The sequence below is a fragment of the Schistocerca piceifrons genome, chromosome X, assembly GCF_021461385.2.
Source record: "Schistocerca piceifrons isolate TAMUIC-IGC-003096 chromosome X, iqSchPice1.1, whole genome shotgun sequence".
In the NCBI taxonomy this organism is placed as follows: Eukaryota; Metazoa; Arthropoda; class Insecta; order Orthoptera; family Acrididae; genus Schistocerca; species Schistocerca piceifrons.
The window spans coordinates 514,495,683-514,639,861 of NC_060149.1; positions in this window are offsets into that span (position 1 = coordinate 514,495,683).

The window sequence follows — 144,179 nt, forward strand, 5'->3', positions numbered from 1 at the left end:
TACATGGAAAATTACACATATTTGTGATGTGATCATTTCCATGTATTAGTTTATATATGTGCAGTGGAAACAGAAAAAAAATTTATTGGAACTTGGGGTACAGCCGGCCGGTGTGGCCTAGCGGTTCCAGGCTCTTCAGTCTGGAATCGCGCGACCACTACGGTCGCAGGTTCGAATCCTGTTTTGGGCATGGATGTGTGTGATGTCCTTAGGTTAGTTAGGTTTAAGTAGTTCTAAGTTATAGGGGACCTATGACCTCAGATTTTAAGTCTCATAGTGCTCAGAGCCATTTGAACCTTTTTTTTTAAACAGATAGTTCCATGGATGTGTGTGATGTCCTTAGGTTAGTTAGGTTTAAGTAGTTCTAAGTTATAGGGGACCTATGACCTCAGATTTTAAGTCTCATAGTGCTCAGAGCCATTTGAACCTTTTTTTTTAAGCAGATAGTTCCACCTTAGTTGTGGCTGTCAGCAAGAAGTCTTTCCTACAACTCAAGCAATAATTATTCAGCAATCTCTAATACACTTGCGCCATGATATAAATCATTCTTGTAATGTGTATCAATTATTTTACAGAGTAACTATTTTCAGTGTTTTGTCTTCAGCTGTAAAAAATATACTTTGTTCAACACTTACTAGGAACATTTCATTTCATAATTCTTTTAGTCGCTGTTGCCAAAACTGAAATGTGAATTTATACTAAAATTTATGGTTTTTAAAAATTTCACATACATTAGATACTAAGTTAAAAATAATACAGTACTACTTCAAACATAATGCAATCTGAGGAAGGAATTGTTTGAGTAAATTCCATTGATAAAAACATTATCCTGAATGTGAGGGTAATCAGTAAAATCTCATAAGACAGGTAGACTCAAGTGAGATATGATTATTTGTGGCAACTGCATCTCAGGAATGAGTCCAGTTCTTCACAGCAGTTGCTGGTTACCCTTACTTCTACAAAATGAGTATAGATTTAAGGAATAGATGTAAATAATTTTATTATATATAAAAACAAAGATGAGGTGACTTACCGAACAAAAGCGCTGGCAGGTCGATAGACACACAAACATACACACAAAATTCAAGCTTTCGCAACAAACTGTTGCCTCATCAGGAAAGAGGGAAGGAGAGGGGAAGACGAAAGGAAGTGGGTTTTAAGGGAGAGGGTAAGGAGTCATTCCAATCCTGGGAGCGGAAAGACTTACCTTAGGGGGAAAAAAGGACAGGTATACACTCGCACACACGCACATATCCATCCACACATACAGACACAAGCAGACATATTTATTATACATAAAAACAAAGATGAGGTGACTTACCGAACAAAAGCGCTGGCAGGTCGATAGACACACAAACAAACACAAACATACACACAAAATTCAAGCTTTCGCAACAAACTGTGTCTGTATGTGTGGATGGATATGTGCGTGTGTGCGAGTGTATACCTGTCCTTTTTTCCCCCTAAGGTAAGTCTTTCCGCTCCCAGGATTGGAATGACTCCTTACCCTCTCCCTTAAAACCCACTTCCTTTCGTCTTCCCCTCTCCTTCCCTCTTTCCTGATGAGGCAACAGTTTGTTGCGAAAGCTTGAATTTTGTGTGTATGTTTGTGTTTGTTTGTGTGTCTATCGACCTGCCAGCGCTTTTGTTCGGTAAGTCACCTCATCTTTGTTTTTATATATAATTTTTCCCACGTGGAATGTTTCCTTCCATTACATAAATAATTTTATTCATACATTAAACTTTCTATCAAAATCAGTTTACCTTGTTACACACGATATAAGCATTTGATATAGCCAAGTTCTTAAAAAATGAGTGCTACTCTTGAATATACACTAAAATTTTGTGACTTAAGTATTAATTCTCTAATTTGACTTACAATTACACATGGTAATGTAATACAGAGGTCAATTTATTGCAGAAACAACTGTGAAGCAAGTATCTAATGAAGATAAGAAGTGCTTTTGTAGCAGTAAAGCAGAAGAGCTATTCGTTAAACAAGAGGTAATGAAAGTGGGAGATCTGCATTTTGTAGATTACAGGTAAATTGATAATTATCAACTACATAACACATACTTGTTTACGTTTCTTTAGTGACCGATGATTTTTGTTTTCATAGGGTACAAGAAGATTTTGAAAATGGCTACAACTATCTAATACATGACTGGAACTTAACCGTATTCACAGAAATTCCAGATGAGGTAAGCCTCTCGGTGTATATAACTATAATTGAATAATCTGCCATTGAAACTTTCATATTAATCTCATGGAGCCATGGTCATGACTCTGGAAATATTATTAGTTTTATTAATAACAAGTAAGGCTAATACTGACACTGAAAGTAGTAGGATGCAGGAAGTATGTGATAAATATACCACAGCTTCTCATTATTTAAATCTTCACCTGAAGAATAAATAATACTAGAACTGCTGGATTTTTAGAACCCCTTAGAACCACAGTTAGGACAAAAATGTCCAATCCATAGTTCATATGTTTACAGCTTGTTCCTAGCCTTTTCTGTTTTGTTGGATCAGTTTTTCTATAACAGATAGTTGATTCAATGACCATTATTATGTTTTAACTCTAAGCATTTAATATTTTCATTTTATTGACCAAATCAACTTAAAAATGCAATTAGTGGAGACATGTTCATAATATCATAAAGAAATATTGTGTTCTTATAGACATGCAAACCAGTTTGCAAACAAAATTATATTTTTTACAAGTAAACAAGAACATTTAATACAGAGTCAGTATGTTAACACAATCTAACAGAAGTGTGCACTTTGATACACATTATCTTAAGTTAAACATTAGTTTGTCTGTGTAATATGTTCCTGTTAGATACTAACAGATCATCATTGTCTGTAGACTAGACTCTGTAATGTATAAAGACATAGGGAAATGTCATAAAACATTTCTTGTAGACTGGCCTTGGTTTCTGCTACACCATGAGCTTGAGAAGAAATCTTGTGATGTTGTTTTGAGCTTTGTTACATCTCTATAGATGACCCAGCCATTGATGCCTGCTAAATAGAGAATATTGTAAAAATATCAATGGGCCACATTCTTCCAGCATATTTCACTTAGTAGTTGTGAGCAATCTGGTCAACATTTACTCTGTATATGGTTTCATTGTAATATGTCACTGTTAGGCTTTGGGTTCATGTCAGTTCAGATTTGTAAATCTGGATGCAAGGAACAGAATTATCACAAACATTCCTGGCTTTCCCTGGCATACTACAAGGTTCATATCACCTTTTTTTAAAAGTTGCAGTTTTGAATAGTTTCTTGTGAGCTTTCTTCATGCATTCTGGCATGCCCATTCTAATTCTGTTTATTGTACCAAGGAAGGTTGTCTGGTTGGTTTTCAGATATCACACAAGAGAAAGTGGCACAAAGAAGTTCTCACACAGAAAATTTCTTCCTTTATTTAGGTATAGGGTAGAAGTTTCTTCAGTGCAATTGCTACGATGTTCACCATCAGGACAAGTTTAATCTTTGCCATGCCATGGGAAAGCATTTATCACATATTTGTAATCTTTATTGACATCTATCCAGTATCTCTGCCCATATGAGTTAGATTTTGAAGACATGAAATGAGAACCCAATATCTACACTTAGGCAGAAACTACTGCTCATCAGCACAAATTACAGACAGGAAACATATATGTTTTGACAGTATGTTAGGAATAACTTCCATACATTTTACATGACAGAATACTTATCGTTAGGTAGCCTCTCCAAATGTGTCAACACAAACCAAACCCAAGACACCTCATGATTTTCTTTAAGTGATTACAAGTCATCATAAACTTGCAAAGTTGTATTTTCCATTTTGTGACAAGAGAAGTTCCTCTTCTGTTCCTTTGGATTCAGCAGCATCTCTATCATACAGAACGACTATCAAGCTGTTCCAGCTGTAATGACAGTTCAACATCTCCCATTGCTTTATGTGCCTCTGTTCCAGTGCATTTCTGAATATATTTCAGGACACATTCATCAGTAAACAGAAATGTACAGTCTCAGAAAACATTTTGTTCCTTACCTTTTACACTACTATGTACACATGGAGATTCATCAGAATTTTTTCACTGACGTATCCAAGCTCCGTCCTGTACATTGTTTTACATCACAATGAAAATCAGGCAAAATAATGTCTGTATCCTCTCCTTTGGATTCAACTTCTTTGATATTATTTATAAAAGCCAACATCTGGTGATCCATGAAAACTTGTAGCTGCCTTGACAACATAAATTTGTTGTAGTTGGATGGATCCTAAATTGTTGTACTGGATTGGGGATTATTGTACCTTGAGAATAGTGTACCTGGAACAAATGATGCTTCTTGGTCAGTGTTTCAATGTTATGACCTATTTTAGAATCTCACAAAGGAATACATATGAGAGACCACCATTTGTACTATTTTGTTTTTGGCGTGTGACTTGAGTTAGTGATGGTGGAACATTCATAAATATTTGTAGTTATGCGCACTTAAGTGCTGTACTGTTATTAAAGCTTATTTGTAAAATATTGTTACTTTTTCCGGTAAAGAATTTTATGATGAGTAAAATGCAAGTTAATCTGAGAATTAGTTATATAATATGTGGGCAGTTAAGCCGTACTTTGTGAGTCATGCACCATCTTGTACCTTGAAACAAACAGAGGTCTTCTAACCTGGGACCTTAAAAATTTTCCCTCCCTTTCAGTTGGAAATTTGTGTTAGTTTTCAATAACAGTTATTTAAAAATGTTTTTACTTCTAATTTGATTTTTGATTACACTTCTACTTAATTTTATTTCATTGCTGACTGTTGTTATGTTATACAGTAATAGATATAAAATTAAATACAGTACTGACAAGATTTTCTCATTTGCAACACTTTTTGCCTATTCAAAAAGCACATATGTTGTTGTGTCATGTACTTGTGAAATTATACTTGAAGTGTTTTACATTTTATGACTAGGCATTTCATTTTGCAGCATTATGAAAACCCCAGTGTAATTCACTGTATAAGCAAGAATACATGTATGGTAAGTAAGGAAACATTCTGCATATTCTGTTACATAAATTTCTTTGTCTGCTTACATACTTCACTCCTGGATGGCTGGACCCCATCCATTAATGTAGCAGTCACTTTGCAGTGTCTGACTATTTCATGATTCTTTTGTGCATGTTGATAATAATATGCTTTAATGCAGATAGGTATTTATTTTATTATGACTAGAATGTGTTGTCAACAGTGATTTGTAACAGGAATTATAACATGTCATTGTACTGATCAAACGAGGATATAGTTACATATTATAAACTTACTTTCTATCCAGGAATGCAAATGAGCTCTGTGGTAAACCTCAGTTTTAAGTGAATGAACATTTAAGTAGATCATAAGTCTTACTAACAGTTATGGTCCACAGGATAACTGCTTAGCTTGAAAATTCTTTATCACATCACTATATGTGCTGACCAACTTATTGGTGAATTTTATGAATTTTACTTCAGGGAGAGGTTTGTTTCTTTTGTAACTGCGCATAAACCTTCACATTGTTCCTAGACTATGTTAGACAAGTTGTTTGTGGCAGTATATTGCTGATCATTGTTGTAAGTCTATACACAGAAATTTACCATAAAATGCATTAAACTTGACCAAAGATTATTGAATTTTTGGCTCATTAATTCTATTGTTTCATTCAAAATTATATGTTTATTCACTCTGTTATGGATGAATATTTCCATTTTCGTTTCCTCTATGGTGTATATGCTTTCCTTTTTTTCAGTTGGCTGCAGAGTTTCCAGGTTGTTAACAGTTTTCAAAGAGTGGCCTTAGTCTTTAATATGTGCTGGAATAGGTGTCCTGTTGTGCTTCTCTAATGCGTACCAGCTTAAGTGTGCTGTAATCCCAAATTTCAGTATTTCCAACTGTCTTTCCTGTGCATCCTGAAGATGCCAGAATTACCTAGAATTGCATTTTTGTATTTTACATTGAATACAGATCTTTACTAGTAGACTTCCTCAAAATATCATAATGCAGTTGCTAGGTCTCTTTAGAGATCTACATTTCAAAGAGGACTATGGTGTTATTCACTTCATGCCCATGGGTGATTGTTATGCAGATGGCAGCACTTATGAAAATTATTGTCATTTCATCACCTGTTCAGCTGAACATAATGGGAATGTCATCTACATACAATTGGATATTATTTGTGATACCTTTATTCAGTTTCTTTAATTTTTCTAAATGGTTGACAAACATTTCTGCTATGTAGCCATTAATTGGGTTTCCCACAGAAAGTCAGAAGTCCTGCATGTAAATGTCATCGTTGAAAGAGAAATCGCTATGTAAGGTTACAAAACTAAGCATGTCTATAAGTACAATAACTTCTATACAGTTCATTATTTCATTTTTCATAAAATTACTTCTGAGGTGGCACAGTCATTAGCAGACTGGACTCATAATTTGGGGAATGGTGATTAAAATCCTCGTCCAGTCATCCAGATTTAGGTTTTTCATGATTTCCCTAAGTTGCTTTAGGCAGGTACCGTTATGGCTCCTTTCAAAAGAGCATGCTCAATTTCCTCTGCATCCTTTCCCAATCCAAGCTTCTACCATTTCTCTAATGGCCTTATTGTTGATAGAAAGTTAGACTCTTGTCTTCCCTTCCTTCTGCCTAACTTCCACAGATACTAGTATACAGGGTTACTAGACTGAGATGACATATGTCATGGGACAATATTCAAGATTCAAGATTCAAGATTCTTTATTAGCCATTGATCATGCAAGATGAAATAGGCTTCGTCAGTACATAAAATAATATTAATATTCCAGACACTATATATAAGGCATAGATATAATTAGCATATGAGTAACTTACAAATAACATAAACCTTAATCAGGTGACTACAATGCTTAATACATATTCTTGTTTCAGATACATACAAAGGTACCAAAAATGAGTTACATTGTAGTAGCAAACACAGTAGTTACGTAACACATCATAACACTGGCAAATAAAGTAGTTACCTAACACAGTTGAAATACAAAGGTATTAGATATGAAATATTTTGTAACAGTATATATAGTAGTTAATTAAGTTAATTATGCAATTACAGGTTTATCTCTGTGCTACTCAGATCATAATATTCTTGCATAGAATAAAATGGATTGTCAGATAACCAATTGTACAAATCTTGTTTAAGAATTTTTGTGGGCATGTCCCGAGCAGATTGCGGTAGTTTGTTGAATATTTTTAAGGTATTCACTTTGTGTGAGTTACTACTTTTTGTTAGTCTGTGTCTTGGTATATCATAATCTGCCTTCCTTCTAGTGTTGTAGTTATGAATTTCTTCCCTGACAACACCTTCCATACCATTGTTTTTAATGTGTAACACACAGATATAAATATACAAGTTTACAATGGTCAACAGTCTTAGCCTTATAAAGAGAGGACGACAGTGCTCCGTGGGACCGACTTTACACATTATGCGCAGCATTCTTTTCTGCATCAACAAAATTTTGTTACTGTGAGAGCTGTGCCCCCATATGAGAAGGCCATATGTAATATGTGACTGGAAGAGTCCACAGTACATTGTTCTCAGAAAGTTCATGCTAATCATGTCCCTAAGTTTCCAAAGGAGATAGGAGACTCTTGAAAGCTTTTTGCAAACCTGATTTACGTGTTCTTCCCAATTAAGTTTGGAATCAATATGCATTCCTAATAGTTTTACAGTTTTGTTTTCTATGGTTTTGGGTAACCCTAAGAGAAGCTGTTGTGTTTTCTCTGAGTTACACAGTAATTTATTGGATGTGAACCAGTGGATGGCTGATTTGAGTGATTCCTGTGTGTTATTGTCCAAAGCTGAGATGTTCTGATGTGAGGTGAGGAGGGTTGTGTCATCTGCATAGCATATGGTAGTACTATTTATGTGATGAGGTAGGTCATTGATGGCTATGATGAAGAAGAAGGGTCCCAGAACCAAGCCCTGTGGTACACCAGTACTAACTGCTGCTACAGGGGAGTAATTATTTTTAACTGAGACAAACTGTCTTCTATTATGAAGATATGACTCTATTACTGCTAATGCTGGGTTACATACACCATAAAATTCTAGTTTTGCAACCAGGGTGCCAAAGGGAATGCAGTCAAAAGCTTTGCTCAGATCACACAAGACAAGTGACACCATATTCCGGTCTTCAAAGGCTGTTAATGTCTGGTCAACAATTTCCAGGATGGCCGCAGTGGTATTTCTGCCCTGTCGGAATCCGAACTGACTATTGCTCAAAAGGTTGTGTCTCTCAAAATAGCTACTTAATTGAGTGTACATAAGTGACTCAAATACTTTAGAAAATATTGGCACAATTGAGATTGGGCGATAACTTTTAGGAAGATGTTTGTCACCCTTTTTAAACACTGGAATAACTTTGGAAATTTTGAGGGAGTCGGGAAACACTCCTGACTGTAAACATTTATTAAATATGAATGCCAATGGTTTAGCGATCGAGTCTACAGTTTTTTTTACTATGTAATTGGAGAGCCAGTAGCAGTCCATACTTTTAGAATTTGAAAATTTTGTGACTGTTCTTTTAATCTGAGCAGGTGTGATACTATACCAGTTAAAGACATGATCTACTGGTGGAAGGGCATTAAGTAAATCGCTTGCAGATGTATCTTTTTTTTCTATCTTACTTTCAATTTCTTTAATTGAGCTAATGAAGTAGTCATTTAGTTCCCTTGGAGTGAGCTGAGTTTCATGTGTGTGACGTGTGGGATTTTCTTGTGCTACAATCTGCCATGCTGCCTTGCACTTGTTTGTTGCACCTTCTATGTACCCTTCATAAGCAGCCTTTTTTGTGTGTATCAGCTTAAGTTTGTAGAATTTTTTACATTTTTGGTATGCTGCATAAAAGGTGCCCTCCTGCTCTGATCTTTGTTTACATGCATTTTTATATGCTGTGTATAGTACGAGCATGTTTTTTCTTATCTGGACCAGTTCGTCTGTGTACCATTCCAGCTTTTTATTTTTATATGTTCCAGAAGAGTTGGTTTTAATTAGTGGTGAGCATGAATACCATAATTCTGTATAATTTTTAAGGAAGTTTTCAAAGGTAGTTTCAACATCAGACTTCTCAGATGAACACTTATAGACAAAGTCCCAACTTGCATCCTCTAGTATACGAATAAATGACATAATGTATTCTTCTTTTTGTCTTCTTACCCATGTCATATTGTGCACACTAGTGGAATTTGGTTGCTTACTAAAGAGATTGAGAAGCAATGGGTCGTGGTCTGCAAAGCACCCATTTGCAAGGCTAACAGTGTAGCTGCCACGGGGAAAATTCACAATAATATTGTCTATGCATGAATTTTTACGTGTTGGACACTGGATGGTACAGTACAGATTATGGGACCTTAATAAATTGAGAAAAGTTCTTGAGGGCTCATTGCTTGTGTTTACCATTTCTATATTAAGATCACCACATATGGCAATCTTTGTTTTATGCATTAGTATTTTTCTAACCAGTAGTTCAAATCTTTCAAAAAATGTATCAATGTTGCCATTGGGAGATCTGTATAGGCTTACAATTATTAGATTTTCATCAGTCATTTTTATACAACTAAATTCTGCATCTAACTCTGTACAGTAAGATGATACATCTATTTTTGTAAAGTTGAAATTATCTCTGATAAAGATCCCAGCCCCACCATTTCGCCTCTGCTTTCTGCACATTATGTCTGCAGTGACGTATCCTTGAGGTACAAACATATCTACCTCATTTGCAACTAACCAATGCTCACATACACATATTACATCAACATTCTTAATCTTACAGAAATGTTCCAATTCTAACCTCTTATTTCTAATACAACAAATATTAACTTGAAGTAATGTCAGCATATTATCTCCCTTTTTGTTTATCTGGATACAGTTTGACTTTGAATCACAGTTTATATTTTTTACATTACCTACGAGTGGTGTGCTTGTCAGATTGTTGATCCCCATGTCTGTTATGGTGTGCTGTTGCTGATCTGGGGCCAACAAAAATCCTGACTTCTCGCAGGTGGTTGCCTCTTGTGAATTGGTCGGCTGCTGCTGGCTTCATTGTATACAAAATCCTGGTCCTTTAGCTGTTTCTTTCTTCTCTCTCCTCTCCCATATCTTGGCTGCAGGATCTCTGAAGGTGGTGCTTCTTCTTCAGCTGGTGGTGTCACAACTTCTTCTTCTGGAGGTGACAACACTGGTTCTTCTGCTGGTAATAACACTGATTTTTCCTTTATAGGGCAAAGTGGTGACTCTTCCTTTTCTTCCTTCACTGGCAGTGTTATGGGTGGATGTATCTGTTCTTGTGGTTTGTCAATTTTTTCTAATATTTCTTTGCACAGAATTGTTTTACCAAAATTGTTTCTGTGCAACCCATGCTTTGTAAAATGATCTCTCTGAGAGCTTGTTGCATCAATAAATGTTACATTGGCGAAACTGCTACAGATCTTTCTAAATTTTCTATTTGTTCGAATAATTTCTTTATTTACGCATGAAGCTTCCATCAAGTCGTGTCTTTGTGGAATGCTTACAACATATACATCTGAATGTGTAATTTTCCCTAAGCGATATGCACATATGCTGGTGGCAGTAGTATCACATAAATAAGGTATAAAATGCAGCGCATTATAAGAGCAGTTATTTGTACTCAGGTAATTCATGTAAAAAGGTTTCCAATGTAATTATGGCCACATGATGGCAATTAACAGGTTCTGAATATAGAATAGTAGTTGGAGCTAGACGCGTGCAACATTCCATTTCAGAAATCATTAGAAAATTCAGTATTTTTAGATTGACAGAGTTTATGAGACAATCAAATTTCAGGTGTTACCTCTCTTCACAGACAAAACAGTGGCCAAAGGTCTTCACTTAGTGACCAAGTGCAGCAATGTTTGCCTAGAGTTTCAATGCTAACAGACAAACAACACTGCATGAAATAACTGCATAAGTCAATGTGAGATGTAAGACAAATGTGTCCAGTAGGTAAGTGTTATTTGGCATTAATGTGCTATGGAAGCAAATGATCAACGGAAGTACTTTCTTAATAGTATGACATTACCTGCAGCACCTCTCCTGGTTTGTTACCATTCCTGTTGGAGCATAGATGACTGGAAAACCATGGGCTGGTCAGATTTGTCCTGCTTTCAGCTGGTAAAAGCTGATGGCAGGGTTTGAGTGTGGTGCTGGCTACATAGTGGTGTTGGCTGTGTTTACACATTGTGGACAGGGTCCTCTGGTCCAACTGAACTGATCATTTATTGTAAATAGCTATGTTCAACAAGTTGGACACCATTTACAGCCACTCATGGATTTCATGTTCCCAAGCAACAATGCTGGGCCACAATTGTTCGCAATTGGTTTGAATAACAGTCTGGATTAATTGGTTTGAATAACAGTCTGGACTATTTGAGCAAACGATTTGGTCACCCTGAATGCCTGACATCAACCCATTGAACATTTTATAGGACACAATCAAGAGGTCATTTCATGCACAGAATCCTGCACTGGCTACAGTTTTCCAATTATGGGTGGCTATAGAGGCAGAATGGCTCAATATTTGTGCAAGAGACTTCAAGTGGCTTGTAGATGCCACGCTATGTCGAGTAGCTGCACTGCACCAGGCCAATGTATGTGCAACATGACCTTGGGAGGTATCCCATGAATTTTTTCACCTCAGTGTGTATCAAGTGACAGAAATCTGACTTGAGTTAGAACATTTTATGACAGGACTAGTAAGCCTGACTATGTTATTTGTACTGTTGGTATGTTCATAGCACTTGTCTGTGGAATACGATTTTTCGTATGTATATTTATCTACTAATGTACCATTAACTAGTTAGCTGTCTGTAAATTTTTCTGGCAATAATTAGATGTATTGTTCTTATAAATATTTTGCTGCACTGTGAGTGTAGGAGCAGCAGGATAGAAGAGTACTTGTGCACATTTTAAGGTGGATTAGGATCTAGGTTAAGCAGCATTTCACATTGACTTTCTTTGTTTCACAAATTATTATAGACTGCTTACATTGTCTTGGTCTCTCACATCACCTTGTGTCCTAGAAACAATGATGCAAAAATTATGAAAGAAACTGGGGTCAGTGTTTCTGCCCGAACCCTGTCAAAATCAGTGGCTTTATTCACTACTAGCTCTTTTATTTGCCCATAACACTGTTGCAACACACAATCATTCTTTGACTCCATTCCCTTCCTCTAACCTCATTTTCAGATTATGTATGACTCACAGTATATCAACTGTCCTTACTCTTCCAGCAATAATATCAATAGCTTTATCACATTCCACATATATTCTGAAAGTACCTAGGATTCCTAACACCAAACTTGTATCCTAATTCTGTTTTCAATTTGCTCAATGTCATACTGAATTTGTAGGTCTACTGGGAGCTTCCTGTTACATTCTGGAGTTTTATTTTATATTTTCTTGTTATGTAGGTCACATAGTAACAGAATCAATTACATAGGGTTCTATATATGGGAAGAGTTACTATTTACATTGCAATATTGTAGAATATATGGCATACTCGTGATAATGCTTGTCGCATTCCCTTCAGTCATCACAGTTTCCTTCCTAGAAATTATCTAGGTCTCTTAAATTTTCATTGTTTACTAAAATCAGATACACAGTAAAAGTTGCACTGGATGATCAGCAACTTCCAGGTGAATTAAATTCATTATCTTGTTGACTGCAGTCTCTGTGAAATCATTCAAAAGACACATCAAAGCAGCAGTTTTCATGTTCCAGACACTCGTTTCCCCTTATATACAGATAACATATCTGTAACTGCCGATGTAGTTTCACAACTGTTTAGCCTTGATTTCTAGGTTCTAAGTTGAACGTCTTACAGACTGATGACGCATGTGTACTGTAAAACTAAAACATTTTAGCCATAAGTGACTGGTGCCCAATTAAATGTATAACATAATTCAACATATATTGTTTAGCCAAAAGTTATACACATTTGTTATATGTTATCAGATAATGATTCCACTTACTCTACACATTTTTATTTGCCTGTATTTAAATGCAATTTTATATCACACATTTTTTATGTAAATGTTGTAGCTTTAATCTGATTCCAAACCATTTGAAACATTTCTTCCAAGCACATGAACATCTTGCAGCAATTAGGGCACAACTGAATGCATCCTTGATATCTTCAAGCATCTTGGCATTACATAATACTCAAAGCAGCCTTGACAACTTCAAGCAGCTTTCCATCAAATACTGCAATTTGTATATCTGTGGCTGGTCTATGTGCTTGTACAACAGATACAGTGGCAGGAGATATCCTAAAGCACCATAACCATTCCCCCACACAACCAACAACTATAGACTCAAGTGACAAATATCACTGGACAGATCCTAGTATCATGTGAGACATTATTTTGTCCAGTGTAGTGCAGTAAGTAGGTGTAGCTTGGACTCAACAAGTTTTTGGAAGCCTCCTGCAGCCTCTACAGTCATCCATAACCACTGAAGTGTTGCTGGTGCAGGATTTTGTGCAGCAAATGACCTCTTGATTGTTGTTGTTGTTGTTGTGGTTGTTCTTGTTGTTGTAGTCTTCAGTCCAAAGACTGGTTTGATGCAGCTCTCCATGCTACTCTATCTTGTACAAACCTCTTCCCTCTAAGATTTATACCCTCCAAGCTTCACTCCAATACTAAATTGGTGATCCCTTGATGCCTCAGAACATGTCCTACCCTTCTTATAGTCAAGCTGCGCCACAAATCCTTCTCCACAGTTATATTCAGCATTTCCTCATAAGTTACATTAGCTACCATTTAATCTTCAGCATTCTTCAAAAGCTTCTATTCTCTTCTTGTCTAAACTCTTTATCATACATGTTTCACTCCCATAAATAGCTATACTCCATAAAAGACTTCCTGACACTTACGTCTATCCTCGATGTTAACAAAATTCTCTTCTTCTGAAATGCTTTCCTTTCCATCACCAGTCTACATTTTATATCCTCACTACTCTGACCATCATCAGCTATTTTTCTGCCCAAATAGCGAAACTTATCTACTACTTTTGCTTGGCTCTGAGCACTATGGGACTTAACTTATGAGGTCATCAGCCCCTTAGAACTACTTAAACCTAACTAACCTAAGGACATCACACACGTCCATGCCCGAGGCAAGATTCGAACCTGCGACCGTAGCGGTTGCGCGGTTCCAGACTGTAGTGCATAGAACCGCTCGGCCACTCCGGCCGGCTGATCTACTACTTTAAGTGTCTCATTTCCTTATCTAGCTCCCTCAGAATCACCTGATTTAATTCGACTGCATTCCAGTATCATCATTTTTCTTTTGCTGATCTTCATCTTATATCCTCTTTTCAAGACACTGTCCATTATGTTCAACTGCTCTTCCAAGTCCTTTGCTGTCTCTGACAGAATTACAGTGTCATCAGCAAACCTCGAAGTTTTTATTTCTTCTTCCTGGACTTTAATTCCTACTCCAAATTTTTCTCTTGTTTCCTTTACTGCTTGCTCAATATACAGATTGAATAATATCAAGGGTAGGCTACAACCCTGTCTCACTCTCTTATCAACCACTAATTTTCTTTCATGCCCCTCAACACTTATAACTGCCATCTGGTTTCTGTACAAATTGTAAACAGCCTTTCGCTCCCTGTATTTTACCGCTGTAGCTTCAGAATTTGAAACAGAGTATTACAGTCAACACTGTGAAAAACTTTCTCTAAGTCTGCAAATGATATAACCGTAGGTTTGCCTTTCTTTAACCTATCTTCTAAGGTAGGTCATATGGTCAGTATTGCCTCACATGTTCCTACATTTCTACAGACTCCAAAATGATGTTCCCCATTTTTGGAATTGTAACTCATTAAACTGGTATCCTGGTAATTTTCACACCTCTCAGACCAGCTTTCTTTGGAATTGGATTCATTATATTCTTCTGAGAGCATTTCACCTGTCTCATACATCTTGCTCACCAGATGGAAGAGTTTTGTCATGGCTGGATCTCTCAAGGCTGTCAGTAGCCCTAACGGAATGTTGTGTGCTCCTGGGGCCTTGTTTCAACTTAGATCTTTTATTGCTATGTCACACTCTTAATTCAGTATCATATCTCACAATTCATTTTAATCTACTTCCTCTTTTATTTCCATAATATTACCCTCAAGTACATTGCCCTTGTATAAACCCTCTATCTACTCCTTCAACCATTTTACTTTCCCTTCTTTGCTTACGACTGGTTTTCCATCTGAGCTGTTGATATTCATACTGGAGGTTCTCTTTTCTCCAAAGATCTCTTTAATTTTCATGTAGGTGCCATCAATCTTATCCCTAGTAATATATGCTGCTACATCCTTGTATCTGTTCTCTAGCCAGCCCTGCTACCCATTTTGTACTTCTTGTCGATCTCATTTATGAGACATTTGTGCTCTTTTTAACCCAATTCATTTACTGCATTTTTATATTTTCTCCTGTCATCAATTATGTCCAGTATCTCCTACATTACTGAAGGATTTTTACAAGCACTTGTCTTTTTACCTACTTGGTCCTCTGCTGCCTTCACTATTTGATCTCTCTAACCTCCCCATTCTCCTGCACCTGTATTTCTTTCCCCTGTTCTTGTCAATCGTTCCTAAGGCTCTCTCTGAAACACTCTAAAACCTCTTTCTCTTTCAGTTTATCCAGGTTCCATCACCTTAAATACCTACCTTTTTGCAGTTTTTTCAGTTTTTATCTACAGTTCATAGCCAATAAATTGCGGTCAGAGTCCACATATGTCCCTGAAAATGTCTTATAGATTAAGATCTGGTTCCTAAATCTCTGTCTTACCATTATATAATCTATCTGAAACCTTCTGGTGTCTCCAGGCCTCTTCCATGTATACAATATTCTTTCATGATTCTTAAATGAAGTGTTAGCTCTCGATTTTGGTCCATAAATGATTGTCGGGTTAATGTCTGGTTACCTGAGTGACCAAATCATTGGTTCAAATTGTCTGAGATGTGCATTGTCATCTATAAAAATTACTTCATTTTTAGGGAACATGAAGTCTATGAATGGCTTCAAATGGTCCCCAAGTAAGTGAACATAATCATTTGAAGTCAATACCATTATGGAGCCATGACCAGCTTGCACAGTGACTTGTAGACAACTTGACTCCATGGCTTAGTTGGGTCTGCACCATACTCTAACCTTACCATTAGCTCTTACCAGCTGAAATCTGGACTCATCTGACCAGGCCAACGTGTTCCAGTCATCTGGGGTTCGCCTAATGTGATCACAAGCCCAGGAGAGCTGTTGCAGGTGATGTTATGTTTTTATCAAACCCACTCACATCAATCGTCTGTTGCCATAGCCCATTAACACCAAATTTCCCTGCACTTTCCTGATTGATACATTCATTATGTATGACACATTGGGTTCTGTGCTTATTTGCCACAGTGTTGCTTGTCTCTTAACACTGACAACTCTACACAAATGCATTAATGCATGCCTGTATTTGTCATGGTATACTATCCACAAGTTCATCAAGGAACTGTTGGTCCTCAATGGTGATTCGGTGTAAATCCCTCAGAGTGGTTGCTGGGTCATGTCGTCCATAAACAGTCCTTTTCCATCTATCCCTGCCATGTTCAATAGGGTTAATTTCTGGAGAACATGCTGGTCACTCTAGTCAAGCGATGTCATTGTACTGAAGGAAGTCATTCACAAGATGTGCATGATGGGGGCGCAAATTGTCATCAATGAAGATGAATGCCTCTTACGGCACTCTCCATGACCACCAGCGGCGTACATTGGCCCCACATAATGCCACTCAAAAACAGCAGGGGACCTCCACCTTTCTGCACTCACTAGACAGTGTGTCTAAGGCATTCAGCCTGACCTGGTTGCCTCTAAACATGTCTCCGATGATTGTCTGGCTGAAGGCATAGGCGACAACCACTGGTGAAGATAATGTGATGCCAGTCCTGAGCGGTCCATTCGGCATGTTGTTGGGTCCATCTTTGCCATGCTGCATGGTGTTGTGGTTGCAAAGCTGGATTTCGCCATGGAGGTCGGGGGTGAAGTTGCATATCATGCATCCTATTGCACATAGTTTAAGTTGTAACACAACGACCTGTGGCTGCACAAAAAGTATTATTCAACATGATGGTGTTGCCGTCATGGTTCCTCCGAGCCATAATCCATAGACAGTGGTAATCCACTGCAGTAGAAACCCTTGGGCAGCCTGAATAGGGCATGTCATCGACAGTTCCTATTTCTCTGTATCTCATCCATGTCTAAACAACATCACTTTGGCTCACTCTGAGACACCTGGATTGTTGAGAGCTTTTCCTGGCACAAAGTAACAATGCAGACGTGTTCGAACTGCATTACTGACCGTCTAGATGTGGTTGAACTACAGACAACACGAGCCATGTACCTCCCTTCCTGGTGGAATGACTGGAACTGATTGGCTGTCAGTCAAAATCCTATAGACATACAAATGCTGTAAATGTAGGATTACCTTTACTTAAACTTTCTTGCATGTCCTTACTTTTCTGCAAAAGCCCAGGACTGAATTTCTCTGAGGTCAGCTTATACTGGCTGTACCATTTTTCTGTAAATAAGTTGTGTCAGTACTTTGTGACAATGATTATTTAAACTGTTGGTTTTTTAATACTCACACCTGTATAAGCCTGCCTTCTTTTTGTACTCATGCTGAAGTTCAGGATATTTCATCTACCCCATTTATCTTTAGCTGCAAGTGAAATAGTTTCTTCATGACTGGCTTTCCAAATGATATCAACCTTTCTTAGGGAATGAAATTAAAGTGAAATCAGACCTTTAGCTGCTTACAGTCATTGATAAATAGCAATGGGGACAGTTGAAAATGTGTGGCCCCGACTGGGACTTGAACCGATGATCTCCGGCTTACAAGGCAGATACTCTATCCACCTGAGCCACCAAGGATACAGAGGATAGTGCAACTGCAGATACCTATATCTGCCACATTCCCCAAAAGACACACATTCCCAGCATAATGTCCACATACAACATTTGTAGTGTCCCTGCCCACTATACGCATTACTAAGGGCAGTCAATCTTCTGATTCCCGTAAGAGTTTGGGCAATGTGAGTGCATCCACACTGAAGAAGATCATTGGCCATTAAGCCTTATCTACATGAAGATGGTATCTGTTCTTTCAGACATGTCCAAAAGAAAGTTCATAACCAATAAATTGTGGTCAGTGTCCACATCTGCCCCTACGAATGTCTTGCAATGTAAAACCTGGTTCCTAAATCTCTGTCTTAACATTATACTATATAATCTATCTGAAACCTTCTGGTGTCTCCAGGCCTCTTCCACATATACAATCTTCTTTCATGAGACTTAAACACAGTGTTAGCTATGATTAAGTTATGCTCTGTGCAAAATTCTACCAGGTGGCTTCCTCTTTCATTCCTTATGCCCAGTCCATATTCACCCACTACTTTTCCTTCTCTTCCTTTTCCTACTATTGAATTCCAGTCCCACATGACTATTAATTTTCATCTCCCTTAATTGTCTGAATAATGTCTTTTATCTCATCATACATTCCTTCAATCTCTTCACCATCTGCAGAGCTAGTTGGCATTTTAACTTTTACTACTGTTGTAGGTGTGGGCTTCATGTCTATCTTGGTTACAATATGCAATCACTATGATGTTGATAGTGGCTTATCCACATTTCTATTTTTTTTATTCATTATTAAACCTACTCCTGGATTGCCCATATTTGATTTTATATTTATAACCCTGTTTTCACGTGACCAGAAGTCTTGTTCCTCCTGCCACCAAACTTCACTAATTCCCACTATATCTAACTTTAACCTATCCATTTACATTTTTAAATTTTCTGGCCTACCTGCCTGATTAAAGGATCTGATTTTCCATGCTGTGATTCACAGAACATCACTGTTGATTGTCCTGATAACAATCTCGTCCTGAGTAGTCCCGGCACGGAGATTTGAATGGGGGACAATTTTACCTCTGGAACATTTTACTCAAGAGGACGTCATCATCATTTAACCACACAGTAAAGTTACATGCCCTCAGGTAAAATTATGGCTGTAATTTCCCCTTGCTTTCAGCCATTTGCAGTAACAGCACAGCAATGCTGTTTAGGTTGATGTTGCAAGGCCAGTTCAGTCACTCATCCAGACTGTCGCCTTTGCAACTACTTCACCAAGCCTTCCCCTTCATTGAAGGTAGTAGGAACTTTGCTGTTGGATGCTCACCACTAACTCTTTCATGATTTGTCTGTAAGGTTGTATCTTCGGGAGTTGTGAGATATACTTGTAAATTCTGTTTGTTGAATGCTAGAGAAAGCTGTTTTGTAGCAGCTTCACAACTGCAAGTGCACTTGCATGTGAGGGGTGTTTGTGGCAACTTCAGCTGGTATTATCTGCATTGATGACTCCTGTATCTGAAGAACGTTTTCACCACTGCACTGCAAAAGTAACTATGCTCTTTGAAGTCATTACTGCCCAGGTTTCAGGACAAAAAGTAAATTCAGGCGATCAAATTCACAAGGAGAATTGCCTATTAGTGGGTAGTTATATATATGATGGTTTGTAACTGATCTGATCTGGTAATGCACCTTTGATGGTCTCATAATCTATGGTCTTGAATCAGTCATCTGCTATTAATGGGTTGGAATGACATATATTAAAAGAGATATACTGCACTGTAGCTCATAGTAATCAATTCCTTCAAATTTATTAAAATGCAATTTTCTGTTCTGATAATTATCTTTTTAGCAATCTATAATCTAAATATTTTATTCAGACTGGTAATGTACATTAATTAATCAACAGTCTCACATGTCATTTGCGACAAATTAGGTCAAAGATGCACAAATATTTTACTTATATACAGTTTCCTAATCACTGATGTTAATTTTTGATACCTCCAGACTATACATATTGTTGTGAACCTGCAACTGATTATGATATGATGTGTACTTTTTGGTAACTAAACCAGGACTTGCTGATACTAACTTCTGAAATACAGATCTTGACAATTTAGTTAGTAGACACTGACTGAAAGAAGGATTGTCCTGCACAACTGTTAACAGATTTGTGTCCATGAATAATAGTCACAATTTGTTGTTGTATTCTACTATTTAACAGTAAAGGTAGCAAAATATGAGGTTATATCTAAAAACACAGATGATGTGACTTACCAAACGAAAGTGCTGGTAGGTCGATAGACACACAAACAAACACAAACATACACACGAAATTCGATCAGTTTCAAAAGTGAAATATTCTGTTTCAATGCAAATATTGTGAACTTCACCTCCTGTCTTTTCTATTCATCCCGGAAACTTTGTGGTTATTGCTGCAGAGAGCATAGTTGCCTTTGTGGTTGACACAGAACATATAATGCGGGTTTTGTCCACTTTTTTGCAAGTTGTCCATCATTTGACTGCTGTAGTTATGTGTCTGTAGTACTGTTTTGCTCTCAGAAGTACACCCATCCCTTTTGGAATTTTTTTTTAAATTTCATTAGACATAGTGTTCCCAAGAGAATTTCAAGCTCCTCCCACATAGAGTCCTGCCTGGCTCAGTAAACTGTTTGTAACTTAGGTTCAGTAGGTCCTCCAGAACTTGTTACCTGATGATTATTTCACAACAACAGCCATCCACCGTTCACCACATAGCACACCTTAAGACTGAGCTTTTCTTGAAATAGAAGTTTGTACTACCCCTATGTTCCAGGCAGTTTAAGCCAAGATTCCCACTGCCTCTTAACAGACTTCGTTCTACTGCCAAATTGTGTGGTGCTTGCCAAAATATGTTCAAATGGTTACACAAAGCTGGTAACACTCACCAGACTCCACCTCAGGAAGAACATGTTTGTCAAAGTCATACTCCACCAACAAAGACTTGAGATGGAGTCACCTAAGTGACTCAAGATGACATGGCACATCAAATGTGTGTTATAGTATCCAAGTAATAAATGAAGAATATGGTTACTAGTATGAATTTCAACAACAGTAGTTACGTGAGCATTTTTGGACATGGTACCAGAAGTGTCATGGATATGTTTCCCTGATGATGCTGTTGTTCTTAGACTTTCACTGAAATACTATTTGTAACTTTAGTTGCACTCTCTAATTCTTTACAGAAGACACAGTAATCTGTAGGAGTTGTTAATGATGAAAATGGAACAAAATGTATCAAGTCTGATTCGATATCTATCTGCTGCAATGGCATTATGAGATCTATCTGGTGCAATGACTTGTAAATAACTCCTGGTCTAGAGGAATGTAAAAATGCTGCAAATAATGACAATAGGACTAATGTTACACAAGTAGAGTCAATCACATGATACAGATGCCTTGTGGTAACAGTGTGTAAAGTAGAATGAACTGAATCAGTCAGTTGTTGATCAAGCAAAGTTATTTAGTTAGTTAGTTACTTTCATGTTCCATGGATCATGTTGCACAATAAATCATCATGATATGGAACAAGTCATTTTACATTCATATTGCAAATTAATTTGTACATCTATTTGTACTCTAAATATCACCATATTATTATTATTATTATTATTATTCCCCAAAATGAAAACAAGATATACAGATTGATTTAGCAACTCCTACCCATCACCTTTTACACAATAGAAACACATAAATTCTTCTACAGAATAGAAGAAGTTGTCAAGGAGAAATTTTTTCAATTTATTTTCAAAATTTACCTTGCCGTCTGTTAGACATTTTATATCACTTGGCAAGTGGTCAAAAATTTTTGTTGCAGTGTTGTGCACCCCTTTGTGTGCTAAGGACAATCGTAATGTTGAGTAATGAATGTCATATTTTCTTCTAATATTGTAATTATGTACCTCATTGTTCCTTTTGAACTATAGTGGATTATTTACAACAGACTTCACAAGGAAATAAATGTACTGTGAAACATTAGTCAGAACACTCAACTCCTTAAACAGATGTCTACAAGATGGTCATGGGTGAGCATGACATATTATGTGAACAGCACGTTTTTGGGCAATGAAGACCTTCTTTCTCAAAGATGAGCTACCCCAGAACATTTTTCCATGTGACATTACTGAATGAAAATAAGCAAAATATGTCAGATTACTGATTTCTCTCCCCTCAAAATTTGCTATGATCTAAGTGCAAATGTGGCTTAACTAAGTTGAGTTATGAGTTCTAAAATGTGTTTTTCCAATTTAAATTCTCATCAGTATGTACACCTATACATTGGTGGTAAATTAATATGACGTATTTTTGTGGAAGTTACTTCTTCAGTAAATTGCTGTGGTCTTTCTGTTGAACTGTTGGTTTCTATGCTTTCTGCTATGTTTAAGAAATCATTATTAAATACATATGCTAACTGTGACTTGTCATTTATAGCACTCCCATTCAGTTCAGTAGTACTGTTATCCTCTTCTGTGGTTGGTTGTCTTGTCTCTTGCTTCACTATATTCCATATTGCCTTAACTCTGTTGTCTGACGTACTGATATCTTACATTATGTGCACTTTTTTTTATTTTTTAATAGCCTTTCTTAGTAATTTTGAGTAGTTTTTGTAGTGTGCAACTACTGCATGGTCTCTATTTGTTCTTGCCAAAAGATACATTTCCCTTTTTCTTTCACAAGATAATTTAATCCCTTTAGTGATCCATGGATTTTTTTTACATGGCTGTTTAATGTCCCTTCTGATTAGCTTATGCAGAAAGCTATTTTTAAATACTGATATGAATTTATCTTGGAATAGATTAAATTCCTTATTGGCATTTGTTCTTTATAAATTTCATCCAAGGTTGTTTCTTGTAAACTACTCTTAAAAACATTTGCCCTGTAGTAATTAATCATTCTAACTGACTTCCACGAAGGTGTATCCACACTGTAAGGGACTATGTCATTTGCCCTGACTAACTGTGCATCATGATCAGAGAGAGCATTTGTTACTGGTTAAACAGTTATTTTGTTGCTTTATGCCTCATCAAAGAAAATCTTATCAATTGGGACCTACTGTCTTTGTCCACACGTGCTGGAAAGTTAATTACTGAGAACAAATCGTAGGATCCAAATAAGGTTTCCAGATCACTTTTCCTATTAGAATCCTTTAGGAAATCTACATTGAAGTCACCACAGACCACTAACTGCTTGGTGATGTCTGACAGATAGCACAGTACAAAGTCCAGGTTCCTAATAAATAATTCAAAATTTCCCAGTGGGGATCTATATACTGTTACAATGAAAAGTGAACTGTTTTTCAGCATTCACAAGCACACACTTCTATGTGCTGATCAGTGCCAAATCTGCTTGTGTCAATGCTTTTGAACTTGTGTTCTGTCTCAATGTATGTAACAACTACTCCTTCACCTATATTAGTTCTGCATGAGTAAGCTACTAGACTACAATCTTTTATATGTAATTTATCTAACCCTGTGGTTATGTGGTGCTCAGACAGGCACAGAATGTCTATCTTTTCCTCTAAATTTTGCAAACAGGCAAGAAGCTCTTCTACCTCATTACTCAATCCTCTAACTTTTGGTGGAATAAGCTAACCTTACTTTCCCGTGTATTATTGTGCGGCTCTTCGGTTATAGTGACTTCTTTCAGAACGGGGTGCCTGAGACTTGATTCTAACCTAAGAAAGCTGCCCCTCTGACACCAGTAACCACTGGGATCTTGCATTATATCCCTGTAATTATGTGGAGGCTGTTCAAACCATGTTGCTTGATGCTGACAAAGAAGGTTGCTTCAAAACACCAATTAATTTCGTAGGGGAATTTTGCTAGGGTGTGTGAAGTCATGTTCACTTGTGGTGGACACTGAGTGTACATCAAGAAGGAAAGTGTAAGCAGTCAAATTCCTGTCTGTGTCATGGAAGAGTTTACCAGTAATGGAAATGTTGAGAAATGTCAGCTGGAAGACACTGAAAGACGTGAATCAGTAAACAGCTTAGTATAGAATGTGCTCTATACATACACACATCAAAAAAAGTTTTGCATCACACCATTTCCCAGAACTCCTAAAGATAGACATTGACTGTGGACATTGTATCACAGACACAGTCCCTTTGACTGTTCAGAGATGTCACTAAACCCACCCAAAGATGCAAACAACCATGCATGAGCAGCACCTATTAGACGGAGGGGGCCTGACAGCCAATCAGTTCCATTCATTCAACCAGGATGGAGGTACACACCATGTGTTGTCTGTAGTTCAACCATGCCTAGATGGTCAATACCTCAATTTGGACGTGTCTACAGTGTTACTTTGTTACAGCAAGGGCTCTCAACAAAGGAAGTGTCCAGGCATCTTGGAGTGAACCATACCGATGTTGTTCAGACATGGAGGAGATACAGAGAGACAGGAACTGCCTATGACATGCCTTGCTCAGGCCACCCAAGGGCTACTACTGCAGTGGATGACCCCTACCTATGGATTATGGCTTGGAGGAATCATGACAGCAACACCACCATGTTGAATAATGCTTTATGTGCAGCCACAGGACTTTATGTTATGACTCAAACCGTGCGCATTAGGTTGCATGATGTACAACTTCACACCCAACATCCATGGTGAGGTCCATCTTTGCAACCGTGACACCATGCAGCACAGATACAGTACAGATGGACCCAACAACATGCTGAATGGACTGCTCAGGATTGGCATCATGAAGAGTGTCACATATGCCTTCAACCAGACAATTGTCAGAGACGTGTTTGGAGGCAACCCGGTTAGGCTGAATGCCTTAGACACACTGTCCAGTGAGTGCAGCCAAGTGGAGGTTCCCTGCTGTTTTGGGGTGGCATTATGTAGGGGTAATGTACGCTGCTAGTGGTCATGGAAGGTGACGTAACAGCTGTACAATTCGTGAATGCCATCCTCTGACCGATAGGGAAACCATATCGGCAGCATATTGGTGAGGCATTCGTCTTCATGGACAACAATTCGCGCCCGTATCATGCACATCTTGTGAATGACTTCCTCCAGGATAATGACATTGCTGACTAGAGATGCCAGCACGTTCTCCGGACATGAACCCTATCAAATATGCCTGGGATGGATTGAAAAGTGCTGTTTATGGACAATGATCCCTCCATCCACTCTGAGCGATCTACGCCAAATTACTATTGAGGAGTGGGACAATCTGGACCAACACTGACTTGTTGAACTAGTGGATAGTATACCATGATGAATACAGGCATGGTGCAATGCAAGATGATGTGCTACTAGGTACTAGAAGTGCCGGTGTGTACAGCAATCTGGACCACCACCTCTGAAGGTCTTGCTGTATGGTGGTACAACATGCAATGTGTGGTTTTCATGAACAATAAAAAGTGTAGAAATGATGTTTATGTTGATCTCTGTTCCCATTTACTGTACAGGTTCTGGAACTCTCAGAACTGAAGTGATGCAAAACTTTTTTTTATGTGTGTGTTATAGTGATTTACTGAGTATATATGTAGACATAGAAGTATTGTCAATATTGGAGTCCACTTATTCAAACAGTATATATCTGAGTGGTGTCTGATCTGTCAGACATCTCCGACAGAACAGACATCACTTGTGATGATGCGGCTGGTACATACATGTAACCATGAAATGTAGGGAGGGTAAGGAAAGGGAATGAATGGGTAGAGATTGTGAGGGCTTGCCAGACAGGGCACCATAGTTATGTAGTAAGAAAAGTTGAAAATTTGTACCAGACCAGGACTCGACCCAAATTTACCACTTCTCATGAGCAGTTGTATTACCTGCTATAGCCATCAGGATGCAGTATCTGACTGACTAAATTTCTAACTTTTCACATGCTGCAATGTAGTGTCCCTCATCCATTCAGTTCTCTACTCACTGATCACAATTCATGTAGTAGTTCCAGTGATATTTGTGCATTCACACTGAAACAAATGGCAAGGAACATTTATCCTCTTTTTCAGAAAAAAAAAAAATATATATATATATATATATATATATATATATATATATATATATATATATATATATATATGAGTGTTGATGTGGCTAATTTATGCATGTGAACATCAGATGTTTGGGAGGGGGGGAGGGAGGTGGGATATAAGGAAAGGGAAAGAATGGGTGGGAAGTCATGAGAGTTAGCAGTACAGGCATTGTGGTAATGCAATGATGAAAGCTGAAAATTTGTGTAGCTTCAGGACTAGTGTAGCATTTGTCATGAGCAATTGTCTTAACCACTCACGACATGTCCAACAGAACAGACACAATTTGTGTATATACATTCATGAAAAAGAGGGTAATGGGTCCTCAATGTTTGTTCCAGTGTGTATGCACAAAATCATCAGAACTCCTGCACAAATCAGGATTTGCAAGTAGAGAGTTAAAGGGACAAGGGATACTGCATTGTAGTGTGGGATAAGTTGGAAATTTGAGTCAGTCATGGACCATGACTGGATGATCTGAGCAGTTAAGACAACTGCCCATGACAAGTGGTAAATCTAGTTTTGAGTCCTGAGTGGACGTGTGACAGAACAGACATGACAGATATATACATTTCTGAAAAAGAAGGTAATGGCTTCTTGATGTTTGTTTCTGTGTGAATGTGCAAATATCATTGGAACTCCTGCGGGAATCAGGATTTTTGAGTAGAGAATTCAATGGACAAGGGATATAGCAGTACAGTGTGTGATAAGTCGGAAATTTGAGTCCAGATGCCCAAAGCAGTTAACCATCCACTCATAAGAAGCAGTAAATTTCAGTTTGAGTCCTGGTCTGCAACAAATCTTTGACTTTTGTCTTTACATTATCACCCATCCTTTCCCTTACCTTACCCTCCCTACATTGCCTGCTTACATGTAATCAAACAATGCTGTGTAGGTACTCTGGCACCACATTTCACCTTTGTCATAGCCATCAGCAAGATGTGGACTATCCTTGCATTGTTGTTTCTGTTATTTCCATTCAGTGTGACATTATTTGTGAATAGGAGTATTATGAACAATGTTATTGTTGTTTTTCCTTACCATCATAAACACTAGCACACAGTAATGTATCAGAAAATATGTGCAGTGAACTATGTATGTCATACTGGTAGGAATACAAACAACTTATTTTTCTTCTATGGATAAATTCATGTACACAGGTATGGAAAACATAACAAAGGCAGAGGAAGCTTGTGATATCTTGGAAAACCTGTTTACTGGTAAGAATAAAATTAAGTGGGTTAATCTCTGGGATGCTCTGTTGGACACCATATTACAAAATTTGGAGACAGTATTCAAAATTACATAATTCATACTCTGGATGTGGCCAAAAAACTGTGGAGAAAGGGCCGGCCGCTGGTGGCCGAGCAGTTCTACGCGCTTCAGTCTGGAACCGCGCTACTGCTATGGTCACCGGTTCGAATCCTGCGTTGAGCGTGGATGTGTGTGATGTCCTTAGGTTAGTTAGGTTTAAGTAGTTCTAAGTTCTAGGGGACTGATGACCTGAGATGTTAAGTCCCATAGTGCTCAGAGCCATTTGAACCATTTTTTGTAGAGAAAGGACAAATAATGTGATTATTGATTAATTGTACACATTAGGCTGAGAGGTTTATAAACATTTATTTTTCATATTGAATGGGTACAAAGTCCAGTGCAATGGATGAAAATTTCAAACTGGAAAACAGCAAAGAAAAGTTGTGAAATTGAAATATTGAAGAATACCTCAAGTTGGACAAAGGTGGCAGTGATGGTGCTTTATTCCCAAAACATTGTAAGAAATTAAAGCAGGGTTTGCCCAAAGACAAATAGGAAAAGAAGATGAAGAAGTATTCCCGTTGTTTGAGGTATGGTCACCTCAAGTCCAACCATCCCAAGATGCAAGAGTAATCAACCAAAGGAGGGTTCTAAAGGAGGAGACAAGACATTGTTTTGTATACTTGCTGTGTCAGATTTCAAGCAGTTCATTCTAAAATGTACCATTATTTTACTTGGCTAGTTATAGGTAACAGAAATTTGTAGGATCACCAATCACAGTATAAAATATTCGTAATTTTCTGTATGCGCCATCATCAAGCAGCTCCAACTGCTCACTACACAAAGACCTGGCATCTGTTCAAGGACTGAAAATTGTGAATTTCGAAAAACTTTGCTTAGTAACTGTGCTTTAGTGGCACTGTCAACAGTGAGATGCCCATTGTCACACAGTGAAGATATTGATTGTGTATTGCCATGGCGTACTTTACAAATTTACAAATAGCCAGAACCTACTTGGATTTTCATCCAGATTTCAAGACAGACTTTTGTGTAGGAAATTATTAAAAGCATCTTGCATTAAAGTACATACTAAGCTTTGAGCTTCAATAAAACATCGCTGATTTTGGAGATTTTATGGTCTTTTAAATTTGACAGGCTTTTATTGTTGATCCACAACAGTGTTTTGACTTGTGTCCTACAGTTGCCTTGTGGCGGACTTCCTTCCTCCCACACATACTGTATTTACATGAGTATAAGATGACCTAAAACATTAATGTTACACATACACACATGCATACTCAACTTTGCCATTTATTGTTGCCTATATTTTGATAATACAAGGAGAAATGAACAAAAAGAAACTGTTTACATTTATTTTTATCTTCACTGACTTTTTTCTTAAGTTAGCCTCTAGTCTGTGGCATCACTATTTCAAATCATCATCATCATCCTAACAGTAGAGCTGTTCTTCATTGTCACAAATATTTGGCTGTTTCTTCCAAATATATTGCAATTTCTAAGGCTGTAGTTACAATGGGACATGAGAACGCAGCTGGTTTTTTTTTCTGACTAAATAGTGGACTTCACTTTTATACTGATGTGAGAGTATTACAATTTCTGTTGCTTCCAAACATATCTGCTCAACTGTCTTTCACTGGCTTTGTAGAACTAGCAGCTGACACACCCATATTGTTCCTATCACACCCCATGATGAAGCGTCGACAATACTGCAGCACAAAATGCTAAGTGTGCCACTAGCTCCAGTCTAGACTTTTACCATCTCCTGAAGAAATGTATGCTATTGTTGAGTATTTGTCCCATTTTAAAGTCAGTTTGATTCTGCGTACAAATGGATTCAGGCAAACTGCAGCTTAAACATGGTAGATGTTCATAAAAAAGCCAAAGTACACAGTGAATATTCCCATGGTTGGCAGCACAGAAATTTGCTGCCTGTGCTATGCCCTCCCTTGTTACACTTGTCGTAGTTCAACTTCTCAGCCAAGCTGGTGACACTGATCGCTTTCCAACCATTTTGTAGAGCTGCATCAGCAGCAGTGAAACCTGGATGGCAATATCTTCTAGGGTGCATGTCATATGTAACAACAGCAATTGGTGTGTACATAAAAGATTTCCATCTCAATTCAGTACACTTCTCAAACTTTCATTTATCCCACAGTCTATTGACATCTCTCTGTACTATCTCCACAATACGTCTTTCCAACATAGTTTATCCTTGAAATAAAAATTGCTTTTGGTTTAATGTGATTTTTGTTGATTATGCATTTAATTCTGGATTAATTTTCTTTCTTATTTCATTTGAATGACACCATCTTTTTCTAAACCTATTAATGTTTCTCCTTGGTATTCTAAGATATGAAGAGTGACCGACTTTCTCATTTGCAGCCCACCTGGTAAATGATTATAGTTTCTCATAACCAAACAAAATATTGCCTGAGGTTCATAATAAAGTAATGGATTTTGAGGGACAACATTTTCATCTTTGAACGTTACCTTGACTTGAAAAGCAGCATAAACATATGTATACAATACCCATAGATCTATGAAAACTTTTATTGCACACTTGTTCACATACAACAAAAGTTTGTAAGTTGATAGAATTTAATGCTATTTCCTTCTGTGTTTCACAAAATTGTCCATTTTAAAGCAGAGCATTAGACAGTTTTAGTGGCTACTCCATAGTTTCCCAACTACTCCTTGCACTAGTGCCCTGAGTCAAATGCCATGTGATTGTTCAAGAAAGGTCAGTACTGTTTTGAGCACTTTGGTGTATCAAGGAGTTTTAAGCCTATTTGAAAACAACTGTTGTTTGCTAAGACCTACCCTTCAGAATTCTTCAAAATAAAGTTGTGCAAAATCTCAATGACTAAAGCTTCATCGGTATATGTAAGATGACCCCTATAATCATCCATTAAACAATGTTAAAATGTTGACATCAGCAGCAGTAGTTTTATTTATGAATATAAGATGACCCCATATTTTTCAAATGATGAATTTGGGAAAAATCCTCATCTTGTAATTGGGTAAACACACTTTGCATTCACCTTTGAAGATGCATCTCTCAACTGTTTTGCCTCTGCACAGAGGGCTGCCAACTTCTTCTTGGTTGCTGTTTACCTGTTGCCTCTATAGTTTATTGTGGCACTCACCATCCAACATCTCAGTCTAATATCCGCTGCCAGTGCTTTCCACATGCTCCCACCCCATTTTTGGTATTTCACTGATAGCCACAGAGTTCCCAGAGCCTCTATGGTATCATGCACAAGCACTATATCAAACATTACTGTGGATGGAATTAATTTCTTGCACCAGATGTTACCTAGACCTGTTGCACTTGAGCACGTAGGTAAACTTACCTTCTGCAAAGTCAGTGTACATAGCACTAAGGTCACACTCTCTTCTACTCCCTGAAGCTGGTTAATGTTTATAAGTAAAAAGCTTCATTAAATCTTTGCATAATATTGAGAAAGCAAAAGTGGAGAATTGAGAAATGAGTTGGGCTATCAAAGCGATAAATCTGGCATACCACATTAATGTAGAAATTTAAAGTTACAGATACTTCAAAAGTTCTAAGAAAATGCCATTTAAAGTTAAAATTCATCAAATCAGATGTCAAAGAAGTATAAATGCGATTCCATTTAGAGTTCAAATTCACAACTCTTACACAAAATCCATGAAAAAGTCACCCAAAGATTTCGGTCCCTTTCAGCCATGACTGACATGTTGGTCATCAAACTATATGGCCATCCTCAGGCAACTCTCAAAGCCGATATGGCCACTGCCCTTAAACGGACATGGTCTGTCTTAGCAAAATTCTGGAATTTACATATAACTTCTTGCCACTATCCATATTACACACAATTTAAGACTAGAATTACACTAGTTTTCCTGCAGTGCCATTAGCTGTCTGCTGGGATCTTTGGTTTTCGTGTTATTTACATTTTAATCAGTGAGATCTTCAACTTACTCCTATTTGCTATTATTTATTATTGAACATAATGAAATGTACATCACTGCTGACAGTAGTATGTTGTCTCATAAAGCCACCACATTAATGATGTGATATTTATTTTGCATTGGAAATACATTTTTTTAAATCTCACAGTGAACATACTGGCTCATAATTCAAGATCTATTGCATTACTAAAAACTCTGTATTTTTATTTTGACACTGCTATTCAAGTGCTACCTACGGATGCTTGGTTATAGAAAATTGCTTGGGAGATTTAGAAGGACAATTTTTCTGTCAAATTACTTAAAACATTTTGTAGTTCCTTATGTCAATAAGTAGTTTCACACCTTACATATTCAGTAACTTAAGTACTATTCTGTCTTCTGACTGGACATTTAGATGCATTTTATCATATTATTTTTATCTCTCATTTGATGTAATTGCTTGTTTTCTTATTATATTTGTTTGTATGGTATGTATTATGTGGTCTTGAAATGGTTGTTTTGAGCTCTGGGTCTTCACCATGGGGAACCTCACCACATAGGTATTCAGCAATGGCCTCAATGTTTGTCACTGCAGTAATTCTCCAGACTACCTGCTTCCCTTCTATTAGCTGGCTTATTTTGTGGATTCTTTTTCACCAGTTTGGGAGGGTGAAGTGTAATCTTTTAGCTGGCAAACTAGTTCTACAGTATCAGTTTGCGATCGATGCTCACCTGTGTCAGGCCTCACTCATACTGCATCTCTTGTCAAATGGATGCATGTTTAGCCACACCTGTCTGCAATATCTTATAACTGTTTCGTGAGTGAAGATTTACTTTGTAAGACACAAGAATACTAATATTAGAGGCCTGATGTTTTTATAATATTCTTGTAAAATTGAAAGAGAAGTCAAGAGGTATACCGGAGAAAGAGCTGAGAGCTAACTCTACAAGAAAATGATGATTAAAAACAATATTTGAAAACCTGACATATTTCATGCCTTCCACTCAGTTTCATCACTTATGTACTTCCATTCATTGTTTCCTTTATATACATCTTTTTACATTATATAATTTCACCAGTTTCCAAATTGCATTATTCATTAGAAGTTCAGATCAGATCTCCCTTTTATACTCTTTTGTTACACCCTTGTCATACAGCATTTGATAAAATTTTCTTTGACCCACAAATTATTATCCTCTTTTGTATTGTATATAATGGTTTCAAAAATCTGTCTTCACTTATATTTGCTGTGGCTGCTAGTTGCATAATAGAACATTTGAGTGTAGCAATTTAGAGAAGTTTACGATGTACATCTGTGAAACCTGCATATGTTCTCAGTAACTTTATGTTATATGGCACTCTCTTGTTCTCACTGACTGATAAGTTACACTAAAATATTATATACTACCTGTGGCAGTTAATGGACATAAATTGTGTCAACTGACAAATTTGATTCATTCTTTGTTAACCACTTTTATCTTAGACAATCATCAATATCGTTTTGATTTATAATAAATTTTTACATCCAAATATATCACAAAATATCTAGCAGTTTGACATTTCCTTCTTTTGCTCGTTCCTTTATTCTTTCATTGTTTCAGTGAAGTCTCTTATATCATTTATCTGAATTAATTTACATGTCTTATTGTATGAAAAGGTAAGTGTCCTGTGTGGTCTCAAACTGCAGTTAACCTTTCACTGAGGATCCTTGTATTTACCACAGCGTGGTGCAGCAAGTAACTGTTACGCAATGGTAACTGTTTTCTTTATGTGCCACTTATTAAGTTAGTATTTATAATGGTGGCTTAGCTGCAGTGCATAGGATATGGTAAAAATTTGAAAAATATGTCACACGTGACACATTTCAGCTCATACTGTTTCGCTTTTAGTGATCATTATGTTATTGGTTACACTACACAGCAACAGATTGCAGTCTGCATGGGATCACAAATTATGACTTTTTATAGATTTTTCTGTGCATACAATTTATCTGACTGTTTGTTAACTTCATTTTCACAACTTTAAGGAACTGCCATATATTAAATGGTATTCTGAAATTGAAGAGCGGAAATTACTGTTCCATAATTTTTGGTATTGCAGAGGTTGAAAATACCGCTTTCGTTGTAAGCTTTTATTATTATTATTATTTTCCAATACTTATCTCATGACCAGTTTTGGGCTAATACATGTCCATCATCAGGTGTGATAATTTTGTGATGTGATCCAGAGTGCCATGTTGTAGAGTATAGGAGGCAGTGTACCACCAGTGAGCACAGAGGACACCTGATGATGGGCATGTAATAGCCCAAAACCAGTCATACTTTTAAGAATTGGGAGAAAAAAGAACTTACAACTGAAGCAGTATTCTCAGTCTCGACTGTAATGCACAATTGGGAATATTTCTCCAGCAGGTTTGTTTGTATTTCTGGCATTGTTATTTTGCAGGTTGTGTGCCATGTGAGGAAGTCTAAACTATTAAAGGACACAAAATCATATATCATAATTCTAGCTACACTTACAGTTCTTCTCTGTTTTATTTTTGCGTACATTCTCAGAACACATAATTGATAACAATGAAGACAACATCAGAACTGTCAGAGAAAGTATACCAACAGGTGAAAATACAACTGAAATGCATAAGAAAATCCTTCAGAGAGCTTTGTTATCAGATGATGTGTTTACTGATGCATACAGAGCCTACCAAAAATACTTGAAGCAGCATTATGGATTTCCAGGAATGAAACCAGATGACAACACAGCTGAAGAGACTACAGAGGAGATGTAAAATTGAATAACTCAGAACAAGAAATAAGGTCTGGGATAAAGGGTGTGACAGAGAGGGAACTGTAAGAAATATCACCATAAAAGTCTAGGATTAGGTAGTATTTGTAATTTGACTAATATTATATTTTCAAATTTGTAATAAAATTTTGATGTAACTAATAAATAAAAAAAATCCTATTTTTTATTTTATTTTATTTTTTCCCTGTATCTGTCACAGTTGCAATAATGGTCATTTCTCTGTGGCAATTAGCATTTTCAATTCATAGTCCAAAACAAGTCACCACAAAGAAATGACTATTATTGCTGCTATGATGGAATTAGGGAAAAATACAAATATTTCATACCAATGTTGATGGTCCTATGCTCTATTACAAATTAAAAACTTACACCTTCAGTAAAAAGTATTTTACATTCTGAGATCAATGTCTAAACACAGCAAACCTGAAAATCCTAGCATACTCAAATCTAATTCAGAAAATCTGAACATGTTAACTGTGCAGCAAATTATGAAGGATTTTAAGTGATTTGACACTTCAGAGAGAGCAACATAAATAAACAGTAATGAAGCTAGGGTCATCAAATAGAAGACAATAGTAGCATTTATGGGGATGTGGAGTACAGAAACAAGGATACATGAAGAGATGTTACTTAAGAAACAAAAATGAGGCAGAAGGACATAAAAGTAACCAAAATTAGAAAACATGGAATGAAAAAGAAGAAATTAAAATGGAATAAAACAAAGAGAGGATCCTATATTAAAGGAGATTTTGAATTGTGAAACTGTAGTCAAGAATTGTAACTGTACAATGGCATTACTACCTATGGAGGCAGAGCAGTTTAAGAGACTGGCTTCTGCTTTACTCACATATTCAGTTCGGACAATTCTAGCAGGCAAGGATTCATAAGTTTTTGTGCTTATTGTTGTACTGGTTAGTTTGTATGAACATTTTTATTTTCACATATTCAACCATGTTTGAAGTGTTAAAAAGATTCATCACATTGCCAAACTGGAAAAGTAATGGAATATCCATCTTTTATTTGTATTTCCTATGTCACTGGTAACATACATATAACTCATGAATTGTTATGTAGCAGCTTGTGGCAGTAATGTTCAGAACCAGTTATTGTGATACACATGCATCAGATCCTTGGAGGTACATTTTATGCATGAACAGGACAGAATACAATCTTCTTTGTTGAGTGACATGACAAATATTGGCGACATGTCAATGAATACAGTTGTATGGGCACATAGGTATATATGAAAAGAACACATACACTTCTTCCACACTATGATAACATTTGTGTTTTAAATACTTTTCACTGTTTGCCTGTATAGCTCTTAGTTGGTAGTACTGGTACTTAGACCATATTTTATTGCTAAGTTTTATTGCCATAAAAATTTACTATTTTCAAGCAATCTATTTCTGTAGCAAGGCAGCATGTACCAGCAGTCTGAAAAAGACGTTGTATCACAAACAAATGCAAAAAAAATTTTGTTTGAAATTTTTTCCACAAAGAAGAGTGTTTTGTATACAAACCGACAAGGAACCACCATCAAGTAAAGGCTTTCATTCGAATAATGGTTTGCATAACTGCCTGTTTCTTGTTCCTGTCACAACTCTGACTTTTTTATCCTTTTTCATAGCTTTAACACTCTGACAAGGTCTGCTTTTTAAATCCTACAAAAAATTATGGCATGTCAAGCAACTGATATAAAATGTGGGCAATAAACAATTATCTTAAAATTGTGAGCTGACCATTAACATAATATGTAGGAGAGCAATGTCAGGTACAATTTATTTCTATTGACATTCTAATCACTATTTGACAACCATGATCGGTCACGGATTTCATATTATTTGATAACACTGATTTTATGTCGCCTTGTAAGCACTGTAAATATTTTTATACCAATTACAATTTTCTTTTTGCATAAACAAAACATTTTAATGCCTTCACTAAAAACTGCAAACATCATTTTACATCAGTGGAGAAGAAGCTCACATCCAGGTGATTAATCATAGTTATTGTTTCCATTGGGGCCATTATTGGTTTGTGTAATGGTTTTTGTGATGAGCTCCGAATAAACATCATCTGATGTGAAACACTGGAAAATCAAGGATGGAACATGACGCTACTATGAAAAGGATAGTTGTAACTCACCATATAGCAGAGATGTTGAGTCGCATGTTGTCAGGAAGCGAGCTTTCAGCTAACATGGCCTTGGTTGAAAATAGACAAAACACACACACACACACAAATGCAACTCACACATACATGACAGTCTCTGGCTCCAGCTACCAGAGACTGTGGTTATGTGTGTGTGAGTTGCATTTGCTTGAGTGTGTTTGTGTGTGTGTGTGTGTGTGTGTGTGTGTGTGTGTGTGTGTGTGTGTAACAGTCTTTTTGTTGTGCCTACCTGCGATGCAGCATTTCTGCTATATGGTGAGTAGTAACTGTCCTTTTCATAATACTGTTGTCTTCTGATATGAGTTAGTACCATATACCTCCAGAAATTCAATAATGGACCATGTGTAGCATGTCTGTTCATTTGAAACTAATGAAGTCTGATCTGGAGCATAATAAGGGCATCAAAAAGATAATGGACTATAGTTAGATTCTTCAAAACTTAATGAACATTTAGTATAGCATATAATTTTTCATAACATTATAAAATTCATTAATAGTGCTATTTTATTTGCCTGCCTTTTAAAATATGTAAAGGAAACTAGTCAAGAGCTGCTGATAAGTTCAGAGGACAATATGTAACTGTTTCCAGTTCCTTTCACCTTGGGCCCATGGAACATTATTAACTCTGGTATTGTATGGAATTACTTTCTCGCATCAAATTTTATGATGTAATATCTGTATTACAATACAGACACACAAATGTAGAGTTAAACAAATGGTTATTACACTGGAGTATGTGAAGAAAGGAGGGCTTTGTTGCCCAAGGACATTATTACACATCATTTCATAATATTCTTGTGTTTTATAAATATTATTAATATGAGGATAATGTTCACGCTGCAGTAAGCCATGTGAGATACAAGTATGTGACTGAAAATACGTCAATAGTGTAGCTCTTGTTCGTAACTACATCTCTTATATTCCAGATGGCATAGCAGCTCTGTCAGATGTTTTAGCACAGAAGGTTGACATAGTCTTCCCCATTAAGCCCATGGTCAATAAGGTTCACTAATAATATTACTGATTTTATTTATATTCCATGAGACTGACCTAATGGAAACTGTCAACATTTTTTATGGGTTAAAAAGAAAGTCTCCCCACTGCAAAACAGTTCCATGCACAGCCAAGTGATGTCTTCATTGTTTTATGAGGAGAATTCATGTTTTGTTGTGAAGTTGATGGCATTATATTGTAAAGATCCTCCCTTTATTAATTATATTGGAATTATTAAAAGTTGATGACAGTGCAAGTGCACTTTGGTAGCAATGTTTGTTAACATAGTTCAAGATAGGAATCCTCACACATATTGTTAATTATTTACTTAACTTGCAAATGGCATCAGTGTACAGGGCCTTCATAACCACATGGTATAAATATAATTCAGTAGGCCCTGGGACTCATAAATCACAAGCTTGAAGCATAACTATCAGTTTGCATAATCTCACATTTTATTACCATGTAACATTACTCAATCCACAGTAACAAACACTGTCCAAAATCACAAAGAAAATATGCTCAGTATGGACATAAAAGATAAGAAGAGATCTATTGTCTTTCTAACTGCAGAAATCAATGCCTTCACATCATGTTCACACTCTCAGATTCAAAATGAGTCTGAAGCAACTGGCCCCATACAAGCACAGTATATACCTTTCAGATTGTTCTGGGAGCTTCCAGAAAGCATTTGTCTCTAACAATATCAAAATGACTTTGCAAAATAAGAATAAGTGACAATGTTCTGTTTTATAGTCTTTTACTGTAATTTATTGGAAAACGGATTTTTGCAGTATAATATCATGGCATAAGTAACTATCAATATACAAAAGGAAAAATAAAAACCAGGAAAAGTTTCACCCAAGTACTAGAAAACTTTATCAATCTCCAAAATCATGAATGAACTGCTTTAAAACTAAAAGTAAGTATAAATACAGCCAAAAACCAGGTAGCATCATAACATCTACATCTACATCTACATCTACATTGATACTCCGCAAGCCACCCAACGGTGTGTGGCGGAGGGCACTTTACGTGCCACTGTCATTACCTCCCTTTCCTGTTCCAGTCGCGTATGGTTCGCGGGAAGAACGACTGTCTGAAAGCCTCCGTGCGCGCTCTAATCTCTCTAATTTTACATTCGTGATCTCCTCGGGAAGTATAAGTAGGGGGAAGCAATATATTCGATACCTCATCCAGAAACGCACCCTCTCGAAACCTGGCGAGCAAGCTACACCGCGATGCAGAGCGCCTCTCTTGCAGAGTCTGCCACTTGAGTTTATTAAACATCTCCGTAACGCTATCACGGTTACCAAATAACCCAGTGACGAAACGCGCCGCTCTTCTTTGGATCTTCTCTATCTCCTCCGTCAACCCGACCTGGTACGGATCCCACACTGATGAGCAATACTCAAGTATAGGTCGAACGAGTGTTTTGTAAGTCACCTCCTTTGTTGATGGACTACATTTTCTAAGCACTCTCCCAATGAATCTCAACCTGGTACCCGCCTTACCAACAATTAGTTTTATATGATCATTCCACTTCAAATCGTTCCGTATGCATACTCCCAGATATTTTACAGAAGTAACTGCTACCAGTGTTTGTTCCGCTATCATATAATCATACAATAAAGGATCCTTCTTTCTATGTATTCGCAATACATTACATTTGTCTATGTTAAGGGTCAGTTGCCACTCCCTGCACCAAGTGCCTATCCGCTGCAGATCTTCCTGTATTTCGCTACAATTTTCTAATGCAGCAACTTCTCTGTATACTACAGCATCATCCGCGAAAAGCCGCATGGAACTTCCGACACTATCTACTAAGTCATTTATATATATTGTGAAAAGCAATGGTCCCATAACACTCCCCTGTGGCACGCCAGAGGTTACTTTAACGTCTGTAGACGTCTCTCCATTGATAACAACATGCTGTGTTCTGTTTGCCAAAAACTCCTCAATCCAGCCACACAGCTGGTCTGATATTCCGTAGGCTCTTACTTTGCTTATCAGGCGACGGTGCGGAACTGTATCGAACGCCTTCCGGAAGTCAAGAAAAATAGCATCTACCTGGGAGCCTGTATCTAATATTTTCTGGGTCTCATGAACAAATAAGGCGAGTTGGGTCTCACACGATCGCTGTTTCCGGAATCCATGTTGATTCCTACATAGTAGATTCTGGGTTTCCAGAAATGACATGATACGCGAGCAAAAAACATGTTCTAAAATTCTACAAGAGATCGACGTAAGAGATAAAGGGGAGGGGCTGGGGTGGTTGGGGGAGAAATTCCTCCAGGGCTTGATGTTTTACAGTGCTGCTATCTTCAACATCACAGATGAGTGCTGAGTAACAGAGTAAGTCACAGACACACTGAAATGGAAGATTATAAGAACAGTTAATTGCATTAAATTCAGTACCGTACTAATTTGTACTAGAAAATGAGTATTCATGAACGAGACACATTTTCTTTTGATCCTATAACTAAAAGGATAGAATTACTACTACTACAAAATTTTATGATTCATAACTGTTTATTTCACTGATATTCAGTTTACTCTACATAGAGCATGTTCCACCATACCAGTCAGGCTTTATCCGTCATCACCTGAGACCATCAATATCTGCATAGCACGTTTATGGAACTGCAGAATACTGTGTGCCACACTGGTTTCTGTGTCATGGGTCCCCAGTAAATATCCGTGTTGATGTATGAGCACAGTTGTCAACTTTGGAGAATATTATAAACCAGCAACAGAACTCCTTGGATGATCAGCATGCCTACATAATTTAACACACTATGCTTTTCTTTACTTGGAGAAATGCCAAAAGTTTTAAGCATGATACTCCTGTGGTCACCATAGTTTAGGTGACTGCAGAAATAACTGATGTAATCATGACATGAATCAGAATGCTGCTATGCTCAGCAGAGCAGAATGGCCATTTCTGCTAAGGTGCCTTGCATGTAGCAAAGTAATGAGATTCAGATAAAATCATGTTGCAGTTTACCTAAACATTTCTTGAATAATTTGTGCACATTTCTTGTTATTCCCCCTTGAAATCTTATTGGCCTCTTATGCACTTAACTCATGAACAACTGATAATAAACACTATGTTCATCATCATAAAATAATGCTTTGTGTGGCAGTTAAAAGACTGTCATTTGATCCTGAAAACTGTGATACATTTGCAGAAGGGAGCTGTGAAGATGCATAACAACTGCTTCATTGTGTGATTTGGTTTACGTTAATTTATTAACGTTCTCTTTTCTCGTACCCTATCTATACTGTCTTTGTGTTCCTTTTCCCATCTGAGATACAAAAGTTACACAAGTGTTTCATGTTCACCTATTTATTATGTTTGCATCTAATTCCTAGCTCAAGACCTTTTTTTGTATAAAACCATCTGGAGGCTACTGATCACAAATGCTCATGGGTTTTGTAGTTAATATTGCCAGCATGGCAGAAGAAAAGTTAGAGATTAATCTCCATTTACTGCAGCCTTGGTGATGTGTCCTGTGCTGTGATTTACTGACAAGGTCACATGTCTCGTACTGACTGGCTGACGGAAGCAAACCAAGGAACTGCCATGTTGACTTAGTGTTTGCAAGGCTAAAATGTCATATTTGGTGATTTTCTTGCTTACATTTGTGTATTATGAAAATATGCAATTTCATCGAAACATTACATTAAAGATCTCTCAAAACACGTAATTTTAGTACAATTTTTTGTGATAAAGTGTTAACAAATGTAACATCAACATATGAAACTGTTACTATCTTAAGCTCTACCTTCCGCAAGTGTTACTGTAAGTAGTGCAAATGCCGTGGGATCTTGTTTAGCAGTCACTAGTTAAAACTGAATCAAGCAACAGTACCACTTATAGCACTTCTCAAGTGGCACTTTTCAAATGCATTAGAGTGTACCACTGGTAGACAAGAAAATAAATTTAAAAATACACACACAAAATATTTATTGCTTACATTCATAACAAAAGCACATAATGAAACCATTGAGCTCAAGAACATTTATTTTTAAACATCTGTTTGTGTTGAAAATGTTACATGACATGGCATCCACTGCTTGTCAAAAATTTAATTCTAGAATTTGTTCTGACAGTATGACTTTCACCCTGGCAGTTCATTAAATTTAGTGCCTCATCTAGGTATTAATCCGATATACAAGTTAGACACTTTGATAATTGTAGCACCAACAGCTCTGGCCATGGCCCCGGAACAAGATCTAGACTGAATTTATATTTTGTTTTATCAAAGAAAGAATGGACAAAAAGATCAGTACAGTAATAAGGTATTACAATAAATTATCAACAGAAATGAAGGAAATTACTAAAGTTGACTTTTAGGCTGTTACAAGGAACCTGTTAAGCAACACATTCAGTAAAGTGAAGAATTACTTAGATGATACATTGCTGTTGTCTATTAAAAAATTAACCTAAGTTTGTGCATTTTAGACAGACACATTCACACTTTATACAAATCTGTTGAATCAGTATCAATACCACCTTATCCTCTCTCTGAGCTCAACGCCTCACACATTATGGAGGGATTTTGATCAGTTTTTCAGGCAGGCAAATGGGAAATTTCAGAAATAAAATGGTAGCTAAATACTGTCGACATTGTCATGATGCCAGTTGACAGTGTGCATACAGAGTGTGCTAAATGAATAAACAGAGCAGCACTAGACTTTTCATTACGAAATAATTTATTTTCAATAAGGTACAAATGATGTATGGATGACAGGTGGAGGCTTTAATCAATGTCTGATCATCCTGATTTAATTTTTCTACAATTCCTTCAGTTGCTTCAAAGAAATGTTTGGATAGCTCCTACTAGAAGGCCTGTCCATTTAGGGTCACACTAACCCTGAAAGTAGCGGAATATCCACGAAAAAGAATTATGTTTTTTTGTGATCTTAAATTGTAACAAGATAACATGTCCAATAGTCTAATATATTACAGTAATGTAACTACGTCAAGTTACAGCAGATTTATATGGACTGTGTTCAGACAGACTCTTATGAGATGTATGTTTGTTCTACATTTCCTTGGGTAATAGTTGAGGAAAACGTATCTTTGATTCCTTGATGTACACTTTATCCTTCTGTAAATATAACTGCAATAGCTGAAACCCATAGAGAATAAACATACCATTGTAGAGCTGATGGCACAAACATGCTTTTGTTCCAAATATTTAACAGCTGTAGACAATCACTTATAAACTGTGATGTAAATGTTCCTTCCAAAATGAGCTGGTTGTAGTATAGTTTGGTGCACAAAAGTTAATGACAAATGTAACATCAGCATATTAAACTGGTTCCACTTTTTGACTGAAGGATGATTAGAAGTACTGCTACTACAATTACTACTACTACTACTACAACTATTACTACATGTATGTTATACTACAGAGGGGTGTGACTAGGCTAGGCATCAAGGGTGCCTAATGACATGAGGCTTCTGTCACCAAAAAACGAGTGGTAAATTAAAAAACGAAAGGAAAACTAGAAAATCAGAAAACAGACACATATCTAGGTATGTTAGTAAGTATCTATGCAGGCTAAATGAATTTTGGTTTATTAAGACTGTGCCAATAGCTCATAGCCAATTGACTTCCACAGTATTAGGGGGGGGGGGGGAGGGGGAGAGAGAAGTAGAGAACTGTGTGCATGAATGGAAAAAAATGACACAGATAAAGTCTTTGAGAAAGTGTTGCTAGGTATTTATTTGACATGAAACAGAAGTAATTTAATTCATTGGTTACGAGCTCTTTCCGATATACTTGCTGCATTTTCAACATATTCTGTCCCTATGGACTGTTCCTGCTGCACTTGTAGCAGTGCCAACACTAGTTTACATACACAGTGCAAATCCTGCCACTCACATTGTTACATCCACAGGTAATGGTTAATCTTAAAATTGTACTGCTGCAGATTGCACTGTGTTAACACTAAACAACAATGAAGCTGGCCCGGTTAGCCATGCGGTCTAAAACACTGCTTTCATGGTGGGAAGGCATGCCGGTCCCTGGCACAAACCCACCTGGTGGATTAGTCTCAAGGCTCGGTGTGTCAACCAGTCTGTGGATGGGTTTTTAAGATGATTTTCCATCTGCCTCAGCGAATGCAGACCGGTTCCCCTTATTCCGCCTCAGTTACACTATGTCGGCAATTGCTGCACAAACACTGTCTCCATATACGCGTACACCATAATTACTTTACCTTGCAAACTTTTGGGGTTACACTTGTCTGGTGTGAGATGTTCCCAGGAGGTTCACTAGGGGCAAACTGCACAATAATCGTGGATTCGGTGTGGGGTGACAGTGGGGTGAGTGGACTGCTGTAGCCTGTTGTGGGGTTGTGAACAACTGAGAGCTATGGCAGGGACGAAGCCTCTCCATCGTTTCTAGGTTCCCAGTTCTATACAATATAAATGAAAATAACAATGTACTTTTGCTGAATTTAAGAGAAACAATTTCAATTAAATTCCACATGCTAATGGGAAGTATATATTAAAGTAAGTCTTGTGAGAAATTTCAGGCCTTTTATGTTAAAACCATGGACCTACTATGATTTCAGATCCTCTATAGTTCATATACTACACATTTCGGAGAGTGTGTGTGATGCAGTAAGTTTTCTGGGCATGGTAAACCCAATGTCATTGACTAGATTCATGCACTATGTATTTCAGCTCCAATTCCTACCCTACAATCCTGACATGTCAAAATTACGACAACAATAATGGGAAAAAGTAGTGAAACGTAAATAAATTTAGCTAGTGTGTTTGTGAACATTATATAATTTGTTATGATCATTTATCACACAAAATTTGACTATAATGATCAGGACCAGCAGTATTCCTACGTGCTTGTTTTAAGTTGGTATTAGATTAGATTAATACTAGTTCCATGGATCATGAATACGATATTTCGTAATGATGTGGAACGAGTCGAATTTTCCAATACATGACATAATTAGGTTAATTTAACAACATACTTAAGTTAATATAACAACTTTATTTTTTTGTGTTTTTTTGTTTTTCTTTATTTTTTATTTATTTTTTATTTTATTTTTTTATTTTTTTAAACATTTTTTGTTTTTTTTTCCTTAATTTATATCTAAAAATTCCTCTATGGAGTAGAAGGAGTTGTCATTCAGAAATTCTTTTAATTTCTTCTTAAATACTTGTTGGTTATCTGTCAGACTTTTGATACTATTTGGTAAGTGACCAAAGACTTTAGTGCCAGTATAATTCACCCCTTTCTGTGCCAAAGTTAGATTTAATCTTGAATAGTGAAGATCGTCCTTTCTCCTAGTATTGTAGTTATGCACACTGCTATTACTTTTGAATTGGGTTTGGTTGTTAATAACAAATTTCATAAGAGAGTATATATACTGAGAAGCTACTGTGAATATCCCTAGATCCTTAAATAAATGTCTGCAGGATGATCTTGGGTGGACTCCAGCTATTATTCTGATTACACGCTTTTGTGCAATAAATACTTTATTCTTCAGTGATGAATTACCCCAAAATATGATGCCATATGAAAGCAATGAGTGAAAATAGGCGTAGTAAGCTAATTTACTAAGATGTTTATCACCAAAATTTGCAATGACCCTTATTGCATAAGTAGCTGAACTCAAACGTTTCAGCAGATCATCAATGTGTTTCTTCCAATTTAATCTCTCATCAATGGACATACCTAAAAATTTGGAATATTCTACCTTAGCTATATGCTTCTGATTAAGGTCTATATTTATTAATGGCGTCATACCATTCACTGTATGGAACTGTATGTACTGTGTCTTATCAAAATTCAGTCAGAGTCCGTTTGCAAGGAACCACTTAGTAATTTTCTGAAAGACAGTATTGACAATTTCATCAGTTAATTCTTGTTTCTCAGGTGTGATTACTATACTTGTATCATCCGCGAAGAGAACTAACTTTGCCTCTTCATGAATATAGAATGGCAAGTCATTAATATATAATAAGAACAACAAAGGACCCAAGACTGACCCTTGTGGAACCCCATTCTTGATAGTTCCCCAGTTTGAGGAATGTGCTGATCTTTGCATGTTACGAGAACTACTTATTTCAACTTTCTGCACTCTTCCAGTTAGGTACGAATTAAACCATTTGTGCACTGTCCCACTGATGCCGAAATACTTGGGCTTGTCTAGCAGAATTTCATGATTTACACAATCAAAAGCCTTTGAGAGATCACAAAAAATCCCAATGGGTGGTGTTCGGTTATTCAGATCATTCAAAATTTGACTGGTGAAAGCATATATGGCATTTTCTGTTGAAAAACCTTTCTGGAAACCAAACTGACATTTTGTTAGTACTTCATTTTTACAGATATGTGAAGCTACTCTTGAATACATTACTTTCTCAAAAATTTTGGATAAAGCTGTTAGAAGGGAGATTGGACGGTAATTGTTGACATCAGATCTATCCCCCTTTTTATGCAAAGGTATAACAATAGCATATTTCAGTCTATCAGGGAAAATGCCCTGTTCCAGAGAGCTATTACACAGGTGGCTGAGAATCTTACTTATCTGTTGAGAACAAGCTTTTAGTATTTTGCTGGAAATGCCATCAATTCCATGTGAGTTTTTGCTTTTAAGCAAGTTTATTATTTTCCTAATTTCAGAGGGAGAAGTGGGTGAGATTTCAATTGTATCAAATTGCATAGGTAATGGCCTCTTCCATTAACAGCCTAGCATCTTCTAATGAACACCTGGATCCTACTATATCCACAACATTTAGAAAATGATTATTAAAAATATTTTCAACTTCTGACTTTTTGTTCGTAAAGTTTTCATTCAATTTGATGGTAATACTGTCTTCCTCTGCGCTTGGTTGACCTGTTTCTCTTTTAATAATATTCCAAATTGTTTTAATTTTATTATCAGAGTTGCTGATTTCAGACATGATACACATACTCCTGGATTTTTTAATAACTTTTCTTAATATAACACAGTAGTTTTTATAATTTTTGATGGTTTCTGGGTCACTACTCTTTCTTGCTGTCAGATACATTTCCCTTTTCCGGTTACAAGATATTTTTATACCCTTAGTAAGCCATGGTTTGTTACAAGGTTTCTTACGAGTATATTTAACTATTTTCTTGGGGAAGCAGTTTTCAAATGCATTTACAAAAATGTCATGAAATAAATTATATTTTAAATTGGCATCAGGTTCACGGTATACCTCATCCCAGTCTAACTGCTGTAGGCTTTCCCTGAAATTCGCAATTGTTAAATTGTTGACTGAACGTACTACTTTGGAGGACTGTTTAGTATTGCTGAATGGAGCTATGTCATATATTGTAACTAGCTGTGCACCATGATCAGAAAGACCATTCTCAACAGGCTGAGCATTTATCTGGTTAAACTTATCTTGGTCTATAAAGAAGTTATCTATCAGTGAGCTGCTATCCTTTACCACCCGAGTAGGAAAATCAATAACGGGTGTCAAATTGAAAGAACCGAGTAATACTTCAAGGTCATTTTTCCTATTACCCTCTTTCAGAGAATCTACATTGAAGTCCCCACAAATAACTGACTCTCCTGGTGGTTTGTCTGATCTGATCATTGGTGTGAGTGATTGAGATGAAATGGTGAACCAGTGAATCCTACTGATATTTTGAGGCTTCTGTTGATTTTATGCCCTCTAAACTGTATGATCAAAGTTCAAATGTTAAATTAGTAATTAATTAAACAAACATGGGAAGAGATTCTGCCTTCTTTTTTCAATTACAGTTATTTCCTCAATTCCTTCACCAAAAATGTTCCAGCACATCTGTGCAGTTTGACATATATTTAAATATATATTATCAGAGTGACTTTAGAAACCTAACTAAACACTTCTATTGTTACAAATGTAATTTTTAAAGTTATTTACTACAGTATACAGTTTGCAGCACATCCATTCATTTTTGCTGGGCAGTCTTTCAACTGCAAAAACATAACTGTTTAAGAAGTTTGGCGGAAATGGCTGATAATCATGTACAATAAAAATACTTAAAATTTGTCAAGCAATTAAGAAGTGGTCCCATGGATTGTCTTGAAAAGCTCAAAGCTTTGTCTCATGTGTGGAGGACATCTTAAGGATTATGATTCAGGTTTACATCTGATTTATACCACTAATCGGCAATGTATAAGGTTAATATTTGCTGCCACACAACTCGGTGCAGAGACCTGAAGTTATCGGTAGCCAGTGCTTGAAGTCCTATAATGTGTAGGTAGAACAGTAAGTTTATGATCACTTGTGCTGGTAGTAACGTAGAGTTAGGCGCATTGAAATAGATGGTTCTGGAAGTAAATAACAGCCTAGTTCATGAAGTGAATGGATAAAAAGAACAAGTTCAGGGCGCAGTAAAGTCGTCTATACAACAATCCAGGGAGCAATTCAAACCACAAACATAAATGAGACAAGGTCCAGACTCTACTGAATATTCAATGGCGCGTGAATAAAGGCTTCAGTGATGAGCAATAGACTCGCAGCACTTCATAGCACACTCTCATCAGGGGGTGGTGCGATCTGATGTATTTACAGCAGCTGTAATGCCTCATGTGTGCACAAACTGTAACCATCATATATAGCCTGAGTGTCTCTGACGTATTGCCCCTATTGATTATTTGGGCTAGGCTGGGAATCTGAATCACTGTCAGATACCAAGAAATTGGATTTCTTGATTGGCTGATGCTGATGAAAGTGGTCTCCCACTCCAACCAATCTGCATCGCTGTTACTTTTTGAAACACATCTATCTGAATCAAGTCATTATTTCCTGATATCTTGTCTGTTACATGTGTATGCCTACAGTGTGGAATTCCGACCAGATCACGGATCATGGACTTGAATTCTGGGTACGCCAGAAAACTTACTGGATTTCCTATTTCTTCTATTTTAATTTATACATACCCAGCGTTCCTAAAGACAACCACTACTACTAACCCTGTTACTAGTTGTCAGATGACAATAATGATGACTACCACTATTACTACTACTACTGCCAATAGCAGTACAACTATATAATAGTGACACACACACTTTTATTTACAAACGAACTGGGTAATGGAGGGTTTCTTACTTGTAAAGCAAGGCTAACTCGATGATCATTCTTCTTTCCCATTTGTTCAGTGACATCATCATACTACATGTCTTGGCTTTCAACTACACTATGTGACCCAAAGTATCCAGACACCCGGCTGAAAATGACTTACAAGTTCGTAGCAACCTCCATCGGCAATGCTGGAATTCGATATGGTGTTGGCCCACCCTTAGCCTTGATGACAGCTTCCATTCTCACAGGCCTATGTTCAGTCAGGTGCTGGAAGGTTTCTTGGGGAATGGCAGCCCATTCTTCATGGAGTGCTGCACTGAGGAGAGGTATCGATGTCGGCATGGCACGTAGTCGGCGTTCCAAAACATCCCAAAGGTATTCAATATGAGTCAGGTCAGGACTCTGTGCAGGCCAGTCCATTACAGGGATGTTATTGTCATATAACAACCCCCCACATGCCATGCATTGTGAACAGGTTCTCGATCGTGTTGAAAGATGCAGTCGCCTGCCCAAATTGCTCTTACACAGTGTGATGCAAGAAGGTACTTAAAACATCAATGTAGGCCTGTGCTGTGATAGTGCCACGCAAAACAACAAGGGGTGCAAGCCACCTCCATGTAAAACATGACCACGCCATAACACTATCATCTTCGAATTTTACTGTTGGCACTACGCACGCTGGCAGATGATGCTCACTGGGCATTCGCCATAAACACACCCTGCCATTGGATCGCCACATTATGTACTGATTCGTCACTCCACACAACGTTTTTACACTGTTCAATCATCCAACATTTACTCTCCTTACACCAAGCGAGGTGTCATTTGGCATTTACCGGCATGATGTGTGGCTTACAAGCAGCCATTCAACCATGAAATCCAAGTGTTCTCAGCTGCCGCCTAATTGTCATAGTACTTGCAGTGGATCCTGAAGCAGTTTGGAATTCCTGTGTGATGGTCTGGATAGATGTCTGCCTATTACACATTACGACCCTCTTCAACAGTTGGTGCTCTCTGTCAGTCAACAGACGAGATCAGCATGTAAGCTTTTGTGCGGTATGTGACCCTTCACGTTTCCACTTCACTATCACATTGGAAACAGTGGAGCTAGAGATGTTTAGGAGTGCGGAAATCTCACTTACCGGCGTATAACACAAGTGACACTTAATCACCTGACCACGTTCGAAATCCATGAGTTCCACAGAGCACCACATATGCTCTCGCTTAGTGTCTAATGACTACTGAGGTTGCTGATATGGAGTACCTGGCAGTAGTTGGCTGTACAATGCACCTGATATGAAAAACGTATGTTTTGTGGGGTGTCCGGATACTTTTGATCACATAGCGTATTTTCAGTACAGGTTTTTCAACTGAGGAACAAGGAAGAGCTGATACGCGATCCTGGGCTATACTGTTCCTCAGATACGTTTTTGCGTATTTAAGAAAAGAAGAAGTCCTTACAGTTGAATAACTTGTGGAAGGAATGGTATGTAGTTCTATTCAACTAGCTGACGAATTTTGCAGGTGTTCATATAATTGAGATCGCTAACACAATCTGTGATACTGAGTGTGGGTACAAACTGCTGCAGCTATGAGACCCAAAGAAACCACTTCTTTGGGAATCCCTAGTGGAGTCTCGAGCTGGGCTTGCTGATTGGCTAAGGCTCATTATGTCATCTCCCACATGAGCCAAACCAGATCACGGCTAGTTTATGAAACACAGCTATTCTTTGAACAAAGCCATTCTTTCCTGATACCTCATGGGTTGTGGGTGTATAATAACGGATTTTAATAAGTGTTTTGTGTGTGATAAAGCGTTTTAGCTAAGCAATCTTTAAATGCACACATTAGAAAAAAGCAGGGTAAAGAGCCAAATACAGAAGGTATGGTTAAGTGCCCCCATGATGACTGCAGTTTCCTATTCAATGTGCTGCGTAGTATGAGAGCACATATGCGCAAAAAGCACATGGCTGTAATGGAGAAAGGAAAGTTTGTGTTCCAGTCAGTGGATGGTAAGTAACTTCGTATAATAATTAGTTTCTGATTTGCAAGAAAAGTAAAGTTTCTTGTAAAACTATACAGTTTTGTTCTTTGTGCCTACAGTATTCAGATAGAATGTTACACTGCAAAATTTCTTTGAGTGCACTGTTTGTGTTAATGGTCAATTCTCACAACAATCGGCTTCAACACTGAAATTGCAAATCATCATAATCCAAGACGGTTAATGCAAACTTTTTGTTCGGTAGAACTTGTGTAGTAACTGTATTCTAATTTTAGTACAACTCAAATATTTGCTTTCAGGAAAATGTTCAGTATCAAATTAGTACCAAGGCCAGGATTGGAACTTGGGTCTCGTGCTCACTGGTCAGATGCCCTAATCAGTACGCCACTCTGTCACAACGGCTTTGCACAACTTCTTGGACTACTCAAGCATGGCTCCCTCCCCAATCCCAAATCAAATGGGACTATATGGTTCCAGAGACATTTCTTAAGTCTCAAACATCTGAGATATGTGTGTTTCTTTTTGTTTTTTTTATTTTTTATTTTTTGTATAAGAGGTGGAGCCCCTCCACGCCCACGCCGGCATGATGGCCAACACAAAAGGTCTACTGCCATCTCTGCATAAGGGTTAGTATTCACTAAAGTGAGGTGTCGCAGGATGTGGGTACTGCGATGTTTGCGTACGTCTGGTTAGGATTAACCATTAATACGCGCTCATCTGGAGATAGACTGGTCGAAATCTGACGAAGGGTAGCGGTTTGGAGGGCAGAGGAAAAAAAGTACCAAGCCAAGGGCCAAGGGTAAAAAAACCTCTGCGAAAGTTAGGTCGGGCGGCAAGAGCAGTAGCGGTTGTGTTGCTGCCTGCGATAGGTTGTGTAAGGACAGGCTTTGTTAGTAGTGGGTATCATGCATGTCGATACCTTGACGTTGTGCGTTTGTGCTGCTCGGCAGCTGGCGCTGGGTGCTGGTACAGAGTCCTCGTTCAGCGTCAGCAACCTGCAACAGTTAGGTTTGTTATCGATCTTGTGTCCGATAGGTCATATACCGGAGGCACAGTGTGAGGGAATGTTGGCAGATTGTTTGTGCGTCTGTGGGCGAGCTCGTCGGTGTCCCTGCTGTGGCCTGTTGGTCGGCACTAATAGCAGCTGGTAGTTGCCAGTCAGTGTTGCTGATATGCAGGGGCTTGCGACGTTTGCCGCTGTTTGCTTATGTTAGTTAACTATAGGTGGCTATGCCCTAGCTAGCAGTGTCTTTGGCCGCTTGTGTTTCCACCTGTGGTTGTGATCGTAGTTTCCCAGAGTGAGGATGAAAGGATTGTTCGAGTGTCTCGAGTTCCTGTATAGTCGTGTGGCGTGTTTTTTGAATACTTCCTTGATGTGTGTGTCGGTGTGTGTGTATTTAAATGATGAATGAAAATTAGTACCAAGGCTGGGATTCAAACTTGACATCTACACCTTCGTTTCAGACAGGCTGCCCTGTTTTGTTCGATGCTGAGGTACTATTGCAATACAACAGGGGAGCCTCTGCATCCCTATTCGAGTTTATGGGTAATACCAAGTGGGGTTAGACATGAATGGGAATTTGGATTAAGGGGAGGCATACTACAATAGTCTGTGCAGTCGTGTAAAGCCATTGTTCAGCGGGACATAGTGGTTAGCGCATCTGCCTAGTGAGCAGGAGAGACAGTTTAGAATCCTGCCCTTGGTACAAAGTCTCATTTGACGCTCCAGTTCGCATGTATATATACATATTACATTTAGTTGAGTTGCCATCTGGAATCAGCTGTAGGTTCAGACAGTGGTTTGTATTACTCCTAGAAAGGATATTCTATAAACTTATGTGTGTGTGTAGCGTAATGTTTGTCTAGTTCAATCAGAAATCGTGCATCACTTTTGCAGCAAATTAGCTGGTGGAATAATAGTCAAGTGATATTTATAATACTGATTGGCATTGCTGGTTATGGGGAATGTAGATAATGAATCTTAGAGAGTAAGTTAACCACTTTGTATTAATGATACCATGTTTTGGGGGTGTGAGTAGTTCTAATTTATTACCAATAGGACAAATCAGGGAGGAAACTTCGAAATGACTTTACCTTACTTCTATCTGGTAGGGCTGTTGGACAGATTAGAGTAATGTTTTTCACGAAAACGGGTTACATAGTAATAAAGCTTCAGCAATATATGTGCCTTCGTCATCTGAGTAACCTCCCCATCAATCAACAGGTGCCTAAAAATCTTAGTCACGTTTTTAAGCTCTTCACCTTACAAAAAAGTTTGTGCAAATATGATGCTGTGCAAAATGCTTTTAGGGCATTTCATTGCATCATAATTTTGTGCAAATTTGTCCTCCATGTTCTAAAATTACGTAACATATAGGCCTAACACTGATACATCCTTCTGTTCATAGAGTGCACACCATGGATAACTATATTGGTAATTCTGTAACATCACATTCCAACCCCAATGCAACATAAACACAAGCACAGTCAGTTGTAACTTTTTCTTTTTAAGTTATTCACCTTTCATCAGGACTTGCAATTGCCAAATTAATGAACAAATCCCTAGTCTGTTGAAATGAAATCACTGTATTTCGCCCTTTTTTTTAACAGTTATGCAGACACACTGTTTGACAATGCAACAAGCAATGCATTGTGTTGTTATTTTGTGTTGAAATTGTTTTTGACATGCAATGTTGGATACAACCAAGTATATGCTAACTTTCTTGCTGTAATCATGTGTTAACATTGTTTTATTGGTCTTTGATTTGTGATGGTAATAAATTTGTCCACATTTCAATCAGTTCATGTCCATTTTCTATATTAGCCTTCCATTGGCTGTGATTTTTAACTGAATAAGAAGTTGTTCCTTGACCTTAGTAGCATTGTACCTCCAACTCCTGTTGTCCAGAGATATTTTCATGGTGACTGACAAGTCTCTGGTACCTCCTGGGTTGAAAAATTCGGCCCACTGCACCTGTTCCTACTTTTACTTAGAGTGTCCTCCATACAGAGGTTTCTGTCAACATAGTACACTCAGAAACTATTGTAATCAATATTACACAAGTACACAAACACTCTGTTGAAGATAGTACTCCAGGTATTTCAGTCAGACGCATTCTCTGCTTCTGCATCAGATTTCCCCATTGTCATCGGTTCATTTTGATGTGAAGTAGTCATCGGTCATCTGCTTTTTCCTTCAGCTTCCCACACCAGTATCAAATTTGGTATTCTTGTTAGCTCTGCTCTTCTTAAATGTATTCACTGCTGTTATTTTTTTCTATCCTTCACAGCCCATATTCCTTCTTCCACTTCAGTTATCTTTATAATGCCCAAGTTCGTTAATGGTTTATCCCAGAAACTTTTGCCAATGTTTTTCAGAAATCCATCCACCTTCTTTACATGTCTCTGATTACTTATCCAGGTCTCTGCTCCATGTTGGACTGTGCACACTGGTGCACAGTTTCTCAATTTGTTTGTTATTTGGCGAAGCCCACATATGTGAAAGGAAGAAAGCAGATTGTGGTGACACCAATCTGTAGCTTAGCCCAGGGTCTAGGTTAGGTTGGCAAGTGACAGTTTGGTTGTCAGTGAAACCAAATAATGTGAAAGCAATAAGGACCTGGCTATGGTGACAAAGTAATTTGTAGCTTAGCTCATTTGAGAAAACACCAGTGATTCCATGTTATAGTCACTGAGTTGTTTGAAACTTGTCACATGGTTCCTGCATGAGTGGTCATTGCCGACAACAAGCAGCGATTATTACTCTCTATAACCAATATTGACTTAATGAGTCTTTTCGTTCTTTGATTTCCTGCTATGTAACGTGGAATTAAGTATCCCAATGGCCTTGGTCCCATTACGTCTAGGCACTTCAGTCCGGAATCACGCGGCTGCTATGGTCGCAGGTTCGAGTCCTGCCTCGGGCATGTATGTGTGTGATGTCCTTGGGTTGGTTAGGTTTAAGTAGTTCTAAGTTCTAAGGGACTGATGACCTCAGCTGTTAAGTCCCATAGTGCTTACTTGTTAGAGCCATTTGAACCATTTTGAACTCTTTAATTAATTCGGAAGTTTGAGTTACGTTCTTTTTCTAATCTGGACCTCAGGTAGCAAAAATTGTTAACTTTTATGGTGTTTTTCCTCGATGTTCAGTTCATCCAGATAATTAGTAGTAGATTGTTGTTTTGTAATTAATCCCCAAATCCCAGTTCTTATATTCTGTTGCTAGCTGATTAGATATATAGACCCAGTTTTCATCCTCCCACTCTTGCATCAGCAAATAGTAAATAACGCATGTATGTTCCTACTGCAATCTGTAACCTCTTTGTCTTGCAACTAACAGACCATTTACTGGGACAAATATCTCTATATCTGGACTAGTGCTGCTGACATGGGTCAGCCTCTTAAGAGGTATTTGGTTGTTCTAAGGTTCTGTGAAAGTATATCACTAGTTTTTGTTTGGTATAAATTACCTTTGCGTGTCTCTTGCATTTTAATTGAGACACCCTCTTTGCCTGCCATATGCAATGCTTTCCAGAGCTGGTTCCTTGGAATGGTATCATATGCTTTATGCAAAGTCCATTTTGGTTGTTTTCTACATTTTTCTAAAATATTACGGTCTGAAAATATGGTAAGTACATGCTCTAACAGTGGTCAAACTACGTCATTCTCGAGTTGTAAAATTAGTTTGCTCCCTGTTTCTTATTATTTTCCTTGAAATCGTTATTAATGTGTATGTAACACAATTTTTTCTACAATTCAAACAAATTTATGGGTCTCCTTTCTTAATTGCGGTAGTAATATAATTGAGGTTCGTTTCCGCAGGTATTAAGTTTTCATGTGCTGAATAACTGTGTTACTAGCTTCACTACCTAATCATATTTCGCAGTCTCCAGATTGATACTACCAGGCTCAGAGCATATCATACCTCATTTTTCATTCATTGTTACCCTATTTTTTCCACTTCGTGTTTCTTTGTAGATTGACATTTCGTCAGATTTATCTTCCAGCCACTGAAAGAACGCATTATGTTTTCTTTCATTGCTATCTCTCCTTCTGACCACCATTCTGCTGACTGCTTGTGGTTTACTTGTATGCCTAGTATCTCTTTTGAACACTGGCGTTTATGTTTTCATACATTTCTTCTGTACTTCCTTTAAACAATACGTTCAGTATCTTCCCCATTCTATAGCAAATAATGTTCTTATACCTTCATCTGGTAAGCCGTTGATATTGTTTTGCATCGTTCTCAGTATAGTACATTTTTGTAGCTCTAATATTATCTTCTTATTGTTGCCTGTGGACAAAGACATTTTATTTTTAGTAAATAATGGTCTGATCCACCATGCACTCTTCCTTAAGACCTTTCATCAGCCATCTAGAGACTACAATTGGTCATCTGCTCCCAAGTATATTTGGAAATGTCTTTCTGTTCATGAACTTACACGTAATTTTTGGATCAAATCTTTCAAAAATTTCAACCAGCTGTTCTCCATTACCATTAGAGAGGTGTCCAGAGATTATCTTTCTTCTGGACTTTTGTATCATTCATGGTTACATATACTCAAATAATTAGAACTTTCCTGGCAAATCAAGTCATTTCAAGTAGAAAAATATGTTCGTTGATGAATCTCCAACTTCAGGCTCTATTGTGCCACAATTTGTTTACCTTTCTATGGTTCAAATGGCTCTGAGCACTGTGCGACTTAACTTCTGAGGTCATCAGTCGCCTAGAACTTGGAACTAATTAAACCTAACTAACCTAAGGACATCACACACATCCATGCCCGAGGCAGGATTCGAACCGGCGACCGTAGCCGTCGCTCAGTTCCAGACTGTAGCGCCTAGAACCGCATGGCCACTCCGGCCAGCTTACCTTTCTATATCTATTTACCTCAATTCATCAACACTTTTATATGCGTCACATTCTAGCCTAATTCTCTAATAGTTCAGTATTTCAGATATTTTTCCTTTGAAGTGCCCAAAGTGAAAGAGTTACCTGCACTTCGGGAATTTCTGTCTTAAACTGTAGTACAATCCCTTATCATATTCAAGTAGTGAAGTGGTGGAAATAGTTACATCTCTTAGTTACTCTGCTGTTTTCATAGTGTTATTGATTGTCAGTAAAACAAAATATGCAGTGAATAACATTCAGAATAACAAATGACCTTATTCAAAGAGTAGTTGGTTTTATGACTACAGCTGATGTTCAGTTGTTAGTTTCATATAAAAGTGCTTAAATTTGATCCAAACAAATGTACAAAATAATCTGATTATTTTCATACACCGTGCCATGACTTGTCACGCAAGCATGTTCCTTACAACTGCATAATAAAATGTCAGTAAGGTACTATCGCCTGACGTGTGAGGAAATACAGGGCGGTCAAAATAGAAGTAGACTGGAAAATCCTGGCTCAGGCGAAGGGTCCAATTCCATCCATCTGCTCTGACCACGACTTGAGCAGTGAAATGTGATGTCATTGAGGCACCATGTGTTTGAAATGGATTGTGTTTGCAGATGGCATATTGGTGTAAGTAGTGGCGCACTTTAGTGCGAGATGTTTTTGTTTAAAATGGTTGTTAGGTGATGTTAGTGTGGTATTGGACTTAATGATGTGTGTTACTCGAAGTTTTTGGGGCTTGTTTTGTTGTCTTGACAGTTACTTATGGTAGTCTCGATGGTTGTTCTCTAGAGATTTATTTCCCATTGCGAAACTTTTAGTTCTTTGTGTTTTTAATGGTCTCGAAACGTTTTGTTTTCCTTTTTGTTTTTGTTTCGGTGTTTCGTTTGGTACTATGCACGGATCTTGTAACGACATGTACTAGTCATTCTTTGGTTGCTGCCATGGGCGACTGTAAGGGGAATACAAAAAAAATTCTTCAGTTATATCACCTATTTGCACAACGTGTGAACATGCGATAAGTAACTGGTTCTCAAACCAGGGACCAATGTGTATGGCGGTGTTTCCAGTGGGCTTCAATAATCGTTATTTTGGCTTTATGGTATGTGTGTGTGACTAGATTTGTCATCTAAATTCGGGTGCCATGAGCATTTTTGTGTATGTTTGGTCTTTATTGTAATCCATTTCTTTATGTGTAATTTTGTGTAACCTTCTTTTAAAGTTTCGAAAGGGAAAGGTACCCTTTTGAGCTGCTCAAGCTAGAACACAACGGGTCGTGTATGATAAGCGGCTGGGCACAGTACTGTAGCAGAACATTTATTGGTTTTCTTAGTTTACACAGGTATACAGAAAATTCGTACTCGATTTTCCTTAAGCCTTAAAACAAATAATCCTTAAAACATGAAAATCATGCAAGCTTTTCTGAATATTGATTTAAGTTCTAAACTTCGCAATTTCCCTTTTTTAACATCAGAACCAATAACTTTTTAAAAAAACTTCAGAACATTCAAAACGTTTAAAGGTACATATTGAAAATTCTAAATTACCAAAAATTTCTTTTTCCTTAAACATTAGAACGAACAACCATAAGAAATATTAATGTCATCCACAGTATTTAGAATAATCACTGAAGCTCTAGATTGCCATAGTTTCCTTTCCATTAAACACTAAAACCAATAACTTTTTTAAAAATTAAAATCATCCACGGTATTCTTGAGTTTAAGTTCACAATCACTTTCACATTAGTGCATCGTAACCGGCCATAGGGACACTGACATGTGAAAAACTTAACGCCAGTTGAACCAATCCGGGAGTCAGAAAACCAGCGTTAGGGTAAATACCAGAAAAACCTATAAAAAATTTAATTACAGTTTGCAGAAGCATAGCATGTGCCAATGCAGCCGCACACAAATCAACCTTTCGTCACTATCAGATATATCGGTACATGGCTCACTTTACTACAGTCCCAAGCTAAGAACAAACACTGCAAACGGCAAGTTATCACTATCAGTCTTAACCAACTTTACGTTCACCCGGCCACTCGAACATGAAACGATTTGGAACAATACAGTTAAATATAGCTTTGTAATAACAGAAATTAATTAACCCCCCTTACATGCAAATTTCGGCCAGTGGAACATGATAACTTGTATCCACAATCAAGAAGTGCCCTGAAGCTCACATCACTTCTGTACAATACCATACACATCGTTCAACATGATTTATACAGCCCGGAAAGTCTACAACAGAAAGGCATCCGAATATTCACATGTAACATGGAAATTCGCAGAACACTGCCAGGGTACAATTTAATGACACTATACTCAAAAATAAGCCCAACCTACTCTTCGGTGCTACATCCAATGCGATGTGTCTCAGAAGAAACAGGAAAAATGCTCCTGAGACTTGCTAATCGAAAATAGTTTAATTTACAGGATGAGCCTGCACGTGACCAGAATCGATCACAGACGGAGGAATTACTGTTCCAATCAATTCGAATGACTCAGTTCAAATTCCAAACTGAATACTGACGCTCATCAAATTCAGGAGGAGCGCGAAGCACTAATTCAGATGTGATGCGCCTCCTACCATCCGCTGACTAAACAGCAACCTCCGGACCGCTGACCCATCACTCAGACAACGCAGTAGCACTTGCCACGCAACCAATACACAATTAGCATGCTCCCGCCTCTCGCTACGCGGCTTACTCCGCCCTCTTGTCGTCCAGACCACCAGTTCTCCAAGGCTTCCCCGGTGCGCGCATAAAACCGCTATCCACCCTGTCATCTCTGTCACAGCACAATTTTTATTTTCATAAAGGCGCATTGATGCTAGACATCGATACTGTCGCATGTATGTATCACATAAGTACAAACTGAAAATCATACCACGGTATCAATATAATTGAGATGAGGGTATCGAAATTTATGTTGTTTTTTTATGATTTTGCGATTTCTGTTAGTTTAGTTTCGATATTTCGTGAAGATTTTCGGTTTTGTTTGTTTTGAAATAGTATTGTTATTGTTGTGCATTTACTTCGCCCCTCTAAAACCGCCTACTTCCCATCATTGTTCTATTAGTTTCATTTTATTGCTAGAATGAAATATTTCACATCGTTCTTCGTGAATGTATTTAAAGACGCTATGGCGGTCATTCTGTTATGCTAGAAATAGAGGTGTCCACCATCTTGATGGCTTCACAGGTCGAAGCATATGGGTGAAATCGGAATTTTCGATATTGCCAAAATGTTTGACGATGACACAGAATTTATTGCCTTTATTGGTGAATGGAAGTACAATTAAAAGTATTTGCTGGAAATTTCTTCTGCTATTTGTAATTGAACTTGTGACTAAATGCCGGTCTCAGGACATTTGTAGTTCGGTCACGCTATAGTTATTAAGTGTTGCTGCCATCTCAGTTTTGGCCCATCTATTGTACTTCTCTTCCATATTGTTTTTCTACCATAGCAAAGTAAATATACAAATACGTTTGTTGAAATAAAAATCAGAATTTGTGGTAATGTGGTTTGTTTTGTTTTTCTGAAATTAGTAGTCGAGGCAGAAACACTGACAACAATGGATGACGTTAAATATTCCTCTCCACTCTTATATGTTCTTGGTATGTGGTCTTAATACATCGTGTGTTTTTGCCAGAGTACGTCCTCAAATTTCACATGGCACACAATGTGCATCCAGACACATTTAAATACAAATACAGTTTAGTTAAATGAAAGATACAATTTCTGAATACTTGAATCGAAATGACTATTTCAGTATCCTTTGATGGACGATATTAAGCTTTATAGCCTGCAGCAATAATGCATTGTAATAACTGTTGGGGCCATTTGCTGTCCCCCAGGATGTGTCCTGACAGGACTATGTAAACAGTGAAACATATATGTATGTTTAATGATATGTTTCTGCTTTTATTAATAATAGAAATGTTAGAGATAAGATAACAGAGGGTTTGACATTTCAAACGATTTTGGATGACATGAGGGATTCTATCGAGTCTGAGGAGGTATACAGGCTGCACCTTTTACCCAGAAGGATATTCGTAATATCAAAAGAGAATTTGGAATTGATGTCCACCAGCGCCACAGCAGTATGAAATATGTGTAAGCAGTTTTATATATAGAAAAGATGAAAGATTGTGATATTGTGAACAATTTATCAAATGAAGACATAATGATGGAGTTGATGACGGATTTGCAGTGCGAATTCATAAAAAATTTGGTTCCAAAAAAAAAAGAAATGGCTCTGAGCACTATGGGACTTAACATCGGAGATCATCAGTCTCTAGAACTTAGAACTACTTAAACCTAACTAACCTAAGGACATCACATACATCCATGCCCGAGATAGGATTCCAACCTGTGACCGTAGCGGTCGCGCGGTTCCACACGCGTAATCTTACATCTCATTCAACTAGCTCAAACAGGCAATCTATTCACTTCATAAATATGGAAATTACATCGATGTGGTCTGAAAGAGTTACAGCATGTTTTCGTTTTAGTTTTATCCGCGGCAGCAAATTATTAAGAAGATATAAGGACAGTTTACGAAAGTGCATTTTCTCACGACTTTACCAAATATTCGATATGCGGGAGACTTTTTGTTGTTGACGTTAGGGAAATACACTATGTGAATGAAATCTTAAATATACGTTTTATTTTCATAGGTTTGAAACCAGAACTCTGTCGGAGATCTCCAATGCGAGATAATGTGAGTTAAACATGACGCACAATGCTCCACTAGCACATCAAGTACTTGCCGGGAGTTCGTACTGTTTCGACACGAGAAAGAGATTGCTGTAGTCTTATAATGAAGGTGTTATTAATTTTTCTGATCCGCCTACTTAATTCTAACACAACAAAGATGAAGCGTGTTCATCATGGCGGAAAAACGTAACTTAATAGGCCAACTTCTATTGCTTAGAAAGAAGAAAAGCTACACAAAGAACAAGGCTCCTGTATTAGAGCAGTTATATTGTAAACAGTAATACCAGGGTCGTCCACAAAGTAAGTTCCGTTTCTATTTCTACTCGCGGCATCGCCACGATCGCAGTTCCGAGCATGCTGCCGCAGTTACTCTGACTCAAGGAGAAGACGAACACCCTTTTCAGATCGTTGCTGCCGACGTGTACTTTGTACTGCTTCTTTATAATGTCAGCCGTAATTGAAAATTCCGCCGCGTGTGAAATCAGATCTGTGATTCATTTTCTAAATGCAAAGGAAGTTATACCAAAGGAAATTCATCAGCAAATCGGCGAGGTTTACGGACAAAATGCTATGAGTGATTCAATGGTTAGAAGATGGGTCAGACTGTTCAATGAAGGACGTGATCAAGTGCACGATGAAGAAAGAAGTGGGCGCCCGTCTGTGGTTACTGATGAACTGGTTCACACAATTGAAGAGAAGATTAAGCACAACAATAAGTTTACACTTGCTATGGAAGTTCCGCAAATTTCACGATCGCTAATTCATGCAATTGTTACTGAAAAACGGAAATTTCGAAAACTTTGCTCACATTGGGTACCCAAAATTCTTATTTAACAGCACAAAAAACAACGGATGGGCAGTGCAATTCAGTTTTTGACACGATACAATGAAGAAGGCGATAGTTTTCTTTCTTGGATAGGCCGGGGGATGAAATTTGGGTATCGTACGACACCTTTGAAACAAAGCGGCAATCAGTGGAATAGAGTCACACTTCATCCAGAACGAAGGTTAAGCCTAAGCAAATCTTGACATCTTGAAAAGTCATGTGCACCGTTTTTTGAGACAGAAAAGGCATTTTGCTGATTGATTTCTTAGCACGAGGCCAAAGAATCAGTGCATATGGTTACAGCGAGACCATTAAGAAATTGCGCCGCGCAATACAGAACAAGCGCCGAGGATTACTGTCAAAAGGCGTTTTCTTTTTTTTTTACGATAATGCCCGACCTCACACGGCGAATGCGACCAAACAACTCTTACAGGAATTTCACTGGACGCGTTTGATCATCCTCCGTACAGCCCGGACCTCGCTCCTAGCGCCTTTCATCTCTTCTTACACCTAAAATCTGTCATTGGTGGTCAACACTTCAACGATTATGACGAGCTGAAAGAACATGTTACCACATAGTTGAATACACAGGCGGCAACCTTCTATGAAGAAGGCATACAAAAACTTGTGCCACGCTATGACAAGTGCCTACAAAATTTTGGAAGCTATGTAGAAAAGTAGTTTAACAGTTGCAGATTTTTGTACAATAGATATTCCTTTGAAATTAGCTTCCTATGGAATTAGCTGATGTTAAGTACTTATGACGATATAATTATATTATGTAGGTACTTGCAGATGTAAATTGCGCACGGGAAACATATAGGTGGATCTGCCTGCTCTCCATTTTTAAGGGTGTAACGGAAAAACACTGGTATCACTCACGTCGCTATGACGGGTTCTAGAAGTGTCTCTATCACTTTCACGGTCACTGTTGTCATTTTATGAAATTGTCATCTCCTCCACTGAATTTTCCAAAAGAGCTTCATTCTGCCGTGCGTGTGGATGATGCTCTGCGTATGTTTGACGGCTTTCTTCCAGTCTTCAGCGATGATGTTCCTGACAGCTTCTTTTGTGAGTGCTTCGCCTGTAAATTTATTTTTATTCCTGAAAACGTAACATTTAATTTGGACCGATATTAACTCTTGTAGATTGAAATGGCAGTGGTAAGGTGGTAGCCTCACGACTGTATGCCCATTTTTTTTTTTTTCCATTTCGTCGATTTCGTATAGAGGGAACTGTAGCTTATGGAGAAATATTCTTTTCTTAAGCCCCACCTTTCTAATGTCATCACTTACATCGATGTTATGATGCTGAAGCCAGTCAATCATTTCCTCATTTCGGTTTGCCAAGGTAGGTGTCTTGTCAACAATAGCTAAATGGTAAGGAGCATTATCTAGAATAAATGTAGATTGTCTTTCAAGATTTGTTATTGGTGGATCTTCGAATCACTTTGTTAATGTGACGTGGTTCATTTCTTCATTATAATCTCCTGTTTTCTTTCATTTAAAAAGCAGGAGACTGTTTGGGGCGAAACCTTATGAGGTACCTGCATGAAGAAGAATAAGTCTGTCCATCTTTCCAGAAGGCTTTGTCATTGTTCCTCTTGCTCTGTCGTCTGCCCAGCCCTGCTTGACAACTTGACCAGAACTGACCCACGCTTTGTCATGTCAAATCACTTCGTCGATATTTATGCTAGGAATGTCCCTTGAAAATCGGCATCGCCATGGAATTATATCCCCCCTCTCCAGCTTATGGTTACAGAAATGTCCACAGTGAAGCCAAGGTTGTGTAAAACTGTGGACAAGAATGTATGACTGCCTTGAAAAAGTCCTGATTCTGTAAGTGTGACCAGTGACTTCCTCAACGTAGGTTGTTTCTTCCTGTGGTAATAATAAACATGACGACGAATCGCATCCACTGTAAACGAAACGATACTGGTAGTCTGTTTATCCATACGACGTTTTCCAAAAAAAAATTTCAAATGGCTCTGAGCACTATGGAACTTAACTTCTGAGGTCATCAGTCCCCTAGAACTTAGAACTACCTAAACCTAACTAACCTAAGGACATCACACACATCCATGCCCGAGGCAGGATTCGAACCTGCAACCGTAGCGGTCGCGCGGTTCCAGACTGTAGCGCCTAGAACCGCTCGGCCACTCCGGCCAGCCGACGTTTTACCCCAAGAGTGATATGTTTCGATGGTTCTTCAGCTTCTTTTTCTTTGTCGAGCATTTCCTTCCCAGTCTTCACAGCAGTGTTTTTGTTGATATTTAAAGCTGCAGCAGTTCTGTCGATCACTTCGGTAATGGACAGCAGCGGGCCACCATTAAATTTTTCGTTTTCAAAGTGGGCACATAACGCGCAAATCTTTTCTCTTGACTGCCCTCATACGGCCAAGAGAACGACCCCGAACTTTTCCACTTATAACTTTCGACGAACTTCCCGCTGACATCGTGCAGTACCACACTACGACTAACGGAAACAACAAACAACAGTAACAACGAATAACGGAAACAACGATTAACGGAAACAAGGAATATCCGAAACAACGAATAACGGCAACAACGAATAACAGTAACAACAAATAAAAGAATAACTCCTACAACCATAAAAACGAACTCACAGGAAGTCACAGGGTGCAACTATCATACAAGACAGCTAGCTGGCTGCAACTGAAGCCCATTGCAAGCGAGGAATTGTTGTGGTGTGGGGTAAGGGTTTGGCAACTTCAGGGATTTGTTGCAGATCCAGCTAGCGTATAGTAATTTTGGACATAATATAGTAACAACGCTGATAGTTAAAGACGAGTTTGGTGGTATCTCAGCAGCATTTTGCATTTCAGATAAAGAGAATAAGAGTGTAATGACACAGTTTTTACTTCTGTCAAAGAGAAAGCAGGGGTAATTAAACAGAATTTTTATTTCGGATGACACAGTTTTTGTTGTGCATGGGCAATTATAATGGGCCCGACAGAATATAGTTTACTGTGAACGTGACACATTGACTGCACCTGGAGGAACAATTTTAGAAAAGTGTGTGTTGGTCCAAATAAGCAAACCCAGGTATATAACGCCTTGTGTATTCTGCTACAAAAACTAGATGCAGAAAAGTTTGGTGCGTGCTTAGAGTTGTTTGAGAGAGAACGACAAGAGGATGAAGACACAAGAGAATTTGGAGTACATTTAAAAAATCATTATTCTTATCATCACAATTTAACCATTAACACAAAAATGCATTTGGAAGCTATGCATTGAGTACTGAAGTATTATTGTCTTGATGCAAGGCTAATAATAGATTGGACAAGTTGCCGCTGATACTTACGAAACAGGCAACAGATAAAATTTTCAGTTGATGTAGGGTATTTCAAGACATAGTTCTCCCCACTCGAACTAAGTAAACCGCACTTTAACACTCCTTGTCACATTTTTTCTCTCCTTCACCACATGCCAGTAACTGTCTGATGCTTCTATGCCTAAATTCAGATGCTTTGAGCCACTGGCAGTTAAATTACGAGTGGTAGTGCATAGCAGTAGTGCACAGGGAGCAGTTGGTATCTTATTATACACCCCATCCACACCCTGCCCTTGCAGTCTCACTGGGTTGTTCCACACGTCAATGGATGATGCGTATGTTAGAATCCAGTAATGACCTCCACCAAACTGTTTGAATCCCCCGGTGCACTTTTTTGAGTCGAGGACAGGCTGGGTGTCTGCAACGATGAGTGGCACAGACAATAACGGATCATTGTCCTGCTCCAACATGTCAACCAGATGCGCTACAGGATCCCACATACTGGCTGCCACTTCAGATCCTGACAAGCTGGAGGCTACTGCTGCCTCTGCCACTCCCGACACTCTTCTACATCTACATCTACATTTACACTCTGCAAGCCACCTAACGGTGTGTGGCGGAGGGCACTTTACGTGCCACTGTCATTACTTCCCTTTCCTGTTCCAGTCGCGTATGGTTCGCGGCAAGAACGACTGTCTGAAAGCCTCCGTCCACGCTCGAATCTCTCTAATTTTACATTCGTGATCTCCTCGGGAGGTATAAGTAGGGGGAAGCAATATATTCGATACCTTATCCAGAAACGCACCCTCTCGAAACCTGGCGAGCAAGCTACACCGCGATGCAGAGCGCCTCTGTTGCAGAGTCTGCCACTTGAGTTTGCTAAACATCTCCGTAACGCTATCACGGTTACCAAATAACCCTGTGACGAAACGCGCCGCTCTTCTTTGGATCTTCTCTATCTCCTCCATCAACCCGATCTGGTACGGATCAAACACTGATGAGCAATACTCAAGCATAGGTCGAACAAGTGTTTTGTAAGCAACCTCGTTTGTTGATGGACTACATTTTCTAAGGATTCTCCCAATGAATCTCAACCTGGCACCCGCCTTACCAACAATTGATTTTATATGATCATTCCAATTCAAATCGTTCCGCACGCATACTCCCAGATATTTTACGGAAGTAACTGCTACCAGTGCTTGTTCCGCTATCATATAATCATACAATAAAGGATCCTTCTTTCTATGTATTCGCAATACATTACATTTGTCTATGTTAAGGGTCAGTTGCCACTCCCTGCACCAAGTGCCTATCCGCTGCAGATCTTCCTGCATTTCGCTACAATTTTCTAATGCTGCAACTTCTCTGTATACTACAGCATCATCCGCGAAAAGCCGCATGGAACTTCTGACACTATCTACTAGGTCATTCATATATATTGTGAAAAGCAATGGTCCCATAACACTCCCCTGTGGCACACCAGAGGTTACTTTAACGTCTGTAGACGTCTCTCCATTGATAACAACATGCTGTGTTCTGTTTGCTAAAAACTCTTCAATCCAGCCACACAGCTGGTCTGATATTCCGTAGGCTCTTACTTGGTTTATCAGGCGACAGTGCGGAACTGTATCGAACGCCTTCCGGAAGTCAAGGAAAATAGCATCTACCTGGGAGCCTGTATCTAATATTTTCTGGGTCTCATGAACAAATAAAGCAAGTTGGGTCTCACACGATCGCTGTTTCCGGAATCCATGTTGATTCCTACAGAGTAGATTCTGGGTTTCCAAAAACGACATGATACTCGAACAAAAAACATGTTCTAAAATTCTACAACAGATCGACGTAAGAGATATAAGTCTATAGTTTTGCGCATCTGCTCGACGACCCTTCTTGAAGACTGATACTACCTGTGCTCTTTTCCAATCATTTGGAATCTTGCGTTCCTCTAGAGACTTGTGGTACACGGCTGTTAGAAGGGGGGCAAGTTCTTTCGCGTACTCTGTGTAGAATGGAATTGGTATCTCGTCAGGTCCAGTGGACTTTCCTCTGTTGAGTGATTCCAGTTGCTTTTCTATTCCTTGGACACTCATTTCGATGTCAGCCATTTTTTCGTTTGTGCGAGGATTTAGAGAAGGAACTGCAGTGCGGTCTTCCTCTGTGAAACAGCTTTGGAAAAAGGTGTTTAGTATTTCAGCTTTACGTGTGTCATCCTCTGTTTCAATGCCATCTTCATCCCGGAGTGTCTGGATATGCTGTTTCGACCCACTTACTGATTTAACGTAAGACCAGAACGTCCCAGGATTTTCCGTCAAGTCGGTACATAGAATTTTACTTTCGAATTCACTGAACGCTTCACGCATAGCTCTCCTTACGCTAACTTTGACATCGTTTAGCTTCTGTTTGTCTGAGAGGTTTCGGCTGCTTTTAAATTTGCAGTGAAGCTCTCTTTGCTTTCGCAGTAGTTTCCTAACTTCTTTTTTGAACCACGGTGGGTTTTTCCCGTCCCTCACAGTTATACTCGGCACGTACCTGTCTAAAACGCGTTTTACGATTGCCTTGAACTTTTTCCATAAACACTGAACACTGTCAGTGTCGGAACAGAAATTTTCGTTTTGATCTGTTAGGTAGTCTGAAATCTGCCTTCTATTACTCTTGCTAAACAGATAAACCTTCCTCCATTTTTTCATATTCCTATTAACTTCCATATTCAGGGATGTTGCAGCGGCCTTATGATCACTGATTCCCTGTTCTGCACTTACAGAGTCGAAAAGTTCGGGTCTGTTTGTTATCAGTAGGTCCAAGATGTTATCTCTACGAGTCGGTTCTCTGTTTGATTGCTCGAGGTAATTTTCGGATAGTGCATTCAGTATAATGTCACTCTATGCTCTGTCGCTACCACCCGTCCTAAACATCTGAGTGTCCCAGTCTATATCTGGTAAATTGAAATCTCCACCTAAGACTATAACATCCTGAGAAAATTTGTGTGAAATGTATTCCAAATTTTCTCTCAGTTGTTCTGCCACTAATGCTGCTGAGTCGGGAGGTCGGTAAAAGGAGCCAATTATTAACCTAGCTCGGTTGTTGAGTGTAACCTCCACCCATAATAATTCACAGGAACTATCCACTTCTATTTCACTACAGGATAAACTACTACTAACAGCGACAAACACGCCGCCACCGGTTGCATGCAATCTATCCTTTCTAAGCACCATCTGTGCGTTTGTAAAAATTTCGGCATAATTTATCTCTGGCTTCAGCCAGCTTTCTGTACCTATAACGATTTCAGCTTCGGTGCTTTCTATCAGTGCTTGAAGTTGCGGTACTTTACCAATGCAGCTTCGACAGTTTACAATTACAATACCGATTCCTGCTTGGTCCCAGCATGTCCTGACTTTGCCCCGCACCCTTTCTGTACTTGCCCGAGGCCATCTAACCTAAGAAACCGCCCAGTCCACGCCACACAACCCCTGCTACCCATGTAGCTGCTTGCTGCGTGTAGTGGACTCCTGACTTATCCAGCAAAACCCGAAACCCCACCACCCTATGGCGCAAGTCGAGGAATTTGCAGCCCACACGGTTGCAGAACCGTCTCAGCCTCTGATTCAGACCCTCCACTCGGCTCTGAACCGAAGGTCCACAGTCAGTCTTGTCGACGATGCTGCAGATGGTCAGCTCTGCTTTAATCCCGCTAGCAAGACTGGCAGTCTTCACCAAATCAGATAGCCGCCGGAAGCCAGAGAGGATTTCATCCGATCCATAGCAACACACATCATTGGTGCCGACATGAGCGACCACCTGCAGATGGGTGCACCCTGTTCTCTTCATGGCATCCGTAAGGACCCTTTCCACATCTGGAATGACTACCCCCAGTATGCACATGGAGGGCACGTTGGTTTTCTTCCCCTCTCTTGCTGCCATATCCCTAAAGGGCCCCAATACGCGCCTGACGTTGGAGCTCCCAACTACCAGTAAGCCCATCCTCTGCGACCGCCCGGATCTTGCAGACTGAGGGGCAACCTCTGGAACAGGACAAGCAGCCATGTCCGGCCGAAGATCAGTATCAGCCTGAGAGAGAGCCTGAAACTAGTTCGTCAGACAAACTGGAGAGGCCTTCAGTTCAGCCCTCCGGAATGTCTTTCACCTCCTGCCACACCTTGCGACGACCTCCCACTCTACCACAGGTGAGGGATCAGCCTCAATGTGGACAGTATCTCAGGCAGCCACAGTCGTAGTCCGATCGGGGGATGTGTGGGACGAGCTGGCCATCCCCGACAAACCCTCATCCAGACCCCACAGTGATGCCCATTGGCAACAGCCTCAAGCTGTGTGACCGAAGCCAACACTGCCTGAAGCTGAGAGCGAGGGGATGCCAACTCAGCCTGCATCCGAACACAGCAGTTGCAGTCCCTATCCATGCTAAAAACTGTTGTGCAAAGAACGTCTGGACTAATCTACAGAGAGCACAAACAAATTGACACAAAATTTAAGTGGTTATTAAAATACAAGATTGCCTAGTAAATGCGGTAATGCTGCTACTTGCTTACTGCTGACACACTGCTCGGCGGTGGAAGGAGACTACGGGATTTTACACTATTCAGGTACTAAAATGCGATGCTACAACTCTCAAATACTATAATACGCCAGAAATTTGTGAATTAAACAATGCAAGTACCAAAAACATGCAACGAAATTAAGAATTAAACTATGTAACAAATAAGTGAGCTAGGAGTATACGACTTGCTGCTGGCAGCTGCTTATTCAACGGAGGCAGGGAGCACACTGGCTGTGACCAACCGACACTGGCCGTTCAAAGCAAAAACAAGACAGACGACTACCAGAATTTACACTATTCAGGTACTAAAACGCGATGCTACAACTCTCAAATACTATAATACGCCCGACATTTATGAATTAGACAATGCAAGTACCAAAAACACGCAAAGAAATTAAGAATTAAACAACGTAACTTGATCTTACCTCTGCGGGTCCTGTCAAATCGGAGTCCACTGAACAATGAAAAAGAAGAACTTTTACTCGTGGGGCAAAGAAATGAAGTTGGACAAAAAAGAAGCGATAGCAATAGCAAAGACATGTAATTAGTACTCACTTTTGCACTTCTTCCTATCCTACCAGGAGGTGCTGCACGATCTTGGCTACTGCGACTATTGACGTTTCATTATCCTTTCATTGACTAAGACTGGCGAGCTACTGTACTCGCCTTGTATGCTCTCCATGCAGCGTTCCTGCAAATTTCTAGGTGGGAGTAGGGGAAATTCTTTGTTCTTACTGGCTGTCACCAATATCCAGGGAGAGTAATGGGGGAGAAGCCTGTAATTTCACTATTTCAATCGCCTGCTGATAGCACTTTTTTGAACTATGTCAGTCGATCTGGGGTTGTTGAAGAGCACGCATTCGTCTGTTAGGCATATTGACTGCCTACTTAAAAAACGGTAGACAGTTCCATCACAAACAGCCGTCTATACGAGTTGCGAAATGTATCTTCAAGCCATCTCGCTGCTTCACCATTATTTTCTGGGATGGTTTCTTCTTACGCTCCTCCCAGGTCCGGATTCATAGGGGGGTGGGGGTAAAGTGGATTGTTTGCCCCGGGTGGCAAATTCAGCGGAAACCAAATTAATATTATCGAATAAAAGAACCTTGTTTCACAAAACGCCACGTTGGTCTATCGATTATTCATATGATTTTGAAACTCATCCCTGTTGATTTTAGAACATTTTTGAATACATTCTAAGTTGTTTCCTGAACTAATAATAAACTGAGTTTTGAATGTGTGCATAGTGTACGTGATGTGTCTGCGAGGGGAATCACCGAGGCATCTAGAAGTAAAAAAACTTTCCCACAGACAAAAGGGGACGGGTCTATACGATCTGAGCCAAATAAATCCGAACGGGTGAATGCCAGTCACTGTTTGTTTGTGTGGTTGACTCGGTGTGCGAATGATAAACATTGTTACAATTATTAGCGAAATCCATAGATTCAGTCTACCAGAGTGGAAATAAACGACGACAGGTATAACAGGCAAGAAAGATTACATATTATCGTCTCGGTGTATCCAAGCAAATGAAATTCTGACAAAATTTTTTTGCCTGATCGCTGCACGACTAAAGGCCTCCGGTTAGCAGCTCTGCTAAATTTTGTTGTCGGAATAGCGCGGAAAACGCGTTGCACGAACGCGTAATAACGCCTAACCGGAGGACAAACTCGGGATAACTAAATCGGTGACTCTGGCAGGGTTAGTGAAGTTAACCGAAAAATAAATTTGGACAATGGCAGGAATAGCTACAGAGTTTGCGATGACAAGATTGTTTGTTAGAACGAGGAAGGAGAAGAAACGGGGGCATCGCACAAATTAAATGGAAGTAAATGACGTTTCCAAATTTATATAAAAATTTCGAACCACTTTTCGATCTCATGCTCGAGATACTTGAGCATATGAATGAAATGCGAAACAATTTCCTAACATAAGACTTTTTGTTTGTGGTAGGCCTAATAAGCATTTGAGATTGGTACTTTGTTAATTATATTCTGTCGTGTTATTTATGTAAATGAGACTGTCTCGCTTATTTGGCGTGTGTTACTTGCAATATTAGAAAGACCTATTTCGTTTTATCTAGTAGACAGTAACAAAATAGACGTAATCAAATCGAGAAACCACAGTAGTCTTGGGTACTATTGGCATGAACAGCTTTTTCAGTATTAGATAAGGACTTTTTGATTTTTCACGTGGTAAAACGTCTGAGGAACTTTGATGAGGTAGCAGATTCTTTCGCAGAAAGGAAAGCACTCCGTATAAAACTGTAGCAAGATTAGAGAGAAAAAATGCTGGGAACTAACGACTGTTCGTACTGTCTTGCTTGTCTCTAGTCTGTACTGGTTTTATGTTTCCTGTATTTAATTTTATCTCACACAAAAGAGAAAGTTATTAGCTAATAGGCAATAAAGAGTGCAAAATTTCTGAAGAGTTCTTATTCTCCCAGTCACAAATTATCCCATCCACTATTAATCGTGAGTTTTTTTTTAAAAGAGGAGTTGGGTGTCAAACCAGCCCCGTGGGAGCAGAACAGGCACCACAAGGCATTTTAATTTCCACTATACTGAATATAGGTTTGATGGCTTCCATTACAAAACATATACCTTCGAATTCCACGGAGTGAAATACAGTGACGTGCGGCAGAAGAATGCTGTGTAAAGAGGCGTGAAACTGCACTGTGGCACACTTTATGTCTGACATTTCCTAGAACAAGTATATGAAATTCTTCACAAAGGTGTGCCCCAGAAAATGAACATGTTTTTGAAAAATCGATTTTTTTTTAAATTTTGGCGTCCTGCCTCAAACTCTCAAGTGGGTGGGGGGGGGGGGGGGGGGGAGGGGCGCCACTATCATGTTTTTGCACCGGTTGGGAAATACCGTAGATCAGGATCTGGCTCCTCCACTATCTTTCCTTCCCATTTCTCATGTAGGAAGCTAAGGACTCAGTCCTCGGTTAAATGCCTACTAGTATTACAGTTATTTAAGTCTTCTCTGTTCAACACATTTCATCAATGGATCACATTGCGAACGTTTACCACCCGAAGCTTGAATTTCCAAGCAGGATAACCCCAAAAATAGCTACAGTTCCTTCTACTCCAACAGCTCAGCACAGACTGAACGATTTTTCCCAGCAGTTTTTTCTGGGAGGGTAGATAGAGGGGTGGAAAGGAAGGGGTGTGGAGAAGAGGGGGGGGGAAGGGGGCTAGGGATTTCGCTGAGGAGGAAGGGGTAGGGACCCCCCAATGGGCTGGAGACTTCCCAGAGTGGGAGGGGGTAATTAATTGATCAATTTTATTAATTGGTCATTATTTTGATAGCAATTTGATGCCAAAATTACGCTTGATGAGCTATTCCCACTACATACTCGCTGAACTTAGCAATTAAAATTTTATTTGTAATCCTTGTCTGATGAATTGTACATATTGTTTAGTTTAATAGTTTTTGAATGTTTGAATAAATGAATATGTGATAACGAGAAACAATTTTTTCCATATTTTTGTTATAAGAATTCGGGTAGTTTTGGTTTCTGTTGGATAAAATCCTTCTAAATTCAATTTGATAAAGCAAATAAGACAAAGAAAATATTCCAAATGACTGTTTTTATTAATAAAGTAGGCTAGGGGAAGTGCATGTCATCATTTTTCCTTGTGAAGTGGGGCCCAGAAGTAAAACGTTTGAGAACCACTCTCTTAGAGCAACATTACATTCGGATAGAAAAGGACGTGACCATTTATTAGCGTTTCTTACTTTTTATCCAACGCAGTTTTCCTGCAGACACTAATTGAAGTGCTACACCGAAGCAAATTTCTGTGAGTTTGTCCGAATCCAACACCCTTTTCAAGTTTTTGATGCTTGGCATCTTTCGCATGGGTTTTCACCAGCAGCAATTCAGCTGTGAAAACAAATTTCCACAATACCCACTGCGCATAAAAAACACCGTATTTAACGGGTCCAATCCAGTGACGGAATTCTGGATTTTGTTCCCGTTATTTTCGGTACCGTGTTTCTGTTTTCTGTGTAGCTGTTCCGTTGACATTTCGCCCCTCATGTCTTTTTCTGTTTTTTCAGAGCTGTATAGCTTTTTCTCTTGCCTGTTTCCTTATTTCCGAAGTTACGCATTTGGTAAATAGTATTTCCGTCATAGTTTTGAACTGTAACATCCCTACAGGAACTCACCACTGGTAATTGGACTAATAGTATGAACGCCCAAACGAAAGCCACGATGCGAAAGGAACTGACAATAATTTTTGTTCCATTAGGTCTTGTTGACTGTGTTATTGCAGTGCACGATTGAAATGTCTCCGCGAATTATTTGTATTTATTTCAATTGCTGTGACAAACAAGACTGGGGAATTGTCGTATGTTTAGACAGTATCCTACAACGTACTACTGCACATCGTACAAGCTTTCAAATTATCGTATGTCCCCACAATTATGGTATAGGTTGACATCCCTGATGTACAGAGACGAAACTCTACGATGTTATGACGTTAACTCGTTGGTTACGGCGTTCAAAAATAATTTCTCTGGAAGGGGAACATTTTGGCGCAATTTCTGTATGCAGTTGCCGTTGTTGGTCACGCCTTCCGAACAATAGGCATTTAATCAGTCTTTGTATTTCTGCGAGGGAGGTAAACGCAGGTATAGCTCAACATAACTTTTATCACTATAATTTATTATTACGAATTACGCAAGTAACTTTTTAAGTATTTTCAGTTCGTGCGAGATTAAAGGAAGCTACTTTACTTCAGCAGTACTATTATGAAACAGCGTGATGCTAATGCAGATGTTTGCAAACTCATTGGGAAACTACTTCTCAGAATATTTTTTGTAATTATTCTGTAATAAGTAGACCTACTGGTAAATGGAATTCTGTGCTGTTACAGGTACAGATGAAATTAACAAGAAGTTATGAAGCATTGATCACTGAGAACTGTAATCCAAAATTAATCGCTTAGAAATTACGTAAGTAAATTACTTTTAACTGAAATACGTTCCTGCCAAAATTCAAAGCTGCATAGGTCTCTGATTTGTTAAAATTTTTCTTCGCAATTTTTCACGACCTATTCTACAACCTTATTCTTTTGGTTTTTACAGTCAAAAATATTATTTTAATTTATGGAAATCGGTAACTTTGACCTGATCTTGAGACCGAAAATCTGTAGTGTTTCACCTGCTGGCACCGTAAAATGCTAATTATGTAAAATTATTGAGTAGTTCTGCTGTAGTGCATAACCGGAATAGTGTGATCACAAGGTAACGCGCAGCTTGTAATTTTTAACCAAAGGTTGAGTAGACTGAAGTTAATGTAGGAATGAAACTGTCATGGCTGCCAAAGCAGTTATCCAACAGCTCCTGTAGTGACCTTTAGTTGGACTATTTTTTTTTTTTTAACATGCTGTAATGTAATCGAGATGAAGCCTTAAGCGGACAAATTTGTGAGCGATTTGCAAATTGCAATGTGAATATTAATAAAATAGTACAGAAGTGAAAACTACAGGTAGTGGTACAACAATATAAGAGGAAAAGAAGCCACTTAAAAATTTTAGCGTTCACAATGGGGTGAAACAACAGCAACTCTCACGAAAGAAAAACCTTTATATGTATTGACGATAAGAGTCTATGTAAAACAAAAATAGTTCTTTTCCCCATGTACTTTGCGTACTGTATATTCTGTTCAGAATGTATTTCACATCAATTCTTTTATTTACTACCATAAAGGAGGATTGCTTTGCTCCCTTTTTTGGACAGTTTTTCAAACAAATGCTTGTAACGCATGGTAGTTTTGCCTACTAAATTTTGAAATTGAGGTTAGTCTATTCTAAAACAGTGTAAAACCACTGTGCAATGGTTAAGAGTGGGAAGCTAAGTCAATGGAAGGTAGGGGTGCGGGGAATAAACAGATGAGTGGTGAGAAACAAGGACATGTTGTAATGCCAGTTCCCACCTACAGAATTCTCAGAACACTATGTCTGGGAGAAGAATCCAAATCGCACATGTAGTGAAACAGGCTTCAAGGTCCCATCTATCATGTTATAGAGCATGCTCTGTAGCAGGATACTGTGTGTTACCAGTGTACACCGTCTGCCTATGTCCGTTTATTCTGACTGATAACTCCATGGTAGTCATATTGTAAAATGCTGAACAGTATTCACATAACAGTTGGTACACGATGTGTGTCTTTCTTAGGAGGCTCTCCCTTTGGATACTGTATGTTTTCCCATTTACAGGGATAGTATAAGTGGTGTTAGGAAGGCGCATAGGGCAAGTCTTACATCCTTCACATGTCAGATGTTCCCTTCCGTACAGACTTGGCATCTGAGGCAAATGTATTTGTCTAGATGCAGACTCCTTACAGAAATACACCGAAAAAAAAAACTAGAAATACACCTCTTGTCACTCATTATCCTGGTCTTGAGTGCATTCAGGTTGACCACAGGTTCTGGAAATCAGGGAATTTCAAACATGTCAGTGATATAAGCGAAATTTTGAAAAAAAAACTGTGGAAATATCTCGTTTTTGTCTTAGTGGATGAAATGGTTGGTTTACTGAGATGCAGCTGAGCACGTGTGCCGCTTCCCCAGTCCCTCATTACTATTGCTTCTGCCCTCCCTACTACTGCCCTCGGCTTGCAGTTAGTGCTGTGACCACTTGTCGTCATTAGCCTAGCAGCTGCAGACAAGAGGCAGGGAGGTGCGAGGAGTGGTTTGTTTGGATCTGATTCTCAGAGACTGCAGATGCTGTGGCCAGAGACGGCAGTCATGTGTGCATGAGTCGTGTCTGAGTGATTATGTGTATGAACTCGTTTCTGATAGAGGCTATGGCCAAAAATTTAGTTGTGGGAGTATGACTGTGCATGTCTGCGGATCATCAATAATATGTACAGTGAGTTCCTACATATCCTCATTATTACTGATTCTCAGAGTATTTGCATAAGTTATCTGTTGCATGAATTGATCATTGCGGTCCCATTTCACCAACATGCGTTCTGTGGCTCGTGAATAGTTGGCCACAGTAGTGGATTTCTGTGACAGGCCTAAACGGCAGGCTATTTCTACGGGTGTCTCTAACAGATCAGGCCTGCCGATCTGAAGCCCTAAGTTTCCCACTAATGTCCTTGTCCTGCTCATCAGATCAGATCTCACTGACCTGCCCGCAGGCCTCGTCTGTTTGTGTGTGGCGTAATGCAGCGGATTTTCGTGGTTTGTTCGAGGACCCAGGACTGCAGTGCTCCTCAGCAGGCCTGAGGCCACGGGCAATGGATTCAGAAATTGCGACTGTCTCACCGCAAGTATGTCGCAAAGTGTGGTGTTTTATAGACATTTTATTTATTCTAGTACATTTTGGCACTTCAGAAGTGGTTTGTAGCCTATATTAGAAAGTATGGGAGATAAGAAGAAGAAAGTTATGTCAGTCGCTGGCAGTTTGTACGCTATGTACTCAAGTATTTCTCAAAAGAAAAATCACATAATACCTCTAAAGTAATAGATGTAACATAGTGGTAATAACCGATAATAATAACATAGTAGAACCAGAGTTTTATTGGCAGTCACCTATATTATTGGTTTACACAACTCTTCCCCACTTATACAATTCTTTCAAGGGACCTACTTTTTTCTGAGGTTATTTCTGAGATCAGTAATGGTATTTTAAATCTGCCTTGGAAATGCATATTTTTATCACCAGATCAGCGGTCTTTATGAAACACATAGGCTGTACCATTTGGCTTTCTTTCTCCATCTAAAAACAGTTCATTACAAAAGATGTTGATGTTAGTACTTAAAATTTTTGTGCAAATTAGGAAACACCGTCTGCTTGCAAGTTTTATTTGGATATTTCCGCATTTGGCACTATCGCTTCTTGTACCATAGCTGCAAAGATGGATTGTCAACTTCCATCTTTACTTACACTTGACATCTCAAAATCTGTGAGAGAAAAATGCTAAAATCGTCTGTAAATAGGAAATATAAGGGAATTTCACTTGGGGATACTTGCGGCAACCCTGGAATTAATCAGCCACTTTGACAAGGCTATGAATTCCTAAAATCATGCCCGCATCTCTTGGTCGTGCGGTAGCGTTCTCGCTTCCCACGCCCGGGTTCCCGGGTTCGATTCCCGGCGGGGTCAGGGATTTTCTCTGCCTCCTGATGGCTGGGTGTTGTGTGATGTCCTTAGGTTAGTTAGGTTTAAGTAGTTCTAAGTTCTAGGGGACTGATGACCATTGATGTTAAGTCCCATAGTGCTCAGAGCCATTTGAACCTAAAATCATGCCCTGAGAGAAGGTCCATTCAGCCTGAAGTTTTGCTCACCACACCTAGAATAGCCTATTTTGACCTTTCCACAAATCTTCGCAATATCCTGGTCAGAGCCGATGCACCTTCTGCACCCATTTCTCTACCCTATGGCTTCTACCTCTGTAACTGTTCCCAATTTTGACATCAGAGCCTGTTTCACCGCACATGCAAACTGTATTCTTAACCCAGACACTAGCTTTACAGAACTCCACAGGTGGAAACTGGCATTGCAACATGCCCTTGGTTCTTGCTACCCACTTGGCTATACTTTTTCTTGTCACTAACTATTGATTTCTTCACTCCCTTTTAGTTTTCTATATCTTTTATTTTGTGACCTGTTAATTTTTCCCTGACCCTCATCTGCAGCATGTATAATGCACTTATCTTTCCACTCTTATTAACAGCTGCACATTGTTTTGTTAGTATTCTCTGTCTTGCTTATTACCCTGCCTTCCACCTCCAAGCTCTTATGTTTTCAAATCTCATTTAGCGCAGTCCCCAGGAATAAATATTTCCTCCTTATCCTGTCCAATAAGTCTCTCCCAAAACCGATGTTCTGAGCCACTTTTACAAAATCTCTACATTTTCTAAACCTATCCAGTCCTTTTTCTTCATCCCTCTTCAACCTTTCTGCCAGAAGAGAGAGCCACTGGTTCTCAAAGCTTGTAAAGTTTGTTGACCTTTACGTGCGTCTGCTCTCCTGCTGCCACTTGGTGAGTCCATTTTTTATCTATCCACTTACATTAGACTTCTCCACATAATGAATATTGCCACTTGACTAGCTGGATAAAAATATTTTAGAATTGAAAGAATCGTGCTCTGAAAGTTTTCTTCCAAAGGTTAATTTTGCTATTTTTGTGAAATATATTTACTTTCAGGTCTTCTATGGAATACAGAAATGGAGAGCAGTATCTCAGAGAAGGAGTTTTGTGACATTACTACTGATTGTAATGATGGTACTGTTAAATCTGCAACAGATATTATGTGGGACGTCACCTTATTTGGTCATAAACTGTGAGCTAACTGGGAGAGAAGGATATTTGAGTATATATTTTCATCTAGTTTCTGTGAGTAAAGTTAATCTGTATGCCAGTATTGTTAAAGTATAACAAATATGATAACTTTTTTACTGTCACAGAAACCATATTTTCTTAAATTTTTGCAGTATTTGTTTCCTCATTTATTTACACAAAGCATCACAATGTGCATTAATAATGTCATCAGGAACACTGACAACATATCATTTTGTTCCAAACTGTGTCCCAGTTATTTAATGGCAATTTAATAGAAAGGATAGACTTCTACTAACCTTATAGTGGAGTTGTTGAGTCACAGACAGGTACAACAAAAAGACAACTAAACGAGTAAGCTTTTGGCCAATCAGAAATAGACAAAACACACCCACCCACCCACCCACCCACCCACCCACACACACACACACACACACACACACACACACACACACACACACACACACACACACACCAACTGTGAGCAACAGCTCATGATGGGAGAAGCAAGTGGTGGTTGTAAGTGGGAGGCTAGGGTCAGGTTGTGGACAGTAAAGTACTGCTTGTGTGAGCATACTGGGACGTGGTGGGGAGGGGGTTGACAGTGAGGTGCAGACAGATGGTTAGACAGAGGCTGAGAGTGAGCGAGGAAGTGGAAATGGAGAGAAGTTAAAAGACTGTGGGTCCGTTCGTAGAACTGAAGGCTGTGTAGTGTTGGAGTGGGAACAGGGAATGGAATAGGGTTGTGCAGGGCAGGTACTAATGAAGGTTGAGGCCAAGGGGATTATGGGAACACATGATACTGTATATTGCAGGGAGAGCTCCAGCATGTGCAGTTCAGAAAATCTGGTGGTGTTAGGATCCAGATAGTGCAGGCTGTGAAGCAGTCATTGAAGTGAAGAGCACTGTGTTGGGCAGTATATTCTTCAACCAGGTGGTACAGCTTTTTTCTGGGCAAAGATTGTAGGTGACCATTCATGCAGACACAGATTGTTGGTTGTCATGTCCACAGAGCACACAGCACAGTGGTTGCAGCTTTGCTTCTAGATCACATGACGGCTTTCACAGCTAGCCCTGCCTTTCATGGGATACATGATGTTTGTGACCAGAATGGAGTAGGTGCTGGTAGGAGGATATATTGGATAGGTCATTCATCTAGGTCTTTTATATGGATATGAGCCATATGGATATGAACCGCTTGGGGTAGGGAGCTCTAGTGGAGTAGGGATGGATGAGGATATTCTGTAGGTTCAGTGGGCAGTGGAATACTGTTGTGGGAGGTGTGGGAAGGATAATGGTTAGAACATCTCTCATTTCATGACGCTGAAAGAGGTAGATGAAACCCTGGATTAGAATGTCATTCAGTTGCTCCAGTCCTGGGTGGTTCTGAGTCATGAGGGAATGCTCCTTTGTGGATGGATGGTGGAACTTGGGAAGGTGGTGGGTGATCGGAGAGATAAGGCATGGGAAATCTGTTTCTGTACAAGATTGGGAGAGTAATTTTGGTCTGTGAAGGCCTCTATGGGACAGCTGGTATATTTTGAGAGGGACTGCTTCTCACTACAGATGCAGTGGCCATGAGTGCCTATGCTGTGTGGAAGGGGCTTCTGGGTATGGAATGGATGGCAGCTGTCAAAGTGGAGGTATTGCTGGTGGTTGGTAGCTTTGATATGGACAGATGTGCTGATGTAGCCATCTTTGAGGTGGATGTCAACATTGAGGAAGGTAGCTTGTTGGTTTGAGGAGGGTCAGGTGAAGCAGATGAGGGAGAAGGTGTTGAGGTCCTGGAGGAGTATGGATGGGGTATGCTCAGCCTTGATCCAGATAATGAAGATGTCATTAATGAATCAGAATTAAGTGAGGAGTTTGGAATTCTGGGTGATTAGTAAGGATTCCTCTAGATGGCCCATGAATAGGTTAGCATAGGATGGTGCCATGCACGTGCCCATTGCTGTAACATGGACTTGTTTTAAGGAGATGCCTTCAAAGATGAAGTAATTGTTGATGAGGATATAGTTGGTCATGGTGAATATGAAGAAGATTGTAGGTTTATAATCTGTTAGGCACTGAGATAGTAGCAGCAAGGTCTTGGGCATTATGGATGTTAGTGTAAAGGCAGGTTGCATCGGCAGTGTCAAGCAGTGCACTGTGTGGTAGAGAAACAGGTACTGAGGAGAGTCGGTTGAAGAAATAATTAGTATCTTTTATATAGGAGGGTAAGTTGTGGGCAATAGCCTGAAGGTTGGTTGCTGCATGGCATGATCCTGTGCCAATCTACTCATGGGCCATCTAGAGGAATGCTTCCTAAACACCCAGAATATCAACACCTCTCATTTGGTTCTACATCTACATCTACATTTACATTTATACTCCGCAAGCCACCCAACGGTGTGTGGCGGAGGGCACTTTACGTGCCACTGTCATTACCTCCCTTTCCTGTTCCAGTCGCGGGAAGAACGACTGTCTGAAAGCCTCCGTGCGCGCTCTAATCTCTCTAATTTTACATTCGTGATCTCCTCGGGAGGTATAAGTAGGGGGAAGCAATATATTCGATACCTCATCCAGAAACGCACCCTCTCGAAACCTGGCGAGCAAGCTACACCGCGATGCAGAGCGCCTCTCTTGCAGAGTCTGCCACTTGAGTTTATTAAACATCTCTGTAACGCTATCACGGTTACCAAATAACCCTGTGACAAAACACGCCGCTCTTCTTTGGATCTTCTCTATCTCCTCCATCAAACCGATCTGGTACGGATCCCACACTGATGAGCAATACTCAAGTATAGGTCGAACAAGTGTTTTGTAAGCCACGTCCTTTGTTGATGGACTGCATTTTCTAAGCACTCTCCCAGTGAATCTCAACCTGGTACCCGCCTTACCAACAATTAATTTTATATGATCATTCCTCTTCAAATCGTTCCGCACGCATACTCCCAGATATTTTACGGAAGTAACTGCTACCAGTGTTTATTCCGCTATCATATAATCATACAATAAAGGATCCTTCTTTCTATGTATTCGCAATACATTACATTTGTCTATGTTAAGGGACAGTTGCCACTCCCTGCACCAAGTGCCTATCCGCTGCAGATCTTCCTGCATTTCGCTACAATTTTCTAATGCTGCAACTTCTCTGTATACTACAGCATCATCCGCGAAAAGCCGCATGGAACTTCCGACACTATCTACTAGGTCATTTATATATATTGTGAAAAGCAATGGTCCCATAACACTCCCCTGTGGCACGCCAGAGGTTCATTGATGACATTTCGTTACCTGGATCAAGGTGGAGGATACCATATCCACATTCATCCAGAACCTCAACTCCTTCTGCCCCATTCGTTTCATCTTATCCTCGTCAACCCAACAAGCCACCTTCTATGATGTTGACCTCCACCTCAAAGATGACTACATCAGAACATCTGTCACTGTCAAAGCTACCAACCAGTAGTAATATCTCCACTTCGGCAGCTGGCACCCATTCCATATCAAGAAGTCCCTTCCAGACAGCCTAGCCACTGGTGGCCATCACATCTGCAGTGACAAACAATCCCTCTCAAAATATACTGAAGGTCTCACTGAGACCTTCATAGACCAACCTCTCAGCCTTGTACAGAAACAGATTTCCCATGCCTTATCTTTCCAGGCACTCACCACCTCCTGAAGTCCCACCATTTGGCCAAAAATGAACATTTCCCTCGTGACCCAGTACCACCCAGGAGGTAGAGCAACTGAAGGACATTCTAATCCATGTTTTCACCTACCTCTTTTCATGTCCTGAAATGAGAAATATCCTACCCACTCTCCTTCTCACACCTCCCACATTGGTATGCCACTGCCCACTGAACCAACACAATATCGTCGTCCATGCCTACTCCAGCTCGGCTCCGAACCTCTTGCCTCATGTTTGATATTCCCATAAAAGACCTAGATGCAAAACCTGTCCCACACGCCCACCCATCACCATCTACTTCATATCAGTCAACAGCATAAAATATCCAAACAAAGGCAGGGCTACCTGTGAAAGCAGGCATATAGTCTACAGGCTAAGCTGTAACCACTGAGCTGCTTTCTGCATTGGGCATGACAACCAACAAGCTGTCCATCTGCTTGAATTGCCACCAACAAACTACAGCCAAGAAGCAGCTGGACCTCCCAGATGCTGAGCATGCTGCCTAACACAATGTTCTTCACTTCAAAGACTGCTTCACAGTCTGCACCATCTGGAGCCTTTCTACTGACACCAACTTTTCTGAATTGGACAGGTAGGAACTCTCCTTAGAATGTGACCCACATTCCTGCAATCCTCCTGGCGTCAACCTTCAATAGTCACTGTCCTTCAAACATGTATCCTATTCCCTGTTCCCACTCCAGCACTAAACATCCAAGTCTGTTCTTCCACCAATGCACCCACAGTCTTTTACTTCTGTCTATTTCCATTCAATATCTCCCCCCTCTCCCACCCACGGTCTACCTTGTCATCTGTACATACCTGTCCTACGCTCTCCCCACCACGTCCCTGTACGCTCAGACAAGTTGCACTTCACTGTCCCCCACCCCTACCCAGCTGTCCCTCCCCCTCCTGAGCCCAGCCTTGTCCTTACCCCACCACCTAGCTGCTTCTCCCATTGTATGCTGTTGCTCACAGTCTGTTCTCAGTGGCCACAGAGAGTGGTCACGTATGTGTGTGAGTTGTGCTTGTGCGAATGTATGTGCATATTGTCTTTTTCACAAGAAAGCCTTTTAGCCAAAAGCTTAATTCTCTAACAGTCATTTTACTGCGTCTGTCTGCAACCCAACATCTCCACTATACGGTAACTAGCACTCAATCCTTTCATAATAATATCATTATTCTATCTACAATTTTCCAATTTTTTAGTTATTTAATGAAATGTCTACAGATCTAAGGGTATTAGCCTGATACCAGAGATCCTATTCATTGCTTTTGGAGTGATGTTAAAAGGAATATACAGTACATTTTACTCAACTTTTTTATACAATCAGTATAAGGTTTATTTATATGATCATTATAGTGTGAAATAAGTATAGGCCTTTTTATGTAGCAGATTTGTTCTGTAACTGTATTGTTATCAGTTTTGCTGTCTGACTTAATTTAAAAATAACTCAAAGTCAATGACAATGATGAAAATTTTAGTTGTTATAAAACAGTAACTCACAGTGTTGCTCTAAAGTTAGGCGTGGTTTCGTGACATTAATTTAAAATATTGTTTTGCTACAAAAGAAAGTATTCAGTAGAAACTAATATATGTACTCTATAGTATCCTTGTTTAATTGGAAACTGAGAAATTTGCTTTCCATAGTACCTGAAAGAAACTGTTGTAAACTAACATTTCTCCTGTTTTTTGCTTTTGTTATTAAATTGTAACGTCAGCATTTGCAGATGGTGTAATTATATAATTATTGAATATATCCCAGCTCATGTACATTGTGTATGAGCCTAATAGCAGTCCCTTCAGTCTTCTTTTGGTCAAGTCTTCTAGTTCTTGAAGCAATTTGACTGTTGTTACAGCACTCATTCAGTATGATCAATGTAAATTGAGAGGAATATCAAATATCTTTATGACAATAAAATAGATTCAGTTTATGCGAATAATTTGGATGTAATGTAACATAAATAAAGATAGTGCCTATATAGTTCTGATTACACTGATCAGTAACTGAATTAATCATGGATGTCATGTTCAATGGATACTATTCTTGTAGCCATGGGAATTAATTAAGCATGGATTACAAGTCAGTGTTTCCATATCATGTGTTAGTTGTATGAGTGACACACAAATGGCAAATCACGAGATCTCACTGTATCTGATCATGGCCATGTAATTGATGCCAGCTGAAGAAGGCATGCTTTTTGCAAAGTCTTTAAGGCACTAAGTTCTCAGCAAACTACTGTATCTGTTATTAGCTGTAAGGTCCTAAGTTTGCATAAAATATCCATGTCCCTCACTGCTTCCGTAAACTGTGCAGTCTATTTCTGAACAGCTGTATAGTTCAGAACCATCTTTATATCACCCGGCACAGATGTTACAACACCACATGAGTATATATGCTTGGCACAAGGCACAAATATTGGTGTAGGTGCGTCAAACCCTGAAGCCAGGAGAACGGTAAAACTTAATTTGCATAATACACAGTACATCTTTCCAAAACATGTCTGAAATCATTTTGCAACTGGAGACTGTTTACACAAGCACAGGTAATGTAATTAGTATAATGCTTAGACAAGATGAAAGGGGAGGCTTGGTATGGTTGCTATCATCACTCACTTGCAGATAATGCACATATTTACTGACAATTTATGTTCACTCATTTGCTTCAGTATAGCTACATGTTGGGGAATTCACCACTCATTTTCTTCCTGAACTGTTTCAGATGGCACAGATGAAAACTCTGCCTGGCACCGGAGGTCACACAACTTATGTCATTTCAAGTGTTTCTGGGATCCTGCTAGCAGATATGTTCATACCTTGGCTCTCCAAGACCATTTGCTGTGAAGTGAAGTGATTCTCCATTAATCTCCACCGTCTTGTGGAATCCATCCAAATGGCACCTCCATCTTCACAATAAAGGATGACCCAGCACATTACTAAGACATCATCTGTCTGCAGTCGGTAATTAGAGTATTACTAAAATCATTAGTAATATTACAAATAGCAGCTGTGTGGGAGAAGAGATCTGATCTTTTAATGACCTACATTGTGATAAGTATAGTACCGGTATTTGTATTACACCTCAATTTGGTAAAATTTGAAGATGTCACATTACATTGCAGCAGATGTGCTGTGATAAAATATGCTGTTAGTGTAGATTGCTATAATGGTTGGCACATAAGCAGATACTCAGAATATCAAATATAAAAGTTCAGAGTTCAGTCATTTTGGTATATTGCTTCTAAAAATAGATATCATCATTATTTTTCAGCCAGTGGATGAATTTCATGAAAGACACATAAGATATCAAATACTATGCAGTGAAGAAATTGTTAACCATATTGCACGATGTGATGCATATTTTTGCAGTCTAGGCACTAGGTTTTACACTTTTATTTAATTTCTCACCTTCTGTACTAAAGCTGGTTGACCATGGAGAGAAAACATAAGATTATTAAGAGATTTATGACGTGCATACACATGGCAGCTACAATATCCCAATAGCTTTGGGCATGAAATTTTGCACAAGAAAGCTTTTCCACTTTCAATTGAAAATCTCAGGTACACCACATTAGAATTCTTTAATTGCCTCACTCCAAATAGAAGATTAATTTAGTCATTTACATCATATACGAGTCTTTTTGAGGAATACTGTACTGTCTGTGATAATAATGCAATCTGATGTATTTTGCATGGTATTCAAAAATATTCATATTTAAATATGATACCATTTTGATGAGTTTATGTGATATAAGTATATTTAGTAGTTTAGTAATAGATACACATAAATATTTAACCTACATTAAGTACACCAGCAACTTGTAAAATACAATTCTTCTAGGGTATAGAGGGAGTTGGCCATATCTATCTATTGAGATTACTTTCAATTATAGCCCCACTATTGGTTAGGCCTGTGAAATTACTTGGTCTCTGAAAAAAATATTTTACTAGATCTTTAACTCTTTCATAAGCTAAAACTGGTTTTAAATAAGCTCATTTCAGAGCTAATGTGCTTATGAGCATAGTATTTGTTTCTGAACTTGTATGGAATAGTTAGGGGAGAGTGGGGTAATTGAGATCATCTGAGAGAGCACTGAAAGAAAACAAAGCCAAATAAAGTTATGAATACTTTTTATTACTGAAACTTTACTTAAATAAATCAAGCTTATGTTCACGAAATCAATTTAAATAAATTTTCAACAAAAATCAAATATTAACAAAAAGACAGTACCTTAATGTCTGGGATTACCACATAGATTGTGGGATACCTATGAATGGTGTGTGTGATAACCACAGACATAGACTTATCGTCACAGATAAAGTCTCTTACATTTGTAGCATTTTAACCAACCTGCAATGGGAGAATCTTCATACATTTTTCACAAATTAGGCAATAATACTCATTCTCCATCACAGCTCCTTTACTGACCTTCTTCTTCATGTGTGGTATGACCTTTTCTTGAACCTTCATTGTAATGCCATCTTCTCCAAATACTTGAAAGTTCTTCACATCTTTTCTAACTCTAGTGGAACATAAAATCTTTTCACTGTCTTTCATCTGCTCATTACTGCTTTTCTTTCTTCTTTTTTTCTAAAATATCTTTCATAGAAGAACTGGTTATTATAGCTGAATGTCATTTTCTGACATTTTCTTTACGTATAGGATGTGACAGCTTGGGAACATTGGGCCTAACAATGAAGGGTTTTCAGAAGCTCAAGGTGATAACTGCGATGGTTCTTATTTACTTATGTGCTGTGGGGTACTACATCCTGACAATATGGTTCTCTTTGCTTTTGAAACAATCTGTTAAGGTGCATGTGGTGGTATCTCAACACATTTTTCCTCCAGTTTCTCTCCAGTAGCACTTCCTGTAATTCGTTAAATGACAATGGTCCTTAATTTATAGTGGCACATAATATATGTCCTATCATCTCTTGTTAGTTTCAGCTTGGCTGCACTAGGTAAATGCTCCTCATTACAATTCCCAAACCCAGCAACTGTCTCTTTATTATCTAAGAACACAAAGAGAGCCTCCCCTTACATTCATGGAAATGGGCTAACCAATGCTGTGGTGTTAGAGACTGTTCCCTTTTCTCCTCGCTTAGTTCCCCTTACTAAATCTATAACTGAGCGACTTGATCTCCAAGATGCTGAACATCCTCTTGAGCAGGAAGTTGTTTATCCATATTGTCAACATACTACCAATGCAAGTGTACAGTAAATGAATAAATGAAATACAAAATAAGAGGAAAGGACTGTTGAAAACATGTATTCACATGCACACACACACGCACACACACACACACACACGCACACACACACACACACACACATAGCACTTCTGACACCAATTATATTTGTGCCAGGGATGGCTGGCTGCTGCACCATTGGTTATAATGAGATTTTCAGGATGGCTAGTTGTGTGCTGTGGTTCTCTGGTGAGGAAGGATTTGAGCAACCAAAGAAGGTGCAATGAAAATTATAATTACTTCCTCCTTGGTGCCTGTTTACAATCACTGGCATGGAACTGCATGTAATGATGGCAGGCAATATGATTATACAACTGCATCAGTTCCTGTTGCTGATTGCCCATCCTGCTTCTGCTGTTTTGTCAGACTTTCAGATACCCCAGTTGGGGAAAGTGTGGATGATGGCAGTTAGTGTGGGTGATGGCAGTTACTGCAAGACTGACAGACTGTATCACACTTCAGAGCCAAGAGTATAGAGGCCTTCTGCTGATACCCTGGAGTGAATAGAATCAGATGGAATCTCAGACCTCCTCTTGGTACAATGGCAAAGTATGGGTCTTCATTGTTAACCAGATGCTTACATAGCAGGCACCAGATGTGTCCCAATCGTAGTTGATGTTTGTGTATCATCAGCATGGTGCTGAGCAGCACAGATCCAGCGTCACATAACTTCCCAGCTCTTCAAATGCCATCAGGCTGTATGGGAAAACTTAAATATTGCTTCTCCCTGCTGAATTTGCTGTGGTGGTAACATTTGCCTGCAACACTAAGTAACCTGCAATAGAGGCAGTGGCAGGCAGATATAACTGACAATTGATAGGAGCTTTAGTACCTCCTGATGTATGACCTGGTTTTGTCACACAGAAGTCCATGACATGGAAAAGGTAGTGTTCCACTTAGCACGTGGGTCACTGACCAAAGCTGACTGACCCCAGCATGGCCTGATTACCATCCTGGAACTCTGCCTCTGGCACATACTTGCCTAGAGAGTTTCCAGGATTCAAAAGAATGACATACTGAAGTATACTAGATGCTTTGGTGTGACATCATGTGTGCTGGACAGCTGTAGAAATTGCTCATCAATATTTTATAGAGTTTTAGTTTTCAGTTACTTATTTAAAGTTTATTTGTGTTAATATTTGCTGTAATAGTGACTTATTAGTGGATTTTCATTAATCTCAGTCTTACTTCCTGCGTTATTGACTCGAGTGGTCTGTTATTCATGAGTGTGCTTACACCGTTCGTCTAAGCCTCATGCCTCAGTAGTGTGTTTACATTTTGCGGCATGCAGTGCAGCTGTAGCAGTTATAAAGCTAAGTGTTGACAAACGTATTTGTGCACTGTTATACACTTATTAAATTTAATACTTTTCAGCAGTGTTTCATGCTGTTTGTAGCGAAATAATGATTTAATAAGCTTTCAGAAACATTCACTCGCTGTGTTTTTTGGAGTTTTCTGTGCTTTGAAGTCTTTTACTAAATTTCGTGCTTTAGTTTTCAGCTGATGTTTCTTATTGTTTCTAGTGAAATAGTTCAGTAAAATTTACATTCAGTGTTTTAATTAACTTTGTTGAGTGTTCCAGTGGCCATTAGAAGTTTGGTTTTAGCTAACAATTTTGTGAAGTTTTGTAGGTATTGGTATTAATTGTGGTGTAGTGGTATTAGCACAAGGAGTTGCTTTCTTAGTAGACAGTGAATTTTGAGACCGCTATTGTTAGTTCTATAAACAGTTCTACTGGTGTAACTGAAATCTGGTAATGTAGACGTATAGTTTTTTTTTTTTTTTTCAGTAAGTGTGAAATTATATCCATGAGTGAGAAGTGTGGGCTATGTCACAGGTTTGTGAGTAGTAGGTTACAGTGTGGGATTTGTTCAAAGTATTTTCACTGGGGGGAATGCAGTTGGGAAGCCAGTGGGCATTCTAGTGAGATCTTCTCCTGGGAATGCAGAATCTGTAGTAGAAATAAGTTGACAGAGGAGCAGGATCATAAGATCTGTGCCCTTCAGGTGCTGTTACAACATGCAAAGGAGCTTGATGAGGATGAAGGGTGGTGGGGAATGGGAACTGGAAGTTGGCAAGAAGGCAGCTAGGAAGAGGAGGTATTCCGACAGCTATGTTTTGCTTAAATGCAATAGATTTGACCAACTGTCAGAGTTGAGTGGACAGGAGCCTCATGGAGCTGTAGATGGAGGGAACATGCAGCAATCCCCAGCAGTTAAGAGGCCTAGGATAGTTGCAAAGCCTTACAGAAAGAAGAAGGTTCTGCTGCCAGGTAGTTCGCATGTTAGAGGTGTGGGCCAGCAGTTGCAGTAAGTGTTGGGGAGTGAGTACTAGGTCACTAGCATTGTGAAGCCTAGTGCAGGGTTGGCTCACATGACTGACAGCACAGGAGAGTTATGTGGGATTTTTACAAAGGATGATCAGGTAGTAATGGTGGAGCAGGGAACAGTCTTGATAGGGACGGGGAATATGATGTAGGTGGTGACCTGGTAGGAAGATAGCTACTCAAACTGGTGGTACTAATGCACATTTCGTGCAACTGTTTCAGTGTCATGATCAGCCTCATCTTAATGCGCCTGTTAGGTGCATTAACATGGGGCTCAGTAGGGTGCTGATGGCAGAGGGCATGGGTCACATCTCTGTGGTGCCAGTTGAGTCTATCAGTAGATCAGGTTTCACTAGCATGTCCTGCACCTCAAATAGGTATGGGAAGGAGAGGCTGGGAAAGCTTATAGGTGACAGTGTAGTGGGTGGTGGTGGGGTCACTCATGGAAAAATTTCACTAGTAGTTGGTGTTAGAGCTGCACCTTTTTTAGATTGACGTCAGCTGATAGGTATACCTGCTTAAAGGAAGTCCCTCTAACCAGGGGCTCACCTTCAGAGGATGTAATGTTTCCAAATAGAGAAGTATAAGAGGTATTAGAGATAAAGTTAGTGAACTGTTTATAGATGTTGACTCTGTAATTATTGGTATATCAGAGCACCACTTAAATAATATGATAATTCAGAGGCTTCCTTTACTAGGATACAGATTAGCTGGCTATTTTTCACTGAGTTCCTTACGGGGTGGGGGAGTGGCTATGTACATGAAAAACAATATTCCTTTTGAGTCCATAGACATACCACGGCACTGCACTAAGCAGATATTTAAATGTTGTGCAGGGTCAGTTGAATTTAGTGAAACTAAACTTCTAATTTCTGTTCTTTATAGGTCCCCTAACTCTGACTTCGGAGCATTTCTGGTCAAGCTAATGAAGGTTCTTGATTCACTTTGTAGGAGGTACCAGAAATTAGTTATATGTGATGACTTCAATATAAATTTTGTATATGATGGTGCAAGAAAAAGGATGTTGGTAGATATCATAAATTCATATGATCTGATGCAGACAGTGTTTTTTCCAACTAGGGTGCAGGGGAACGGTAGCACAGCCATAGACAATATTTTTATTCATTCTTCATTACAAGATGGGCATTCTGTTAGTATAAGGGTGAATGGCCTTTCAGAACATGATGCACAAATTTTGACTCTAAAAGGCTTTACTACTCAAACAAATGTCATATTTAATTACAAACTGTGTAGGAAACTTAATCCAACAACAATACAGAGTTTTTTAAATCTTGTCAAGGAACAAGAGTGGCTGGATGTTTATAGTGCAAATAACATAGATGATAAATATAATGCTTTCCTTAACACATTTCTGATGCTCTTTGAGAGTTACATTCCATTAGAACATTCTAAACATGGTACTAGCAGTAATAGGCAGCCCAGATGGGATAAGCTATGAACCCACTGTGAGCACTTCTGACATGCAATCAAATCCGTGGTTGAAGAATAATATAATTCCTCACAGTATATGAGACATTCCATCTTCGCCACCTTTGGATGTTTCATTTTCTGTAGAGTCAGTTTATTTTTCTTTTTTTTTTTTTGTTTTCCTTGATTGAAGATCTTCCACTTTTACTTTCACTTTCTTCTTCTCTTCTCAAGCAAGCAGCCTGATCTGTGCTCTGTTCTCTTTAGCTTACTTAGCTTCCATGGATTTTTTGACCACTTCTTGCAGCGGATTCTTGTAGGCACATAGGATGAGAATAGCAGTTTTACCTCTCTTTCTTGTTATTTGTTTCTGCCTTGGTGTAACTCTGGGTTTTGGTGTAACATTTTCTGGCTAGTGATATGTAATTTACATAATATATCATATAAATTTAGCATTAAGTAAGCAGAAAACAGTCATTATGTTCTAAAAACTCACACAGTTTTGTTTCTCTTGATGATTGCATTCTTCTGAATAGTCCACATCTGGAGATCCAAATGGGGGCCTGTGTTATCTATGGAATACTTTGCCAAAGAGAGTACCATCTTTTAACCATAAAATAGAGCGCATGCACTGAGAGAAAATTATGGCTGTAGTTTTCCCTTGCTTTCATCTGTTCACAGCCTTTTGACCATATTGGCTGGTTTTACAAGGCCAGAAAAATCATCCACACTGCTGCTCCTGCAACAATTGAAAAGGCTGCTGTCCATCTTCAGGACCCACATTTTTGTCTGACCTCTCATAAAATATCCAGGCATTGAGGCTGCACCTGCGGTACTGCTGCCTGTATTGTTAAGTCACTTAACATTAACAAAACACAAGTAGGCTTGAGATATTGTTATATGAGCCATATTGTGTACCATTCTATTTATTTTACTTAAGACACCTATAATACAAGATTAGTCACATTATTCCTGCAGGTATTGAGACTTTTCCAAAAGAGATGCCTTCAGTTTGACTTTTAAAACCTGCAGTTTGTCACAACAGGCTTCAGCGTGTATGGTATCCCACTGAAAATATATATAGCAGTTTTTTAAATAGTATTTAAAGATGTTATCCCAGCAAAACATTCTACATACTACAAGAAATAAGCGGCTACTTGACTGTACATGCTTTTTTATTTTTTGTGTGTGTAGAAATAATATTGACAAGTCATAATATTGCTGATTATTTACTGACATAAAGTATGTTGTAAGGACCCGATACACCCACTTTCCCTGTTGAGCTAGGAAAGCTTTTCTGGATGACCTAGGCGGGATCCCTCCCTGATCCAGAATGAGTAGTTAATGCAGACATTTTACATTATTTATGAATCCTTTAACCAGAATGATTTGTAAAGCATGTACTATAAATTGCCAAATAGTAAGAAACAGCTTTTGGGTCAACATGGAGGACAAATACTTACCAAAATACTACTACACAGCAAGAGGATTTCCAAAACTCACCTAAAAGTATACTGATGGTTATGGGGCATAATATACCCAATCAGCTATGTTAATTAGATGGTTATCATCAGACAAGTTTCTGGCATATTACAGCATTAAATTAAAGGCTGTAGTAATAAAAGTGTCATATATTTGGCATTGGAACATTTAACACGTGCATTTTTTTCTTAACAAATTGATACTGGAACTTAGTTTTATTCTCAACAGTTAAATGACTGACAGTTAAGATGAATTGTTCTATTAAGAAAGCAATATACTTTTCTGTTTACTAAAGCCCTGTCCTATAATGAAGCCATTTTTGTGAAGAGCCTTGGTTTGCTCAGAAGTCTTTCTTAGTAAGGACTGATAAACGCTGATACCAACTGTCGAATCATTTCAGTAAATCACTCATCTTAAAGTATCATTTTAAAATTCTCCTTATAATGTAGTTTTACATTTGCTGGATCTAACAACTACTCAAATCCCTTATAAAACACAAGAAGTAATCTTAGTCACACAGTTCTAAGGAAGAGATGAATTTACAAAACTCACTTATGTGGCACATACACACATGTGTGATTCCCCCTTACATACAGTTTGCTGACTAAATTGCATGAAACTGGGGGGACAAACATAACATAATTGCATCTATTTGATATTTCCCTACTTCTGAGAAACATAAATATTCATTTATATTATATGCTACAACCACACAAGCTGTAATTCTTATAATTATCATCATAGGACTCATAAACTGTTAGATGATAACAAGACTGCTTCATGTCTTGAGACGTCTTAAAATAATGTTATTTGTGTAATGAACTTCAGCTGATATGTTATAGCATGCATTGCATTATAGTATCAAATTATGTAGGTCCAATATATCTGCTAACATCGTGGCTAGGTGATTTAATGCAACTTTTGCATTAGGAACAGATTCTACAAATCACACATTGCTTTTCTTATGTAAAATGGTTTCCATCAGAGGGTAACACACAATTGTTAGGTATTTTTCCTATTACACATGAAACTATTAATTGAAACATTGTCACTTTCTGATGAGAAAACTAAATAAGTATTAAATGACAGTGGGCAAAATAACATAAAAGAAATATCCACTTCAGTGCCATTGCTGAATAACAATTACAGAAAAGTTTCTGTGTCAAAATAATTTTGATATTCTTTATTGAAATCCCTCAATACATTACGTTTTGTGCATGAAGTCTTCAAGTAAATTGTGCAACACAGAATCAAATGAAACATCTGGCATTCCTGTGGGTCATTATCTCACACTCCTTTCAGTCTCCATCAGGCATTCAAGTATGAGAATTCATGCATGGACTATTCCTTGCTTCAGTCACTCTGTGGAGCTCTTACTCCTGGCGAAAGTTGGCCTGATGTCCTTTTCCCATTTCTTCAATAACTGCAATCAACTGCGTGTACTTGGTATACCTGGGAGGCACTGGAGGAATGACTGGGTGCTGTCTGAGAACGTTGGCTGCGCTACCCAGGGCCGTGGAAAATGCTTCTGGAGATGACAATAAGATCAGCTGGAAGCGTCATTGTTGATGGCAAATGGTTTTGGCAAGTGGGGAGCTCTCAGCTCTTGTGGGGCAAATTGAGGAGCTCATTAAGTGGGAAGTAGCAGATCTGATCATGAAAAAAGAAAATGCCTGGGAGAGCAGTTTGCTGACCACATGCTCCTCCATATCCTCATCCAGTGATGCCTATATGCTGAGGATGAAACGGCAGTCGCTCGGTACTGGTGGGTCTTCCAAGAAATGTTTGGATGCAGCTTAGGAGAGTTTTTTTCTAAGAGTACCAGTCAAAGTTAGCCTTCATTTTGAGAGCTCCTGTGCAAGTGGAACACTCATAAAAAAGTAGTCTGTGGCAATATCATATCCAGGTTTTTAAGATGTAAGGTCCACTACAGCTCTAACACCTTGATTCATTTTCATAGATCATTCTCCCCCATGCATACCTGCAATTTGAAATAACAGGAAGATTCATCGTCACATGGAGTCTAAGTGTTTATGCTGTGTATAACTGACCCTGAATTGGCATTTCCCATGAATAACTACCAACTGCTCATCCACTGTCAAATGACTTCTGGGATGATAGTGTGCACAGCACTGCATGCCCAAAAAGTTATAAATATTTCTCTAAGTGCACAAAATTGATCTATTTGTCTCCTTTTCTTTCTAGTGGTCATATTGCCAAATCTGATGCAATAAAGAAGTTAAGGAAACCTAGTTCTGAAAAATAAAGGTAAAAATATTTTCCTTTGGTACATGTGGTCTGTTAACCATAACATAGAAAATGAATCCCTCTCAGGTTTTAGTTCTCCCATAGTTAAAACGTGTCCTGTCAAAGCAAACATTTCTGTTGCACATGTTGGTAATCACTTATGTTTGTTAGAAAGATGAGTCACATTCCATAAATTAACTGTCTCTGATTTTTGGTTTGTGCATTTTACAGTACTGTCCACTATTTTATGTGTAATGAACAATATGGAAGTCAACATAATTGAAGACACAAACCTGAAAATAGTTGTGAGATCACTAGATTTAGGCATAATATCCTGTTTCTGACACCTGCTTGGATGTTTCTTCATTGATTACCATATCACTCCCTTTTTGTTGGTGTTTTTAGGTCTCTCCAGCATTTGCATCTTATAAGTGACTTCTTAATTTTCCCTTCCTTCAACTACACCTCCAAAAGTGCCCCGTTCTTGCACATTGTCTTCTACTTCTTAACACACAGACTCCACATCACTATTTCCTGGTTCTGATTCTGCTTCTATTATTGATGTTACTTCTAGACTTCCTTCTTTGCAGAAATCATATGTTTTCTGTAAGTTTAGATTATTCGACATATTTATTTTACAGCACAACATGATATAGCAACAGAACTAAGGGAAATGACTAACTGAGAAAATTATTTGATTAAACATTTTCACACACAACAATGCTTTAAAATTAAAACATTCATTTCAGAACCATGCCAACATAACTTTCTACAGTATATGTTTATGCATTTGTGTTTTCCTGTCACACAGGATCCCAAGCAGGATACCAAAGGACCTCAATAAACACTTCAGTTATTATCTATTATATAGATAAATGTACTTTAAAAATTCAACAATGGTAGTGTTTAGTGGAGGCAGTTTAACAATGTCACATAGTCTGAAAAATATAAACTATTTCAAACAGATACAAATAAGAAAATAGATATGTTGGTGTCCTGCAGTATCCTACCTAGTATGCAGAAGGCAGAAATGTACTGAACCCAACCTAAGGTTGACCAGAATATCTCCATGTCATTTGTCTACACAGTGTGCTAATGGTAAACGAAACTGTATGTAATGAAATCTGCAACTATGAACAATCTCCCATTCTTCTTGTAGTACCCACAAAAAATGCACATTCTCTTTCTTACAAATGATGTACCTTCCATCCACATTTGGCGCAAAGCTCAACTTTTCTTGAACTACTGTAGCCACATCATCAGTGTTGTTTGCACCTAGACAAGCACGTACCAAGTTATTGCCTATGTTCTGTCTGGAAAGGTCCCTGAAGTTTGCTGTATGGTATGCATCACCACAATAAAATTGAGAATTGAATCAGTGACATTTGTCTTTATGGATACACATGATACATAACCATTCTTATGAAACTTTCCTTCTTCTGGATAATCATCTTTTAGTGTTTAGAGAATAATGTACTATCCTCTACTTACTTCAAATGTTTTTTTTTTCAGTCCTTGCAGCTGCTATGTCCTCTTCAAAACTTTCAACATTCTACGACTAAAAACAGTCCAGCATTTCCTAAAATCCAGGCATTATCAGTCAAAGTGGAAAGTGTTTAACATGCCTTAACTAGTTTCCTCAATACAAGATGTCACCATTGTGTCTTGACAGCATCTTATTGGTATTTTCTATGCCTCCTGTTGTCATTTCTATCTGACAAACACAGGAACATTGTGTTGAATATTATTCGCTCTCTCTGTGGATGTGCAGAACTGTAAACCTTTCTCAAAACATCTGTCAGTAGGCTATAGTGACTTTGTACCTTGTTGTCGCCTGTCTTATACATGTATGCACAAAAGAAGATTGCTGTTAGGTGCTCAGTATGCCTTTGTACTGTTTTGTCCCATTGAGAGCACCACACTTATCATGCAACAATGGTGTTCTTTTTTTGTCTCATTAAGTACAACGACAGAGACAGATCAGTGGTTGTCAGATGCTAGATGTACTAATTGGAGATGCTTTTTCATCTGCATCAAATAATTTAGAGCTAATACTGGCAATTTTCCTACAGGATGAGGAGTCTCAGTTGGTGATTAACTGTGATGGTTGAGTCACTCAAATTGTGCTTCTTTTGGCAGAACTTTACTTGGTAGTAGGTGCTGAAAGAATTTATTACAACTATATAGATGATGCTAGGCTTTTACCTTAGTTTCACAGTGCACTATCACTTCTGAAGTGTGTGCTGTTAGTAATTATAGTATCAGACCTTCAATACAACTGGACAAAAGTATATTTGTTGCACAGTTGTGCTGCATTGAAATATCTATACACTAAACATGTTGTAAAGTTAACAGGAAACCATATACGCTCATGGTTTTGTGTGTTCTCTCTATCTCATTAATTGGGCAGTGAGTGTATTCCTGTAAGCAGTATTCATGCTGCAGGTCCATATGAAGTATTCAGGACATTTTAGGGTAGTATGTGTCTTTTCTGATACAGTCTAGAATTTTTAAAAGCAAGATCAGTACTGGTAATGATTATTATCTGATACATTCACTTCCTTTGTGCCTTACTTGATTTTATTGCCTGTGTTTATTATAGATAAATCAAACACTATTACTTTATTTTAGGGTATTTCTCAGATGGTGGAACTGCTAGGTAATAATAGCAGTCACGATCACCCATGGCAGTACTGAACAGTGAATAGATTCCAGTAAAATTCTTGTTTCTGCATTTTACTCCATATGTTATATATACAGTTTGCTAACACAAGTTCACTAGGAGGGTCCAATGCAATGTTAATACAGTTTTAGTTGCATCATTACATGGGTAATATTAAATACACTCATTGTCTCCAAAAACCGTACAATTTGTGGATCACAGGTGGCAGATGTCAGTTCATTGTACTGAGTGGAAGTTGGCTGCAGAAAGCAAGTCAACAGTTTACTGTTAATTCTTGTGACCCTGTGCTAGATTACACAGATTAAGTCAATACCTAATTGTTTCCATTGCACTCCACAGTTTATGAATGCAAAGTGAAGGAAAATAATGTTCATAATAAATAATTGCTCTTTAAGACACAAGTTAACTGGAAACAGCCATTCTACAAGCAAGAACTTTGCTGGGAATTTTACCAAAGGAGTACTACAAAATTAAAATATTTTTGGTATTCATTTAAAACTTATTCTGAAGGTAGGCAGGGCCCAAATACACCCAATGACATATTTTAAAAACACTGTCATGATTAGTCAAATTTATGGCATATTAGAGGGATTAAACTGAAGATTATAGTCATGAAAGTGTAACAGATTTTACTTAGATTCTTGTAACAAATGCATTTGTTCTTAGTAGATGACTTAGTTTTAAAAGTTAACTGTGAGTAACAGTTACAATAATGGTACACGTTTGTTGTCTCATTGTTTAGGCACTGGTACCAAGAATAAAACTAAGACACAGGCTATTGATTTGTATAGCTGATTGTACTACTTGGGAGTGCTTTCCTAACTGCCCATAACAATTTAGGGCCAGTAGTGTGTATTTCAACATACATTAGTGCATTGCTCAACAAGGCTGTAGCCATGGTTACCTCTTACTGTTGAGCTATTCATATCCACTCACATAAGTATGTGGAAGACAGTCTCCAAAACAAGGTAGGGACTTGTAGGGATTGGCAGCACAGGGGCTGTCAAGGAAGGTTTGGTGCAGAACCAAGACCAGGACTACCAGTAGATAGACATTATGCTTGACTGTTGTTTCATTAGCAGTGTCAAGACATATGGTTGAAAGGCCTCACTGTAAATTCTGAAGCAGCCACATCTCTCTGTGGCTCTTGTTATCAGTATTGTAAGTTCACAATTGTATGGTACATAATTTGAACAAGAACTGATGCTGGGTTCAACATCTAACACAGCTCACTCTACAACTTCCTTAGGTAACTTCACCATATCAGTGATGTGTCCTAGGATACTTAGGAGTTTCAACCAGTCTGGATGGGCTGCTGTATACAGCTGGATGTAATTTTTGGATATCCTGAAACCAGATTACAGTTGATTAACTATGCACAGCCAGGAACGCTTCAGGCCCCAACTGATGTTGCATAAATGCTACACTAAAATTACCTAGTGGCAGGAAGTTCCACAAGAACGGTGTTGTGCACTCTGGATTTATAGATTGACTTTAATGATTCAGTTATTAATGTGATTTCAGTGATGTATACTATACATCAAACTTCTGGAGCCTTTCCAGATAGAGAATACTATTTAGGCAATGGCTTGTCATGTACCTGCAGACAAGTAGTCAACACTGATGATCACATTGGAGGAGTTGCTTATAACAAACCATGATTACAAAATTTCTAAATCAATCTAAATATCTGTTTTCGCCCGGGGTGAACAGATTGTGATTCTACATCATTTTTGGCAATGCCATTTTCGATTTTGATCATATGGTACAAAATTCATTGTGTTCATTAAAACACACTATACTGTGAAGTGTTTATGAAATGATACAGTTTTCCAAATGTTTTATAACATTTTTACACATTTTACTAACCTATTATGTAAATATATTTCAGTACAAAACTTTATCATTCTACAGATTTATTTCTATCATTTATAACTACAGCCATGTAGAACTCATAAATTTCCAATTTTAATTTACATAATGGCATGTTAAATCTTATTATCCATCAAATTAAGTCAGTATTATATTTCAGAAATACATTTAATGTCTGTAAAAACAGTTTGTTATAATATAACATCCTGATGGTACCCAACATCATGCATGGTATATTACACCACAAAACTTCTCTTGGAAACATGTTAGTAATATCAAAGTCACTCCAGTCTCATGTTATTGGTCAATGCCATGTTAACATCCAAGCTGGTCCCAGTAGTAAACAAACCACTATTGCTCATGTAGTCACCAGCTGTTGGTGGTGGAATAAACTGTGATGTCCATAAGCGTACATGTACTGCTTGTTGTGCACACAGTGTTCCCAATGTAAGAGGCTGTGAATTCAATTGCAGACCTTACTGGAAGTTGTAAGTGCTACAAAATGGATTCATATTTTGGAAATCTGGATTGGCATCAGCTTCTTGCAACACATGAATATTTGTGTTGGACCAGCACTTGAACCCGCATTTCTCTCTTATCACAAGTTGTCACCTTAACAATTTTGGCTTTCTGAGCACACCTCCACAACCATTCAAAACTTCCATATGTCATGGAATGAACAAGCCTAATGCTTGCACATTTCATGATTCCTGTAAAGAGAAAAACAAATGTTTTTACCATCATTGTAACACATCAGGGCATGCATACACTAATGATGCTTAGAATGTCTGTGTTTATACAGTGCTCATATGTTCACATTAATGCATGCATGTCCAAAGGAAAAGACATTGCTCTAATGATCACAGTTGTGGTAAATATTATGAAGCGGATTTGCATTTTGTGAATCTCAACTGACATCAACTGTTGGCTACAGATGAAAATTTGCGCCGGACCAGGACTCAAACCCATTAGTGGTAGCATTATTCACTCTGGCTATCTAAGCAAGGCTGCATGACTGATACAAATTTCTATACATCATGGAGTCCACAACCCTTACGTTTGCACATGTTGTGATTCCTGTACAGGGAAAGACAAATGTTTTTGTTATCATTTCAGCCCATCCAAGCATGGATGTTTTTATCATTGTTTTAACCCATCAAGGCACGCATAGAATGTCTGTATTTATGCAGTGACTGTATCTTGAAATTACAGTGTCCTTCATACATGGATGAGTGTCTGAAGCAAGAGACACTGTTCTGGCGATTACACATAAGATAAATATTATGAAATAGATTTGCATTTGGCAAATCTCCATTGTTATCAACTATTTACGTCAAATCAACATATGTGTCAGACCTAGAACTGAACACTTATGTCCCACTTTTCCCAAGTGGTCACCTTAACACAGACATTGCAACCATCAGTAATAAATCAGTGCCTCATTGGGCTAAAATGATGATAAAAACATTTGTCTCCTCATATGTGGGAGTCATGAAATGTCCAAGAATAAGGGTTGTGCACTCTGTGTTGTACAAAACTTTATGTCAGTGCTGTAAGCAGGCTTGGATAACTGAAATGGTTAAAGCGATCACTTTGTTTTACGAAATTGCTGGCTTAAGTCAGCTAACCATTTTGGTAGTAAAATGTGTCTCTCTACTCAAACTCCTGCCAATGCATTTTGATACAGTGCCAGTACCTGATGGAATGTGCTATTTACTATACAGTATATGGTTACTGTTGCCTGTTTTATTACCCTAAATGTACTGTGTACTAATTTATTATTTGGTGACTGGTGACCCAGCCATGAGTTTCTATGTTTGGGCCAGATACCATTGTGGTGTACCTGCTTGCCAATTAATTGCGATGTCCTTCTGAATGTGCTACCTTATTCTTCATACCATCTTTCACCTCTGGGTTCATTATTATGCTGTTAAGCCACAATGTCTACACTTCATTTGTATCCATGATTTGTTAATGATAAATGAGACTCTCTATCAGGAAACCTGCAGCTGGGTATGGTGACAAAGATATCAATGTAGCGTGGTCTTTGGTGTGGGTCAGGGGAGAAGGAAAGAAAGAGGAGGCAAGTATACACAAACTACACTAAGCTTCACATATGCAACTCATGCGAGACGGTGGAAGAGGAGAAGGTAGGACAAATGTATGCAGTTTGACATTTTAAGAAACAGGAGGTGCTAAAGTGTATGGCATAATTACCTTACTACATCTACTTCAACTTAGTAATCATCATTGGTTCTAAATGTGAAGATTACTTGGCTGTTCTCCTTAGTTTTATAAATAAATAAAACTGCTTCCCTTTGATCAGTGAGTGAGGGCTGCTTATTTTGGGCAGAGCTGTCAAAGCTGCTAGGGGCACTGGCTCTCTAAACCCAGCTGTTAGGGTCAGAGGGAAAACATACCCCAAATTAGTGATTAGTAACTTCATATAACTGAGAAAATAGTCAAAAAGACAGCTTAAGTAATGCACCTTCTTCTTGTCTTCTTGAATATTTGAATGTGGGCTTCTTCTTCTTCTTTTTCCCCTGAGAATACATGTTTCTAGGACAGAGTTGCTGAGCAGAGAGAGAGAGAGAGAGAGAGATAGTTCCCACTTTCCCATTCTGCTAGCCAGTGTTGGTCCTTCACATCATCCTCTCCACACTTCCTTTGCATTTTCATCCAGAAAGGAAATCTCTTGTAAGTTGTTTCATAGAGAGTGGAAAAGGTGAAAATTTGAGTGTGCAAGACCGGGTGAGTAAGGTGGGCACAGAAAGACTTCCCAACCCAGCCCGTGTATAGTGTTTTTTGTCAGTCTAGCAGAATGCATTGTCATGAAGTAGCATCAGTTGAAGTAGTCTTCCTCGTCATTCTTCTTGGACTGCATCTGCAAGACATCTCAGATGTTGACAATAAATATCAGTAGTGAGGGTTACACCTCAGAAAAGAACTCATAATATACTACACTGTTGCTGTTTCACAAGATGCATAACATCATCTTTTGCGGATAGATGCAGGTCTTTGTATGGGGAGTTGTAGCTTTCTTTGGGCTCAGCCATTCCTTTTTTTTCCTTACACTGGTATAAAGACATAATTTGTCATAACCAGTAATGATATAGGATAGGAATGATCAGTGTTGTTCATGATGAGCAGGCAGTGATGTACATTTTTGTGATTTTGGCATATAGCATGCAGTACCCATACACCTACTTTCTAAACCTTTCCATCACATGCACATCTCACATAACAGTGGAATGATTGCAGTTCATCACATTTATCAGTTCTTGAGCACAATGACATGGAGAAAAGTGAATTAAAGTGTTTGAATGAGCTTCATCAAACCCTGAAGGGCTTCCTGAATGTGGAGAGCACTAATGTTAAAATAATTCTCCTTAAATTGAGGAAACCATTTTGAAACTACTTATCAGATTAAAACTATGTGCCAGACAGACTCCAGCTCAGGACTGAAAATTCATTCTGGAGGAAACCATTTTCTGGTCATGCTCTATTCAGTGACATCATCCCCACCCATCATGCAAATGTTTCTGGCTACCTCCATAGCTGCCAACCCTTTATAGATCTCAAACAGAAGAAGATGTTGGAAATTTATTGATTTCTTCACTTGCCACTCCATTTTCTATTGTCTACAGCTCCACTCACTCTCTCCAAATGACAAAATGACAATATGGAATCTCAAACAACAACAGTGACCCACAAATAAAAAATGACAGTCAATAAATAAACCTATAGCAACCACAGTACCGACGTGAAAAACAAAAACAAGACTAAGTTATGCAACATCCTAATAGAAATGGTACAGTTAACATGTATTTGTGAAATAGTGAAACCTTATTGAGGGAATGTAAATATAACAGTGCCAGTGAATTAAGGGAAATGGGTAAGCTGTTACCACTGCTGTTTTCTAACAGAATATGAATAAGTTTATTATCATTTTACGTACCTAAAAACCATTAACAGGATTCTGTTGCTGGCGTATTGACATCGTCATTAATCACTACTTACTATAAAACCAATTTACTTTTTCTTTAAGTGTTCAGCATGTTCCATGCTAGTGCAATGGCAGGTTGGTGGTTTGCAAAGTCATGGCAGTAGTACTTTTCGCTTCATTTTTCATTTCATTTCCCCTTCTTAACACATGCCATAATTGTAATGAAGATTTGTCAAACACCTTAGTGTTCACGATGGGGAGGTTGACAAAAGGCGCAGGTGCTGCTTGTTTATTGAAAGACCTGTGACAGAAATAACTATCATATTTCTAAAATCATGTCTTGAGAGTGGCAACATTGCTTATGGCTACTTCTACATAGTGCAAAATCTAAAAATTATAGTTATTGTCAGAGGATCTCATACAACAGTGGAGATCATATTTCAGCTACAGTTGCTAAAAATGCAGTTGTGGACTTTGTGAGAATAGTGGTAGATGCCTGCCATAGTTTCACTCAAGCTCTCTGGGACTAGTTTAGAGATAAAGATCGAAGGTAATACTAGCAAAATATGCTCTATGTTGCATAAAGTTATGCTGGAAAATGTTTCTCAGTTAATAGTCTAGGCTCACTTCACTCACTTGTCATGGTGAATCTTTAGGACTTGACAAAAATAGAGTAATTTGTTGTCTATCGGTAAGTATCTAAATTTGAACACCAAGAAGAAGGAGTAGCTGGTTTAATTGTACTTAATTTCATGAAGTTCAAGCCTTGACAGCTATCTCCCAGGTGGCCCCTTCTTGTGCAAGCTTATTAGAATATGTTTCTGGGAGCTTGTTTACATATGATGTTTCTTTTTAAATAAGCAGACAAGGCCATAATGTCATTTTAACCATAGATTGCTAAAAGGGGAAAATGTTACATTGCTACTACACAATTGTCAATTTTACTATTCCAATTTTTTGCAAAGGAAGTCGTAATTTAAAGGTCATGCAACAGGTAAACACAGTTCTTAGATCTCCAGTGGCATATTACTTACAAAATGAGTACAAAAGTCCTGTTTTATAAGCTATAATGACAATTATCATGGTCAAAATGTTAAGTGAAAAGAAGTCATAATTTGTGTTATCCACTATTTATAAATTATTGCAACTGTTATAGCTCCAAGAGTAGTATACACACAAAATGAGTAGAGGGTCTTTGCTTTAGACACTTTTATTACAATTGAAGCAAGACCTAGCTTTGTGTTCTGCTCAAACTGCTGCTGAGCAGCGATTATGAAATCTCATTGTCATTCCGTGGTTGTCTGAAGGACAAAATGAGCATATTTTTCTTCCTTGAGTTTGTTGTTGGTTCTGTTGCTGCTTCTGGTTCTGTTGCTGCTGCTGAAGTGAAGTTCCCAGAGTCTCATATATCTTCAGTTGTAGGCCACGTAGGATGCCTGGTGTATTCAGACACCATTCCATTTGGGCTCTGCACAGTGGATTGTCATCTTTTTGCGAATTTATTTATGAAAAAAGCTGCCTCTTTATCAGCGTTTTCCAGCATATGACAAAATCAAACTCAGAACCATCCATATGGTGATAATTTTGATAGCAAAAGACATGATTAGCATTGTGGAGGACAAATGTGATAAAAGCTAGCACTATTATAACTGTGACTCATTCATAAGGACATCACAATGAATTAGCATGTACGTACACCACAGTTGTAGGTTGCTCTAACATCGAAACCCATGGGTTTGTCATACACAGTGATACATCAAGCTCTGAATAATGAATTAGTACATTCAGAGTAAAAAAACAGCACACGATAATCATGTACTACATTGTAAATAGCACAGTTTATCAGGTGACTGGCATTATATCGTAATGCATTGGGAGGAGCTTGAGTATAGACCCCTTTCACGACTGAAATGGTTAGCTGACTTAATCCAGTGAGTTTGTAAAACAGATCCTGCTTATCAGGAGTGGTTGCCTTAACAGCTTGGGTTATCTGATCCTGCTTCCAACACCAGTACAAACTTCCCTTCAATGCAGATTCCACAACCATTATGCATGGACATTGTAAGACTCTTGCAAATAGAGAGACAAATGGTAATATGATTTTTTTCTTTTCTTTTATGACATTGACACATGGATACATTATTGATAACGTTAAGTCAACTGCTCATGGTAGGCAGGAATTCTGATTCTGAATCCAGGTCTGGAACAAATTTTCATGTATCACAAACACTCAACATCAACCCAGGTTCATAAGATACAAACCCATTTCATAGTATTTGCAACATCGGTAACTGTGAGAACAGTACCTCTCCCTTTTGACACCAATACACATCTGAAGGGCATTATAATTTGAAGATGTAGAGACTCTATAAACAAAAACAGGACAATGTAATCCTAAGCATACTTTATGTTGGATGGTCTTATAGTTTTTGGTATGTCATGCACTTAAGCATAAATGAAATATTTACATCATAGAAGATTTGTTCCATTTGGTGGCTTTATGGGCCTTGCTAGATGGCAGGACTATGATGAGAGGAACACAAAGACCTTCAAAGAACCATTACACTCATTTGTCTTATGTTCAATGTTAGTGGCTTTGCTCCTGAAGAAATGTTGTCTATTTCTCAGTCAACTTTTTTCTCGTGTTTCATTAGGTGTCTTGTGAAGTCTTATTCATGAGTACTAAAGATACTTTTTCTGAATACATTCATTTGCTACTTGTCTGCATTGACTTCAATATGCCGTACTTACTGTTCAACAATCATCACTTTTAGAAGATTTTAGATGGTAATTATTGCCTGAGATCAGTTCTTGTTAATGACATGGTTGTCCTCAGATTTGCAGAGAAACTGGTCTGATATAAATTCAAATAATACTTTTAAAGCAGTATTTGAATTGCAGATTGTCTACCCCTTGAAATGAATCATGTGTCGAATGAATATTCACATATAAAAAGAACTAATAAATAACATTATTATGGACTTAGTCAACAGCTTCCAAACAGTGACTTCATAAGTTTTAAATAACCATTTGTCAAGATTCCATCCCTGCAATTAGCCTAAAGAAACAAAGGGGACCAATTATCACATTCATGTGTACATGTAAAAGTGATTGCAAGAAATAAATTTAACAATTTTCTAAGATGAGTATTAATTTATCACAGATTTAGGTATTAAGTTCTTACATAGTAAAATCAGTATCATAGCAAAGAAACTACATACAAAAATAAGAATATATTAATTTTGTTGGTAACTTATCAACTATTGTGTTCAAATATTTGACAATGATACAGCCAGGTGAAGTTGTAAACAAACAACAACCATTCGACATGGGCATACCCAGGACTATTCAGGAAAAAAGTTCAGTTTTCCTCGAAAATGAATGGATGAGGACATTTCAAAATACCAGCAGTTGTATACAGCATCACCGAGCTGGATACATGAACAGTAAAGATTTTCTTAAATTTATATTTGCTAAGAAAAATATTTTCATTTGGCCAATGACGGATACAAATGTTGTTAAATTGCAACAGAAACTAATATGATATGAAGTCTTACGCGACGGAGTCCTTGCATAAAAAGTTCTTGGTTTACTTGCTGTGTCAAATTTGGATAAAATGCCAAGTGTTTGATGACTACCTCCGTCATCACTGTCAGGAGAAAAACTGACTGTTGTGGACCGGTGAAGACTCCGCTTTTATAAGCGGTGGAAAGCTTCTCATTGGCTGGGTGATGTCACGGTGAAAATGGGGTGTACAGAGGTGGCAGCCTCTTTTCCATAGATTTCATTTCCACACTTGGGATATTATCCAAATCTAACATGGAAAGTAAACCAAGAAACTTTTATTTAAGAGAAACTGATTTTAATTCTTGCAAACTAATTAAGCTTTGATGTACAAGATACACTAGTATACTGTACTAACCAACATACTAATTTATATGAATACATCTAAACAAATGTATAATTCAGATAAATGAAGAAAAGTTTTAAATAATTATTACAACGTCAATTGATGCCATTGTTCTTGAGCTTCACACATGCCTCATTGCATATTTGGTTTCCAAATCAATAACATCCATTTCCTATGAAATGTCTATCGCCTATCTTTTTCAATCCCTCTAAACTATTGTCTTAAATCATATCTATAGCATTCCTGTCTTTTCAAGGCAAGAAGAAAGCTTTCCTGTAGGGATCAGTACTTACATAGAGCTTTTCAGAATTCAAATGTATGACTTAGTTAAACGGATTGAAATCAAATATATTATCGTGACTGTGTATCCTCCAGTCTTCAAGCGGAGTATGTATTCTTGTTTACAGTGGTGAGAGTGTCTTTCTTTGGGTTGGTTACATAGCCACAGAAATACGCTGTCCCCTTTGTGGAGTAGTAGCAAAACGTTAAATTAGATGTGCAAACATCGCGGGTACAATTCCCAGGCAGTCCTAAGGTTTTTGCGCACTACGTATCACGTCTTGCAACTATGGTACCATTTGTTAACATGAGAAATGCTCAGTGGCACCATCGCTCAGATTATAAGTAATCTGTTTGTCCCACTATTATTTGTTGGTTAAGTTTGCTCACAGTTCAAAGGAACACAATGGCATATAGTCTGTGATTGTACAAACCTTGGTAAAATGTGGCAGTGTTCATACCAACCATAACAGCCACTCTGTGGTAAGCATGACACTTTTGTATTGCACATTAGTTCCAAAACAGCCATCACAGGTATCCAAAAGAGTTGATCAGTGGGATAGATCAGTAGAAAAAGGGTTTAGTTTTTTGTATTTTTATGTACAATTAGAGTTTTGAAAATGGACCTGAGAGATGGACTGATGATTGCGGAGTCTGAATGTAACACTTGAAAGTGCCTTTTAGACTACTCATAACAAGTCATTGCCACTACCGGCGATCCTGTGCCAGGTTGGTGACTGCTGTTGAGAGTTAAATGGTTATATTGTGACACCTTGTTTGTGGAGGTGCTTTCAATCAACCCTGTCATATTTTTTAATTTATGGCAAAGCCATATTTTATTGTAAGGGTAAGAGAGTGGTTAGCAGGTAGTATGGTTGACATGATGGTGTCCACATAGTCTGATGGGCCCCATCCATTATGACAGTTTGGGTGGTGGAGGTGGTGGGGGCACTGTTGGGGGGTTTGTAGGTAATTACGATGCCAGATCATCAGCATTACTATTCACGACTCCAACGGTTGTGTCCTTGGTTGTGACCTGTTTTTCTTTCTTTGCTAATTGCAATCCCAGAACACATTGTTGATTAATTTGTCATATTCATGGTTTGCAATTTTGTATGTTGGTGATCAAATGGAGCTCACAGTGGGCCGTAGTGGACTGATCATTCATACAACTTTTCGGACCCCGTAATAAGTGGGTGGTCATGATGCTTTGCAGAGGAGATTTCCAAAGTCACGCTCTACCTGTGCTGATTGCCTGAGAGCTGTAATGTACTCCTAAGCATACTTTATGTTGGATGCTCTTATAGTTTTCAGTATGTCATGCACTTAAGCATAAATGAAATATTTACATCATAGAAGATTCGTTCCATTTGGTGGCTTTATGGGCCATTCAAGATGGCAGGACTGTGATGAGAGGATCACAAAGAGCTGAAAAGAGCTAATACACTCATTTCTTCTTATGTACAATGATAGTGGCTTTGATTTTGAAGAAATGTTGTTTATTTCTCAATCAATTATTTTCTCATGTTTCATTAGGTATTTTGTGAAGTCTTATTCATGAGTACCTAAGATACTTTTTCTGAATACTTTCATTTGCTACTTGTCTGCGTTGACTTCAATATCTCATACTTATTGTTGAACAATCATCACTTTTAGAAGATTTTAGATGGTAACTATTGGCTGAGATCAGTTCCTGTTAATACCATGGTTGCCCTCAGATACTTAACTGCACACAGAAATATAAATAGCTGTGATTAAATCAGTGTCTCACATTCCACTGTATGAGAATGACATTAACAATTATATTTTCGACCAGGTGGTGCTGTAACAATAATTATGCTGTATTGATGTTGGAGGTGAGAGTCAAATTGTGTAAATGATATAGATCAATTGTGGGACAGTTTGGGGGTGAAAGGAAACAGTTAAATATTAATGAAATCACTAATAAAATGGATTTTGAAATCCCCCCCCCCCCCCCAACAGCCAAGTAACCATGAGAAGCAGTCATTGTTCGAAACATGGTTAGCAAGTAATGTACGTATTTTCGGATGTATGTGCGTAATCAAACAAAAAGCGTGATACTACAGTCATTCAGAGAAATGTCATAAGCTGCATGACAAGCATTGAATTTTTAACTAAACAGTTACTGCACCACAAGATTTGCAGAGAAACCTGACTGATATTAATTCAAGTAATACTTTTAAAGCAGTATTTGAAATGCAGATTGTATACCCCTCGAAATGGATCATGTGTCGAATGAATATTCACATATAAAAAGAAGTAATAAATAACATTATTATGGAGTTAGTCAACAGCTTCCACACAGTGGCTCCATAAGTTTAACTAATCATTTGTCATGATTTCAACAAGGCAATTAACCTAAAGAAACAACGGGAACCACTTATCACATTCATGTCCACATGTTAAAGTACTTGCAAGAGATAAATATAAAAATTTTCTAAGATGAATATTAATTTATCAGAGATTTAGGTAATAAGTTCTTACATAGTAAAATCAATCTCATAGCAAAGAAACTACATACAAGAATAAGAATATATTAATTTTGTTGGTAACTTATCAACTATTGTGTTCAAATATTGGACAAGGATACAGCCAGTTGAGGTTGTAAACAAACAACATCCGTTCGACATGGGCATACCCAGGATTATTCACGGAAAAAGTTCAGTTTTCCTTGAAAATGACTGGGTGAGGACATTTCAAAATACCAGCAGTTGTATACAGCGTCACCCATCTGGCTACATGAACAGTAAAGATTTTCTTAAATTCATATCTGCTAAGAAAAACATTTTCATTTCGCCAATGATGGATACAAATATTGTTAAATTTTAACAGAAACTAATATGATTATGAAGTCTTTTGTGATGGACTCATTGCATAAGAAGTTCTTGGTTTATTTGCCGTGTCAAATTTGGATAAAATCCTAAGCTTTCGATGACTACCTGCGTCATCTTCATCAGGAGAAGAACTGACTGTTGTGGACCGGTGACGCTTCCGCTTTTATAAGCAGTGGATAGCTTCTCATTGGCTGGGTGACGTTTTGGTGAAAATGGGGGATACAGAGGTGGCGGCCTCTATGTCCATAGATTTTGTTTGCGCGCTAATAATTTTATCCAAATTTGTCGTGGCAAGTAAGATGAGAACTTTTTATTTAAGAGAAACTGATTTTAATATTTGCAAACAGAGTAAGCTTTTATGTAGAAGATGCACTAGTCTCCTGTAATTGACAACATTCAAATTTAAATGAATACATCTAAGCAAATGAATATATAAGATAAAGGAAGGAAAGTTTAAAATAATTTTCACAAAGTCAAATGATGCAATTGTCCTTGAGCTTCACACATGCTACATTGCATATTTAGTTCCCAAATCAGTAACATCCCTGATTTAGGTTTTCGGTGATTTCCCTAAATCACTTCAGGCAAATGCCGGGATGGTTCCTTTGAAAGGGCATGGCCGATATCCTTCCCAATCCTTCCCTCACCCGAGCTTGCGCTCCGTCTCTAATGACCTCATTGTCAACGGGACGTTAAACACTAACCTCCTATTCCCCCTCAGTAACATCCATTTCCTATGACGTGTTATCCCCTATCTTTCTCAATGCCTCTAAACTATTGTCTTAAATCATGTCTGTAGCATTCCGGTCTATTCAAGCCAAGAAGACAGCTTTCCTGTAGAAGTCAGTACTTACATAGAGCTTTTCCAGAATTCAAATGAATGACGTAGTGAAACTAATTGACCTCAAATATATTGTCGTGACTGTGTGTCCTCCTGTCTTCAAGCAGAGTAAGTTTTCTGGGTTACAGTGGTGAGAGTGTCTTTCTTTGGATTGGTTACATAGTCACAAAAACACACTGTCCCGTTTGTGGAGTAGTTGCCGCATGTTAAATTAGGGGTGCAAACATTGCTGGTACGATTCCCAGGCAGTCCTAAGGTTTTTGTGCACTACTTATCAAGTCTTGCACTTATGGTACCATTTGTTAACATGAGAACTGCTCAGTGGCACCATGGATCAGAATTCCCATTAATCTGTCTGTCCCATTATTATTCGATGGTTAAGTTTGGACACAGTTAAAAGGAACACAGCGGCATCCTTGGTTATGACCTGTTTTTCTTTCTTTGCAAATTGCAATCCCAGAATAGACTGTTGATTAATTTGTCATATTCATGGGTTGCAAGTTTGTATGTTGGTGATCCAATGGTACTCACTCTGGGCCATACTTGGCTGTTCATTCATACAACTTTTCAGAAGCCGTAATAAGTGGGTGGTCATGGTGCTTTGCAGAGCAGATCTACCTGTGATGATTGCCTGAGAGCTCTGATCTAATCCTAAGCATACTTTATGTTGGATGGTCTTATAATTTTTGGTATGTCATGCACTTAAGCATAAATGAAATATTTACATCATAGAAGATTTGTTCCATTTGGTGGCTTTATGGGCTTTACGATATGGCGGGAGTATGATGAGAGGATCACAAAGAGCTGAAAAGAGCCATTACACTCCATTCTTCTTATGTTCAATGTTAGTGGCTTTGATTCAGAAGAAATGTTGTCTATTTCTCAATCAATTATTTTCTCAAGTTTCATTAGGTACTAAAGATACTTTTTTCTGAATACTTTCATTTGCTACTTGTCTGCATAGACTTCAAAATCCCGTACTTATTGTTCAACAATCATCACTTTTAGAAGATTTTAGATGGTAACTATTGGCTGAGATAAGTTCCTGTTAGTTACATGCTTGTCCTCAGATACGTAACTGCATACGTAAATCTAAATGGCTGTGGTTAAATCAGTGTCTCACATTCCACTGTATGAGAATGACATTAACAATTATATTTTCGACCAGGTGGTGCTGTAACTATAATTATGCTGTATTGATGTTGGCGGTAAGAGTCAATTTGTGTAATTGATATAGATCACTTGTGGGACAGTTTGGGGGTGAAAGAAAAGACTTAAATATTAATGAAATCAATAATAAAATGGATTTTAAAATCCCCCCCCCCCCCCCCATAGTCATGTAACCATGAGATGCAGTCATTGTTCAAAACATGGTTAGCAAAGTAATGTACGTATTTTCGGATGTATGTGCATAATCAAACAAAAGGCGTGATACTTCAGTCATTCAGAGAAATGTCATAGGCTGCATGACAAAGCATTGAATTTTTAACTAAACAGTTACTGCACCACAAGATTTGCAGAGTGACGTGACTGATATTAATTCAAATAATACCTTTAAAGCAGTATTTGAAATGCAGATTGTATACCCCTTGAAATGGATCATGTGTCAAATGAATATTCACATATAAAAAGAACTAATAAATAACATTATTATGGAGTTAGTCAACAGCTTCCAAACAGTGGCTCCATAAGTTTAACTAATCATTTGTCATGATTTCAATTAGGCAATTAACCTTAAGAAACAAAGGGGACCACTTATCACATTCATGTCCACTTGTTAAAGTACTTGCAAGAGATAAATATAAAAATTTTCTAAGATGAATGTTAATTTATCAGAGCTTTAGGTAATAAGTTCTTACATAGTAAAATCAATCTCATAGCAAAGAAACAACATACAAGAATAAGAATATATTAATTTTGTTGGTAACTTATCAACTATTATGTTCAAATATTGGACAAGGATACAGCCAGGTGAGGTTGTAAACGAACAACATCCGTTTGACAAGGGCATACACAGGATTACTCACAGATAAAGTTCAGTTTTCCTTGAAAATGACTGGGTGAGGACATTTCAAAATACCAGCAGTTGTATACAGCGTCACCCATCTGGATACATGAACAGTAAAGATTTCTGAAATTCATATCTGCTAAGAAAAACATTTTCATTTCGCCAATGATGGATACAAATATTGTTAAATTTTAACAGAAACTAATATGACTATGAAGTCTTTTGTGATGGGGTCGTTGCATAAAAAGTTCTTGGTTTACTTGCTGTGTCAAATTTGAATAAAATCCCAAGCTTTCGATAACTACCTGTGTGATCTTCATCAGGAGAAGAACTGACTGTTGTGGACTGGTGACGCTTCCGCTTTTATAAGCAGTGGATAGCTTCCCATTGGCTGGGTGACGTTTTAGTGAAAATGGGGGATACAGAGGTGGCACCCTCTATGTCCATAGATTTTGTTTGCGTGCTAATAATTTTATTCAAATTTGACGTGGCAAGTAAATCGAGAACTTTTTATTTAAGGGAAACTGATTTTAATATTTGCAAACTGAATAAGCTTTTATGTAGAAGATACACTAGTATACTGTAATTGACAACATTCAAATTTAGATGAATACATCTAAACAAATGAATATATAAGATAAAGGAAGAAAAGTTTAAAATAATTTTCACAAACTCAAATGATGCAATTGTCCTTGAGCTTCACACATGCCACATTGCATATTTAGTTTCCAAATCAGCAACATCCCTGATTTAGGTTTTCTGTGTTTTTCCTAAATCACTTCAGGCAAATGCAGGGATGGTTCCTTTGAAAGGGCATGGCCAATTTACTTCCCCATTCTTCCCTCACCCGAGCTTTCGCTCCGTCTCTAATGACCTCATTGTCAACGGGACGTTAAACACTGATCTCCTAATCCTTCTCCGTAACATCCATTTCCTATGACATGTTTATCCCCTATCTTTCTCAATGCCTCTAAACTATTGTCTTAAATCATATCTGTAGCATTCTGGTCTATTCAAGCCAAGAAGACAGCTTTCTTGTAGAAGTCAGTACTTACATAGAGCTTTTCCAGAATTCAAATGAATGACGTAGTGAAACTAATTGACCTCAAGTATATTGTCGTGACTGTGTGTCCTCCTGTCTTCAAGCAGAGTAAGTTTTCTTGGTTACAGTGGTGAGAGTGTCTTTCTTTGGGTTGGTTACATAGTCACAAAAACACACTGTTCCCTTTGTGGAGTTGTAGCCGCATGTTAAATTAGGGGTGCAAACATTGCTGGTACAATTACCAGGCAGTCCTAAGGTTTTTCTGCATTACTTATCAAGTCTTGCACTTATGGTACCATTTGTTAACATGAGAACTGCTCAGTGGCACCATGGAATCCGAATTCCTGTTAATCTGTCTGTGCCACTATTATTCGAAGGTAAAGTTTGGACACAGTTCAAAGGAACACAATGGCATCCTTGGTTATGACCTGCTTTTCTTTCTTTGCAACTTGCAATCCCAGATTAGATTGTTGATTAATTTGTCTTATTCATGGTTTGCAAGTTTGTATGTTGGTGATCAAATGGTACTCACACTGGGCCATACTTGGCTGTTCATTCATACAACTTTTCAGAAGCCATAATAGATGGGTGGCCATGGTGCTTTGCAGAGCAGATCTACCTGTGATGATTGCCTGAGAGCACTGATCTACTCCTAAGCATACTTTATGTTGGATGGTCTTATAGTTTTTGGTATGTCATGCACTTAAGGATAAATGAAATATTTACATTATAGAAGATTTGTTCCATTTGGTGGCTTTATGGGCTTTACGATATGGCGGGACTATGATGAGAGGATCACAAAGAGCTGAAAAGAGCCATTACACTCCATTCTTCTTATGTTCAATGTTAGTGGCTTTGATTGTGAAGAAATGTTGTTTATTTCTCTATCAATTATTTTCTCATGTTTCCTTAGGTATCTTGTGAAGTCTTTTTCATAAGTACTAAAGATACTTTTTTCTGAATACTTTCATTTGCTACTTGTCTGCGTTGGCTTCAAAATCCCGTACTTATTGTTCAACTATCATCACTTTTAGAAGATTTTAGATGGTAACTATTGGCTTAGATCAGTTCCTGTTAATAACATGGTTGTCCTCAGATACTTAACTGCGTACAGAAATCTAAATGGCTGTGGTTAAATCAGTGTCTCACATTCCACTGTATGAGAATGACATTAACAATTATATTTTCGACCAGGTGGTGCTGTAACTATAATTATGCTGTATTGATGTTGGAAGTAAGAGTCAATTTGTGTAATTGATATAGATCACTTGTGGGACAGTTGGGTGGGTTTGTAGGTAATTATGTTGTCAGATCATCTGCATTACTATTCACGACTCCAACGGTTGCGTCCTTGGTTATGGCCTGTTTTTCTTTCTTTGCTAATTGCAATCCCAGAATACATTGTTGATTAATTTGTCATATTCATCGTTTGCAACTTTGTATGTTGGTGATCCAATGGTGCTCACACTGGGCCATAGTTGGCTGTTCATTCATACAACTTTTCAGAAGCCGTAATAAGTGGGTGGTCATGGTGCTTTGCAGAGCAGATCTACCTGTGATGATTGCCTGAGAGCTCTGATCTACTCCTAAGCATACTTTATGTTGGATGGTCTTATAGTTTTTGGTATGTGATGCACTTAAGCATAAATGAAATATTTACATCATAGAAGATTTGTTCCATTTGGTGGCTTTATGGGCTTTACAATATGGCGGGACTATGATGAGACTATCACAAAGAGCTGAAAAGAGCCATTACACTCCATTCTTCTTATGTTCAATGTTAGTGGCTTTGATTCAGAAGAAATGTTGTCTATTTCTCAATCAATTATTTTCTCATGTTTCATTAGGTATCTTGTGAAGTCTTATTCATGAGTACTAAAGATACTTTTTCTGAGTACTTTCATTTGCTACTTGTCTGCGTTGACTTCAAAATCCCGAACTTATTGTTCAACAATCATCACTTTTAGAAGATTTTAGATGGTAACTATTGGCTGAGATCAGTTCCTGATAATAACGTGGTTGTCCTCACATAGTTAACTGCATACAGAAATCTTAATGGCTGTGGTTAAACCAGTGTCTCACATTCCACTGTATCAGTACGACATTGACAATTATAATTTCGACCAGGTGGTGCTGTAACTATAATTATACTGTATTGATGTTGGAGGTAAGAATCAAATTGTGTAATTAATGTAGATCACTTGTGGGACAGTTTGGGAGTGAAAGGAAAGACTTAAATATTAATGAAATCACTAATAAAATTGATTTTGAAATCCCCCCCCCTGCAGTCACATAACCATGAGAAACAGTCATTGGTTGTACATGGTTAGCAAGTTATGTATATATTTTCAGATGTATGTGCACAATCAAACATAAGGCATGATACTTCAGTCATTCAGAGAAATGTCATAGGCTGCATGATAAGCATTGAATTTTTAACTAAACAGTCACTGCACAACAAGATTTGCAGAGAAACCTGTCTGATATTAATTCAAATAATACCTTTAAAGCAGTATTTGATATGCAGATTGTATACCCCTTGAAACGGATCACGTGTCGAATGAACACTCACATATGAAAAGAACTAATAAATAACATTGTTATGGAGTTAGTCAACAGCTTCCAAAGAGTGGCTTCATAAGTTTTAAATAATCTTTTGTCATGATTTCACCAACACAATTAAATCTAAAGAAACCAAAGGGACCAATTATCACATTCATGTCCAGATGTTAAACTATTTGGCAAGAGATAAATTTAACAATTTTCTAAGATGAGTATTAAATTATAAGAGCTTTAGGTAATAAGTTCTTACATAGTAAAAACAATATCATAGCAAAGAAACTACATACAATAATAGGAATATATTAATTTTGTTGGTAACTTATCAACTATTCTGTTCAAATATTGGACAAGGATACAGCCAGGTGGGGTTGTAAACAAACAACATCCATTCGACATGGGCATACCCAGGATTATTCAGAGAAAATTTCAGTTTTCCTAGAAAATGACTGGGTGAGGACATTTCAAAATACCAGCAGTTGTATACAGCGTCACCCATCTGAATACACGAACACTAAAGATTTTCTTAAATTTATATCTGCTAACAAAATCATTTTCATTTTGCCAATAACTGATATAAATGTTGTTAAATTTTAACAGAAACTAATATGACTACGAAGTCTTTTGTGATGGAGTCGTTGCATAAAGCGTTCTTGGTTTACTTGCCATGTCAAATTTGGATAAAATCCCAAGCTTTCGATGACTACCTGCATCATTCTCGTCACGAGAAAAAGTAACTGTTGTGGACCGGTGCCTCTTCCGCTTGTATAAGCAGTGGATAGCTTCTCATTGGCATGGTGACGTTATTGTGAAAATGGGGGATACAGAGGTGGCGGCCTCTATGTCCATAGATTTTGTTTGCGCACTTATAATTTTATCCAAATTTGACGTGGCAAGTAAACCGAGAACTTTCTATTTAAGGGGATCTGATTTTAATATTTGCAATCTGAGTAAGCTTTTATGTAGAAGATATGCTAGTATACTGTAATTGACAACATTCATATTTAATTGAATACATCTAAACAAATGAATATATAAGATAAAGGAAGAAAAGTTTAAAATAATTATCACAAAGTCAAACTATGGAATTGTCCTTGAGCTTCACACATGCCTCATTGCATATTTAGTTCCCAAATCAGTAACATCCATTTCCTATGACATGTTTATCCCCTATCTTTCTGAATGCCTCCAAACTATTGACTTAAATCATATCTGTAGCATTTCTGTGTTTTCAAGGCATGAAGACAGCTTTCCTGTAGAAGTTAGTACTTACATAGAGCTTTTCCAGAATTCAAATGAGTGACGTAGTGAAACTAGTTGACATCAAATATATTGTCATGACTGCGTATCCTCCTGTGTTCAAGCAGAGTAAGTATCCTTGTTTACAGTGGTGAGAGTGTCTTTCTTTGGGTTGCTTACATAGCCACAGAAACGCACTGTCCCTATGTGGAGTAGTAGCCGCATGTTAAATTAGGGGTGCAAACATTGCTGGTACAGTTCCCAGGCAGTCCTAAGGTTTTTGTGCACTACTTATCACCTCTTGCACCTATGGTACCATTTGTTAACATGAGAACTGCTCAGTGGCACCGTGGATTAGAATTCCGATTAATCTGTCTGTCCCACTATTATTCGATGGTTAAGTTTGCTCACAGTTCAAAGGAACACAATGGCATACTGTCTGTGGTTGAACAACCTTTGTAAAATGTGGCAGTGTTCATACCAACCATAATAGCCATTCTGTGGCAAGCATGACACTTTCGTATGTCACATTAGTTCCAAAACAGTCAATCACGGATATCCAAAAGAGTTGATCTGTGGGATAGATCAGTAGAAAAAGGGTTGAATTTTTTGAATCTTTATGTAAAATTAGAGTTTTCAAAAAGGACCTGAGAGATGGATTGATGATTGCAGAGTCTGAATCTAATACTTGGAAGTGCCTTTTAGACTACTCTTAACAAGTCATTGCCACTACCGATGATCCTGTGCCAGGTTGGTGTCTGCTGTTGCGAGTTAAATGGTTATATTGTAACACCTTGTTTGTGGAGGTGCTTTCAATCAACCCTGTCATATTTTTGAATTTATGACCAAGCCCTATTTTGTTGTAAGGGTAAAAGGGTGGTTAGCAGATAGTATGGTTGACATGATGGTGTCCACATAGGCTGTCGGGCCACATCCAATATGACCGTTTGGGTGGTGGAGTTGATGGGGGTGCTGATGGTGGGGTTTGTAGTTAATTATGCTGTTAGATCATCTGCATTACTATTCACGACTCCTACAGTTGCATCCTTGCTTATGACCTTTTTTTTTGTTTGCTATCTGCAATCCCAGAATACATCGTTGATTAATTTTACATATTCATGTCACTCTCGGGATTAGAAAGGTGTCAGCAAAATCAGAGAGTTTCAAGTGTTCCTGCATCCTCTCTGTATTTCTTTAGGTTTAGGTAATTTAAAGGAAGATATTAATGTCTGTGTCAATCAGTAATCTTCCAGATTATGTTTGAGGCAGTTGCCTTAAACAGAGACAGCAGCTTGAGTTCACTCAGCTTCTTGGGTACTTTTCTAACTTGAAACAGTAGCACTGAATTAGAGACCTTGAAATGTACTGCTTCCTTAGAAGCTATAACTTTTATCTGCTTGTCAGTGCTGTATTGCACATAGTACTTTGCTTCCTATCGATAACTTAACTCTGTAGCATTCTTGGTGCTGAGGGCATGGCACATTGTCATTTACTCAGTGGGTGTGGCCTAGGATGCTTTACTTACGGATACTATAGCAACTCAGTTTAACAAAATTCACCTAATCCACTTTATCATGAATTCAGCATAATGATTGTTTATCTTTAAGATTCTGTTCATCGCTTTATGAAGTTTGCCATTTCCTAGATATTCTCTTGTAGTTTGAACTGACAAAATTCTCCCCATTTGTGTATTTATGTACAATTTCATGACATGAATTTCAAGACTTGAAATAATTGACTGGAGGCGTCAAATTGATTTTACTACTTTTTAATTGGTGGATAACGTTTCCTGTCATTGAGCCACAGAACATGAAAAAAACAAGCATTTGCTATGCCATCCATGGTGGCCTTAAGCTTATGTGTCTTTGGAAGAATGCTTTTCCCATGTGTTGTTTGTTTTAGCAATTTGTTTGAATATTTTCCGCTGCTGTCTCAGTACGTTGGTCATCTTTTTGAGTGTCAGTAACAGCTTTGACTCAGTGCACAAATTTCCACAGACCAGAATGATTCTGAAGCAGATGGTAATAGGTAGTACTGTGAAGATATCGTTGTTGAAGCAGGCATTTGCTTTATGGCACATGACAATGTAAAGACGCTGCAAGGCGCCATCCATCTCTGTGTCCATCCTTTTTTGATGTTGTCATATTTGTTGTTTTGATCCAATATTTCTCTCAATTTCCACATTCACAAGCCCAGACAATGATAATATCAGTGATGTAATCATAAAAGCAAGAAAACCTGACAGGAGGCACATTTCTCATTAATATCTGAAAAGTACTCAATAAATAGCCTGGCTGCAGATGACACTTCTCATCATGATGCCACGGGTCTGGTTAAGGTATCCCTCCCCATACAAAACTTGCAGCAATGTAAAATTGTGTCTTAAAAAATATGCAACACCATCAAATTACCAGCGGAAAGGACAAGTTGATTTTTTGATGTGAATAGAGATGAATAATAAGAGCACACCAAAGACTAACATCAAGTGTTCTGCTCAAAAATGCAAGCATTTAATTCAGCTGATGTAATTGGTGTTATTCCCTGTATGGTGCACAGCATTACCAATATTCTGAGTGTGGGGCTGACCTGATGGTTTGCCAGTCTGTGTGTTGGTGATCCAATGGTGCTCACACTGCTCCATAGTGGGCAATTCATTCGCAAGACCTTTTCAGATGCCATATTAAATGGTGCTTTGCAGAGGAGATTTCTAAAGTCACACTCTACCTGTGATGATTGCCAGAGAGCTCTGACATAATCCTAAGCGTACTTTACGTTGGATGCACTTATATTTTTTGGTATGTCATGCACTCAAGCATAAACGAAAACTTTACATCATAGAAGGTTTGTTCCATTACGATGGCTTTATGGGCTTTGCTAGATGGCAGGACTATGATGAGAGGATCACAAAGAGCTGAAAAGAGCCATTACACTCATTTCTTCTTATGTTCATTTTACTGGCTTTCATTCTGAAGAAATGTTGTTTATTTCTCAATCTATTTTTTTCTCTTGTTTCATTAGGTACCTTGTGAAGTCTTATTCATGAGTACTAAAGATACTTTTTCTAAATACATTCATTTGCTACTTGTCTGCATTGACTTCACTATCCCATACTTATTGTTCAACAATCATCACTTTTAGAAGATTTTAGAAGGTGATTATTGACTAAGATTAGTTCCTGTTAATAACATGGTTGTCCTCAGATACTTAACTCCATAAAGAAACTTTAATGTCTGTGGTTAAATCAGCGTCTCACATTCCACTGTGACGTTAATAATTATATTTTTGACCTGGTGGTGCTGTAACTGTAACATTGCTGTATTGATGTTGGAGGTAAATTCAAATTGTACAGTTGATGTAGATCACTTGTGGGACAGTTTGGGGGTGAAAGGAAAGACCTAAATATTAATTAAATCACTAATAAAATTGATTTATGGCCCCCCTTTCCCCCAGTCATGTAATGATGAAAATCTTCAAATAGCAGATTGAATGGAAGTACACATTTTTATCTCAGTATCACAAATAAAATAAACATTTCCTTTTGACAGTTCAAAGTATACATCTGTGTAAGTCATACCTAGGTACAAAGTTAGTGTTAACAAAGTGCTGATTATGCAATAAAATGCCTTTTACATCCACAGCCTACTATCATGGGTAAACAAGGTGAAAATGTAACACAGGATACACAGAAGTGGTATGCTCAAAAAATCCTGCTGTTAACAAAAGAATAAATGATAGATCACCATTGGTCAACATTTTGGATTCTCCCAATTCAATTCGTATATTGAAAACTTGGATGAATTCATAATCCTTTCAACCTCTGCCCATCCATAACGACATAAGGTTGTAGTATTTTACCATTTCCTGCCACTGCAGGCGTGACGTAATCTTGATATTGATAAATTCATTATCGTTTCTGGATACTTGCAACCTCTTGTAGGTAATCCCTTTCACCTAACAGTGTCATCAGTGAGGTTTGTTTCATATAAACTGGCTGTATTTGAGTGTGGTACTCCAGCAAGTCCTTTTCCCAACTCATCACAATAAGTATTAACTACGTCAGGTAACATTGCTACTCTTGTAATTTCTTAAACTTTCCTGGAAATTTTGTGACATCTTGTTGATTCAGGTGTACTGCCTGTGGTCTGCATTTATCTAACACAATATTTTGATGTTGTACCTCGGTGTCTTCATCAGTTAGTGCTACTCTTGCTTGCTTTATGTTTTGCCACATTCTTGGGACTACCTAATTCTTGGTGCATTATATAAAAACTGTAAAAAAAGCCTTGATCTTGGGCACTGTCTTCAAATTTTCTAATGGTTTTGCCTCTGCAATCCAAAAATTGCTTTACTAAAAGTTGTAACCAGTTTCATAGGGTGACTCCAATCACCAGAGATTTGAATTCAATTTACAAGAAAATTTTCTCTCTGAGATGATACATCAGTTTCTCCACTTTTGGTTTGATTTAACGACCATTCTTACAGAGTCTGTAGAGAATAGTAGGATGTATTCCATGTTTTGAAAACTGAAGTTTTGGTTAGTGAAACAGAATTGTAAATTTGTTTTACTGGTACTTAAATTAAAACAACACAGTCTAGAGTGAGACTTACAGATAAAGTTCAATGTAAGCAAATACAGTACTTGTTCTTTGTTACAGAGAAGAAAAACATCAACTGACAGTGCATTCATAATTTCCCTTGCTAGATTAGTTCACTACCGATTTGGACAAACGAATCCTTTAATGATATGCCCATTTGTCTTTTGACATGGAAGCATAGAATTGTTTTTCAAGATCAATTTCTGTTCACCGTCTTATATCCATTCACCCAATTTCGGCAGTTTGGTCTTTGCCACTAGCTTCTGCACAGCAGCAGCCTTCCCCTTCTGACATTTATCTTGATATCTAATCTATATGTCCTCTAATTGTCCATTGTAGGTTACATATAAAATGGAAAGCTATTTCAGCTGTTGGTTTATAGAATTTTAAACAATACAGCCTCTTTAAATTTCCTCACCATCTGAGATATGTAGTATATTACTACATATTCTTCACTACATATCACATTGCACAATACATCTAGTTACAATAACAGACCTGTAAATTTGTACATTTAGTAAGCCGTCAGACCTGTATGCTAACACTTCTTCATCATGCTGTTCATATCACCTTTTGCCTGACTGCTTATGAAAACAGTTCTAAGCTGGTGAGGTGTTTCTCTCATTAACAACTCTTTAACTTTTGTAAGTACATCATGTCACATGAATCCTGTCAAGCAGTGCTAAAATTTGATGACACATGGGAAACAGGCCGCTTTATGCAGAAATATTATAAAACAGTCTCAGATGTAGAATGTGAACTCGCCACTATGTTGCAGGAAGAATGGTATGAGATTTCCTTGACAACCAAACAGGACCACCATTCATCCATTGTGAGATGACTGGAAGCGGGTTTGAATGCCAACAGGTTTCCTACAGCATATTAGGAATGCTAATGCATTGTGTTTTTGGTGTTTCCATATTTTTGTCCAGCCCTAGATTGCTGTTGGCAATCCTACAATTTGGATGCTTAATAATAAAATTGTCAGATACTAACCTGATTTAGTCTGCAGATGGTAAAAATGTTATGCTAACTAAAGAGATTAGTAATGTTTTGGAAACAGTAACCAATTAAATGTTAATTCTTTTAACCACTACAACATTATTAAAATTATGGAATGGCTTATCACAGTTCAAAATCTTTGAGAGACATCCACCCATAGAAAAGATGTTTATATGACCCCACTAAACTCTTTGGAATAAAACTTCATAACGAAGTCATTTAGACAGCACTTTCCACAGAATTACTGAAACGTTAAATGGAACCCTTATCTTCAATGTAGATTTTGGCAGATATGAGACACACAAAAGAAACATTATGATCCTTTGCTCATTCTTATTTCGTGATGTTATACAGTATTGTGTTTTGGGAGTACACTACAATTCAGGGTAAAAAGTGTTCAAGTCCATAAGCATGTAATACAGTTAATGGAGGGTATAAATCGAATACTGTGTAACAGAAGCTTGCTCAAAGGACACTGTTACTTTCAGTGCTTTTGTCTTAAAGACTAGTGTCACAAATAAGTTATCCCAGTTTACAAACAACAGCTCAGTTCATAGAAAAAGTTCTAGAAGATAAAAGAAATGTACAATAAAATTTGAGGGTACACACTTTCCATAAAAAATTTATGTCATGTAGAAATAATTTTCCATAGATTAGAAGAAATGGTAAAACGTTTGGTGAATAATCAAGTACAGTGTATGAAGTATTTGTTTTGTTCAGTTATGGCCAACTCCTTCCAATCTGTAGAGGCACTCCTCTGCATAAATAACTGATGTATGTACATACTCATAATAGCATTATGTAATGTGAGTTATTTGTAGCATTTTACCTCTGCAGATTTTATATAGACTAATATAATTACTGTAAGTAAATATTATAAGTACTTTTCGATGTACAGTAAATAGCTACAACAGCCAAGATATTAACTTGCATGTCATTTATTTATTTATGGTAGCTATTGTATTAATCTATAAATGAAAATGTGTTGAACATTTTGAAGTATTCCGTATCTCGGCAATTCACTTCACTGAGACTGTGATGAAATCACAGGAAACCTAAGCATATTACTACCTGTGTGATATACACATTTACTGCCATTCTACATTTTCCTGAAATATTCTCCAGAATGTACAACTGGTTTTGGGTATATAAAATACATAAAAAGGCATAGCCAAAAGGAGACTTAGCTAAAATGAGAATTTGGATGGTATTTTTGTTCTTGAATTAATACTAGTGCATAAAGCTTTGATTAAATGACATACTTGAATTAACTGGATTGAAAATTGATGAAATTTATATTTCACTCATTTTTGTTGGAGTGTACAGTCAGTCATTATAATTAATAACTGATGGCACAGTATGAATCCCATTTACATAGCTGTCCCTTTTTGGGAATATTTGCAAATGAACGTTGCAAATACTACCCAACTTAGCATCCACATAAATGAAGCCCTAGCACCTCTCTGAAAGAATGCATAAGTAATACCATAATTGACTGCTGTTTAATAACTGTCTTCTTTCAGAAACCCTATATATTCTGCACATCTAAAATGAACTAGTGGGAAAAAATTGTAATAAAATCCATGTGATGTAGTGATTGATGATGTATTTATTGCCTTTTACTTTAAGTATACATTACATTTTACTTCCTTGTTACTCAGTATCAACAGACACGAGTGATTTATGGTAACAGGACTGAATGGCTGTGATGATCATGTCATGTGTCTGTTAGAGAAATTTGTGTTTATATTAAAGAATAAATGAACTGTTTAATATTCTATTTATTGTATAGCTAAAAAGTTCATCACTATGAACCTTTGTGGTTTATTAGCATAAATGTCAAGTTTAACTGACCATAATTACATGGTTGAACAAAATACAATAATCAGTCTAAATTATTTGAGATAATTTATCATGTCTTGTACCTTTAAAACATTAAAAATAGTGCTTTTGAGGTGCTGTTTACATCAATTTGCAAGTAGCCTTTGTGGAAGAAAACAGATAGTTAATATCATAAACTCTAATAACATTGTTCACTAAAAGTAAAACTAAACATTGATTGTTGCACAGAGCTCTATTATAAATTTTATACTTTCGACACTGACCACCTTTCTGAGCACATAACCATGCTAATTTTTTATGTCTCAGTAACACAAAAATTCTAACACCCATGGTAAAAGCTTACTTTAACTGTAAATGAGAGTGTTTGTTGTGTAAAAGTTTATTTTGAGGGACATATGATGTTAATAAACACCAGAAAGTCCTTCACTAGGATCTTTTGCACTAGTTAAAAGAGTGTTATATCTCACCTATTAATACATGTTGGTAGAAACAGTATAAATACATCATATTTAATAGACTGCATATCAACAACATATTACACTGGCAATTGCATATAAGAATAGTAGCAAAGAAATTCATTCACTTACTGTGATAAGCAAGAGATATAACAGACATCCAAAAGCGTGTCATCTGTGTTCTACGCCTGTCTGGTATAATGTATGGCCTGAGTATCAGAGCAAATAGCTTGAAAATCAAATCATTTTAATATAAAGAAGAAAGCAGTAAGAGTGATGAAAGCAAGTACACCAGTATTTATAATAGCTGAAAATAACGCCACAGTTTTTTTTCTTTGTATTGTCAGTAGTATTTATTACACGTTATAATCTTCCATGAATATCAGACAAATACACAGATAATAGCTTTTATTATGTTAGAGAAAGGAGTCAATTACTGCACTGTTTAAAATTGTATTTAAAATGAGGAAGATTAGTGTTAAAAATAGGCAGTCTCATTCCATGTAACTTCATAAAAGTCAAAACTCTAATGTAGTTTGAATGTCATATGAATAAAAGTACCGGTAGTTAAATTAATGCCTATGCTCCCTTAAAGGAACTCCCAGATGCTAACTTTGTCTTTAATTCATGTGTTCTTTAAGGGGAGTTGGAATGCCGGAAAATGGAAAAAATTCACATTTTCAGTTTTTAACCTTATAACTTAATTTGAAATTTTCTGCTTAAAATGGTGCAAAATTTGTTAAGAAATTCCAATTGGAAGTATTTTTATTTAATTTTTCAAAATTACATGTGCGCCCAGCAAAGTTACCCATCTTGTGATTTGTACACATTTAAATCTTCGCATTTCCGAAAACATTACATATAGAAGGCTGTGGATTTCACTCTTCAGTTGTAGAATCTTTGATCCTTCCATAGGTACCATTGTTTTTACGACTAGCTGTGTTTATTGTTCAGTTTTTGATCTGTGAGTGTTTGTTTTGAGCCTCGAGTTTAGTTTGTCGCTCATTTGGAGTTTGTTATCTGTCTTGTTTTGACTTTCAGTGGTGAGTGCGTAGTTTCTACGATGCCTAGGAGTGCATCATTATTTAAAAAGCGAAAGTTTCGCGGTAATAGATTTACAAATAACGTTTGTTCAAGTGATTCTGCTTCAGCACCTGTTGATGCTGGTGAAAGTTCTGACGTTTGTACAGCTGAGATGTGTGAAGGAGACACGCCCACCAGTGCATCAAAAAAGAAGTTATCAAACTGTGCAAGTGAAATTACAGATGAAGCTTCTAATGAACAATATGTTTTAGTCGACTTTCCTGTTTTTACTGAGTTTATGAAGAAATGTTTGTGTTGTAATCTTTGTGGAGGTTCTTTTGATATGAACATAACAAAATCTATAGGACTTTCCTGCAAAATTGCTATAGTTTGTGCCAGTTGTGAAAATGAGACCTGTTTTTGGAGCTCTAAAACATGCAGTAGCAATTTGTTTGAGAGTAATATCAGGCTAATGTATGCAATGAGAGCAATTGGTAAAGGACATACTGCTGCTCAAACATTTTGTGCCATAATGAATCTTCCACCTCCACCTGCTAAAATTGACAATTACACTGAAGTGATAGGAGATGCTGTTCAGTCTGTAGCAGATTTATCAATGAAAGCTGCTGCCAGTGAAGCAAAATATATAAATGAAGGAAACCCAGATATCCCTGTTGCTTTTGATGGAACCTGGCAGAAAAGGGGTCACACATCCAAAAATGCTGTTGCTACTGTTACTAGTGTGGACAGCGGTAAAGTTTTGGACTATGAAGTGCTCACTAAACATTGTTACCATTGTGCATCTGGTAAGATAGAAGCAGCTCACATATGTAGCAAGAATTATGAAGGTACGAGTGGAGGCATGGAGGCTGCCGCTGCTGTGAAAATGTTTAGCAGATCAGAAAAAGAACGGGGAGTATTTTACACAAAATTCCTTGGAGATGGGGACTCCAAGGCATACAAAAGTGTTACAGAATCCATGCCATATGTCAATAAGACAATAACTAAACTAGAATGTGTCGGTCATGTTCAGAAACGAATGGGCACTCGTCTAAGGAAACTGAAACAGAATCTGAAGGACAAAATTTTGTCAGATGGTAAAACCATTAGAGGTCGCCTGTCAGATAAAATTATAAATGAATTACAACAATACTATGGTATGGCAATAAGAAATAATGCAAATAATTTGCAGGAAATGAGACAAGCTGTATGGGCCACATATTTACATCGATCATCAACTGATGATAATCCTCAACATTTTGCTTGTCCAGATGGTCCTCAGTCATGGTGCAATTATAGAAAATCTCAAGCTACTGGGGATCCTTATCACCATAAAAATTATATTCCATTGGCTGTTATGGAAGTAATTAAACCAATATATAGAGACTTGGGGCATCCTGATCTTCTGCGAAAATGTCTTCATGGTTGTACCCAGAATCAAAACGAGTCGTTCAACAACCTCATTTGGACTCGTGTACCTAAGAATGTATTTGTTGGGATAAAAACATTGAAATGGGGAGTCAGTGATGCTGTTATTTCATTCAATGATGGTCATATGGGTAGGCTAAAGGTCATGGCAAGGCTCGGCATTGCTCCTGGTATCAACACCATCAGAGGTCTTCAGCTTCTGGACAGCGTGCGAGTAAGGAAGGCTCAGTATGCAGCTGAATTTAATACAAAAAAAGCAAGGGCAGCAAGGAGAAGAAAGCTTCTAGGTGAAGAAGAAGAACTAGAAGATGACCCTGATTACTCTGCTGGACACTTTTGATAATAGAATAAAAGGTATTTGTGAATTTTCATAATAAATTACTTTAATCGCATTTTCTGGCATTTGACATTTTTAGTGTTACATGTACCTTTATCTCATAAACCACTCAACCAACAACATTCAAATTTTCAGAAATGCTGCAAAACAGTTCAAAGAGGCCACTGAACTAGAATCATGACAAGAACTGGCTTATTCTCTGAACTAGGGAAGTTTATGTTATACTTTTTCCAATAAAAAATGGCTTAATGGTAAAAAATTCATAAATACTATACCAACAAAAAGAAAACATTGGTTCTAGTTCAGTGGGCTCACAATATATGCTGAAAACCTCTGCCAGAATTTCAAAGTTCTGAAGATAATAGTTCCAAAGAAAAAGGTACACAAAGTTAGCAAATTTAACATTGGCGAGATAGGGCATTCCAACTCCCCTTAACTATCCATAAGTTATGTTGAATGACTGCTTATTTAAGTACTGTAATAAAGTTCCTCAAGGCTAGAATCTTGCATTTTAAGTAATTTTTTGGTTTTCATTGTTAGTGATGTACAGTAAGTAAGATTTATATCCATCAATAAATGTGAAATGTAATAAACTCATGTATTAACATTTGCATTATATCAGCTGTACCATTTATCTACTGATCTGATCTGTCTAATAAATAATAGCTGATTAAAAATGAAGTGAATTGTCTACTTCAGAATGACTCAGTAAATCCACATAAAATGTAACAGAAGCATACATTTCTCTGTTTGGGTGCAATTGTAGTTCTTTATATGAAGGAGGTGGCATTAGTACATATCCAGTACCTATGTATCAGCTTCAGTTCTTTAAAATGTGCTACTTATTTTCCATTAAAGCAAAATGTGGGTGAAGGAATTATAACACAAACAGGCAAGCTCAGCGTGTCCTGATGTTGCTGTGTCCCTTTAGTCTCCTACCTCTGAGTGTTATGTATGCTCTAGGATTCTGGTTTCAAAGTGTCATCAAATCATCTCTGTTTTGAACTTGCAATGACATGTAGCATCTGTTACAGTGTGCCTTCCTATGAAATTTTGTAAAATAAAAACTGCTGATTGTTCTGTAATATTTCTTGTTTGTAGTGATGAAAAACATATTATTTTCAACAATATTAAACTGCTGGGTAATGTATTTATTAACCTACCTCAAGCATTTCGTGCTATGCCAAAATAGATTAGATTAGATTAATACTCATTTCATAGATCATGAATACGATACTTCCTAATGATGTGGAACGTGTCAGGTTAATAAAAGATGTCTGTACAAGATATTAGGTTACACAAAATATTGCATGACACTAATGTTTAAGTTAGGTTTTTTTTTTTTACCCCCTCTCTTAATTTATATCCAAAAATTCAGCCAATGAGTAGAAGGAGTTGTCGTCTAGAAATTCTTTTAATTTATTTTTAAATGTTGGTTGGCTATCTGTCAGGCTTTTGATGCTGTTTGGTAGGTGACCAAAGACTTTTGTGGCAGCATAATGTACCCCTTTCTGTGCCAAAGTCAGATTTAACCCTGCATAGTGAAGATCATCCTTTCTCCTGATGTTATAGCCATGGACACTGCTATTACTTTTGAACTGGGTTGGATTATTAACAAAAAATTTCATAAGTGAATATATATACTGTGAGGTTACTGTGAGGATCCCTAGATCCTTAAATAGATGTCTGCAGGATGACCGTGGGTGGGCTCCAGCAATTATTCTGATTACACGTTAAACAACAAGCATAATAAAGATGAGTATATGTAACTTAAAACGTGGGTTAGAAGCAGCAGCAAGAATCATAACTACAATGTAAACATACAACAGCAAACGAGAGTGTAGCACTGGAATTTTTGATATAGTAGGTAGACCCTGGGATAATAAAACCACTGATTTAATTTAAGGCATAAAAACACGTTTCTAATCAATAAAGAGAGTAGTATATCTTTTAAAATAGGCTGGATAATATGGCAGACAAACATGATCACAAAATGTTCCACGGACTAGGCATACACCATATTTTCACAGGTCTAATATGCCATTGAATGTAATGTGGACCCCAATTTTAAAACCTGAAGTCATAAAACAAGGGTTTGTTGGCACTTCATTGGTAAGCTAAATTTATTTTACATGTATGAACTACAAAACAATAACATTTGTTAAGGGACACAGTCATTGTTAAAAACGAACACCTTTCTTCGTTACCTACATGATGTGGAAACAAATATACCATAAATTACAGGTCCTGCTCATCATTATTCACTAGTGTCTGTCTACATTACTGGTATCCTCAGAGGAGTCTACATCAGAAAAAGCTTCATTTCCTCTTTTCCCGTCATTGTTGTTTCAGCGCACATCATCTTCATTGCCATCCAGAGAATTTGAAATACGGCATTACTTGACTGGTTTTGTGGTCATTGGTGCTTCAGTGCTTTTCCACCCAATGAGCAATAATGTGGAGTGTGGAATGCTTAATTTTTCCTGTTGGAGTCAATTCATGGTTTGGTTCACAAAACGATTTTTTGTACTGCTCTTGAATGTAACTTTTATTTGTACTAATGTCCAGGGTTTGTTACACAGTAGTCATTCCTCCAGGAAGAATAAGGTCATTGGCTAGGCTGTGGATTCAATTTTTTACGTTGTCAGTGAGATAATCACGAAATGCACCAGCAAAAAACATTTATGGTAGTTAGGAAAGCTCACCAGGACAGAGTTCTCGTACTTTGTAGAGCCAGTCCAGCATTAAAATTTCAGTCACCCATTCCTTTTCTTGATTTTGAACAATGATGTCATGAGAGTACAGATTTTCATTTTTAGGGGTCTTGGCGCTTGTTTTCCACATTCAGATTAAGAATGTAGGAAGTCTGCTCCCATTTTCTGTGAGTGCCAGTATTACAGTTATGCACTGTTTCTCATACGCTTACGGTTTGATGTTAACTGCTTTTGTTCCTTTCTCATCAGTCATGTCATTACGTGGAATACCAAACCAAATATCTGTCTCATCAGCTTTTTCTGTTTGGCGCACTAAAAACTTCTCTTTCTGAATTGTTGTGTTATACTGCTGATATTCTTGATGTTTTTTTCTCACAATCCCGTTGAAGCTTTTGGCATATTGTTCTGTGGCGTCATAGAGAGAAGCTGGCCCATTTCATAAAGCGATCAACTCATCCATGGCTAGCCCTGAACATTTGTCTCGGTGTATTAAGAAGTGCAGACACCTTTTTTTCTTTGTATCTTATGGAGTAAGTGCTCACAGATTGCTCATTCTTCATCCTTTTATACACAAATTCCAAAACTTTTATTTCAGTGTCAGAATGTCTTTCTTTCTGAGGGACAGTGTAATTCTTTCCGGTAGTGGTAATTTTAAATAATGTCGATTTCTATTTCTTCCATAAGCAATCGATATTCTCAGCTACATTAAGATCTCACCCTGTCCTATTGTTATCACATTTTTTCAGCGTAAAGAATTGCTTTGTGCTTGAAAGCAGCATCATACAATGTTCCGTGACTGCCATCCATTTCATGACTATTTAATGCAAATGCACTACACAGTAATAAGCCAACAGTAAAGTAACAAAGTTGAGAATTACAGCAATACATTGTGACATAAAGATTCAAATTCAATAATGTTGCTGGTGAAGGGTGGTTTCTGATTTTTACTCGAATGTATTGCGCCACTGAATGTTATGTACAACGAATCTTGAATACTGCATATGGTAGGCCTAATAGAAATTGCGCAGTAGATTCATTTAAATTCAATACTTACGATATTTATATATAATAACTTTGGCTGTAAGCACAATGACATGGATACCATTGCATACACTAACAAAAATTAAATACTACTTCTAAGCAAACACTGGTCTAAACCGTGTTCATTAATTTGTTTGATACAGTAATAGCTCTGTGTGAAATAACTGAGATACCTGAGCAACGTATCTTTCTTTTTTCACACATTATTTAGTCATCACAGTGCAGTTCATGACTGTTTTGAATGATGCATTCACATAAAAGTCACATATGCATATACACAGAAGTACACAGTCTCCCATCTTCATGACTTTGGTTCTTCTCAAATAAATTTTCGTTAAGTATGGAATGAATACAATGTCTCATTAAGTTTAAGCTTCTGATTATCTCAATAATATTGTTTTTACTCTCTTTGAAATATTTAAATACAGAGGCCCCCAAAGTCTTGAAAACTGACAGAGCATTACTTGTGACAAATCTTCTATAATGTGCTGACTTGACAGCTTGGGATACAGTTGAACATAAAATGAACACATTTCACTACAAAAAGATTTTTAAGGTATGTAAATGTACATTTCCATTTCCGGTTTTTGTAATGCTAAACTAAAATTTCTATCTCACATGTTGCATCTTACCTCATGTTATGGCACATATTCCATGTGTGTGCACTTTGTTACAGAAATGAAGATGACAGCAAAGTCTGTCAAAACCGGTTGTCTAAAATGAAGAAATATTTTATGAGAGCTAGCTTGTTGAATGTTTTTGGGAACTAAATCAGATCGCTCCTTCAGTAGGGCCTACTCTTAAAACGAGAAAATTCAACCATTATTCTACAACTCGTTTTCCATTCCCCTGTTAGGTGGCATAGTTCTTATATCTCATCATTAAAATGATCAGAATCATAATCCCAAGCATAAATTTATGTTGCAGTCTGTTAACTTCTTCTTGAAATTGTAATGCATTATTATCGGAGGTACATTCAATTCCTTTTGTGTGATGAATGTGTGACTCTTGATATGCATAAGCCTTTTAATGTTCCTGTAACTTGGCAGATTATGTATCAAGGTTCTTAACAGTTCACTGTGGGTGGAGATGATAACAGTATGTTGACTGTTGTGTCAGATACGATTTGTATTGTAGATTATGAGATACTAAGGAGGTAGAGGACGAAATCCAATGCTAGCATAAAACCTATTCCTTTTGAGTTGCATCAAAACTGCCTCCAGACATTACATGCCCTGAAAATTAATGTGTCCATTAACAGTATCTGACGCTTCCTGTCTTAGAAACAATAGTGGTAGATTGTAAATCTGATGCATGACATTGTTCTCGCAATGTGGTGATCAGGAACTGTTTGTCATCCATTACCTCACCCCATCACATTATATAAACACTGATGAATTTTTTTCGGTAACGAATATTGAAACCAGATACTGCAGAATTGAGTGTCACTACATTACTATGTGTCAGTTACCGCATCTGTGTAGGTACGAATGTAATTAGTGAACTACAGAATAATTTACTCTTTATTTGCAGAAACATAACAACATTTTATAACAATCTTGTTAATGTGGGTTATAGTGGGTAGCCCATCTGTTTGTTCATAATAATTTCCGTTGAACAGAAAGTAGGTTGACGTAAGCAAGATTTCAAATAACTTTGTTGGTGCTGGCCCAAGATTTTCTCCTATAAGGCTTATGGAGTCTAGTAGAGGCACCGTTGTGAAGAGAGATACCATGTTGAAGCTGACCATGAGGTATTCTTGGCCGAGCCGGAAGTTCTGGAGCTGCTGAATAAAATGCCCCGAATTTCGTCTGTGAAGCTGGCATTTGCCCACAAAGGGGCTGAGCATCGCTGTCAAGTATTCCGATAATCCATATCTTGGTGCGCCAGTGTTGCTAACAATTGGAGGTAAGAGACATTTCTTGCTTGTAGATTCTAGGTAGACCATAAAGTCAATGTGGACGAAGTTTCTTAACCGTCTTCTTGTCTGGGAATGTGTACTGGAGAAGCTCGATGATCTTCCTCTTCATTTGGTTGGTGGGATAGTCTTCATTTCTCCTGTATGTGTCGTCCTCTAATAGCTCGTACAACTATTGTTTGTTAACATGACTTGGTAGCAGGACCGCAGCATATCCTCTGTCTGCTGGAAGGATGACTGTCTCAGAATCTTCTCTTAGCCGCTTAAGCTCTTCTCTCTCTTTCTTGAAGATTTTCGACTTCGGTGGAGCTGCCCTGATAGGTGTACAGCATCTTTCACGTCTTATTTCCTCTGCACCATCCCTCAGAAGTCAAAAGCAACCTATTCCACAGCGCTAATAGATTCTGCTGTTGGTGTATTCGTCGGTGCCGGCCATGGTGGCCGAGCGGTTCTAGGCGCTTCAGTCTGGAACCGCGCGGCTACTACGGTCGCAGGGTCGAATCCTGCCTCGGGCATGGATGTGTGTGATGTCCTTAGGTTAGTTAGGTTTAAGTAGTTCTAAGTTATAGGGGACCTATGACCTCAGATTTTAAGTCTCATAGTGCTCAGAGCCATTTGAACCTTTTTTTTTAAACAGATAGTTCCATGGATGTGTGTGATGTCCTTAGGTTAGTTAGGTTTAAGTAGTTCTAAGTTCTAGGGGACTGATGACCTCAGCTGTTAAGTCCCACAGTGCTCAGAGCCATTTGAACCATTTTATTCGTCGGTGTTTGTGCGACATTTAGCCCCTTTCCTGGTACAGACAAGGTAACATCGTCACTTAATTTCTGTGTACAGTTAATGACAGTTCTTCCAGTTTCTTGCTACGGGTTAGCTGCAAGGCGTTCGCATTATGCAGTCTGTCTGCGGGTGGCTGATTGCCATGCCTTGCTGGCTTGAGACCAACTAACTTCATCTAGCCTCTCCCACGAGTCAGGGGAGAGCGTCAGCGCCAACTGCAGGTGGAGTAAGAGGAGTTCTCTCGAGGTGTACCACGTCACGGCTACAAACAGACCCATTAGAGGACGACGCATACAGCAGAACTGAAGAAGAACTTTTTAACTGAGTGAAAAGGAAGATCATCAGCTATCTCCAACATACATTCTCAGACAACAAGATGATGAAGAAACTTCGTTCGTGAACAGCAGCGTCACTTAGACTTAACAGGCTACCTAAAGTCCACAAGCAAGAAATGTCTCTTTGTGCAATTGCTAGTAACATTGGCGCACCAACGTAAGAATTAGCGAAACAGCTGACAGTGATGCTCAGCCCCTTTGTCGGCAAATGCCAGCACCACATACGAAATTCGGCGCATTTCATTGAGCAGTTCCAGAACTTTCGGCTGGGTGAAGAACGCTTCATGGTGAGCTTCTACGTGGTATCTATATTCACAAGTGTGCCTCTAAGAGACTGCTTAAGCCTCATAGGAGAAAAGTTTGTGCCACCACTAAGAAAGCTGTTTGAGTTCTTGTTTACGTCAACCTATGTTCTGATCAACGGATATGACTCCCAAAAGAACTAATGAAGTCGTGATGAGCTGCCCACTATCACTACTGATGGCCAGTGTGTTCATGGGGACATGTGAAGAAGAAGGCGTGCTGTAGGTAGTTTACAAACCCTTCTTATTTTTTCGAAATGTAGACGCCACATTCGTAATCTGGCCACGTGGAAGACGTCACCTACAAGACTTTCTGCAACACCTGAATTCGTTACAGCAGAACATCAGATTCATGTTGGAGACGAAAGCCATCAACTTCCATTTCTGGATGTGCTCATCAAAGTGAGACCAGACGGCACGCTAGGACATAGTGTCTTCCGAAAAACGAAACTTGCAGATTTGTGCTTGCATACCTCCAGCTCTCATGCCCCTTCACAACGGAAACGTGTTGTAAGCAGAATGGTGCACAAAGCACGCTAAATCTCGGACCGTGACAGTCTAGCAGATAGACTGCAGCACTTACAAGCCGTGCTCTGTACAAATGGTTACAGAAACCGCGTTGTGCAATCTGCCTGAAAACCGAAGAAGCCAAGACTACGGGTGCTACAGAGATTTTTCCTTACATCGGGAACACATGAGCAAAGGTCGGAAGAATACTCCGAGAACACAGCATGAAGTGAGTGTCTCGTTCACCATCCAAGGCGAAAACTTTATTAGGATCGTTCAAGGACGACCTAGGATCCCTGAAACCTGAAGCCTACCGCATCCCTTACCAGTATGCAAAAACGTATGTGTGCCTGGTATCTGACCAGTACAGGAGAGATGCAGTAAGCATAAACGTCACGCAGACATTCAGCCGACGAAGTCTGTTGTGGCAGAGCATTGTATCTCCCACAGAGATACCATTAAATAAGGCAAGACCAAGTTGTTACCGCAATCTAACACCTTTTTCGAATTTATTCTCAAAGAAGCTGTGGAGATGCGGCTGCATGATGGACAAATAAATGAGTACAGCAGTTTGCTATTGAGCAAGGACCTGGACCCAGCCTTGCACATGACTAGAGCTCAGCGACAGTCTACGTTGATGTCCAGAAGATGGCAATAAGTCAATTTACCAAACTATCCCCCGTTGTAGACGACGCCACACGGCAGAATATCGACACTGGAAAAATCTAAAATCACAGCAACAGGATTAATGCAGGAAGGACGGTATCTGATGTTCTGTACCTAAAATTTTATGGTGTCAACTAACTCCATATAATTTGATCCATATTATGGAAGATTCTGGGTGTTTCTGTGTTGTATCACCTTGTCTGTAATACCCTTACACATACCTTGCACTTAGAAAAAAGATCAATTCTTATTAAAAGACTCTCCTGTTAGCCCCTGCTTTCTAAACATTTAGGATTCTTTGAGGATTTGGGGGACGGGGAGAAATTTCTTCTTTCTATGTTGTTGATACTAATGTTTCCCCCGACATAATATGTTAGTTTACATCACTATTCTTTGAAGTTACCCATGTCATTATTAATATCAAGTACTTATGGTATAAAAGTTTCTACGATGTAAGAGAGATTTTGGAGATACATTACAATTATACATATCTAGTATACTAGAATATACGCTCTAAGACAAAACAAAACAGCACACCACAAACAAATGGCCCATATGCGACGGATATCTGTAGATGTGATATACAGTCTGTGACAGAATTAGTGAGGGTAGCGACTGATGATGGTCGAAGTAGAGAGGATATAAAATGTAGACAGGCAATGGCAAGGAAAGCGTTTCTGAACAAGAGAAATTTGTTAACATCGTGTATAGATTTAAGTGTCAGGAAGTCGTTTCTGAAAGTATTTGTATGGAGTGTAGCCATGTATGGAAGTGAAACATGGACGATAAATAGTTTGGACAAGAAGAGAGTAGAAGCTTTCGAAATGTTGTGCTACAGAAGAATGTTGAAGATTTGGTGGGTAGATCACGTAACTAATGAGGAGGTATTGAATAGGATTGGGGAGAAGAAAAGTTTGTGGCACAACGTGACTAGAAGAAGGGATCGGTTGGTAGGACATGTCCTGAGGCATCAAGGGATCACAAATTTAGCATTGGAGGGCAGCGTGGAGGGTAAAAATCGTAGAGGGAGACCAAGAGATGAATACACTAAGCAGATTCAGAAGGATGTAGGTTGCAGTAGGCACTGGGAGATGAAGGAGCTTGCACAGGATAGATTAGCATGAAGAGTTGCATCAAACCAGTCTCAGGACTGAAGACCACAACAACAACAGCGACGAACCCATGCACGAGAGCAAGCTTGGAGTGTCTGTGCTCTGTAAATAACAAGGTTTACCTCCCGTTCATTCACGTCATCAACGGCGCCTAGATGCAACTTTCACCTGCATTCGGCAGTTCACGACTGCGTTCCCACCCGATCACGTCAGTATGTGTCTAGGTGAACATGTATTTGGATGTGAATTTCTCAGAGATCAAGTATGAAAGGGATGTAGCCGCCGCATACCTGAGGGGACCTGCGTGTGGTTTGACAGCTGACGGCCACGTGACTTGGCAGGGGTTGCCGCTAACCTCCTATGCGCTCCAGTGGACAGTGTCTGCATACGTTGTTTGCATGTCTGTTGCATTATTTTGTGAGCAGGTCTGTAGGTTGTGCTATGCATTATTTGGACAGGTTACGAGTACTGTGCATGTCTACACATCAGTGTACTACATTATTTACGAGTAGTCTGCAAGTGTGTACTGAAATTATTTCGTTAATTTAGGAGTTGTTTGCGTGTCTGGAGAGCGTTATTTAGAAGTAGTTTGCAGGTCTGTGGGCAGTGTGAGATGGCCCCAAGCATGTGTGAGCATGTGTTTTGTATCAGTGTGATAAATGTACTGCATCCCTAAATAAAATGTTCGAAAATAAATAGGGTGTATTCCTTCCTTACTCTCCCCAGCAGCCCAGCACGGTGTGAGTCATGTTTGCGCCATTTTCTCCCTACAGAGCACCATCTGGGATTAGGTCACGGTAGGGATGACAGTACTCTCTGGTGGCAGTAATGTGTACTAGGTCAGTTGGAGCCTACATCTCGTGGTGGAGACATTGCTTGCAAAATAATAAAGAGTTATGTCTTGCATTGACAGAGTCGTTTTCCCTCCATTTCGCCCCACCATCTTGGATGATGTCATGCGCTGTGCATGTTCGTACACGTTAGGGCGACAACATGGGCTGGTAAGGGGATGTGGCGGTTAGTTGAGGATCATGGTGGAGACTTTAATTATTTTCTTCCAAGTCCATATGGGCGTGGCATTCGCGAAAATTGATTCCAAGTCCATGGTAGCGCTCTCTGGTGGTTTCTATATGTACTAGGCCTTGTGGTCTACATCTACATGACTACTCTGCAATTCACATTTAAGTGCTTGGCAGAGGGTTCATCGAACCACAATGATACTATCTCTCTACCATTCCACTCCCGAACAGCGCCTGGGAAAAGCGAACACCTAAACCTTTCTGTTCGAGCTCTGATTTCTCTTATTTTGTTTTGATGATCATTCCTACCTATGTAGGTTGGGCTCAACAAAATATTTTCGCATTCGGAAGAGAAAGTTGGTAACTGAAATTTCGTAAATAGATCTTGCCGCAACGAAAAAGTCTTTGCTTTAATGACTTCCATCCCAACTCGCGTATCATATCTGCCACACTCTCTCCCCTATTACGTGATAATACAAAACGAGCTGCCCTTTTTTGCACCCTTTCGATGTCCTCCATCAATCCCACCTGGTAAGGATCCCACACCGCGCAGCAATACTCTAACAGAGGACGAACGAGTGTAGTGTAAGCTGTCTCTTTAGTGGACTTGTTGCATCTTCTAAGTGTCCTGCCAATGAAACGCAACCTTTGGCTCGCTTTCCCCACAATATTATCTATGTGGTCTTTCCAACTGAAGTTGTTCGTAAATTTTACACCCAGGTACTTAGTTGAATTGACAGCCTTGAGAATTGTACTATTTATCGAGTAATCGAATTCCAACGGATTTCTTTTGGAACTCATGTGGATCACCTCACACTTTTCGTTATTTAGCGTCAACTGCCACTTGTCACACCATACAGTAATCTTTTCTAAATCACTTTGCAACTGACACTGGTCTTTGGATGACCTTACTAGATGGTAAATTACAGCATCATCTGCGAACAACCTAAGAGAACTGCTCAGATTGTCACCCAGGTCATTTACATAGATCAGGAACAGCAGAGGCCCCAGGACGCTTCCCTGGGGAACACCTGATATCACTTCAGTTTTACTCGATGACTTGCCGTCTATTGCTATGAACTGCGACCTTCCTTACAGGAAATCACGAATTCAGTCGCACAACTGAAACAATACCCCATAGGCCCGCAGCTTGATTAGAAGTCGCTTGTGAGGAACGGTGTCAAAAGCTTTCCGGAAATACAGAAATACGGAATCTACCTGAGATCCCCTGTCGATAGCAGCCATTACTTCGTGCGAATAAAGAGCTAGCTGCGTTGCACAAGAACGATGTTTTCTGAAACCATGCTGATTATGTATCAATAGATCGTTCCCTTCGAGGTGATTCATAATATTGGAATACAGTACATGCTCCAAAACCCTACTGAAACTGACGTCAATGATATAGGTCAACACACATTTTGCCGCCATCTTGTATTACGGTACTTGCGTCATCAACTGACGTCACGGTAGCGCCCTCTGGTGGTGGCACTGTGTACTAAGTCAGTTGGGCTCTGGACCTCGTGACAGACACCCTGTTTGGTGCTATCTTGGATTACATCACAGATGAGAGTGCCTTCTGGTGGTGGTGATGTGTACTAAGTCAGTTGGAGTGAAGACCTCGTGGTGAACACACTGGTTGGCCATACTGCATGGAATTGTTTAAATAAAGACTTATGTCCAAGTCATTTTCCCACGAATCCTTAGGAGGTGGTGGCGGTCGGACGTGTGACGTTAGTACAAGTGTCTTTTCTTTTGTGCTATTTCCTTAGCTTAGTATAGATATGCGAAATTACATTTGATTACTGCCAAAATTTAAACTTGATGCCAGTTTGTAGGAAGAGGTGATGGTCGGGTGACTTAGGTTATTGGATGTAGGCCAAGTGAGCCCTCTTGCAGCGATTTTCCCTGCTTAGTAGAGATAACCGGGGTGTGATGTATTTTCCTGTTGGAATTCAAACTTGGCACTAGTTCGTAGGAGGAGGTGGTGGTCGGGTGACTTAGGTTAGTACAAGTGACCTATCTTCCCGCCATTTTCTTATATTAGCAGTGAAACCCCAAGTGAGCTTTGTTTACTGGCAAAATTCAAACTTGGTGCCAGTTCATAGGAGGAAGTGGCGGTCTGGTGACAGGCTAGTGTGAGGGGGGGGGGGGGGGGGGCGCGTGGCACTTTCCCGCCAAATTCAAACTTCCCACTTTCGGATGGAGAGCAATGTTCTGGACAGAGAAAATATGTTTCTCCTGCTTTAATATAACATGTCTGTATGATGCTTATATCGTCTTTATCGGAGTCAGAATTACGAATCTCAACGTAGTTTAGAGGCAGATAATTAAAAACGTCTGCAGACACAAGATAGCTGATGGGCTTTTCTCCGTCTTGAGTATCTGGAAGATTACTTGTACACCAATAATTTTGTGGGTGTTCTTATTATCGCAGTATACAAACTGCAGAAGGATACTAAACACAATACAACAACGTTTATGTAGGTTATCTTTTAATTGACGCAACACGGAAAAAAAATGGCACAAAGTAAAGCGGAGCACATTGTAAATACTGTTTGTTGGTGTCTAATTTACACATAAACACTCGTGGACAAGGCTGAATACACTATGCATTCTGTAGTTGTATATTGTAGCCTCCAACCTGGTAATGTCATGCTGCTTAGCCAAGGAAGACCTGAAAGTTTCTCGTAGACGTATGTCCGGATACTTTATAAAATCTATAATGTGGCTACCAGTACCTTTGTTCACTCCTGGACCTGTGATATGACATATAAACCTGTTATATATCTTTACTCTACAGCTGGAGCTTAACCACATAACACAGAGTATTCCAACTCTTATCGTTGCCGAACATTGCTGTTTCCATAGCGATGTCCTTCTATGCAGACGTCATGGGTTGATATTAAGTAGGTCCACATCTCCACTTAGTTAAAAATTACAGCAAAGTCTTGCATTATGTCCAAAGCCAAAAGTTAATTGGTGTCTACACGTAGCTGTTGGAATATTCCAAGCATCTCTTCCATTAGAACATTCATTTTACCTTCAGCTAATTTCACATTATATGGTATAACTACAGGATTTTTATATTTCCTCGAAATAGTTTCTAGTGCTTCTATGCCGATTTTTTCCCATATCCCCCTTACTGTCACACTGTCGTTCCTGTGTAGGAGAAAAGGCAGCTCCACCTTGACACCATGACTTGCAGTGGCGATATTGGAGAATTTACTACATAGATAATAGCAAAATGAACCACACATCTCATTCATTAACATTACAAACTGTCCTCTTTCCAATTGTTCTTGACAATCCACTTGATCACAGATTTCAACCACCATAATGTTATCGGAAAACGGTTCTGTAATAGGTGTAAGGGCATTTACATTCATCTTGCTGCCACGCGGGATATTTGCGCTGTCTAGGGCGCCTTGTCATGGTACGGGCGGCTCCCCCCCGTCGGAGGTTCGACTCCTCCTTCGGGCATGGATGTGTGTGTTGTCTTTAACGTAAGTTAGATTAAGTAGTGTGTTAGCTTAGGGACCATGACCTCGGCAGTTTGCTGCCATAACATCTTACCACCAAAAAAACATCGTCTTGCTAAGTAGTATAGCGTTTTCGGTGTAGTTTATGCTGCCAATGCCAGTAACCAGATTATCCAAGTTCTGCAGATCTAACCACAAACCGAAGTATTCATCTGTTGGTCTTGTCTTCCTCCCTAATAGCTGAGGGATGTTTAGCACTTCGTAGGAATCCATGTTGACACTTTGAACTACCATGGAAGAGTGATCAGTTTCGTCTCACAGCCCTCCTTTTATACTCTAAAGATCCAAGATGACAGCACTTCTGGTCAAGTGATATCCGGTTATACACTCTGCTTAACTCCTGCCCAGTTGCACTGTTTTGTGTGCAAAGTGTCCGCGGAAGGGAGAGAGACTGCCTACCATCCTTGTGTGTGGGATACAGCCAGCATATTAGCCAGAGTATACGGTACAGCACAATATTTGTACACCATACCTGGACATGGTTTCAGGAGGGGATGCAGTTTCGGGAAGGGTGGTACAGCTGAACAAATGGATGAAATAGTGTTGCGCTGTACTCAACCATGATAGCGAGATTATTCAGTGTGGGCTAGGGTGGTGGTGGCGAGGGGCAGTCTCTCTCCCTCCCACAGACACCTTGAGCACAATACCACATAAAGTGGAATTAGTTGATGTTAAAATGGATGTTCTAATGGAAAAGCTGCCTGGAATATGCCTACAGCTACGTGTAGACGGCTATTACCTTTTGGATTTGGACATAATGCAAGACTTGGCTGGAATATTTAACTAAATGGATATGTGCGACTACTTAATATCCATCTACGACTTTTGTATGGAAGGAGACCGCCGTGGACAACGATAAGATAGTTGGAATACTCTGTGTAATGCGGTTAAGCTCCAACTGTAGAGCAAAGATATATAACAAATTTATATGTCAAATCACAAGTTCAGGAGTGAACAAATATATTGGTAACCACATGATATATTTTATAAGGTATCGAGACAGGGATCTATGAGAAACTTTCAGGTCTTCCTTGACTAAGCAGCATGGCATTACCAGGTTAGAGGTTACAATATACAAG